This window comes from Cervus elaphus, chromosome 27 (assembly GCF_910594005.1).
Source record: "Cervus elaphus chromosome 27, mCerEla1.1, whole genome shotgun sequence".
NCBI lineage: Eukaryota > Metazoa > Chordata > Mammalia > Artiodactyla > Cervidae > Cervus > Cervus elaphus.
Genome location: NC_057841.1, coordinates 28745555 through 28889733, shown reverse-complemented (window position 1 = coordinate 28889733; position 144179 = coordinate 28745555). Strand labels below are relative to the sequence as shown.

The 144179-nt window shown below is 39.0% G+C and overlaps 2 protein-coding genes and 1 non-coding gene across 8 annotated transcripts in view; 2 read left to right on the top strand and 1 right to left on the bottom strand.

The window, feature by feature from the left end:
* RNF125 (ring finger protein 125) overlaps positions 1-36276 on the top strand; it is a 43120-nt gene extending 6844 nt beyond the window's left edge. Inside the window, exons 2-7 of one of the 2 annotated variants that reach the window (XR_006338170.1) lie at positions 11485-11638; positions 15052-15146; positions 17776-17866; positions 28795-28902; positions 31636-34234; positions 34551-36276. Coding sequence is in view for 1 of the 2 variants with exons in the window: in XM_043889291.1 (XP_043745226.1) it covers positions 11485-11638; positions 15052-15146; positions 17776-17866; positions 28795-28902; positions 31636-31722 (535 nt within the window). In the remaining variant the exon portion in view is untranslated. Of the gene's footprint in view, positions 1-11484; positions 11639-15051; positions 15147-17775; positions 17867-28794; positions 28903-31635 lie in introns of both variants that reach the window. The other variant, XM_043889291.1, reaches the window with a different exon arrangement.
* Positions 36277-58626: 22350 nt separating this feature from the next.
* Positions 58627-105041, top strand: RNF138 (ring finger protein 138). Of its 5 annotated transcripts, none has more exons than XM_043889276.1 (8): positions 58627-58818; positions 59324-59507; positions 85991-86156; positions 87924-88039; positions 94249-94305; positions 97009-97120; positions 101126-101233; positions 102792-105041. In XM_043889276.1, exons 2-8 carry the CDS (start codon positions 59398-59400, stop codon positions 102858-102860), a joined length of 738 nt encoding a protein of 245 aa, XP_043745211.1. In that variant the 5' UTR covers positions 58627-58818; positions 59324-59397; the 3' UTR covers positions 102861-105041. The 5 variants fall into 5 exon arrangements, with proteins under 5 accessions (XP_043745211.1, XP_043745210.1, XP_043745213.1 ...); XM_043889275.1 differs by lacking the exon at positions 58627-58818 and adding an exon at positions 58914-59021; XM_043889274.1 differs by lacking the exon at positions 58627-58818 and having other exon boundaries at positions 58938-59507.
* Positions 105042-115783: 10742 nt separating this feature from the next.
* Positions 115784-115890, bottom strand: LOC122685136. The gene has a single exon (XR_006338300.1). It is a non-coding gene; the product is annotated as a U6 spliceosomal RNA (small nuclear RNA).
* Between the last annotated feature and the right edge of the window lie 28289 nt (positions 115891-144179).

Sequence of the window (144179 nt, the reverse complement as noted above, 5' to 3'; positions counted from 1 at the left end):
TAGTGTTGTCATAGGCTTGTTAAATATTAGTGATCTATTCAATTACACATTTTCCAACAAACAGAACCTAAATAATGATGCAGATTGAGTTTTTATGCTGCACAAGATTCTCCATAGAACGTGACTACTGTTCTTAGGTTTTGATCCCTGCGTCAGGAAGATCCCCTGGAGAAGGGAATGGCACCCACTCCAGTATTCTTGCCTGGAGAAATCCATGGACAGAGAATCCTGGTGGGCTACAGTCCATGGGGTCACAAAGAGTTGGACACAACTGAGCCAATAACACTGGTCCCAGGACCAGCAGCACTACAGGGTCTCAGCCCCCAATGCAGGTCTGCTGAATCTCAATCTGCATTTTCACAAGAGGCCCATGGGGTTTTTATCCATTTTCAAGTTTGAGAAGTACAGCCTCAAATAACCCTATTTAACTCTCAGTAAGATGCAACAGAGACATTACTTTGCCAACAAAGGTCCGTCTGGTCAAGGCTATGGTTTTTCCAGTAGTCATGTATGGATGTGAGAGTTGGACTGTGAAGAAAGCTGAGCACCAAAAAATTGATGCTTTTGAACTGTGGTGTTGGAGAAGACTCTTGAGAGTCCTTTGGACTGCAAGGAGATCCAAGCAGTCCATCCTAAAGGAGATCAGTCCTGGGTGTTCATTGGAAGGACTGACGCTGAAGCTGAAGCTCCAGTACTTTGGCCACCTCATTCGAAGAGTTGATTCATTGGAAAAGACCCTGATGCTGGGAGGGATTGGGGGCAGGAGGAGAAGGGGACGACAGAGGATGAGATGGGTGGATGGCATCACCGACTCGATGGGCATGAGTTTGAGTAAACTCCAGGAGTTGGTGATGGACAGGGAGGCCTGGTGTGCTGCAATTCATGGGGTCGCAAAGAGTCGGACATGACTGAGCGACTGAACTGAACTGAACTGAAGATGCAACAAGTTGAGGACAGTGATTGAGGGTTATAGAAAGGCACCCCTTTAAGCTTGTAGATGAAAGGGAGTAAAATTTTCCTTAGGGAGTTAAATATAAAGATCAACACGTAATGAAGTGTAGATTCAATTTTCCGATGGCAGAGTCAATTTTTGGAGGCTAAATGATTTCCAGGATGGAGTAACCTCGTTGACTACATAAAAACATCAAAGGAAATTTCAAGGGACAGTGGCTGGGGGTCTGTGCCCTGAGAAGAACTGCACTTGGGCCTGTCCAGGCTGATCCAGCCATCAGCGGGAGAAGGGAGACTGGTTGTCTGTGTGTTTATTGCCTTGTATTGGAGTTGTTCAGTTGCTAAGTCATGTCCCACTCTTTTGTGACCCCCATGGACTGGAGCCTGCCGGGCTCCTCTGTCCTTGGGATTTCCCAGGCAAGAATACTGGAGTGGGTTGCCATTTCCTTCTCCAGGGGATCTTCCTGATCTAGGGATCAACCCACATCTGCATTGGCAGGCAGATTCTTTTCCACTGAGCCACCAGGGAAGCCTTCATCCTCCCTTTAAATAACAATAGGCACTCCCCGTATTCTATGTTCCCCAAGGGACCCAAGATTTTCGTTCAGCTTCGTATTGGCCTTCCCACAGTGAAGCACCCCAGTGCTGAGAACATAAAGAAAACATTAGACCAACCACATGTTGCCAAGAGCTTCTTCCAGAATTGCATTTGAGGATCACCTCTGGCTCCTTATTCTGCCTGCCTAGCCCTGGGCCCCATGGAGTCCCTAACGCATCCTTGATTCTACTAAGGGTTCAGTTTTCCCTCCTAAGATTATGAACATAACTTTACTTACCCAAGGTCTTCAGCAACCCTTTCCCCATTTTCCTCCAATACCTTGCTGACTTTTCCATTTTTTGAGTTTTATTGCTAATCACTTAATTAGAGAAACAGATTAGCAAAGGGGTTAATAAAATACACAATGGGGGTGAGATAATTAAGTTTCCAGCTGGTTTTAAAGTTCTTAGAATCATTGTCTAGTTCCTAATTGATGCCATCAGGAGCTGCAAGCTCAATAGAGGGGAGGCAAGTGGTATGAGTGAGAGAGGAGGGTGGATGCCTACAGGAACAGACACCAATCCATGTGGCCACGTGGGAACCAAGTCCAGAGCTGCAGGAGACTTAGCTTTTCAAGAGAAGCCAAAACTTTGATTTAATGTGTGAAATCTTATTTTAAAGCAATGACAACTTGGGACTTCCCTGGCGGTCCAGTGGTTAAAACTCCAAGCTTCCACTGCAGGGGAATATTTATATTTATATATTTAATATATTTATATTTATATAAATATATGTGTATTTAATATATATTTATAATATTAATATATACATATATAGGTATGACTGAATCACTTTGTTGTACACCTGAAGCTAACACAGCATTGTAAATCAACTATGTTTCAATTACAAAAAAAAAAAAAAGACTAAGTGAAAAGACCTAACAACATCAGAAAAAAAAGTCCCCTGGAATCCTTTGCAGTCAATCAACTCCCCAGGTAACACCACCTGCTTTCTGTCACTGAGTTCTGGACTCATACAGTAAATAGTCTTTTGTATTTGACTTCTTTTAGTTAGTAACGGGGCTTATATTTATTGTCATTTGGTCAATCCTAAGCCCTTTGCCTCTGCTTTCCAAATCAATCCTAAATCTGTCTGTCCACTTACAGTGTCTACTGCTGCTTTGCTAGTCTGAGCTACCACCTTCTCTCTTTTTAAAAATAATTGTGTTTCTATTTCTGGCTCTGCTGGAGTCTTCGTTGGTGTGTGGACTTTTCTCTAGTTGTGATGGACAGGTGCTACTCTAGTTATGGTGCTCGGGCTTCTCCTTGCAGTGGCTTCTCTTGTTGAGGAGCACAGGTTCTAGGGTGCACGGGCTTCAGTAGTCGTGGCACATGGGCTCACTGGTTGCAGCTCCCAGGCTCTAAAGCACAGTCTCAGTAGTTGTGGCAGTTTGGGCTTAGCTCCTCTGCGGTATATGGGATCTTCCTGGGTCAGGGACTGAACCCGTGTCTCCTGCACTGGCAGGCAGATTCTTTACCACTGAGCCACCAGAGAAGCCCTCACCACTCTCTCTTGAACCAACTCTTAAGGTGGACTTAACACTGGACTCTGAGCTAGGGCTCTCATACCTCTAACCCATTCTTCACAGAGGAACCCCAGTGATCTCTGTAATGTAAATCAGGTCGTATCACTCCCACTTAAAACCCTCCAATGCCTGCCCATCACTCTTAGCTCTGGCTTTATGATCTGTATCCTACACAGGTAGACCCTGGGCCCGCTGTGTTTCAGCCACACTGGCTTTCTGAATCTCAACAAAACGGTCCCTATTTTTTGTACCTTCTGTGTTCAGCTTGGAAAACCATTCCCGGGTCTGCTGAAGTCTGGTCTTCAAATGTCATCCCAGGGACCACCTGTCTCACTGCTCCCTCTGCCCCACCCGCTCTATTTTTATTGCCAACTGTTTTCTTCTCAGAGCATTCATCCTTTGCCCATCCTTTTGTTTACCTGCTTATTTCCTCTCTCTTCATCCTGGAACTCTGAGAGCAGGGACCTCAGGCATTGCCAGGGTTTCACCCATGGCATGTCAAACACTGGCAATCATAAGCTGTTATTAAAAATTTCGTTAGTGAGTCCGTGCTTATGTGGTTGAGTCTGGGGAGATTTGTACAGGTTTTGTAAAGTCTTCATTATAAACCATAGAATAACTGTTCTTGCTGAAAGCCATACAAATTCTTTTTTTTTTTTTTTTACAGATTGTATTTTCTCACTTCAGCCTTTTATTATCTTTCCAATTGTTCCCGCTCTCTTTAAATTTATTTGAATAATCATAAATGCAAGCTAATCTTTTCCTCACTCTGAATTTCAGTGCTCTTAAAAATATATTTTAAAAAATATTTTTCTCTTCAAATCACATTCTGTTAAAAAAAATTCAAAAAAAAATTCAGGCCTCTCATCCTCTGAACATTTCCCTTCTTTTTTTTTAATTTATATTTTTTCATTTATTTTTATTAGTTGGAGGCTAATTACTTTACAATATTGTAGTGGTTTTTGCCATACATTGATATGAATCAGCCATGGATTTACATGTGTTCCCCATCCCGATCTCCCCTCCCACCTCCCAGAACATTTCCCTTCTTAATTTTCCAACTAAACTTTTCTCAGGAGTAAAAATAATTTAAGTAATTTAAGTAAATTTAAGTAATTTAAGTAAATCATCATAGTAAGATGATTAATTTCCCCTAACATTTTATTATGAAAAATGTCAAGCATACAGCTAAGTTGAAAGAATTGTACGGTGAATATCCATAGATCCACTATCTGTATTCAGTTGTTTGTTTTGCCATATTTGCTCCATCTCTCTCTCACATACTTATCCATCAATCTATCTGATTTTTTTTAATGCATTTCAGAGTGGGTTACAAGCATTAGCACACTCTACCCCCTCTCATATGAGCATGGATTATATTAATATTAATCAGAGTTCAATATTTACTTATGGTATTTTTTTTTTAATTTTTAATTTTTTTAATTAATTTATTTTTTCAGCGGGTTTTGTCATACATTGACATGAATCAGCAATAGATTTACACGTATTCCCCATCCCGATCCCCCCTCCCACCTCCCTCTCCACCCGATTCCTCTGGGTCTTCCCAGTGCACCAGGCCCGAGCACTTGTCTCATGCATCCCACCTGGGCTGGTGATCTGTTTCACCATAGATAATATACATGCTGTTCTTTCGCAACATCCCACCCTCACCTTCTCCCACAGAGTTCAAAAGTCTGTTCTGTACTTCTGTGTCTCTTTTTCTGTTTTGCATATAGGGTTGTCGTTACCATCTTTCTAAATTCCATATATATGTGTTAGTATGCTGTAATGTTCTTTATCTTTCTGGCTTACTTCACTCTGTATAATGGGTTCCAGTTTCATCCATCTCATTAGAACTGGTTCAAACTGGAAATAGAACTGCCATATGAACCAGCAATCCCACTTCTGGGCATACATACTTATGGTATTTTTTAAAGTAAATTACACATAGTGAAATGCATCCATTCTAGGTATAACATTTGCCCTTAGACCTATGTTTAGCCCAAACCCCTATTAAAATATAGAATAGTCTCATTGCCCCCATATGGTTCTCTCATGCCCCTTCCCAGCCATTCCTGTCCTTGTACCCTCGTAGACGGTCGTTGTTGAAACATTTTTTTTTCTATCATAGATCAGTTTTGCCTGTTTAAGAACTTCATCTAAGGTGAAATATGGTCACTTGTGTCTGGTTTCCTCACTCAGTATGTCTTTGAATTTCATCCATATTATTGCTTGTATCAGAAATTTGTTCTGTTTGTATTGCTATGTAGTATTTCATTGTATGATTGTGCCACAGGTTGTTTATCCACTTTTTTGTTGATATATATCTGGGTTATTCCCAGTTTGGGGCTGTAATGAAAACATTCTTTCTGAATATTCTTGTACAAATGGACATTTTTTAAAATTTCTTTTGAGGGAATACATGGGCTTGGTATTACAGAGTCAAAGGGTACCTGCAAGTTTTGTGTTATCAGACATTACCAGGCCATTGATCCCAAGTGGTTGCAGGTGATTTACTTTTTAAAAGAATTGTTTGTTAATGTTGGTAATAAGTTGATGTGGCTTACACTTAAAATTTGACGATGAAAATACCCGTCTTCCACCACACACCCTTTCTTTCCAGTTGCCATCTTTGCAGTGGGTAAGTAAATGTTCTTATTTTCTTTACCCCAGATATTCCTATACATCTACAAGCCTGCAGGAAGCTCACACTGTGTGTATACAGTGCTACACTTTGCTTTCTGAGACATTTTAGTTTTGAGTTATCTTGTCTGTATTCCCTGGTGGCTCAGACGGTAAAGAGTCTGCCTGCAATGAGGAAGATCCAGGTTCGATCCCTGGGTCAGGAAGATCCCCTGGAGAAGGAAATGGCACCCCTCTCCAGTATTCTTGCCTAGAAAATCCCATGGATGGAGGAGCCTGGCAAGTCCATGGGTCACAAAGAGTAGGACACGACTGAGAGACTAATGCTTTCTGTCTGTATTCCCTGTTAGGTAGTATATATTACATAAAGCTGAATAGCCCTCTGTGGTTTCTGATTAGGCCCTTCAGAAAATGTTTGATCACTGTATACTTTTTACAAATATTTGTGTATTTGTCTGCGTTGGGTCTTTGTTGCAGTATGAGGGACCTCTGTTGTGTCATGTGGGATCTTTTGTTGCCCGCAGGGATACTAGTTGTGATTCGCAGGCTCTGTGGTATGGGCTTTGTTGCTCTGTGGCATATGGGATCTTAGTTCCCCAAGCAGGGGTTGAACCTGTGTCCTTTGCATTGGTCGGCAGATTCTTAACCACTGGACCAGCAGGGAAGTCCCAATCACTTGTGTACTTTTCATGCCAAGATACCAGGGTAGGGATGGTAGAAACTCCAGCACTCATGACTTGAATTTGATAGCTACACCTTTAAGAGAAGAATGTTCCCCCTCAGATCTTTTGAACTCAGCAGTTCTGCAGTCTTGCTTCTGCAGCCCAGAAAGTGAGACTTGAGCTGCAGCAGCATCCAGCACCTTTGCATCATGACAATGTTGTGGTTTTTATGTACTCATAATCAGTAAATTCAATCTGTTCCAAAACATCTTGATCTTGATGTGTTTTCTCCACTTGATAAACACGTCTGTTAAAAGGAGTACAGTTAATTGACTCATCTACCAGATTTGCTGCTAATATTCTCATATAATGCAACAGCGTCTGTATCCGGCTCATGTGAGAGTTTCGTGCCACAGGTAACACCACTGTACAGACTTGAGTGGGTTATAGGGAGAGACTTGGTTTTACACACGCCTCACATGTGCTCCTTTTCATGAATCTCTACTAGGAATTTCCATTATTGTGGTTATTGATCATAGTTACAAAAACATGTATGAAGTATTTACAAAATAACGGCAGAAATATACTTTAGGTAAAGCCCACCCTGCTTAAGCAGGTAGAGCAATCAGTGATCTCATAGCTTTGCTGCTGCTACTTGTCACGCGTGCTAAGTCGCTTCAGTCGTATTGGGCTGGACTGTAGCCCACTAAGCTCCTCTGTCCGTGGGATTCTCCAGGCCAGAATACCAGAGTGAGTTGCCATTTCCTTCTCCAGGGGATCTTCTCGACCCAGGGATCAAACCCACATCTCTTATGTCTCCTGCAGTGACAGGAGGGTTCTTTACCACCAGTGCCACTGGGGAAGCCCAAGGGTCTTTAAAAAGACTACAAACTTTGAGCCTCTCCCAAAACTGCTTGAGGATAAAAAACACTGCTGTCTTAGGAATTCCCTGGCGGTTTGGTGGTTAGGACTCTGCATTTTCACTGCTAGGGGCTCTGGTTCAATCCCCGGTCAGGGAACTAAGATGCCACAAGCTGTGAGCTACTGGCAACAAACACCCAAAAAACAACTCACTACTGTCTTCACGGCTGTGTGATCTCAGCAAGTTGTTCCAGCTCTCTGAACCTCAGCTTGCCATCAGTCAGGGCAGAGAGAAAGAGGAGCATTTAGCGTTACTGCGAGAGTGAAGTGAGGTGATGGGACCAGTGCTCACCATGGAGCTTGGTACCAATATTCATCTTCTGTTTGTCTTCTGTTTGTGCAAAACTCAAATAAGTGTGAGCAAAGAGGGGGTGACTTTTAGTTGACAAGAAACATCGTGTTACCTGTTTGCTCCTAAATCATGTAGACAAAGAATTCCTGCCAGAACCTTAAGTGTTCATTAGAAATGTTAATTATGAGTTGAGCGTTTGGACTGTTGTTTGTAATAAATACTCTTATACTTTGAGAACCAATCCTTAGGGACGCAAGGAAAAGTAACATTGTGCCATAGAACTTACAGTTAATCACCTGAGGCAGACAGAAGTAAAAGACAGCAGAGGACTTAGGTCTTTTGATTCTGAAAGTATTGCTCTTTCCAACAAGGGCAGCTGTGGTTGTGGAAAGACAGGTTACTGAACTTTTGAGTCAGAAAACCAAGGAAAATACCTACAAAAAATAAACCCAAAACAATCGAGAAAATGGTTAATAGGATCATACATATCAGTAATTACCTTAAATGTAAATGGATTAAATGCACCAACCTAAAGACATAGACTGGGCTGTGTGGATGAAAACATATGCATGTATGCACTTCCACTTACCACATCTTTCTACTTCACCCCCCAAATTGTATGTAATTGTATGTATAATTGTGTTTTATATTGTTAGGTTAACCATGTTTCCCTTATGGCTCCCAATTGTAATTATCTTTTATTTTTTTGTCTGACTGTTGGTTGTGAAAACTGCTGCTGCTGCTAAGTCGCATCAGTCGTGTCCAACTCTGTGCAACCCAATAGACGGCAGCCCACTAGGCTCCGCCATCCCTGGGATTCTCCAGGCAAGAACACTGGAATGGGTTGCCATTTCCTTCTCCAATGCATGAAAGTGAAAAGTGAAAGTGCAGTCGCTCAGTCATGTCCGACTCTTCGAGACCCCATGGACTACAGCCCATCAGGCTCCTCCGTCCATAGAATTTTCCAGGCAAGAATACTGGAGTGGGTTGCCATTGCCTTCTCCGTGTGAAAACTGATAAACACCTAAACATCTTTTACTGTTGTGATTGTGTAACTATTCATTCACTTAATGCCATTATACCATGATTGTTCAGCAGAAAATAGTAGAATTCTAGAGCACTGAACACTACCACTTAATAGAAAAAAGAAAAAGAAAACCCAGCTTAAGACTAACCAAGTTCAGGCACTTTCTGTAGCTGTGACTTTGCAGAAGTAACAACCAATATGTACCACGGTTTGCTCATCTGTAAATGAAATAGTGATCTTTTCTTAGGGGGTTTTTAAGGTTAAATGAGTTAAGGGATGTTATAAATTTTGTAAATAAAAAGCAGTGTATCAAATTTGAAATTATAGGGACTTCCCTGGTGGTCCAGTGGTTAATACTCCACGCTCCCAATGCAGGGGTCACCGGTTCAATCCCTGGTTGGGGAACTAACATCTTGCATGCCTCACGGCATTGCGTTAAAAAAAGTTTTGTTTGAAATTATATCAAAACATAAAGTTTCCAAACAACATTAGTAACAAAAAGCACCCAAGAAGAAAAGGGTAGGAACCCAGGCAGATCCAGGGTTGTATATAAAGAGCAGGGCAGTCCCATCAAGTTATTGCTAAATCAGTTGTATGTCACTGTGGAGCATTCATCTCCCAGGGAGAGGCTTTACTTACTTAGTCTGGTCAACATCAGGTGCTCTGCCTTCAGCAAGGGATTGTGGGCACCTGGATTGAGGTCCCACCAGTTTGTATCTCATATAAGAGGGGTGGGTCCTGCAGAGCAAAATCAGGATGCTGTGACAAGAGTAAGGGGAAATGGGTGCTGGGCAGGCATAAGCATCAAGCAAATGCCTCAGGAACAGTGCAGACATAAGCATCCTCTGTGTGTATGTAAGGGTTTTATCACAGAGGGGGAAAAGAATACTTTTAAGAATCAGCAATGGCTAATCACAGTGACTAATGTGGGACTTCCCGGGTGGCACAGAATCCACCTGCCCGTACAGGAGACATGGGTTCGCTCCCTGGATCAGGAACATCTCCTGGAGAAGGAAATGGCAGCCAACTCCAGCATCCTTGCCTGGGAAATCCCATGGACAGAGGAACTTTGTGGGCTACAGTCCATGGGGTCGCAGAGTCGGACACGACTAAGCACACACACACAATGGCTAATATATTTGCAAATGTTGTTTGTGAAATTTCCTTGAATTTTGTACCTGTGATAGATAAACTTTTCAGTATGTATAGTTTACTTAAACCTTGAAGAGCTTAACTTCTGCCACATATTCATATTCCCAAATAGATATTACATGCTGAGTTAAGAGCTATCAAATCATGCTAATGTGTATAACCTATTGAAATGCTCACTTTTACTCGTGTGCACTTAATCTTCTACAGTTCCCGTAAATAGGTCAAGATTTTGTGTGAATTCTGTTGATTATGTTAATATTTTGTCAAGATGACCTTTGAGAAAACCAGAGAATGTATTTCTTAACATGGAGGACATTCCTAATAGTGGTAATTTTGATCAGGTAATTTTTTATATCTGAGGATGAGTTGAAAATTATGAATACTTATGATGTGTCTGGTATTTTTACCTCCTCAACTTGTTATTTTCTTATCTAACACACAAAAACCCACAGAACAAAGACCTATTACCCCCCTCCCCTGACACACAAATTTTAAGGTAAAATAAGTTTAAAGAAAAGAAAGAGAATGTTAGATATCCTTTGAGTTATAGGGTTGGGTTTTTTTTTGCATTTTTTTTTTTTAAGTGTGGTTGATTTATAATGTGTTAGTTTCAGGGGCCTTCCCTTGTGGCTCCGCTGGTAAAAAAATCTGCCTGCAATGCAGGAGACCTGGGTTCGATCCCTGAGTTGGGAAGATCCCCTGGAGAAGGGAAAGGCTACCCACTCCAGTATTCTGGCCTGGAGAATTCCATGGACTATGGGGTCGCAAAGAGTTGGACATGACTGAGCGACTTTCACTTTTGAAGAAGGAAATGGCAGGTGCAAGCAAAGTGATCCCTTTGTACATAGATACATACAGATATATAGATTCTTTTCAGATTCTTTTCTATTATATCAATAGGTTATTATAAGATATTGAATATAATTCCCTGTGCTATACAATAGACCCTTGTTGCTTATCTATTTTGTGTAGTAGTTTTTATCTCCTAATTTGTCCCTCCCTCTCCCTTTTCCCTTTGGTAACCATAAATTTGTTTTCTATGTCTGTGAGTCTGCTTTGTAAATAAGTTATCTGTATCATTGTTTTAGATTCCATATATAAATGGTATTGTATGATATTTGCCTTACTCTGACTTAGTACGATCACCTCTAGATCCATTCATGTTGCTGCAAATGGCATTATTTCATTCTTTTTTTGTGGCTGAGTGATACTTGAGTTATAGTTTGAATTCTCTTTATAGGAAGGCTGTTTCACCACCTTGCCTGTCACCTTTTGTGTGTCTAGCACATGTGGTGAGAACCTGTGACCCACAGGGAAGATAAAGAGACTCTCCAGCAAGTGTAGGATGCAAATGGAGCTCTCTTTTTTTTTTTTTCAAATAACTAATTTTTATTAGAGTATAGTTGATTGACAGTGTTATGTTAGTTTCTGCTATATAGCAAAGTGAATCAGCTATCTGTATGCATGTATCCCCTCTTTTGGATTTCCTTCCCTTTTAGGTCACCACAGAGCGCTGAGTAGAGTTCCCAGTGCTGTTCAATAGGTTCTCATCCGTTATCTATTTTATAATAATGTAGATGGAGCTTTCACTTGGCAGAACTGCTCTTAGTATCCGAGGTGTCATTAAAATACAGTTTCCACCCATGAACCCCCAGTGGTGGCTCCTTAATTCCTGTCAAGGAGAGTGACGTGTTCTTGGTTTGTGTCCTGTAGATTCTGCCGTTCTTGCATCGCTACCAGTCTAAAGAACAATAAATGCACCTGTCCTTACTGCCGGGCCTATCTTCCTTCCGAAGGAGTTCCAGCAGCTGATGTCGCCAAGAGAATGAAATCCGAGTTCCGCAATTGCACCGAATGTGACACTCTGGTATGTCACCCTGCCTTTGCTCTGCTTAGACCTCCGAGAAAATTGTTAGACAGCCAGTCATTTCACCTCTGCCTTTGACCTCATCCTACTCGAATTTCAAAGTTAATTGTCTCAGTCTCTCCTCTTCCTTTCCTCCAGTTTCGTAAGTATGGACTGCAGGAGAGCCGTCACCTGATGCCCACCATCACCTAATTTCTCAAACAAATGCTTTCATCGACCACCTCCGTTTCCTCCCTTCCCGTTACTCCCCTCACCCCTTATAATGTGGCCTCTATTATGTTATTGTAGCCCACCCAGTGAATAGCTTTATTTTCAAGCCCAGTGGCGTAATTCCATCTCTACTGTTCTGGGCTTTGCTGTATTTATCTCTGTTGACCACTGCCTCCTGTTACCGTTTTCCTCCGTTGATACTATACTAGTCTGGTTAGATCATGTGAGGTCTTAGAAGCTGTGTCAAAGATTCTAGATTTTATCTTAAATGCCGTAGGGAGTCATAGAAAAAGTGTAAGCTTTTGATCGGGTTTGTATTTTTTTTTTTTTTAATTTTTTTTTTTTTGTTTTTTTTTTTTTTTGGGTTTGTATTTTTAAGCTCTCACTCAGGCATGTGCATGGAGAATGGTTTGGAGGGAGCAAAAGCAGAATTGGTGGAGCCAATTTAGTGGCCTTTAGGACAGGTGGTTAGGAAGCTGGGTTAGGGCAAGAGCATTAAGTATGGAATAAGGGGTTGTTTCAGGGTGTATTTAAGAGAGGGATTGAAGAAAATTGGTAAGTAACTGGATGTGGGGGTGCATAAGAGTGAGGTGTCAAAGATGACTCCCAAGTTTTTGAGATGAGTAGGTGAAAATGCTAATATGGGGAGCAAATTTGGAGAAGAATCTACAGAGTTAAGTTTTAAGTTTTACATACATTACATTTGAACTGCTAAGGGGAATGTATCTAGATATTACCAGTCTAGAGATCAAAAGGGAGATCGTGTACTGAAGATCTCAATTTCTTAGAGAACCTTTCTTGATTGTTCATCTAAATTATAATCTCTTAAACGCTTTCTCTTAGCACTCTGTGCTTTCTCTTTATAGCACTTATCACCATTTATAATTATGCTTTTGTGACTTTTTTAAGTTTAATGTCCATTATCCATTATCTCCACCAGATTTCATGAGGGTAAGGATTGTGTCTGTTTTATTGGGTTGTGTATCAAGAACTTTGAATAGTGGCTGGAACATAGTAAATGCTCAAATGCATTTTTTAAATATTTATGTAAGACCTAAATCTGTTCATGGCTGTGTGACTACGGAATCTATGCATGGTCTTTGGAGTCAGACATCTTAGGGTTGAGCACTGATTCTCTCACTTACTGTTTGTGATTTGGTTATTATTTGATTAATAATCAAATTATTAATCTGAGTTTTTGTTTGAGTCTTTGTAAATTGAGGGAAAAGATAATGTTCGTGTCACAGAGTGGTTGTAAAGATTAAAGACAAACCACAAGTGGCTTTTAGCACTGTATGCTCAGTCGTATTGGACTCTTGCAACCCCATCGACGGTAGCCCACCAGGCTCCTCTGTCCATGGGATTTTACAGGCAAGAATAGTGGAGTGGGGTTCCATTCCCTTCTCCAGGGAATCTTCCTGACCCAGGGATTGAATTGCATCTCTTTCATCTCCTGTATTGGCAGGCAGATTCTTTACCACTAGCGTCACTGGATGGGATTCATTTTAGTACTGTGGAAATGAATGCTCAAATCAATAGCTCAAAATCAATAGCTTTTCACATTCTTAGTAATCATTATTGCTAATTTTTATTTTGATAGTTTGCCATCGTTTAAAATTCAACATGCAAAAAATCAAACTCAGCATATTATTCTGTTATCCAGTTCTTTATCCCCCCTTTGGTACCTGTCAGAAACAAGAGCATTCTCTCTATTATCCTGGGTCAGAATCTGTTTCCTTTTTTCCACTCCCTATTTCTGATTATTCACAAGTATTTTTATCTATCCTTTGGGAGATTTCTTTGTATCCGTCTCTTCTTGCTGGAATGTTAGGTATTCTCAACTCTGCTTCCTGTGAGTCCTGGCCAGATCTCCATTCCATGAGTATTGTTGTCCCCAATATTGAACCATTTCCTATCTACTTGTCTTCACATCTTTTGTTCATTTGTTTTTCCTCTATTAGATTATAAGCACCTTTAGTGCAAGCGCATTGGCTTATTCTCCTTCCACCACTGACAACCGCTTTCAGTTTTGTGTCTGGGGTAGACACCCTGTGAATTTATCAATTCACTTGTCAGGATACAATCCCCAGATTGCTACATATATATGAGGAATGCTGATCAAGGACTATAAAGAGGAAAGAGGAAAGAGACTTTTAACAAAAGTCACAGGGAGAGGAGAAAGCAACTGATGTGTAAAGTTGGATGTTAAATGTTGTAAAGCAGTCTGTTTTAAGACAGCTGCCTAGATCAGTCCTAGCTTTTACATCTTTCAGAAGGATAAAGCAAGGATTTGTTGCTAACGTTTCCATTTGCTTTTATTTTTGTCTTTTGTGAAGCAGTTACGTCTACTTCCTTGAGATGGTAGATTTCATGTTTGAGGTTGAACTTCCGTAGCTTGGGCAAAATGAAGCAGAGTGGGTCGGCCACCTTACCACAACTCTAACAAAGCTTCCTTTAGCCCAAGATCTTATCAGAGTTTCTAATGACACATTTAGTAGAATATGTACTATGCAGCAACAGATCCCTCATGGTTAGGATCTCTGAATGTATATCTGGAAGGACAAGGGCTCTTTATTCTGCCTTCATAAAAATGGACTGCAAGAGCTGTCCTTTATATTTGCTCTTAATGGGGCCATTAAGTATACTGTGTATTGTGAATTCATGTAATGCTACTGGATGTATTATAAAGCCATGGTATTTATATCTTTCCCTGAAGCACAGGATTTCTTTTACTTACCCCGGACATCTCTAAAATCCATCTATTTATTCTTTTTATCTCTCTCTGTTTTTCTTTCTCTCTCTTGTAACTCCCCCCGCCCTTCCTTCCTTTTGCTCTTTTTCCTCTCCTCTTTTTCTTTCTTCCTTCTTTCCATCACTAATTTAGGCAATAGTATTCAAAAAAAGTAAATTTGACTTAATATACATCTTTTCACTTTGAAGAACATATGCTTTCTAAAAGAACCAAATTCAAGAACTCAGCTTCTGGATCTTCTAACGATAAAGAAATTTTAAATTAGTGTTATTCTTGATAATGCCTTAAATTGATTGAACTATTACCTTGACTGCTTCCTTTTAATCAACCGACCCCACACTATGACCTTATCTGAAATAAAGAAAGCAGTGAAGTTGGGTCACAAAAGACTTCATTGACTGAAGTGAGCCTCTTTTCAACAGTGAGCTTATTTTGATCTGCTTTCATATAGGTTTGCCTCAGTGAAATGAGGGCACACATAAGAACATGCCAGAAGTACATAGATAAATATGGACCATTGCAAGAGCTTGGAGAGACAACGACAAGGTTTGTTTCTATACACTTTGGTTTAATGCTAAATTTGACATGCTTATAAAGAATTTAATGGGCTGGAAAGCTTAATATTTTTATTATGAAAATATGTATATGGTTGTTTTGGCTCCTAATCATAATACCTCTTGTTAGTAATCATTTGTTTTCAATGATTAATAGCAGTAATTACAAAAGAATTTTGCTCTCTCTGCTTTAAAAACTTTGGGGAGAACCAGCTGGACACTGGAGAGATTGGGGAAGCTTCCTCAGACAAGTTTATATGGAGGAAGATCCAGAAATAGAAAGCAGAACTGTTCAGTTTCTGCTAGGCTCTGTGTTGTGACTAAGAGTCCTGAAGTAGATGATGGTTATGAGATTATTGTCGTTAGTTTTCCATCACCACTGCCCAGTCTCCCAGCTCGTTCCCTCTCATTTTCCTGCTTCCTCTTTAGAAGGGACAAAGTGACATCTCAGTATATATTCTAACATGAAAGAACACGCGTGGGGCAGGCATTCTGAATCCTACAACCTGTTTGCTGGGTAATCTTATATGGGGCTGGAGGAAGGATGGAGACAGCTAGTAGGTGTAATGGAGGATATTGATCATTAACTATTTTTTCTTAAAAAAAAAAAAAGAAGGAAACAAATCTAGGTCATTAAAACTCCAGGAGATAGTAGAGGATGGGGGAGCCTGGCATGCTGCAGTTCAGAGGGTCAGCAAAGAGCTGAACACAACTTAGCCACTGAATGACAACTGTTCTGAATGGCAGAGGAATTACAAAGTTTGGCATTTGCCTCTGCCGAAGAAATAGAGAAATGCTTTGTGTACTCCTGAATGGAGATAATGGCTTTGAAACCATTAAGTCTTCCTTTGAATTCAGCTATCTAGTAGAGGTATTCAGTATAATTTCTTTTCCTCTCCTGAAGATAAATGTTAGTTATGCTTATTTTAAGAAATTATATGTATAGCACAGGACAAAATACTTAATATTTTATAATAATCTATCAAAGAAAAGAATCTGAAAAAGAATGTATATACATGTATATATAACTGAATTACTGTGCTATTTGCCTGAAACTAACACAGCAGTGTAAATCAACTCTACTTCAATAAAAAAAAATTTTTTTTAAGATAAAAAAGGGGAATGCCCTAGCACTCCAGTGGTTAGGACTCTACACTTTCACTGTCAAGGGCCCAAGTTTGATCCCTGGCCGGGGAGCTAAAATCCTATAAGCTGAGCAATGCAGCCAAAAAAATATAAAAAAAAGAAATACTACTCAAATATAGCTTAAATTTCCTAATCCAGAAGTCTACATGTTTTTCTAGAGGTTACTTTGCAAATGCACCTTTTATTATAGGACTAGATTTATTCCACAGTGCTATAAATTGTGAGTATTTTAGCTCTAAGAAGAGTATGGATTCTGTTAGACTGGCCCCAGGGACCAGTAGGAAGGAAGGCTAACAAATGAGTTGAACAAGCATGTGGTTTGATCGGAAAGTTGATATGAAAATTTTAAAGTATATGAATACTAATTTATCCTGCTAGTTAGAATTAAATAACAAAGAATTAAAATAACCAAAATGAGAAGGGTTGTTGATTAATCAGTCTTACAAGATAAATATTTGCATTTAACATAGAAATCTTTGCTTTATAGAACTTACAACATAGTTCAAATTTTTTTAAGTTCTTATGCAAGGAAACTATCCAGAATACTTGTTTTGGGGAACAGGAAGTTATATCTATAATGGAAAATGAGCGAAAAATTCCAAGCCTGCATATTTCCCCTAAGAATTTAAGGCAGCACTATGCAATGGAAATACAATGCAGAACACATGTAATTTTAAATTCTCTAGTAGCAATATTCAAAAAGTAAAAACAAGTGAAATTAGTTTTTCATGTATTTTATTCAACTGGTTATAGCCAAAATATTCTCCTTGGAACATGTAATCAATATATAAATTATTGAGATGTTTTATTTTTTATGTATATATAAAGCCTGCAAACTTCAGAGCGTATTTTAAACTTCTAGCACATCTCAGTTTGGACTGACCATATTTCAAGTGCCTGGTAGACACATACCTAATAGCTACTCCATTGGACAACACAGATGCGAAGGACAGGTACTCCTAGATGTGCATAAAGATGTAATAAGGTAGTTGTGGGCTGTTTTTCATTCTTCACTGGATGCTAATACTGTGAGTTGACACCTGTGGTTATATTTGCCGGTGTTGTCAGATATTCTGGTTGGAGAACAAGTAACACCCAATTCAGATGTTACCTGAATTAGAAAAAGAAGTAAAAGAGACAGAAAAAGTAACGTAGATACAGCTGGGTGGTATGATCCTCTGTTTCTCAGTTAATGGAGTACTCAGATTGTACTTTTCTTCCAAAGAAAATAAAGTGCTTCAAGTGCACTATAACTGTGTCTCTGTCCTGCCCTTATGAGGTTACACATTTGCATTGCTCATGAGAAAAAATGTAGGCACCAAGATTATCATCAGGATAGGAAAATGAATATGAAATCAAAAGAATGAGCACTAGAAACTAGGTCCACCTACATTCTGTTTTTTACCTCTAGTTAAGTGACTACTGTCTAATTAATCAATAATTTCAGTAATATTTGTGTTCTATGCAATTTCCAGGTGTGTATGTCCTTTTTGTCAGAAGGAATTGGATGAAGACAGTTTGCTGGATCATTGCATTACTCATCACAGATCAGAAAGGAGACCTGTGGTGAGAAATTATGTTACTATATATTTCTGCATTATCTAAATTTGATACACATTAGAAAATCCATTTATGGGCTTCTATTTATGGGTATATCATAAAGGATAATTTATGTCAAGGTTACAGTGATTCTATGACTATGAACACCATGTGAAAGTGTCGAGTTGAAACCGACAAGAATTATCAGTGTGCAATTACTCTTTCATTTATGAAATTAGACAACATTGTCTCATACAGATAATCATGGGCATAATCAACTAAGCAGATCTAAAATGCATAATTAAGATTTAATGTTAGTATGCTAACTGTGCTCACATCCTAAGTGAGAAACATTTCTTAATAATGCAAATATGGTTATCATGGCAATAATACACTAGACATGAAAAGTAGAAAGTCATTCACCTTTACTAATCAATTCATTGTTTTATTTCAGAGTCTGAATATTCATCAATAGGCTCACACATTAAACATGCATATTGCTTATCATTTCCTTAATCTACTGTGAATGCTGCCTTTTTTCATTTCAACCTGGCACTTTAGTTCTGCTTTGCAGTGTGGCTCTTATAATTTTCATTTTTGTATAGTTGAGAGGTAAGGCAGGGTGATGATGGATCATCATCATTTACATGGCCATTTTACTAGTTTTTAACATTTGGATTGCTGCCAGTTTTTAGGATTTGAATTCACGTTCTCGTACGTTTAAACTTTTCTTTCTATATCATTTTTTTCTTAGGAGGAAATTCCATAGATTGATATTTTTGGGCCCAAGGGTGCAGGTTTTAATTAACACTCAAAGCGTATTCTAAAAAGTTTGAGTCAGTTTATATTTGTATCAGCAGTTGATGAGTAAACTGCTTTCACCTTAACCTGGTCAAAATTGGGTTACATTTATTTTTAAATTAACAGAAGTAAAATGATACCTTGAAGATTATTCTGGATTTTATTTTAGTTCTAAACAGAACTAAAATATGTATATATGTGTGTGTGTGTTTCATATATGTAAGTTTGGGTTTTGTTAATTTGAGTTTTTAAGGTTTTTTTTTTTTCCCCCATAAAATCCTTTTGGAAGGTGGATGAGGTTGAAATGCAAGTTTATTTGATGATTGGTAGATAGCACTTACAACAATACTATGAGACAGAGATGATTATTATTTCCATTTTACCAACAGTAAACTCAGACTCAGAGAGGTCAAGTCTTACAAGATAAGTCTTACAGCTGGTAAGTAAGCAGAGCTACAGTTTGAAGCCCAGTGTCTAGCTCTGGGGCACAAACACCTGTGCTCTACTAGCAGGTTCAAGAGAAAAGCCCCACAGCACAGTCAAAGGTCTTTTTTTATTCACCCTAATGGTCCAGAGATGTGATTCTTGGGATGGCTAGCTAGGAGCTTGATATGTATTGGGGGAGCAGGGGAGATTGTCATGGGCTTTTCCTGTTTAAGTTGCCCTTGGAGGAACTGAGCTAAGGAGGTGTTTTATGATTGGTCCCTGGGGAACCTTCCTAGAGGAAGCTTGAAGAAAGGATTGGGGACTTCCCTTGTGGTCCAGTGGCTAAGAATCCGAGCTCCTAATGTAGGGGGCCTGCGTTCAGTCCCTAGTCAGGGAACTAGGTCCCACATGCCTCAACTAAGACCTGGCACAGCCAAATAAATAAGTAAATATTTAAAGAGAAGAAAGAAAACATTAAGATGGCATCATAATGACTAGCACATACTCAGTTTTCTTGGTTTGTCTTTTGGTTTGTTTTGGTCATGTGCACAGCTTGCGGGATCTTAGTTCTCCAACCAGGGAACACACCCAGGCCCCTGCAGTGAAAGTGTTGAGTCATAACCACTGGACTGCAGGGGAATTCCCGATATACTGAATTCTGGGTGCCTCTTGAACTCAGTGAAATATAACTCAGATGACCATTATATCTACTACTGTGGGCAAGAATCCCTTAGAAGAAATGGAGTAGCCCTCATAGTCAACAAAAGAGTCCAAAATTCTGTACTTGGTTGCAAGCTCAAAAACAACAGAATGATCTCTTGTTTCCAAGGCAAACCATTCAATATCAATAGTTTAAGTCTATGCCCCAACTAGTAATGCTGAAGAAACTGAAATTGAATGATTCTATGGAGACCTACAAGACCTTCTAGAACTAACACCCCAAAAAGATGTCCTTTTCATTATAGGGGACTGGAATGCAAAAGTAGGAAGTCAAGAGATACCTGGAGTAACAGGCAAATTTGGCCTTGGACCACAAAATGAAGCAGGGCAAAGGCTAACAGAGTTTTGCTAAGAGAACGCACTGGTCATAGCAAACACACTCTCCAACAACACAAGAGAAGACTCTACACATGGACATCACCAGATGGTCAATACCAGAATCAGACTGATTGTATTCTTTGCAACCAAAGATGGAGAAGCTCTGTACAGTTAAAAAAAACAAGACCAGGAGCTGACTGTGGCTCAGATCATGAACTCTTTATTGTAAAATTCAGACTGAAATTGAAGAAAGTAGGGAAAACCATTACACCATTCAGGTATGACCTAAGTCAAATCCCTATGATTATACAGTGGAAGTGACAATAGGTTCACAGGATTAGATCTGATAGAGTGCCTGAAGAACTATGGATGGAAGTTCGTGACATTGTACAGGAGGCAGTGATCAAGACCATCCCCAAGAAAAAGAAATGCAAAAAGGCAAAATGGTTGTCTGAGGAGGCCTTACAAATAGCTGAGAAAAGAAGAGAAGTGAAATGCAAGGGAGAAAAGGAAAGATATACCCATATGAATGCAGAGTTCCAAAGAATAGCAAGGAGAGATAAGAAAGCCTTCCTCAGTGATCAGTGCAAAGAAATAGAGGAAAACAATAGAATGGGAAAGACTCTTCAAGAATATTAGAGATACCAAGGGAATATTTCATGCAAAGATGAGCACAATAAAGGACAGAAAATATATGAACCTACCAGAAGCAGAAAATGTTAAGAAGAGGTGACAAAAATACACAGAAGAACTATACAGAAAAGATCTTCATGAGCCAGATAACCACTGGCTCAATGGTATGATCACTCACCTAGATCCAGACATCCTGGAATGTGAAGTCAAGTGGGCCTTAGGAAGCATCACTATGAACAAAGCTAGTGGAGGTGATGGAATTCCAGTTGAGCTATTTCAAATCCTAAAAGATGATACTGTGAAAGTGCTGCACTCATTATGCCAGCAAATTTGGACAACTCAGCAGTGGCCACAGCACTGGAAAAGGTCAGTTTTCATTCCAATCCCAAAGAAAGGCAATGTCAAAGAATGCTCAAACTACCATACAATTGCACTCATCTCACACACTAGCAAAGTAATGCTCAAAATTCTCCAAGCCAGGCTTCCACAGTACATGAACCTGAACTTCCAGTTCAAGCTGGATTTAGAAAAGGCAGAGGAACCAAAAATCAAATTGCCAACACCTACTGGATCATCACAAAAGCAAGAGAGTTCCAGAAAAACATCTACTTCTCCTTTATTCGCTACACCAAAGCCTTTGACTGTGTGGATCACAACAAACTGTGGAAAATTCTTCAAGAGATGGGAATACCAGACAACCTTACCTGCCTCCTGAGAAATCTATATGCAGGTCAGGAAGCAACAGTTAGAACTGGACATGGAACCACAGATTGGTTCCAAATTGGGAAAGGAGTACGTCAAGGCTGTATTTTGTCACCCTGCTTATTTAACTTATATGCAGAATACATCATGAGAAATGTTGGGCTGGAAGAAGCACAAGCTGGAATTAAGATTGCCGGGAGAAATATCAATAACCACAGATATGCAGATGACACCACCCTTATGGCAGAAAGTGAAGAGGAACTAAAGAGCTTCTTGATGAAAGTGAAAGAAGAGAGTGAAAAAGTTGGCTTAAAACTCAACATTCAGAAAATGAAGAGCATGGCATCCAGACCCATCACTTCATGGCAAATAGATGGGGAAACAATGGAAACAGTGATAGACTTTATTTTAGGGGACTCCAGAATCACGGCAGATGTTGACTGCAGTCATGAAATTAAAAGACACTTGCTCCTTGGAAGAAAAGCTATGACCAACCTAGACAGCTTATTACTTTGCCAACAAAGGTCCATCTAGTCAAGGCTATGGTTTTTCCAGTAGTCATGTATGGATGTAAGAGTTCGACTATAAAGAAAGCTGAGCACAGAAGAATTGATGCTTTTGAACTGTGGTGTTGGAGAAGACTCTTGAGAGTCCCTTGGACTGCAAGGAGATCCAACCAGTCCATCCTGAAGGAGATCAGTCCTGGGTGTTCATTGGAAGGACTGATGCTGAAGCTGAAGCTCCAGTACTTTGGTTACCTGATGCGAAGAACTGTCTCATTGGATAAGACCCTGATGCTGGGAAAGATTGAAAGCAGGAGGAGAAGGGGACGACCGCAGATGAGATGGTTGCATGGCATCACCGACTCAATGGACATGAATACGCTCCAGGAGTTGGTGATGGACAGGGAAGCCTGGCATTTTGCAGTCCTTGGGGTCACAAAGAGTCAGACATGACTGAGCAACTGAACATAACTGACTGGGTGCCTCTTTGACTTCTCCCAGCAACCCTATGAAGGAGATATCATCAATGCAGCCTGAGCCATGACTAGTAGTGCCCAGGTGCTGTGCTGGCTGGAGGAACACTAGGCATTCTGGACCATGGGCAGCACTATAGCCTTCATCTAGGGCAGGCACCTTACTTGTCTATCCACTGGTACTATGTACCTACTCCAGCAGAAATCCCGTCCATGTGCTGCTCAGTTTGGCCATCAGATTAAAGGTTGCCCGTGGGAACTGGGTCTTCTATTATTTAGGGGTCATAGAAGTCACTGAAGAAAACTGCCATAAGGACAGAAATAAGACAACCTACCTGAGTGTACGAGCTTAAGACAAGCCCCACTCCTTGGTGGCTCAGACAGTAAAGAATCTGCTTCCAAAAAAAAAAAAAAAAGAATCTGCTTGCAGTTGAGAGATGAAGGTTCCATCCCTGGATCAGCAAAATCCCTTGGAGAAGGGAATGGCAACCGACTCCAGTATTCTTGCTTGGAGGAGCCTGGTGGGCTATGGTACATGGGGTCGCAAAGAGTCGGAAACAACCGAGTGACTTTCACTTTGCCACTAGAAGTCAGGTTAAACCCTATGGTTATGAAAAGGCTGGAGGCAGATCCTACGGCAGCACTTAAGTAGCACTAATGGGGACATATATGTGAAAACACCCCAATGAAGTCCTTGGACAAGGAGGGTTGAGTCCAAGACTTCCTCTGGGTTGGCATGTGATGTAGTAGGAATCACTGCTTTAAAGGACTGAATTGCTAGGTTTGCCTGCAGAATAGGTCAGTGACGTCCTCTGACTTAGCAGATATAAGTAGTCTCAAGATAGTTAGAGATTTGGGCAAAGGATTCTGCCTTCCAGATAGAATTAGATAATTCAAAAATCAAGCCAGAAGCAACTAATCCTTTGTTGCTGAGCTGCTCAAGCAAACTAGGGTAATAGGTTAAGAACATCAAGGAGTTTCAACAAGTGCTTTTCATGATACAGTAATTAACTATATTCTGCTGCATTTTTTTAAGTATATCTATGGATTATTATACTTAAAAGAGGCAAATGATACAGCATGCTTTGGATTGAATTATGAGACCACTCGAGTGAAATTTAGTATTTTTTTTTCCTTTTTTTTTTTTTTTGAAATTTAGTATTTTATCATATTAAGGGAAGATATTTCAGCAAGAGCCCCACTTTCTGGCTATCCTCTTTTTCCAGTGTTTTCTTTCAGTGGTTGGTTCTTATTTATCCTTTAGAATTCACCTTAAATCTCAGTTCCCTGACACCGAAATTATTTTCAGCTCTTGCTTTTTTTCTCATTTATCACAGTTGTATGTTGTGTGTATATTTTGTGTCTGTCTCTCCCTCCAAATTAATAGGTTCATGAAGCCATAGAACTTATTAATAATTTCTTTGTTCAACATTGCATGCCCAGCTCTTGGTGGAGAACCTAGCTATAGTAAGATACAGTGATATGAAAAATAGGATATTGTGAAAATCATAGTCCCATCCACCCAGGTTCAAAGGTAGTTTTATTTTCTGCCTTGATCCTGAGATTCATTCCTTGTGAGAAGGGACAGGACTTCATTTGGTTTGAAATTAAAAACTGTATTGACAAAAGCTGAGCCCTAATCCCCACAGCAGTTTATTTCCGTGGGTATTCAGAATATCTGCAGCTTGATGGAGCAGTGGGAACGTACGTGCATAAATGTTTTGGAAAGAAGAAAATCTTCATTAGATTTGCTTCCAAACTCCTATTAAATTAGGTGTTCAATCTGGTACCTTAATTTTGGTTGAAGATTTGCCCATAATTATTTTCAATGCATGACTCTTTTCTTTTGGTGTTGGATTCATTTATCTTTAATTTCTTCCCCAAATGGTATTTACCATTATATAGAAAGTGTTCTTCAAAAAAGAAAAAGAAAGTGTTCTTCAATTGACTGAGCTGCTGTGGGGATTAATCTAAACCACAGACAGAGCTGGGTATCCATTGTAACAAACATTCCAAAGGATTGAAGTTGGTGGTAGCTTCTAATATGGTGGCTGTTATTTACCCACTGTGTTCACCATCAGATCAAGTCCATACTGAGATGAGGCCAACATCTGTTTTTTTTTTTTTAACTGAAGTATAGTTGGTATAAAATATTATATAAGTTACAAGTATAGGTATACAATATAGTGATTCACAACTTGTAAAGGTTATACCCATTTATAGTTATTATAAAATATTAGCTATATTCCCTGTGTTATACAATATATCCTTGTAGCTTATTTTATACATAATAGTTTGTATCTCTTAATCCCCTACCTCTATGTTGCCCCTCTCCGCTTCCTTCTCCCCACTAGTAACCAGTAAGTTGTTCTCTATGAATCTCTTTTTTTTGAGGCCAGTATCTTTTGATGTATGCTGTAAAACTGTTGGTTATTAATATAGTAGTATGGTCTGGGAGCATATCTGAATAAAGAGAGATAATAAAGGATAAGCTGACATTAGGAAATTGGCAGTGGTTGTCTGAGGAGGCCTTACAAGTAGGCTTACAAGTAGCTCTTCTCTTGTAAGGAAGCCTTACAAGAGAAAAGAAGTGAAAAGCAAGGGAGAAAAGGAAAGATATACCCATATGAATGCAGAGTTCCAAAGAATAGCCAGGAGAGATAAGAAAGCCTTCCTCAGTGATCAGTGCAAAGAAATAGAGGAAAACAATAGATTGGAAAGACTAGAGATCTCTTCAAGAAAATTAGAGATACCAAGGGAATGTTTCATGCAAAGATGGGCACAGTAAAGGACAGAAATGGTATGGACCTACCAGAAGCAGAAAATATTAAGAAGAGGTGGCAAGACTACACAGAAGAACTATACAAGGAAGATCTTCATGACCCAGATAACCATGATGGTGTGATCACTCACCTAGATCCAGACATCCTGGAATGCGAAGTCAAGTGGGCCTTCAGAAGCATCACTACGAACAAAGCTAGTGGAGGTGATTGTATTCAGCAGAACTATTTCAAATCCCAAAAGATGATGCTGTGGAAGTGCTGCACTCATTATGCCAGCAAATTTGGAAAACTCAGCAGTGGCCACAGGACTGGAAAAGGTCAGTTTTCATTCCAATCCCAAAGAAAGGCAGTGTCAAAGAATGCTCAATCTACCACACAATGGTACTCATTTCTCATGCTAGCAAAGTAATGCTCAAAATTCTCCAAGTCAGGCTTCAACAGTACATTTACCAAGAACTTCCAGATATTCAGGCTGGATTTAGAAAAGACAGAGGAACCAGAGGTCAAACTGCCAACATCTGTTGGATCATAGAAAAAGCAAGAGAATTCCAGGAAAACATCTATTTCTGCTTCACTGGCTATGCCTTTGACTGTGTGGATCACAACAAACTGTGGAAAATTCTTCAAGAGATGGGAATACCAGACCACCTGACCTGCCTCCAGAGAAATCTGTATGCAGGTCAAGGAGCAACAGTTAGAACTGGACATGGAGCAACAGACTGGTTCCAAATTGGGAAGGGAGTACGTCAAGGCTGTATATTGTCACCCTGCTTATTTAACTTATATGCAGAGACATCATGAGAAATGCTGGGCTGGAGGAAGCACAAGCTGGAATCAAGATTGCCGGAAGAAATATCAATAACCTCAGATATGCAGATGACACCACCCTTATGGCAGAAAGTAAAGAGGAACTAAAGAGCCTCTTGGTGAAAATGAAAGAAGAGAGTGAAAAAGTTGGCTTAAAACTCAACATTCAAGAAAATGAAGATCATGGCATCTGGTCCTATCACTTCATGGCAAATAGACGGGGAAACAATGGAACAGTGATAGACTTTATTTTCTTGGGCTCCAAAATCACTGCAGTTGTTGACTGCAGCCATGAAATTAAGAAACATTTGCTCTTTGGAAGACAAGCTATGACAAATCTAGACAGCATTTTATTTTGTTATTTTATTTATTTATTTTAGACAGCATTTTAAAAAACAGAGAGATTAATTTGCCAACAAAGATCTGTACAGTCAAAGCTATGGTTTTTCCAGCCTTCTTGTGTGGATGTAAGAGTTGGTCCATAAAGAAGGCTGAGCACCAAATGATTGATGCTTTTGAACTGTGGTGTTGGAGAAGACTCTTGAGAGTCCCTTGGACTGCAAGGAGATCAAACCAGTCAATCCTAAAGAAAATCAGTTCCGAATATTCATTGAAAGGACTGATGCTGAAGGTGGAGCTCCAATACTTGGATTACCTTATGCGATGAGCTGAGTCATTAGAAAAGACCCTGATGCTGGGAAAGACTGAAGGCAGGAGGAGAAGGGGATGACAGAAGATGAGATGGTTGGATGGTATCACCGACCCAATGGACATGAGTTTGAGCAAGCTCCGGGTGATAGTGAAGGACAGGGATGCCTGGAGTGCTGCAGTCCATGGGGTCGCAAAGAGTCAGACACAATTGAGCGACTAAACAACAACAACCTTAGGGAGAGTGTAGGTGAACATTTAGGTACTTAGGTCATGATCAATCTCTCACTTTACCATTTCTTTCCCTTTCCTGTTCTTACCCTCTCCTTCCTTATGTCAAATTCCCCAATTCAAGAAACAGAAGAAATTTTCGAAGTCATATAGACTGTCACCCATTGTTTTGTAGTGTCTTTTTGGTGAAAGTCTCTTCAGTCACACAACTAATTGTCTATACACCTGAAGTCTGACACTTCCACTAGTTCTCTTTTAACATCAGACTGAAAACAAAAACCACTTTGCTTGAAATTCCAGGTTTTCTGTAGATTTCCTGTCCACTGGACTCAAAGCTCCTTAATCATGGGACCAAGGCTTAGTCATCTCTGTTCCTCTGACTCTTGATACGCAGCCAACAGAAATCACATGAGCTGCTCAGAGGAGTGTATATCGATTAGTACTGGTTCCAACTTACCGTTCCAAAGTCTCCTCCCCCGGCTGCCCCCAACATGCCCTGTCTCCAGCTTCACTGAGCATTTTCCCATTGCCTAAGCAGGCCGGGTCCTTTTAGGGTTTCCTACCTTTTTCCACTTTGCTTTCCCTGCCTGTGGTGCTTCTCCTCTGCTATGGCTGACTCGTTCTTCAAGACTCACACCAGCTGCATGCAACTTGGCTGAATCCTTTCCTGACTTCTCAGAAAGAAAGTAATGATTCCCTTATCAGTCTTCAACAGTTGTCTGTTCAGATCTTGATTACAGCACTTGCTATTCTGTATTGCAAGTATCTGCTTAGGTGATAAGAATAGTAGCCATTTGTGGGACTTCCCTAGGGGGTCCAGTGGTTAAGACTCAGCTTACTGCAAGGGGCTCGCTCTGGATCCTGGTAGAGAGCTAAGATCCTGCATGCCGGGCAGTGAGGCAAAGAGGAAAAAAAACAGCCAATCTAGAGAACAAATTCATGGTTGCCAGGGTTCAGGAGAGAAGAAGTTAAGGGATAGTACAAGGGAGTTTTTTGTAGTGAGAGAACAGTTCTGTTTCTTGATTGTATTGGTAGTTATGTGACTATATGTGTGATAAAATTTCATAGGATATATATACCCCAGAAAATGTTCATGCAAAAACTGGTGAAATCTAAGTCAAATGTTGTCTAGTTAATTGCCAATTTTGTGGTTTTGATAATATGCCATAGTTATGTAAGAAGTAACGTTCTGGGGAAGCTGGGTGATGGTGACATGGTACCTCTCTGCATTATTTTGCAGTTTCTTTTGAGCTTATAAATATTTCAAAATGAGAAGATTTTTTAGATGGTCATTCATGGCTATAAATTAGGAAAATATGTGTAAATACTAATATCTGATGCTGGTGTATTATAATCTATAGTGCTGGTGGTAATATAAAACCATAAGCATGTATTATATATAGTGTATATTATGAACCATGAATGTTCATGACTTTGACCTTCTAATCTCCATTTATATTCATTTATCCTAAGAAAATAATCCCCTCAAAAATGTAATTTGATATATAATTATAGATAATATAATTTGTAATAACAATAGCAATGTAGATAATGTAATTTGTAATAGCAAAATATCCACATACCTAAGAAAACTTTAGTATTGCAAGAGGTAGGTGACTAATTAAATTATGGCACACCTCCTGACTGTAATATTATTTAAATAACAAAGTGGTAAGTATGAAACAAATAGTTATACTCTTTATATACAAGAAATGTGTATGAAGAAATAAGTGCAATTTTATTTGTTGACATTGCTTTAATATTTATATAATTCTAAAACATAATACCAAGGTATGGCCAATAGATCCATAAAATTAAAATTAACTTTGTTGAATGGTTATTTAATTTTTTAATCTCTGACACTAATGATTATTTAAAATTCTTGAACTCTTGATCTCGTTTATTTCCAGTTCTGTCCGCTTTGCCGTTTAGTACCTAATGAGAATCGAAGCAGCTTCAATGGCAGCTTAATAAGACATCTGCAAGTCAGTCACACTTTGTTTTATGATGATTTCTTAGTAAGTGTATTTTCTTCCTTCTATATTATGTTTTTATGCTGTATTAAGCTTACCTTTCTTAACATAAGAAGTCTTACTATAAGATTATAGGGGAAAAATGCATATATAGCTGCAGTGTTAAGTATTAGTATTAAGGAGGAAACATAGAAACACAGTGTTTTATAAATTGTGTTTTATAAATATATATATTACAAACATATATTTTATATAACTCCTTTAAGAGTAGTTACCTAAAAAAAAAAAGAGAGTAGTTACCTGCTTTAGACAAAATCATTTTCTTTGTGTTGTAAGTAATTAGCCATGTATAAAGACCCAGATTTCACTTTCCAGTTATTTTAATTTCTACTTAAATGCCTCCCACTAAATAGTTATAATTTTTATGAAGTTAAAAACATATTAACTGAGAGAAGATCATATCAGTAATGAAATGCCTCAGAGAATTTGCACTCATTTTATAATACACTGAATGGCCAATAACAGATACAACATTATCAATGTAGTGAGACACATGGGCTCTATTTTTAATTTAAATTTTATAAAATATAAAACTCATGTTTATTTAACGTTTTTCAACTTAAATTATTATGAACAAATTTTAGACATATATAGAAGTAGACAGAATTATATAATGAACCTGTGTATACTGACCCATCAATAATGGCCAACTCATAGCCATTCTCATTATAGTCAGATTTTTTTTTAAGATGAAAGAAAAATCTGTTATAGTATCAATAGTTCTGATACTTATGACTCAATTTCCCATTATCAGAAATGGTAAAACAAGCTAAAGGTTAGCATAGCTTTTGTTCTGCTTTGGTCCATGTGAGAGTGATGCATTGTCCCATGAGTCCCTTTCAGCAAAGGGGATTGCTTATCATGGGGACATTCATAGCCATGTTCTGAAATGGTACATTTTATTATTATGTCTATCGAAATACATGAAATGTTAAGAGTTAAATTTGAATTTGCATATAATTTTCACATGATTTTGACTATTTTCTTTTTATGCAATTTCAAATGGAATTTAATAATTGTTGAAGATTATCATTTGAAAAATGTCCCCATGCATTCTGATGTGCCCAGGTTGATTATCCAGATTCAACACAAGGAAGCTGGGTTTCAGTAACACTCCTGTCACAACTTGTGACCTTGGGCAAAGTATTTAACTTTGGAGCCTCTGTTTGTTCATTTGTTAAAGTAAGGACTAAGCAAAGTACATACTGTTTCCAAATGCTCTTGTGGGGATTAAATGAGATGATGCATGTCAAGCGATTTACTCAGTTTGCACATGGATGTTAGGCAAACTGGAGATGGGGAGAGAGTAAATGGAAATATTAGGACCACTTGAAGAACTGAACAGACCACACCACAGAGGCTTCATAATCTCTCCTCGGTCTCTCAAATAATGTTTTTGTCTGGCCACTAAGGCACACAAGCCCTCAAGAGAGCCACGTGTCCTCATTTTTCATAACACGTAAGGGTTCCTCTTTATCATAGCTCCATGAGATGTTCTAAAAGCCAGATTGATTCCATACCTGTTCTGACTCTTCATTGTTCAGTCCATTCTTTTCAAGATCATTCACAGTATGACCTGGGGCTGGCTAGGAAGAGGTCACTTTGGTGAGAATACTCTCCATCCCCTCAAAATCACATTCTTGGATGTGGAAGTGAGGTCAAAACAGTGTTCTTTGTTTTGATTTTTTTGTTTCCTCAACTACCAAGTACTATGCTAGGCATTTTATGCAAGTTGTCTCATTTCATTCCTTGTAGCAACTTCTGTGAAGTGCATACTGTATGATTATCCTTACTTAGCTATGAAGTATCTGATGCTCAGAGCTTAATAAATTGCCTCAGAACAACCTGGCATTGAAAAAGACCCTGATGCTGGGAAAGATGGAAGGCAGGAGGAGAAAGGGCGACAGAGGATGAAATGGTTGGATGGCATCACCAACTCAGTGGACATGAGTTTGAGCTTACTCCAGGAGATAGTGAAGGACAGGGAAGCCGGGCGTGCTGTCGTCCATGGGGCTGCAAAGAGTCAGACATGACTTACCTACTGAGCAGCAACCTGGCATTAAGTCCAAATATTGTGCTCTGCTCTGTTTTGTGACTTTCTTGTGGATTTTATTTATTTGCTTTTATGTTTTAGAGTGAACGTCCAATAAAGATTTTATTTTCTTAGTTTATTGGTGAAGAGGAGATGGGTTGCAGAAGATGGGGCTCTTAGTTTTTATTTACAGAATGTGCTGACCTAAAGTTTTGAATTCAGTTTTGACCACAAGGGGGCAAGGAGAAAGAGCATTTTGTTCCCAACATTCTTTTTTCAGAACTAGATATTCAGTAGTACTGCTGGGAATGGTGAATCCTATGGGAGTGTCTTAACTTCACTCCATATTACATGTTTATATGGAGCATATCTGACCCGAATTTGTAATACTGACTAAAAACTATTATAGTTAGATCAGATAAAAAACTTTAAATTCCAGATCAAGACTATTTTATTAATAATGATAGCTAGTTAACTGATAGACAGTGAAAATGAAATAGAAAATGCACAAGCCCCAAAGCAAAAGTCCTAGGTTCTATGAATTTTGTGTGTGTGTGTGTGTAAACTTGGGGATTGAATTCAGGGCTTTACTTCGCAAAATGAGGCATTGTCTTAACATTCATCCTCCAGTTGCTGAAAACTGTCATGTCTGACTGTATGTTTCTAATTCTTTTTCTTTATTGTAGGATTTCAATATAATTGAGGAAGCTCTTATCCAAAGGGTCTTAGACCGGTCACTTCTGGAATATGTGAATCACTCGAACACCGCATAACTGTATTAAAAGAAAAGAGAAGGAGGCCGTACAATTGCACCATTTTTTTTTTTTTTAAGATGCTGCTTGAAAAATCGTAGGGAAGCTGTCAATGTCTGATGGGCAGAAAAGTGTACAACACATTCTAATGTTTGTCCGTGTTTATTGTTGTATTGCATTTTAAAACTGCTTTCACTTTGATGACTTAGGTCTGTTTTATGTTCTTGAGTTTCTTAGACACTTAAGAGCAAAAAAGTCTCCATCTGCCATTAATACATGAAAGAGAATATGAGGCTAAGTATGTGGATGAAGAATCTTTATTTGCAAATCGGATGACGTTGTGTGTAATGCTACATAATGATAACTACTCTTATGATTGGACAAGATAACTAATCTTTGTTCTATGGAGAGTGAAACAGTGTGGACACTCAAGGAAATGTGAGATCTGTTCCAGTGCTCATGTTCTAACAACTAATAGAATAACACCAATAACCTTGTATGGGAGTAGGAAAGGAAAATTTTGGAAGTCAACAACGATCATTTAACCAAATCTATAACATAATACTGTAACAATACTGTAATTTCATGTTAGGAATGTATACTTAGTGCTTTGACTTTTTATAACTATACACACATAAGAATTTAATATTATATTTTTCAAATATTTGTAGCTTATTATTTAGAAATATTTCTATAATATAGGCAACTTCTTAAGAACCATCAGCCGAGATTTACAGTAGAAGTATTCCCATCCATAAATTTTAGTGGAAAATCCTAAGGGCTTTGATTTTTTTTTTTAGTTTTATCTTTTAGAAAAATTATGAAATAAACAAATACTGAAAACCAAACAGAAGATGTATAGCTTATTACATTATTGTAAGGAAACAGTCTTTTAGAACTCTGCCAGTCACCTTGGATGTCCTCTGTGTGTCCTATCAAAGTTAACAACTCTCTTCCCCAGCCCCAGAGAAGTAACCACTACATTGATTTTAACAATCCTCACTTCCTTGTATTTCTTAGTTTATCCCCCAAGTCTGTATCTCTATACTAGCTTTTAATCTTACTCACTTAAAATTGCTTTGTTAACTATCTCTCTTAATGTCTCTTTTTAATCTGTGGGTTCCCCCTTCTTTCTTTCCCTTAAAATTTATCTGTTGAAGAACCTGGTCTTATACATACACAACTGTCTGTATTTTGTTAATAGTACACTCATGGCTCAATTCAGCATGTTCTTCTGTCATCTGGATATGATACATGGATCCAGAGGTTTGAGCAGACTCAGTTTCAACCTTTTGACCAGACTGTATAGATCATGGTGTATTCTTTCAACAGAGGGCAGAGAATGTCTGGTTCACTCTTTTTGTGATGTCAGCTGAAATGAATATGCCTAGATCCACTGATTTGTTGTGGTTTAGAGTTTCTGTCATTTCTTTTTCACTTATTAGTTGGAACATTTTTATATATAAAGAGATGTTGCTCCCCCTATCTACTGTTTGGTTAACCAGTGGTCAAGTTCATAGAGGAAAAGAAAAATAAATACTTGAATCTTCCCCTTAATTTATCAGTTTTCAGGCTAATAAACTTGTTTTCTATCATCCTCTGTACATCACTTTTTTAAGTGTAGTGAACTCATGGATTCAAACATACTTGATGGACTTCAATCCATTTTGAGTATAGCCCTATTAAAGCTCAAATTGTCCTGTTTTTGGTCATTGGGAGCCTTATCAAGTTGACTCTGAGTCCTTTTGACACTATTCTAGCAGTCTTTAATGGTTTCCTTGTAGTCTCCTGTGACAAGATATTTCAGGCTCAACGTGTATGTTTTCTGCACCAGATCTGGAATCAGCCATTTCTCTTAAGAAGCCTGGTTCCTTTCAGTGAGAAATAGTGCTTCAAAACCATATTTGGGACTGTCAGATTTGTTGTGGCTAGAATGGTTATTGTTTCTAGGAGAGAGCTAAGAAATACCTTTTTATTCTCTAAGATAGAACACTTCATGAGTTATTTTGATATTTCCAAATCAAATTAAGTATTGCAAGGCTTTTGCCTAATCCTTTCTATTAGAGTTGTGTCTTTTATTTTTCTGTACGAGAGTCCAGATTTTCAAGGATGTAGGAATATCCCACAATTATTGGTTTTCTTCAACTGCCTTACAAATGCAACAGTCTCAGAATAATAGTATTAATAAACCACCACCATTATGATAGCTGGAACAATTAAAAATGTTTTTCGTTTGTTCTCCCCAATCTCCTATTTTTTAAAGTTGCACTAAAAAATAAAGTTGTACAATATCAACATTTTCAGGCAATTCCCTGGTGGTCCAGTGCTTAGGATTCTGTGCTTCCACTGCCAGGGACCCTTGTTCAATTCCTGTTTGGGAAACTAAAAATCCCATAAGCCCATGGCACAGCCAAAAAAAAAAATTCAGAATATACTGGTGTAATTTACAATACTCTCTCCCTTCTATCCTCCATCTAGTCTTTAGTTCTTCAAGTAACTAAATGTTTAGTGCTTGCCACCACTCCTTTATTTTGTCTTTTGCATTGTTTTGAGTTTTAAAATAGTGAAATGCAACTCTTATTCATTGTTTCACTGTGCCTTTAACCTTTTATAAAAAAAGAATTTATAATTCATTGTTTTAAAAAATGAAAACCAGTATTTGAAGCTTTTGATTAATAACAAAAATCTTGTTCTTTTTTTTTTTTTTTAATAGCACCTCAAGATGCCAATGTTTCAAGGCCTTTTGAGGGAAAAACTGATTCATATAGGATTCTTAAAAGGCTAAAGTCTTCAAATTTTACAAAAAGCTATGGAGATTTTCCTTTAACGTGCTTTTTCTCCCAAAGGAGTTCCATTTTTCATATTTGGCTCTTTAACAACAAGTCTGGATGTGGAATATTTCCATCTTGAAAGCAAGCAAAGAAGTTATAAAGACTACTGATTTCAACTCCTGAGGATAAAACATTATTTGATTATAGTTAGTTTCTTAATTGTAATTGTTTATAAACTTCTTTATTCCTTATGCATAAATGTAGTCATAGTCACATTCCTCTAAATTTTCTGTAGTAAATTTTCCATTACTTCTTCAAAACCTTGTTTACTGTTCTGCCATCCACAACAAGGTGATGAGAAAAGCATAAACCTGGATGAAATCTAGAGGCCTTATTTCCTCCCTTTTACTCTTTTTCTTTTAACTTATTTGGCTGCACTGGGTCTTAGCTGCAGCACACAGACTCTCTAGTTGCAGCATTTGAACTCTTAGTTGCAGAATGTGGGATCTAGTTCCCTGACCAAGGATCAAACCTGGGTCCTCTGCATTGAGAGCACAGAGTCTTAGCCACCGCCAGCGAAGTCACTTCCTCCTGTTTTAGATACTGGCTTCAAGTTTGCTTTTCACAGCTGCTAACAACTGACGGCAGATTTGAAGTTTCATGACCTCTCTCCTGCAGTTTGGATGGGTCATCCAATAAAGCAGAACCTATTGGGCAACAAAGACAAAAGGAGAGGAACTTCCCAGAGATAATCATTAGATTGAAAAATCTCGTCCCCGAAAAATAAAAGAATATATTTCTGAGTATTAGTACTTACTAACCAGAAAATAAATTTTGGTGAATTCTGAGCAATACAAAGGTATCCTTAAATCTGTAAAACATGAAAAAACTTCCAAACTTAGAAACTGTATTGTGAGTAAAGCTTTAAGTCACCTGCCATTGTTAAACCTCAGTACATCAATTCTGCATCCTGTCTCTCGGTTCCTCTTATGATAAGTTTACCCCCTTGTTCAGCTGCTGGATCATGTCTGACTCTGCCACCCCATGGAGTGCAGCTCTCCGGGCTTCCCTTTCCTTCACTGTCTTCCGAGGTTTGCCCCCTACAGGACAAATGAGGTGCTGGCCGCCGGAATTATTTTGTCTTTTGCATTGTTTTGAGTTTTAAAATAGTGAAATGCAACTCTTATTCATTGTTTCACTGTGCCTTTAACCTTTTATAAAAAAAGAATTTATAATTCATTGTTTTAAAAAATGAAAACCAGTATTTGAAGCTTTTGATTAATAACAAAAATCTTGTTCTTTTTTTTTTTTTAATAGCACCTCAAGATGCCAATATTTCAAGGCCTTTTGAGGGAAAAACTGATTCATATAGGATTCTTAAAAGGCTAAAGTCTTCAAATTTTACAAAAAGCTATGGAGATTTTCCTTTAACGTGCTTTTTCTCCCAAGTTTCTAAAATGTATGTTGAGAAATTGGGTTGCAAGTCTATGATGAAGATACTTCTAAGTCAGATCTCTTAAAAGGTCTTAGCTCAAATGATATTGCTTTATTACTTTTACTGGGTGCTAAATGTGTTGTGTTTTCAAGTGAGCTTAGCAACAGTTATTAAACGTGTTTAACATATAATTAGTACCTTCGATTAGCACTGAAGTGACTTTTAAAGGTCACTAAGAGATTCATCCTTTTATTCAACTGCAAAAAATCTGTATAATGATCAGAATTTAAAATGTACAATTCTTTTTCTTCTGTAAATATGTATTATTGTGAGAAATAAAGAATGGCAGGCCCATTGCTTTCATTAAAATATCTACAGTGTATGTTTTCTTTTTTTGGCTATTCTAGGTTTTCATTGCTTCAAGGACTTTTCTCTAGTTAAGGGGAGCCAAGCTACTCTATGGGCTTCTCTGATAGCTCAGTTGGTAAAGAATCTCCCTGCAGTGCAAGAGACCTGGGTTGGCAAGATTCTCTGGAGAAGGAAATGGCAACCCACCCCAGTATTCTTACCTGGAAAATCTCATGGACAGAAGAGCCTGGCAGGCTACAGTCCATGGGTCTGGTTGCAGTGCACAGGCTTCTTCTCACTGTTGTGGCCTCTTTTAAAGCATAGGCTCTAGGGCCCAAGCTTAATAGATGCGCACGAGTTTTGTTGCTCCACTGGTTGTGGGATCTTCCCTGATCAGGGATTGAACCTATGTCTCCTGTATGGGCAAGCAGATTCTTTACCACTGAGCAACCAGGAAAGCCCTCTACTGTGTCTGTTCTTAAATATGGATCTTGTAATGTTTTACATTTAATACTCTTCATGCTTTTAAATCTGATATTTTTAAATTGTCATCATTCAGCAGTATCTATCACAGAAATACACCTTCATTTAGGCTGGTAGTTCCTGGTCAGAGGCAATTGTGCCTCTCGGAACATTTGACAACGTCTAAAGGCATTTGGTGTTGTCATAACGGGGATGTGCTATTGCCCAGGATGTGGGTCAAGGCCATGGATGCTACTCAACATTCCACGATACATGGGACGATCCCTCACAACAAGAATTTCCCTGCCCCAAATGTCAGTAGTAATGAGGTTGAGGAACCCTGGTTTAAGTCAAGATAATGCTAAGCACCATGGGAATTATTAATGGTTCTGCTTCCAAGGGGCCCCACTGAAATTTAAAAAGCCAGATGAAGATGAATGTTGTGTATCCTTCTCCCTGCTAAATACATATTAAGCTTTGGCCGTGGCTCCAGTTCAGAATATGCTAAAACATAGGAAAGTTTTTTGGATTCTTCACAAGAGGCACAGGCCAAAACACAGGTCTGGTTGACTGTTTTCTGAGTGACGTCCTAAAAGATATCGGGAACCCGGGTTTGGGAAGACTTAACCTGTATCACTTAGGTTATAGTTATTGAAGTTAATAAGGTAAAATAAAAGAGAGCTGTTACCACAAAAAATATTGGCTTTCTCTGTACACTGAAGCTGAATACAAAATATGGAGACAGTTTAGAGGAAATAGAATGGCTTCAATCTTCAGCCAGCTTGAGGGGAATAGAGCAGGCTAGTGCCTCAAGAACTGTGCCCTCCCCCACTCCCCCATCTCCAATCCCCTGCTAGGGGAACCTAGAGACTTTATATAACCTGGGTCTCACAGTCTGAGGGCTCAGAGTAATAAAGGTCTTGCATTCTTCTTGCTTTGTTTCAAAACAGTCATAGCTAGCGTCAGGTAGCCTGGTAATTGGGCCGGGCAGTCCGGTAGCCCAGTCATTGGGTCCATTTGTCCTGGTTTATTGTACCATGTCCTTTTTTCTGAAATGCAGAAAGAAAGAAAACTACAAAGGGTGGTCTGTGGTAAAGGTAAGCACCAGGTACAGGATGTAATTAGCATAGAGTTAATAATAGGCACAGAATGTAGCTCATGCTGAGTGAGGGAGTGATAGGTGCAGGATGTAATTTACATAGTAGGTTAATTTTGAGAAAAGCAAATTTAGTTACAGACCACAGATTAGGAACAGTTAAAGTAAAAACTAGGAGTGACCAAGTCTGCTCACTGTTCTCTTTATCTTTTTTGTTCTCGGGAAAGAAAAGAAAGTAAAACTCATTCCTCTTTTTTCCTTTTCACTGTGACAGAGGGACACACCTCTGCCTGAGATCCTAAACCTAAGAAAATACTTAAGTTTTTACCTTATGTTTAGAACGTCTGATACCTTAATCCTGCAGGCTTCAGAGAAGGCCATGCATGGGTCTTGATTAGGGCTAATTATTGTCAGAAAGCAGCCATTTAAAAGGTAAAATGGGGACTTCCCGGCGGTTCAGTGGTTGACTTTTGTTTCCACTGCAGAGGACAGAGATTTGATCCCTGGTTAGGGAACTAAGATCCTGCATGGTGCAGTCAAAAAGAAAGGCACAATGAAGTTGAAATAGAGATTGGTCAAGATAGATAAAGTCATGCTTCCATGTTTTGATTACAAAAAACCCCCAATCTCAATGTTCACCCAAAGTCTACGGACCTTGGCAAGAACTGAATCTTGGCAGTTCTCCAGCCTCAGAATTCCAGCGTGCTTTGATCTCACGGTACTTGTATGTTACCATGTGCCTCTCCAGCCACCCCTCACCACAAGGGACGGGAGAGTGTATTACACAGTCATTTCCACTCATCTCATTTGCTCCAGCAAGTCATGGCCACCCCCTTGGACAGCAAGGAGATCAAACCAGTCAATCCTAAAGGAAATCAACCCTGAAAATTCATCGGAAAGACTGACGCTGAAGCTCTAATACTTTGGTCACCTGATGAGTCAACTCATTGGAAAAGACCCTGATGCTGGACAAGATTGGAGGCAAAAGGAGAAGGGGGCAGCAGAAGATGAGATGGTTAGACAGCATCACCAACTCAGTAGACATGAATCTGAGCAAACTCAGGCAGACAGTGAAGGACATAAGAGGCTGGTGCACTGCAGTCCACGGGGTTGCAAAGAGTCAGACAGGACTTAGCAACTGAAAAACAACAATTTCAAGACAATGGAAAAGGGCGATTTCAAGTAGAGAAGAACTGGATTTTAGGATATAATATTAATGCCAACCATGGAGGTACTAGCCAAGAAAAGTTGATAGAGAAGCTGAGGTCACAGAGCAAAGATTTTAAAAATATCTGTGAAAAAGAGGGATGGAAAGTCAAAATGAAACTGGCCTTTTAGAAACATATGATATTCATTTTTGCCATAGCAGTTTTTTTCATTAACTTTCCTCAAAATTTGGAATCAGTTTACCAAATGAAAAGCCTGTCCATTTCTCAAACATCTGACAATAATTTTTTTTTAAATCATTTTTCTTGGTCATTTAAAAACACCAAGTATATTCTCAGTCTTTTACCACTGTATTTTCCTAGTATACTTCTCGTATACATTCATCAGAACCACCTGGGTTACTTGGTATAATAGCACTTTTCCCTATATGTACAGAATTAGAAAGTCTGAAATTCTGATGGATTCATCAGCAAGTCATCAAAGTGTATTCAAATCTATCAATTTCTCACCATCTATATGATTATTACAATTTTAGTCTAAACTATCATATCTTTCCTGGATCCCTGTAGTAAATATCTAGTTAGTCTCTCTCCACTTACATTGTTGGACCATTATCCAAAGAACAGACAGAGAGATCTTCAAAAACATAAATCTAATCACGCCCCTCTCTCTACCCACAGCTTAAAATGCCCCAAGGGCTTCTCACTGTTACTTGAATAAAATCTAAATGGCTTTCCATTCCCTTCCAAAATCCCTCATGATCTGGCCCCTGTCTATTTCTCCAATTTCATCTCTACTCACTTCCTTAATCCCTACATTTCAGCTACAGTGGTCTTCAAGTTGGTTAAGCAAACCAGGATTAGTGGTTCCTGCACCTCAGCACTTCCTATTCCTTCTGTTTGAAAAGCCCTTTCCGGGATTTGACATGGCTGCCTTCTAGTCATTAAACTCCCAGCTCAACTGTCATCTTCTCATAAAGGATTTTCCTCGTAATTCTAGCCAAAGTCATTTCCCTCTTTTGTTTATATCCTATTATAATGTTGTAGCCACGTGTTCCGGGAAACAAACTCACAATGCAGATAGTGGAGTGCAGTTTATTACACCAGCAGGCCCAAGGCAGAGTCTCCTCTTAGCCAAGGACCCCAACCAGTTTTTGTGAAAACCTTATATATCCTAAGTGTATAAGTTTCCCTGAAACTAGTCTGAACAAAGGAAAAAGAAAGATACAATTAAAGTTAACTCGTGATTCATATGCCTTAAGCCTAGGTAGTTAACAGTGGACAATTATCAATAGGCCTGTGGTCATACCCCAATAAGAATAATAGAATGTATGATTCTATTCGGTTACACAGATAATTAGGGTATTCTTTTAGGCAATGGAGAGACCTGGGGCTCTTCCTTCCAGGGGCCTGGTTTTCCAGTTGGCATGTTGTTTTCATGGATACTGGGCATATAGCTCAAAGTCCACAGTCTGGCCTAAGACGGAGTCCTGCTTTCAAGATAGAGCCTGTTCTGTTTCCTCCTTCAATAGTTTCTTCTTAACTGCTATTAGAATTTGAAATTGGTGTATATGTTTCTTTTCTCTTTTTTTTTTTTTTTGGAGTGTGTCCCTTCTCCAGAATATAAATTATTTGAGTGCAGGTACACACCACTAACTTACCAACATCTTAACAGGCATCTTAAAACAACATCCAAAACAGTGGCACATGGTAAGTGCTTGGTAGATATTTCTGCTGTCTATACTATCATAGTTACTGATAATATAAAGACATGTAAAAACAGGACGTTTTTATCACACAAAGTTCACAAGAGTGATAAAAACATTAAAACCCTGGAATCTGGCTAAGTCTTTATGAAACTAAGCAGAAGTGCAAGTTAGTTTGTTAGTAAGAATACCTCAGTAGATAAGTATCTTGATCAGCTTAGTTGACTATAAGAAAATACCATAGGCTGATAAAAAAAGAATGAAAGAATGAAAGAATGCCATTTGCAACAACGTGGATGGACCTAGAGATTTCCATACTAAATGAAGTGAATCAAACAGAAAAAGATAAACATTAATACCATATGATATCACTTACATGTGAAATCTAAAATATGATACAAAGGAACTTATTTAGAAAACAAACAGACTCACAGATGTAGAAAACAAACTTAAATTTGTCAGAGGGGAGACGGGGTGGGGGAAGGATAAATTTTGGAGTTTGGGATCAATGGATACAAACTATTATATATAAAATAGATGAACAACAAGGTCCTACTGTATAGCACAGGGAACTATATTCAGTATCCTATAATAGACCATAATGGAAAAGTGTATGTATATGTGTGTGTGTGCGCTAAGTCACTTCAGTTGTGTCTGACTCTTTGAGACCCCATGGACTGTATAGCCCATCAGGCTTCTCTGTCCATGTAATTCTCCAGGCAAGAATACCAGAGTGGGTTGCCAGTTCCTTCTCCAAGGGATCTTCCCAACCCAGGGATCGAACCCCGGGTCTCCTGCATTACAGGAGGATTCTTTACCATCTGAGCCACCGGGGAAGCCACAAACCATATAGGTTGGGTGGCTTAAATAACAGACATCTATTTCTTACAGTTCTGGAGGCTGGGAAGTCCACACACAGGTGTCAGCAGATTCGGTTCTGGGTGAGGGCTGTCTTTCTGGCTTGTTGATGGCCCCTTCTTGCTGTATCCTTACATGACAGAGACAATGAGCTCTGGTCTCTTCCTCTCCTCAGAAGAGTACTAATCTGCTCATGACCTCATCTAAACCTCATTACCTGCCTGCACAGCTCCACCTTCAAGCACCATCACATACAGGGTTAGGACTACAGCACAAATTTTGGGAGGGCAGACTAAAAAAATAGTCACAACCTAGCAGTTGAGTGTTGTTTCATTTGGAGGGAATTTTTAGGACTTCAAGCCCCAGAGATAGCATCTCAAGTGACCCTGAGAGAACTTGGGGGTGGGGGACTCAGATTACATAGAAGTTTGCAACAAGGAGCAGGTGGTCTGAATATCAAAAGGTTACAGTTAATTAAGGAAAACCAGATATTTCAAGTTAAGGAATTTTAGCGCTTTTCTGTGTATAGAAAGACGCAAGAGTCTGGTCTTACTGAAATCATTCCTTTCATGTGCATCTCAGCTATCTGGGGCCTGTGCTAACCGTGGGGAGTGGCTGATGGCTGCCAGATAGCAGACATTGTTTTTCCTGGACGCCCTCAGGCTCAGAAATTCACATTTGGAATCGCTGATGGCTGTGATGTCCTTGTTTATTGATATGGCAGGAAATACTCCATTTCACAGGGGCCACAAACATTCAGCCCAAAACAGTAAGTGCACAATAACAGAAATATGGACAGGGAGGCCTGGCATGCTGCAGTTCATGGTGTCGCGAAGAGTCAGACATGACTGAGTGACTGAACTGAACTGAACTAAGAATCGAGAGAAATAACTAATAAAGCCCACATATAAAGCATGTGCAAATATAGTAATTAAAAACATTCATTTGAACTCTATGATGTTTTATTTTTCTATCTTAACGCAATGTCTGATATAATGTAAGCTCTCACTAAATATTTTGTGAATCAGTCTATTTTGATTGAAATCAATCAAAATTTCTCAGCTGATGGTCCCCATACAGAGAAGATGTGGAGGAACCAGCACATTGTGGGTGTTAGTGGTATGATGTACACATTCCAGAGCAACCTGGGAGTGGCACTTTACCTCCACTTGTAATAAATTTCATAATTTCTCTGAGAAGACTTCTTCTTTGAGCCATCCAAGCAGAGTCATTCACACCACCCTTTATATCACTAGATCACACTATCTCTAGACCACACCTCCAATTGCTACAGCTACCATATTATATTCCTTTATTTATATTTCTGATACTCATGAGATTGGGAGTTCCTTAAGGGTGAGGGTTACATTCACAGGGCCTTACTGTAAGCTCAGTAGTCATTCAATTGCTAAGTCATGTCCGCCTCTTTGCAACCCCATGGACTGCAGCACACCAGGCTTCCTTGTCCTTCACCATCACCCAGAGCTTGCTCAAACTCGTGTCCATTGAGCTGGTGATGCCATCCAACCATCTTGCCCTCTGTCACCCCCTTCTCCTCCTGTCTTCAATCTTTCCCAGCATCAGGGTCTCTTCTAATGTGTTGGTTCTTCGAATCAGTGTCCAAAGTATTGGAGCCTCAGCATCAGTCCTTCAGCTGATTAACATGTGTGTTAATTTGCTAGGGCTGTCACATCATAACACCATACACTGTGTGGCTTAAGCAGAAATTTATTTTCTCACAATTCTGGAGACAGAAATTCCGTCATCGAGGATCTTTAGAGTTCAGTTTCTGGTGAGGGCTCTCTTCCTGGCTTACGAGGGAGCAAGTGATTGAGCATTCTGGTGTCTCTTTTTATAAGGGTATTAATCCCACCATGAGGGTACCTCATCTTACACTCATTACCTCCCAAAGACCCTGTCTCCAAGCCATTACATTGGAGCTTAGGGGTTTTGACATAGGCATTTGAGGGAGCACAAAATCAGACCATAACAGCTTGTTTGTTGAGTGGAAAAATGAGTGACCGACAAATGATCAGAATACTCTTGTTAGCTTCTCAGTATATATTTTTTTCTGTAATAAAGTCTTTGTGGCAGGGGGAGGGGGCAAAATTATAATAAAAAGAGCAACTTTATGTTGAATTTACTCATTACTATTTCCCCAGAACTTAGCACAGTGCCATGCATCTATAGGCACTCAATAAATATCTGATGAGCAGCTTCCCTGGTGACTCAGATTCTAAAGAACCTGCCTGCAATGCGGGAGACCCAGGTTCGATCCATGAGTTGGGAAGATCCCCTGGAGAAGGGAATGGCTATCCACTCCAGTATTCTTGCCTGAAGAATTCCATGGACAGAGGAGGCTGGTGGGCTGCAGTCGATGGCATCGCATAGAGTCAGACACGACAGAGCAACTAACACTTTTCAAATATCTAATGATAAATTAGTGAACAAATTATAGTTTGAGAAGCATAAGCAAGATGTTTTTAATGAATAAGGTCTTCAGACCAGATGCAGCTCTTCTCTTTAGAGATACATTGGTCAAGTGGGCCAAATTACTAGACTGCTTTTCTTTGAGAGAGAGTTCTAAAGTAGCCATTCAGTCCAGAAATATAGTTCCTAAATGACAAGCAGTATTATGTCACCTTCATTCATATCTTGCTAATTCTGAAGGACAACTGTACATTATATATTACAGTTGCTGAGTTTAACTTGCTCCAGATTATAGTGTATTAATTTGCTGTAGAGTTAACCTAGGCAGCTAAACAAAACCCAGGTAATCAGATAAAATAAAGGAAATATTTAGATCCAATATCTACTATATTTTTATATGCCTCTAAGTGTATTACACCCTGTCCCCTTGACACATTCTTAATAATACATGGAAGAAGATCAAAGTCTTCTTGTGAAACCATACTATCCTTTGACAGTATTTCAAGAGTGTGTTTTCCAGAAAATTCAGTCTTGAGGTGTTTTGGTTTTAAAATTACTTTAGTGGAGACTTCCCTAATGATCCAGTGGCTAAGGCTCCTCACTCCCAACACAGGGGCCAGGTTCAATCCCTGGTCAGGGAAGTAGTTCCCACATACCACAACTAAGAGTTTGCATGCCTCAGTGAAGATCAAAGATCCCACGTGCCTGAACTAAGACCCAACACAGCCGTATAAATATACAAATATTAAAAGCAAAAACTACTTTAGGGGAATTCTCTTGTGGTCCAGTAGTTAGGACTCCTCCCTTCCCCTGCAGGGGGCATGAGTTTGATCCCTGATTGGGGAACTAAGATCCTGCAAGCTGCACAATGCAGCCAAAAATTTGTAATAAAAATTTTTTTATTATTATTTATAGAGCTGTCAAACTCTTAGAAAATAGGATGGTGGTTGTCAGGGGGCAGAGGGAAAGGGAAAATAGGAGTTGTTGTTCAATGGATATAGAATTTCAATTTTGAAAGATGAAAAAGTTCTGGAGACCTGTTGCATAACAAGGTGCATAGAGTTAACATTACTGCACCACACAGTTAAAAATGGTTAAAATGGAAAATTTTATGTTACACTTTTTTTTACCACAATAAACAAACAAACAAAATTGGTATGTGGGCAAACCAAATACCAATTTATATACCAAATATATAGTTTTATGACACCCAGTTTGGGAAATTATAATCGTTGCTGAAATTTAGGAAAGAACTGTCATGTCACTGGTGAAGCCCTTGAGGATCCAAAATAAAAGGTTTAAATATAGAGACTGAACAGTGTCCTCCCTGTTACTATTTTTTCCACCCACAGATCTCTCTCCAGACTTAAGGTGAAATTTAGAGTACTCAGCTTTATTTGCTTGTTTTTTCCCCATTTGCATTGGCTATATGTTCTCTTAGATATTTACTGATTTGAGTCGCCAATCGAAGTTAACATCACTTATTTATAGGGTTTTTGATGGGATGCTTGGGAAGAGAAGGCAGTTCTTGTTTTCATTATGGGTACTGTTGAAACTGGTGTGAGCTTCCCAGCTGGCTCAGTGGTAAAGAATCTGCCTGCCAGTGCAGGAGAGGAAGGTTGGATTCCTGGAGTCCTGGGTCAAGAAGATCCCAAGCAACCCACTCCAGTATTCTGACCTGGAAAATCCCATGGGCAGAGGAGCCTGGTGGGATACAGTCCATGTGGTAGCAAAGAGTCGGACACGACTGAGCACACACATGAGCTGTTGAAACTGAGCTGGATCCCGTGGCCCTCCCAGGTACAGTAGTCTTTCTGTGTCCCCTCATTTCTTGTTTGTAAGAAAAAGGCTTCAGCTTCTTAGACCTTCTTTGAGTCTCAAAGGGCAGGCTCAAAGAGTTACCCATCAGGGAAATGAGGGGAATACAGGAACAAAGGAAAGGCGTAGTGATGGGGCAGGGTGTACAGAGCAATCTGATACACTTCTCAGAAACTAAGACCCACCCCACCTTGCCCCAACTCAGTGTGGAGGATGGTAACTTCAGGTTGGATACGAGCAGGTGGACCCCAGACTGATTGTTGTTGTTTACTCGCTGAATAGTGTCTGACTCTTTTGCAACCCCAGGGACTGTAGCCCGCCAGGCTCCTCTGTCCATGGAATTTTCCAAGCAAGAATACTTGAGTGGGTTGCCATTTCCTCCTCCAAGGGATCCTCCCCACCCACGGGTTGAACCTGCATCTCCTGCTTTGCAGATTCTTTACCACTGAGCCACCAGGGAAGCCCCCAGAATGATTGGAGCCAGCCAAATAAATAAATAAAAATTTTTAAAAAGAAGAAGAAAGGAAAGGAATCGTTTGCTGGACTGAAGTGAAGAAGTTCCCTGATTCACTTCCCTCTCTCTGTATAAGACTAAAATGTTGACTGAGAAAGTGTGAGATCTTGGCCACTGGGGAGGGATTGATGGCAGATTTGGGGTACCTGACTCCCGGGCTACACCACAGGGCCCCACACAGGATGGGGGGAGGGGCATGGCAAAATGCACTGGGCTGGAAATCAGTGTGGGGGCAGGGTGATGTTCTAGAGCAGCGGTCCCCAACCTTTTTGGCATCAGGGACCGGTTTCATAAAAGACAATTTTTTTCATGGTGGGGGGTGGAGATTGTTCAGGCAGTAATGGGAGCAATGGGGAGCTGTGGGGGATGGCAGATGAAGCTTCAAGTGTTTGCCCACTGCTCACCTCCTGCTCTGCATCCCAGATTCTAACAGGCTGAGGACCCCAGTCCTAGAAGATAGAGAAGAAGAGTCTTCTGTCATCCCAGTCTGTTTCTTCATTCACTCTGAGACAAAGTTTGTCAAACAGTGCCCTGTATATGTGTTATCCTCAGAGTTGCTGCTAATAAATAGGAAATCTATGAGCCCAGACTTGTCTCTAATTTAGCAGCCTGTGACCTGACACATTTTTTTGGTGTTTACTTTCAGGAAGTTCCCCGAAAATGAAACTGATAAACAGAAGAGTAAAGTTTTATCACAACTGTAGCACTGGCAGAAACCTAACCTGTATAACAGGCCTGTGATTCATTAAAATCAATGGGGCAGAATTTATGAAAATTCATCAAAGATGATCAAAGTAGATGCATTTTACTGTATTTAAATAATACCTCAATAAAGTTGATTTTTAAAAATAAATAAATAAAATCAACCAGTCAGAATATCCTAATTCCTAGGGTCTCAAGAAGGGTCTCATATTTTTTTCTTAACTTAAAATAATTATTTATTTGGCTGCACAAAGTCTTAGTTGCAGCATACAGGATCCATGCTCCCCAACCAGGGATTGAACCCAGGCCCCCTGCATTGGGAGCTTACAGTCCAGGCCATTGGACTACCAGGGAATTCCCTTAACTTTTTATTTTGTATTGGAGTATGTCAATTAACAATGCTGTGACAGTTTCAGGGGGACAGCAAAGGGACTCAGCCATACATAGACACGTATCCATTCTCCCCCAAACTCCCCTCCCATCTAGGCTGCCAGATAACATTGAGCAGAGTTTCCTGTGCGATTCAGTAGGTCCTTGTTGGTTATCCATTTTAAATACAGCAATGTGCACATGTCGATCCCAAACTCCCTAACTATCCCTTCCCCTCATCAAGAAGAGTCTCATTTTTACATGCAATACTTTTAACAAAATGTAATTGCAAATGAAATAGATCCCTCCCTTCTCCTTATACAGGATAGTCTCCTCTAAGGTCCTTTTAGGTGTCACCCTGACAACAGTGATGATCCCAGCCAGCAGTATCCGAGAGTCCGATTCTTTGACAATAGGATTCTCACCACTGTCAAGTCAACCAAACGATGCTCACGGGACTCAGTTATTCCCTGCTTTGCTTCATTAACTCTGTACAACAGCAGACACTACATAGTCTGTGGTTTCTTCTCCTCTCTCCACGTTCTAAGTGGAAGTTCTTATTGCAGTTATATTTGTTCTGCATTGTGGTACTTAAGAGGTGGTGGATAGGGATTCCATTTATGACTTAGTCTAAGACTGTAGGTTGAGGACTTCCTTGGTGGTCCAGTGGTTAAGTCTCCACTTTCCAGTGCAGGGGGTACAGGTTGGATCTCTGGTCAGGGACCTAAGATCCCACATGCTGCAGAGTGTGTCCAAAAATTTAAAAATAAATCAATAAAACTTGTTTTTAAAAAAAGACAGCAGGATGATGAAATATGAAAACTAACCTAGGGGAGTTCCCTGGAGGTCCAGTGGTTGGGGCTCTGTGCTCTCACTGCCAAGGACATGGGTTCAATCCTTGGTCAGGGAACTAAGATCCCACAAGCCACAGGATGTAGCCAGCCAAACACACAAAAAACTGGATTAGATTAAAACACAACTAAAGGAAAAAGTAAGAGATATTGCACTGGAAAAAATGTAGACTTATGACATTGCCTCTAGAAGCATAGCTGGAAGGGGCTTTAGATTGTATCCTTTAGGGTGTGTGCTCAGGTGCTCAGTCATGTCCTACTCTTTGCAACCCCAAGGACTGTATTGTAGCCCGCCAGGCTCCTCTGTCCAGGGGATTTTCCAGGCAAGAATACTGGAGTGGGTTGCCATTTCCTACTCCCAGGATCTCCTTTTGAGGAAGTACAAATGTATATGTACTGAAGGGGAAATGACTAGAATCGTTAACTTTATGAACAGAGAGTATTTATGTTCTGGAGGTTTCTTCTATACCTTAAAAATTAGCCTTTGTTTACTTTTAAAAACTGGTGTCAAGCTTTTGACTTCAATTTTATACTGGAACTAGTCTTTTTGTAATAGTTGCCTTTGTCCTGGCTGTGAGCCCAAGACAGAACTATATCCAGAAGATGTCAATAAATGTGTGAAGTAAATGAAAGAAAAAGAGAGAAGGAAGGGAGAAGGTGGTTTAGAAGGAAGGACAGGAACAGGTATCTTTTTCTTCAAATTTGTATCTTTTTCTCAAACATTAGTAAAACAACATCAAAGAAGATTTAGAATGTGAGTTGATTTGTTGACATTTATTGCCATTTCTGGTTTAATCTATGGCTCTGCCTCTGAGGACAGCATAGCTTATCCAGTGGGACAAACTGAGCGGCATTCAGAATGTCTGTTTTGCTGCCTGTTTGCTCTCTGTGGATTGGCTTCCTCTGCTTGGGGAAGGAAGGAGGTGGCTGGTTGTTAGTTCCTGTTAACATACCTTCCAAGTTAATGTAAGCAGATAAACAAGGGAGTCCCCAGAGAAAGAGAACCAGGAATGGCTTTCTTGACTTAAGAGAAGCCATTTTGGCCTAGACATTTTGTGATCTGAGTCTGGCCACAATGATTGCCCTTGGACAGGTCTCAGTAATAATGATCTTAAGGGAACAAAGGAACGCAGGAACAGAGAAAAGTGCAGTGATAAAGTGGAGTCCTAGTTCCTCCTCATGGGATATAAGGATGTATCTTTCAGTGTGACAATAATCAAGGCCCCCAACCAAAAGCAGGATGGAAAGGTGAGGCTGACCTTCCTGACTTCAATCAACTAAATCTTGGACTCTGCCAACCTTTGCCTGAATTCTAGGCTGAACTCTCCTCTGCTCAAGCCCTTTCATGAATATGCATGTACCCTTAGCTTAAAACTTCCCCAGTTTGGCTGTTTAGAGGGCCACTATGATGGGAAAGATCCCCTGTGTTCTCCCTACTTGCTGACACAAATAAACGTTTCCTCCTCCCCATCTTTGGCTTGATTGTGTCTTTTGGCTCAACACCCACCAAGAGATGAACTCAGTTTTCAGATAACATGAATGCACTTAATGGAGAGTGACTAGAATATAGGGATCTCAATTCCATATTCTTGAAAGTGTGACAGTCACAAGTTGGGACTATACATATCTCTATGTTAATCAATTGCAACATGGAGGCTTTATTTCACAATATATATAGGCCCAATGGGGTTACTAATAGGACTATTATTTAAAATGACAGCTCTATAGCCTTCACGTTACAATTGATTATGCATATAGAGTGCCGGGGTCCAGCCTCGGCAGGATCCAGGGGGTGCCCTCAGGATGAAAGGCATCAGCAAGAGAAGGAGAGAAGACATGTGAGACCAGCCTTGATAGGGCCAAGTCTGCAAGGGACAGAGAGAGAGAGAGAGAGAGAGAGAGAGAGAGAGAGTGGCCAGACAGGGGTGCAGCAGAGTTTGGCAATGTTTTATTTTTTACCATAGCTTTTATACCCTGAGTTAGTACATTTCTAAGGGGAAGATAGTTTAACATTACATCAGCTTGTTCTTCAAGAAACCAGGGTGTTTTCTGCATACTTCTTTGTTTATGAGGGTCTTGTACATTATCTTCTGGCCTTGGGGCCTATTAACATTTTATGCAAGTCAGGTGAATGTAAACCTATTTTCTGTTTCTATGGTGATCTTAACTGAAAGGTAGCAGTCTCATAGGGCAACAGTACAGAGTAGAAGTATAACCTTGTTAACATAAAAATTAATCCTTCTGCAGAAGTGGTCAGTTGCATTTATCTAAGAAGTTTACCCCAGACTGACTATGCGACTTTGGTGAGGCAGCCTCTGCCTAGCACTCCTGGCTGACAATTAACAACCATCTCATTGTTACCACACTAGGGCTAAGTTCTTATTTCTCTAGATCTTTAACTATATTAACAATGGTTTCTATAACACAACCTTAGCACGTTAAAAGCAAAAACACAGCAAGCAAAACACAGCAAGCAAACATCAACCCAATAACCACCTTTAGAATAATTTTTCTTATGTTTTCTAATAGGACTTATTCACCCCTCAAAAATGCTCTATGTCTATTAGGGCTTTTATATAATCAGGTTCTTTATGCTATTTTATGATTAGGATATTATAAGCAATCATGCATATTAGTACCAAGGGCATAAATGCATTTGGCTAACAAACTACTAGCAAAGCAGTTTAAATTAAAACACTCCTTTCACCCTGGATAATCTCATAAAATACCACCACCTGGGAAACTTATTGATTAAAGTTCTAAATTGATTCTTAGTTGGGAAGAGATCGGGGAAGGCCTTCTGCCTGTGTCACAGAAATTAGGGAGTAGTCTATTGAGGCAGGCATCAGAAAGACAGATATCATCTTTAAGGTGAGCGCCGGGGGCAGCTTTTCGAAATCCCTGAAAACCTGATCTGCCTTGCCTGTCAGGCTTTCTCCTCGTGACCTTGTCATGGGTGGGATCTCGTGTGCTGGCTCCTGGCAACAGAGGATCTTTCCCATAGTAGTGTCCTCTAAACAGCTAAACTGGGGATGCTTTAAGCTAACGGTACAGGCATATTCACGAAGGGGCTTGAGGGGTATGGGCTTCCCTGTGACTCAGATGGTAAAGAATCTGCCTGCAATGTGAGAGAACTGGGTTCAGTCCCTGGGTTGGGAAGATCCCTTGGAGAAGGGAATGGCTATCCACTCCAGTATTCTTGCCTGGACAATCCCTATGGACAGAGGGGCCTGGTGGGCTACAGTCCATGGGGTCGCAAAGAGTCAGACACAACTGGGTGACTAAGTACACACACATAATAGTGTATAGTAATGCTGCTGATATGAAGTTAAACTCAGGTAAATAGCATGGAAATGCATATTTATAATGGCATTTATGAAGGAGTTGAATTTTTTTTTTTTGAAGGAGTTGAAATTTAACTGTCCCAAACTGTGGTAGACTAAAAACATAAATTTGCAGGACTTATGCTAGGGGGCATCTTCCAGGACTGCTACTGCCAGTACCCCTGACTGATACCCCAGCCTGAGGCATCCTTCGGTGTGTGTGTGTGTGTGTATGTGTGTGCACACGTGCACACACATACACACACACATGCATGCACATGCATGCATAAATGTTGGGGTGTAGTGGGAAAAATGAGTAATAAGTATTAGTTCAGTTCAGTTCAGTTGCTCAGTTGTGTCCGACTCTTTGTGACCCCATGGACTGCAGCATGCCAGACTTCCTTGTCCATCACCAACTCCTGAAGCTTGCTCAGACTCGCCCGTTGAGAAGGTGATGCTGTCCAATCATCTCATCTTCTGATGGCCCCTTCTCCTCCTGCCTTCAATCTTTCCCAGCATCAGGGTCTTATCCAATGAGTCAGTTCTTCGCCTCAGGTGGCCAAAGTATTGGAATTTCAGCTTCAGCATCAGTCCTTCCAATGAATATTCAGGACTGATTTCCTTTAGATTTAACTGGTTGGATCTCCTTGCAGGCCAAGGGACTCTCAAGAGTCTTCTCCAACACCACAGTTCAAAAGCATCAATTCTTTGGCACTCAGCTTTCTTTATAGTCCAACTCTCACATCCATACATGACTACTGGAAAAAACATAGCTTTGAATAAACTGAACTTTGCTGGCAAAGCAATGTCTCTGCTTTTTAATATACTGTCTAGGTTGGTCATAGCTTTTCTTCCAAGGAGCAAGCATCTTTTAATTTCATGGCTGCAGTCACCATCTGCAGTGATTTTGGAGCCAAAAAATAAAATAAAATAAAATCTATCACCATTTCCATTGTTTCCCCATCTATTTCCCATGAAGTGATAGGACCGGATACCATGATCTTCATTTTCTGAATGTTGAGTTTTAAGCCAACTTTGTCACTCTCCTCTTTGACTTTCATCAAGAGGCCTTTTAGTTCTTCTTTGCTTTCTGCCATAAGGGTGGTGTCATCTGCATATCTGAGGTTATTGATATTTCTCCCGGCAATCTTGATTCCAGCTTGTGCTTCATCCAGCCTGGCATTTTGAGTGATATACTTTGCATATAAGCTAAATAAGCAGAGTGACAATATACAGCCTTTGATGTACTCCTTTCCCAATTTAGAACCAGCCTGTTGTTCCATGTCCAGTTCTAACTGTGGCTTCTTGACCTGCATACAGATTTCTCAGGAGACCAGTAAGGTGGTCTGGTATTCACATCTCTTGAAGAATTTTCCACAGTTTGTTGTGATTCACACATCAAAGGCTTTGGTATAGTCAATAAAGCAGAAGTAGATGTTTTTCTGGAACTCTTCTTGCTTTTGCGATGATCCAGTAGATGTTGGCAATTTGATCTCTGGTTCCTCTGTGTTTTCTAAATCCAGCTTGAACATCTGGAAGTTCATGGTTCACGTACTGTTGAAGCCTGGCTTGGAGAATTTTGAGCATTACTTTGCTAGCGTGTGAGATGAGTGCAATTGTGCAGTAGTTTGAACATTCTTTGGCATTGCCTTTGTTTGGGATTGGAATGAAAACTAACCTTTTCCAGTTGTGTGGCCACTGCTGATTAGTATTAATTCAACAGGAATGAAAAGAACTTAGCTCTTTTTTTTTTAAATGCTTAAACTATATGCCTTCAGTGAATAGGTTATTTATGTACATTGTCAGGAGTAATATTAAAAATATTTAACAACTGGAATCAAATGGCCATTCAAGACAGACTAGTGACCAATCAGAATGGGCCAGGCTGGAAAGGACTCTCAAAGCTGCACTGGTGCCAATCAGCTGAACATCATGACTCCACATGATACCAATTTAAATAGATACTGAAGGGCCGACAGTGAAAAGTGAGCCTCCCTCCTATTCTGTCTCCCAGCCTCCCCACTCACCTCTTCCAAGGCCATTACTTTTACCACAAAACGAGCTTTGAAGATTTTGTAATAAGACAAAGCTAGGCTTTATCAAAAGAGAAATTAATTTTCTAAATGTATTTGTTTCCCCCTCTAGTATGTTAATTACCTAGGCTAGTAGACTTGACTGAAGAGCTTTACATGCGGGAGCACCCCAGTCAGCCCATCAGCCATAAATGGCAAGGGGAAAGGTCCTTTCTTTCCAATCCATGAGATTGTGAAATATAACTCATATTTTTTGGCAAGACAAAAATTTAAACATAAAAAAGTTTTCTCTGCCCTTTGGCCTCCTCTCTCCTACCACTGTGCATTGTGTATTTGCATAATGCATCAACAAAAGCTCCCCCATTAGCAGGAAACACCTGTTCAACCATAAAAAGCAACATTCTCCTAGTATCATCAAGACAACTCCTTAAAAGATAACATTCCTCCTTGATCTTGTAAGGGCTCGCATGACCTACCAGGAGGATGCTTAGATTTGGGTTATGTAAACTGTCAATATCACATCATTTGCTGTACTGCCCTCTGTCTCGGAAAGCCTATATAACTGTGCCTTAATTTTCAACAGGTGGGACAGTTCTCAGAGCTTTATTTTATTTACTAATTTGTTTATTTTTATTGAGGTATAATTGCTTTACAATGTCACATTAGTTTCTGCTGAACAGCAAAGTGAATCAGCTATATGCATATGTATATCCCCTCCCTCTCCCACCTCCCTCCGGCCCCTCCATCCCACCCTGTAAGTGATCACAGAGCACAGAGCTGAGCTCCCCGTGTGATATGGCAAGTTCCCACTAGCTATCTATTCTACACCAGGTAGTGTACTCTCTGGGTTTTCCTGATGGCTCAGACAGTAAAGAATCCACCTGCATTGCAGGAGGCCTGGGTTTGATCCCTGGGTTGAGAAGATTCCCCTGAAGGAGGGCATGACAACCCACTCTATTATTCTTGCCTGGAGAATCCCCATGGACAGAGGAATCTGGTGGGCTGCAGTCCATGGGGTTGCAAAGAATCAGACATGACTGAGTGACTCACCACAGCACAGCACAGTGTATTTGTGTGCGTGCTCAGTTCCTCAGTCATGTCTGACTCTTTGTGATGCTATAGACTGTAGCCCAGCAGGCTCCTCTGTCCATGGAATTTTCCTGGCAAGAATACTGGAGTGGGTTTCCATTTCCTCTTCCAGGGTATCTTCTGGACCTAGGATCCAACCCATATCTACTGCATTGGCAGGTGGATTCTTTACCACTGAGCCACCTGGGAAGCCCATGGCAGTGCATTTAAGTCAAATCTAATCTCACAATTCATCTCACCCTCCTTCTACCTCCCCTACCATGTCCACACATTGATTCTCTGCGTCTGCATCTTGATTCCTGCCCTGAAACGATGTTCATCATTACCAGTTTTCTAGATTCCACATACATGAACTAATATATGAAATTTGTTTTTCTGACTTACTCACTCTGTGTGACAGACTCCAGGTCCATCCACATCTCTACAAATGACCCAATTTTTGTTCCTGGCTTATGGCTGAGTAATATTCAATTGTATATCTCAGAGCTTTCTGAGAAGCTGTTCCCAGGTTATAATTCTCAAATTTAGCTTGAATAAAAATTTCCATTTCTTTCTTGGATTGATTGATTTTCACTGACAGAATTATAGTTGAAAAAGAGAAGAAAGATGTGTTAGATAGGTTGAGAGGAGAGCTGAGGGCTGGGGAGCTGAAAGCACATTGCCTCATAGGCTGTGCAGAACCAACCTGCGGGTCAGCACTTCAGGCAAATCCAACGACATACAATGAGTCTTCCTCACAGAGACAGAGGGAAGGGACCCCAGAGATGCGTTGGAGTATAGTTGTCTTGAGAAGATGAGGGACCTGCTGCATTGAGGATCAAGAAACCAGAAGATGACAGTGGCAGAGATCTAGAAGGTTCTACAGTATGGGTGAAATGGAATCAACCAGGGCCCAGGGCAAGGCTGTGACCCAGCTAGGACAGGCCAGAGTAGCCCTCACCAGCAGGTTACCAGCAACAGAATGCCCAAGACTTGCATCTCAGAGAACAGTCAAAATCATCCTCTCTGTAGAAAAGTCCAGCAAGAATTTAAGGAGACTTTGTAGATCTTAGGACCAAGATCCCAGAATAGTGTCTCAAGTTCATGTCAGCTACCCTTTGTCTTTCTTTTTATCCTCCCATGTGTCATTTTGAGGATAGCTGACTGATAGAGATGGACTATTAAGAAATTGAGTGTTTTAACCTAAATTTAGAGGAAATATTTAAATTATTTCAACTGACTAAGTTTATAAATTGGTCTAACATTTAGAGTTTTTCCCCTACTGTTCCCCAAACCTGAGGACATTTTATTTACACAGCTGAATGGATCTTGAGTAAATCTGTGACATTGCCATAAAAATATCAAGTAGCTTTTCATATAAAAAGCTGCCAAGACAGAAGGTTATGTCTTTTGGCATTTATGGTTTGTTTTTCTAAGCTTAACTCTCAGAAGGTAACTATATTTTCCTTATAGCCAAAATTTTGATGGATTTCCACATATGGCCAACTGTACACATACATGTAAGCCAAATGATTTACCTGAGTCATAGACTATATGAAAACTAAAACAAACATGTTTGGATTAGTGCATTGAGGAAGGTTGCCATTACTGAGAAAGAATGAAATAAAATTAAAAGTCACAAAATTAATGTTCTAATTAACAATTCTCAATGAGTAAAGGGAAACATTCCACTAAGTAGAAAATGCATTTTACTGACTAAAGTGATCAAAATAAGTAAAATATGATTGTGAATATGGTATCAAAAATGTGAAATTTGAAACCCAAGAACCATTTTATGAGAGAATTTAAAAAGCACTTGGTGACTATTGCTATTAGGTATCCCTCCCATCAGGTGCTTTTCTTCCTCTGAAAAAATCTGAAGCTAAAATTAGCCTGTCTGCTCCCACCTCTACTGTTTTTGCTAAGGATGAAAGGAAGAAAATAATGCCAAACACTGTAGATTGGTGGTGGAGGGAATTCGATGTTTACTGGACAAATAATTTAGTATTATTCTAGGAATTGTTGTTTAAAGATGTACATTAAGACCCATTTCAAGTCCGTACAAATCCAATCATTCATCTTCTGCATCATAGTCACCGTTAATGAAAAATTTAATATTGATACTTTGGCAAATATCATTTTTTTGTTCTATCATTTTGATAGACAACCAAGAGTATACATGAATTGAGAGCAAAGTTCATGATAGCTATAACTTCCCTAGTGGTCCAGTGGCTAAGACTGAACCACCTGGACTCATTGCAAGGAGGTGAAGTTTGATCCCTGATCAGTTCGTTGCCATGCCTTCCTCTAGGGGATCTTCCCGACCCAGGGATCCAACGCATGTCTCTTATGTCTCCTGCACTTGGAGGTGGGTTCTTTACCACTAGCACCATCTGGGAAGCCCCAGGGAACTAGATCCCACATGCTGCAACTAAAGATCCCCCATGCCCAGATGATACCACTCTAATGGCAGAAAGTGAAGAAGAACTAAAGAACCTCTTGATAACCATGCCGACAAAAGTCCATATAGTCATGGCTATGGTCTTTCAGTAGTCATTTACGGTTGTGAGAGCTGGACCGTAAAGAAGGCAGAGTGCTGAGAATTGATGGTTTCAAACTGTGGTGCTAGAGAAGACTCTTGAGAGCTCCTTGGACAGCAAGGAGATCAAACCAGTCAACCCTGAATATTCATTGGAAGGACTCATGCTGAAACTGAAGCTCCAATACCTTGGTCATCTGATGCAAACACCTGATTCATTGGAAAAGACCCTGATGCTGGGAAAGACTGAGGGTGTCAGAGGATGAGATGGCTGGATGGTGTCATCGATGCAGTGACATGAACTTGGGCAAATTCCAGGAGATGGTGAGGCACAGGGATGCCTGACTTGCTGCATGCAGTCCATGGGACTGCCAAGAGTTGGACACAACTGGGCGACTGAACAACAACATGCCCAGATGAAGATCCAAGACCTCAAGCGCCACAACTGAGGCCCAGGACAAATAAATATTTTTAAAAAGTTCATGACACCTGCATGACATTTAACACAGTGCCAAAAACAAGGTAGATAATAAATGACAGAATTGAATTAACTAAGCCTTTCAATGGCTCCTAGTTTCGATTCATTTAGTCCCTAGTGGAAAGCTTTAACAAAGCATGGTAATGAAACTTTTTCTTTCCTCAAGTGAATTGAGAATGCTTTATGATGTTCTAGATTTCTTTAGCTCTGTTCATGTAATTGTGACTTTATCTTAAACACTTATTATTTGTGTGGATATATCTGGGAATTAAGGGCTCATTAAAAAAACATTTAGTTGATTACGGTAAAATGCCTAGATCCATCCTTCTGCCTCATTTTTCTTCGAAGCTATCAAACAACAAAACAATGGTGTAGGCGGAAAACCGTTTTTGTGATTGTAACTCACTGTGTTAAGGTCTAAAGATGAGGTCTAAAGTCTCTCAAGGAGGCTTATCTTTAATTTTTCTTCTCCAAAGGATTAAAATCCCATAACGAATTATTTTTTTCCATTTATTTTTATTAGTTGGAGGCTAATTACAATATTATAGTGGTTTTTGTCATACATTGACATGAATCAGCCATGGATTTACAAGTATTCCCCCCATAACGGATTATTATAGAACACATCTTGGCACGATCAAAACATTCTGACAAGGACCAAATCTAACACTATTAGGCAAGGCTATTTTTTTTTAATGGAAAAATTCTTGAAAACACCAGTATATCTGATAAGAGTTCTGAGAGATGGGATCCTTGCTGGAGGGAGGCTGGGGGGTACAGGTGAGCACCCAGTGAGCACCAGCACCTGGTGATGTCACAAGCTGCTGCGGGCTACAAGCCCCGGTTGCTATGGAGGCCGCGTTCCCGCCTCTCCTCCACCCCAGGCTCGCGGCCCGCTCGGGCAGAGTGATGACCCAGGAGAGCAGCTGGAGAGGGCGGCCGGATCCCGGTGCACCATGAGCCTCGGGCCCGGCCCCGTTTCGGGCCGATGTGCACCACATATTCCGCCCGCCTCTCTCCTCCCGGCCTCGGCTGCGAGGGCGGCAACGGCTGGACAAGAGGCCCGATTAAGGCGCCGGGCTTCTCTACGAACACTCGCCGCGGAAGCGGGTTCACCAGCCTCGGGGCTCTGGAGCACCTAAGTGAGAGTGTACGCAAGCTGAGAGCGGGGGGCGGGGCGTGAGGCGGGGACTGGGCGGGGTCGGGGCGGTGTTGGGAGGGGAGCCGCGGTACTGGGTAGGTTGCCGCCCGGAGACCGACGGCCGCGCGGGTGGGAGAAAGCAGCCGGGGGAAAGGGAGGCTAGAAGCCCAGCAGAGGGCTGAGGGCGGGGTCGCGGAGCCCTGCAGAGCCAGGTACGGGAGAGGCCCTGGGCGGGGGAAGGGCTTCCCAGGTGAGATGGGAGGCTCCCGGCTCGAGCGGAAGCGGCAGTGAAGCCAATCGCCGGGCTCTCGGCCGCCTCCTCCCGCTAGGCACCGCCTTCCCGTCCTGCCCCTGTGGGAGCAGCGCCCCAGGGCACGACCCTCGCCCTGCGCGTGCGGCCGTAGCGTCTCCGCGTTCGGCCCCGCCCCTCCAGGGCCCCGCCCCCGGGCCCCGCCTGCTTCCTGGCGCGAGCGGCTTCCTGACGCGATTCCCCGCCCCCTTCGGGTTCGCTCAGGGAGTCAGGCCCCTGGCCGCCACCGCCACCTCGGCCGCTGCCGCCGCCATCGCCTTCATCCTTCGTCCCCCATCATGGCCGAGGAGCTCTCCGCGGCCACGTCCTACACCGAAGATGATTTCTACTGCCCCGTCTGTCAGGAGGTGCTCAAAACGCCCGTGCGGACTGCGGCCTGTCAGCACGTGTGAGTAGACGCCCCCTCCCCCGCGCGGAGCCGGGTGGTGGTTTAGGCCCCGCACCCCGCCCCGGACCCTGGGACGTGGCCTGGTGGGAGCCGAGCCCGCCGCGGCCTCCCCTCTCCTCAGCTCGGCGCTGAGGGCCCATTCCCGGTCAATCGGAGGCCGGGCCGCCCTGCCTCCGAACTCGCGGGCCTCTCGCTGCACCCGGCCCCCCTCAGCCCGAGCCCCCCTTGCTCCGGAGCTCCCTCGTCGTCGCGCCCCCGGGGCAGTGCCCAGGCCAGCCCCTGTGGCGTCCTCGCTCCTCGAGGCCCCGACCCTCTGCTGAAGGCCCGGGAGGAACTGCAGAGAACGTGGAGCCTTTTTGTTTCCTAGCAACCCGAGTGAAGGCTGGGGTGTCGAGTGTCAAAACCGACCTGAGGTGCCCGCTCGCCGCGCTCCGCGACCCTACCCCCCACTCCCGGCTCTCAGGTCTCCCTTCCTTTCAGGACATTGGCCGCCCATCGTTTCCAGATCTAGAGCTCTTATCTAACTTAACCTTTCAGTCCCGCTTCACAGACCACCCTTGAGAGTGTTTTAATCGGTTCAAAATTTAGTGCAGGTTGGAATGCTCTAGAATGGATTGGCTTCCCTCATATGTTAGAACTGACAGGATTTCCGGGTATTGAAGTGATAGTTTCCCTTTGTTTTACCATTCTGCTTATTACTTGATTGCTACAACGATGGAAATGAGAAAGACCGCCCTTGTGAGGAATGAACTGAATTGAAGGCTGTAACCGTAGGGAGGGTGGTGGAGCACAGTGAGGGGTTGGTTGATTGAGGTGGCCTGGTGCTGTTCGATTTGGCATATTTAAAGGAAGCACTTCGATAATTAATAGAGGCTACTAGGATGTCAGTAAGATTTAGCAGGAGCCCTTCTTGTAAAGGTAGATAGCACTTCTGACAAACCTGAATGCTGATCGGGGTCTCTGGAGGAACTTTTTAAGTAAACACACCAATTCCCAGGCTCCATTCCAAACTTAGAAAGAATTTATGGCAGGTGAGGCTGGGAAATCTCGTTTTGAAAAAAATACACCCAGTCTTGAAAGTTCTGTGTGCTTGCAAATAGCTGAAAGGAATCGAACCATTTTCTAAACCGATTTCTCTTTCCGCTGGGTTCTGTAATTTTGTAAAGAATGGGTTGTTGAATTTGGGGTTAGTCTCAAATTTCCTTACAGCTGTTTCTTGATATCCACTTTTCTCACTTCGTTCCCAATCTGTTGTCTACCTTACTCCTCTTCTGTAATGTTGTATGAGCCCAAGAATATGTGAGTTTTCTTGATAGAAGTTACACCAGTTATAGTTTTGCCGCTTATAGGAGATGAATGACAGTCTTTATTCCTTTATTATTTGGTGCAACAAATGCAGGTAGTTAAAATATCTTGAGATATTTAGGGCACAGTGTATACCTTTATATTTAGGCTAGCAGTGGATAGAAGAAAGGGAGGGAAGGAGGGCAAAGTAAGGAAGTAGGTCTTTTTTGGACAGAATCATTTCTAGTACCTACTGGGTCATTGACCTCATGGAGCTCATGGTAATCTCTAGTTCCCCTCAAAATTCCATGCAGTTTGCTCTGGTTCACTTCCCTTGTGAGACATTTTGTTAAATCAGACTGTAGTTTGGCTTGACCTCAAGGCTGTGGAAATGAGTGTGGAGATGATTTGTTGAGGGTTTTTCTCAAATCATCTTCTTTGGGCTGGAATGCGGAAATAAAATAGGGACTAGATTTTGGTAAGAGGAATGGACACATTCTACTCACTCTTCTCCATCCCCTCCTTTACCCACACTGTCCTCCATCAAACACATACAGTTGCTCTAAGGTTCTGACTAAACAATAAATTAAGGTGGAAGGAGAAAACATTTTCTTTGGAAAGAGTGATAATGGTAGAACAGGGTATTATTAGAAGGAGTTCAGTGGGGAAATAAAATTGTACTGTAAATAACCTACTTTAGAATGTCATTTGCTCTTCCCCTTTCACAGAGAACAAACCTGGGCCTCAAACAAATTTATTTTAGCTACAAAAGGAATTTTTTGTTCATGGGTAGTGAGAGATGAGGTGATGAGAGCTTTGGGCCCCTATGCCATTTCAATGGCAGTGAAGGATTTGCCCATTCTGGTAAATTCATTTATCACTGGAATAACTTTACCAAAAAAATAGATTCCCATTTAATCCTTATTCATCCCCTGGTGGCTCAGATGGTAAAGAATCCACCTGGAATGCAGAAGACCAGGGTTCAAACCCAGGGTCAGAGAGATCCCCTGGAGAAGGGAATGGCTACCCATTCCAATATTCTTGGCTGGAGAATTTCATGAATAGTCAGGAGCCTGGCGAGCTACAGTCCAATGGGGTCTCAAAAGAGTCAAACACGACAGTGACTAATGCAAGAGTAACGTGCCTTCAAACAGCTATTGTTGGATACCTTCTGGGTGTCAGGTACAGAGAATATGAAGTGGTCTTTCTCTGGAGAATGTTAACAGTTTAATGGAGAAGATCTGTATCTGAATGTGATTGGTATGGAAGAAATTGAGGAGGAAAATTTATGTGAGCTTTGAAAGCGGGTATCTAAATTAACCTATGAGTAGAGGAGAGAGTTCCTGGATGAAGTAATAGCTTAGGTCAAAATCAGTATTCAGGGTTTGTTGGGGAATACCCTGACTAGGTGTACAGCACGGGGAGGGGTTACCAGGATGACTGTTTCCAGGTTACAAAGTTTGGCTGGAGCCAAAGATGAGAGTAGTGAGAGGGAGCTTAGGGATGTTGGCAGGAATTTACTGTATAAGCCAATTTGAACTTATTGCTGAAAGCCATAAAGATCTACTGAATAATTTTGTCAGGGGAGCAGCATGGTCACATTTAAATTTTAGAGTACTTATAGTTACTAGCCTGGTCTAGTTTGGTACTGGTGAGATTAGTGAAGAGATCATTCATTGCTCTGTCAGAGAGAGAAATGATTAGAACTTGAACCAAGATAACAGTAGAGGGACTGGAGAGAGAAGGTTCCTGACATTTTAAGGAGATTGTGTAAGATTTGATGATTGTCCAGTAGTTAAGTGTATGTACAAAGATCTGGAATACATGGAACTAAAGCTGTGAGTATGGATGTAGCCACTGGGGGAGGTATATAAATTGAAAGATAGCAGGGATTGAGATGGAACAAAGTTCTAGAGAACATATATTTAACTGTGGAGTGGAGGAAGGTGCAGCCTGAGAAGGATTAGACAGAATAGGGAGAAAACCAGGATAGAGTGTGACAAGCAACCAAGAAGAATTTTAAGGAAAAGGTAGTCAGGAGTGTCAGATGCCTTAGAGTGGTCAGATGTTTTGAAAAACATGTAAAGATGAATTAACAATATTAAAGTTAAGCAGGTATGTTTCAGAAGGTACAGACTGATGTACCTTCTGTAAAAGTATTTATGGTGAAGTATAAATGGTATAAATGGTGAAGTATTTGTCTCTCTTGCTTTTATCCTTTGTAATCTTCAAAGGCTCTTTGAAGCAAACCTCCCTTTTTTTTTTTCCATTCATTCAAAAAATCTTTATTGAATACTTACTATGTACCAGGCAGAAACAAAACAAAATTTTTCTCTTTTGCTGAACTTACTTTCTAGTTGGGGAGGTAGGCAATAGACAACATGACAAATAAGCAAGTCATACAATGTGTTAGAAAGTATTAAGTTCCATAAGCAGGGCCTTACAGAACATGGTAACAACTTTGGTTTTTACTCTGATTTTTTGTTTTTTTCAGTGTAGAAATTCAGGTGTTTTTTGTTTCTTATTGGGGTATAATGGCCTTACAATGTTGTGCTAATTTTTGCTGTACAACAAAGGGAAAGCAGCTGTATGTATACATATGTCCTCTCCCTCTTGGAACCTGCTCCCCACTGTCTCCACACACACCCATCCCACACATCTAGGTCACCACAGAGCACCAAGCTGGGCTCCCTGCGCTGTATAGTAGTGAACCAAACCTTTGTCTATTTTGAATGGTTAAGGAAATAACTCTGTCTGCTGTTAGATCTAAGCTCTATCACAGTGAAAAATGACATACAATGACAAGTTAATGCCTGCCAGACTCTTTTTTTTTTTGCCAGACTCTTAAAAATGGAAATCTAATCCATTTGCTTTGGGGCATATATGTAAGGAAGTATCTTTTATTTATTTTTGTGGCACCAGGCTGCATGCAGGACCTTAGTTCCCTGGCCAAGAATCCAACCTGTGCTCCCTTAAATTGGGAGCATAGAGTCTTAACCACTGGATGACCAGGGAAGTCCCAGGAAGCATCTTTTAAAATGAGCTGATATAGATCAGCTTCCACTTCTCATTAAGCACAGATTTGTATGATTTGTGTATGTGTGTTTATGATTCTTTGTTGACCTGCTTTGGATTATCCAGTCCCTGAATTTTCACTTACTGTTTCTTATAATTTGAGCAACTTTATAGGTATCCTGTTTGGGCATTTATGCTCTAAATACGTATTTTCAAAATTTCTTCTTTTCTACATACTAATTATAATTCTGAAAGCCAGGCTTGTGTCGTTTCTTGCTGATTTAATAAATGCTGCTCTAGGCCATCCTTTTCTTAAAGTTTTTAAGGCTTTATCTAAATGTTTTTGAAAAATATTTATAAAGTGGTATAATTTAAAAAACTATGCTATTTAATTATATAACATAAGATTGATTTGATTTATTCTTAAAGACTAACTTGAAATATCTGATTTTTGAAAAAGTTTTAAGTTATTTTGGGAAATGATTTTGATTATACACTAGGAAGATAAAAGATATACAATTTTAAATTAATAGTGAAGCAGGAGCTTGATGGATGGGAAAGTTGCTTTTCTCTCCCAGTGTCTGATCAACCTGTTGTTTGGAGAATGGATAAGGAAAATTCATCAGGCATTTGCTTAAAGTTAGGAGAGATTTAAAGATAACCTTTTAAATTGTTTCACTATCCTAAAGATGCGGGCTCCTTTGATATATCAAAATAGTTCTAGTAATCTTGACTTGCACCTTTTTTCCATGTCCCTTATAGTTTGTTTTGAAATAAACTTTGTCTAGCAAATTCAGATAGTCTAGTGAAAGGGAGATGAGGAATAAGCAGTTTTGTATCTGAAGAAATGTGCTTGATGGTACAGAGGCAGAAACAGAATGGAGATAAAAGACCTGAATAACTTTCTTTGTGTACCACGTATCACAGTTTATAATCATAATATTTTTGGAATCAGTTGATTTGATAGATGCCATTCTCTCCAGTTAGACTGTAAGCTCTTAAAAGGCAGCAACCCAGGTCTACTTTTACTTATCTGAGCCTGGTATATGCATTTGGTACTGAATAATTGTATGAATGGGTTTGTGTTAGGAACTCACAGCTTACTAGCTGTATCACTTGGGCAAGCCGTTTATCTCCTTTTAGCCTGTTTTCTTCTCCATAAAACGGGTAGAAGCAGCCTGTTTCTCAGTGTTATTGCAAGGACCAAATGAGGTAATGTTTGTGAATGATAGTAATAATCTTGTATGTGTATTTTATAGTTTTCAAAACCCATCAAAATATAAAAATATTTTTAATTTAGTACCTATAGCATCTAACATGAAAAGCTAGATTATTTTCGTAAACAAGGAGAAATCTTACTTCTAGTGTTTTGGTCCATATGTTTAAATACCAAAGGCATTATTGTGAATGGAGAATATTGTAATTCACGATTTTAAAGGTACAAAAGGAAATAATATGACTGTCTCCCACAGTCACTGTTACCTTATATATTCTTCCAGAGTGCATACTATATGCACTCTTTAGTACATTGCTATTTTCATGTTTTAGTGTATTGGAGGTTATTCTGTATCAGTACATAAAGGACCTTCTTTCTTTCTCTTTTTTTTCTGGTTGTAGAGTTTTCATTAATTCATTCAGCCAACACTGAGTGTCCATTATGTGCTGACAGTACTGTTGTATATTCTAGGGCTCTAGGGGTTCAACAAACTAGGCAGAAATTCATGACCCCATTGGAACATACTGAGTGTTCTAGTATTCCGTTGTTTGATGTATCATTGTTTATCTAATCTCTTACCTGATGAACACCTAGGTTGTTTCCAGTCTTTTTGCTGTTACAGATAGTGCCACAGTGATTAAACTTGTATGAATACCATTTCATGTGTGAGAGTTTTTCCTGTAAGATAATTTTCACAAGTGGAATTGCTGGGTCAGAGGGTAAATACAAGTGAATTTGTCAGCTGTGTCACACAAGAATGATTATAGCTATATTGAAGTGTTTTGTACATGAAAGGTGCTCATGGTTTTGATTTGAGGACTGTGGATTGTATTTTGGGTTAAGTAAATTTTTGGATTAGATTAAGGTAGGTTAGCATTCAGTGCCTACTAGATTGAAGGCAGAAGGAGAAGTGGGTGGCAGAGGATGAGATGGTTACATAGTATCACTGATTCAATGGACATGAATTTGAGCAAACTCTGGGAGATAGTGGAGGACAAAGGAGCCTGGCGTGCTGCAGTCCATGGGGTCTCAGAGTCAGACGTGACTTAGCGACTGAGCAACAGCTAAGTGCCCAGCTCTGTGTTACAGCGCTGGTCACACAGTGGTGGACAGTTAGATATGATCCCTGCCCTCAGAATTGTCATTGATGAGACGCATTTAGTTCAAATGAACACTCAGATAAATGTGTAGTTACAAACTCATAGGTTGAAAGAGCAAGTATAAGAAGGGGAGCAGATCTAGGTGAGTTGGTGAGTCGATGGCTCAGTAGTCAAAGACCTTTCTTGAGGAAGTGAAATTGTTGCTGAGGTTTAAGTGATATGTAGGTGTTTAATTTGTGGAGGACTGTGTTTGTATATAGAGTGTGTTGGGGTGAGGGAACATTCAGGACTTTGTTTTTCAATGAAGAAACACCTTGCCTTAGTCTCTTACAGGTTTATTTATAAAGATATTTATTTGTTTGGCCGTGCTGGGTCTTCATTGCGACATGGGGGATCTTTTTGTTGTGGCATGCAAACTCTTTGTTGTGGCAAGTGGGATCTAGTTCCCTGACCAGGCTTAAACCGGGTCTCTGCCTTGGGAGCTCAGTCTTAGTCATTGGACCAGCAGGGAAGCCTTGTTTACTTATTTTTTTTAAACTCTTGGTTTCCTTATCTGTAAAATAAAGCAACTTTTAAACATTTATTTATTTTAAGAGTTTAAGATAATGTATGTAAAGTTTCTCAAACCCTGCCTAGCACATATTAAACTCTCAAAAAATAGTTTCTGCTGTTTGTATAGATGTCATGTTGCTTTTTACAAAACTGGGCTTACACAATGCCATTAATACTATTAAAGTATATATGTATTTTGCGAGCTTTTTTGGTAAACCACTATTTTGTTAGTTTAATACAGTTCATAACGGTGTCTAGAAGTCACTTTAAAATTTGTTTCTTTAGTTGCTAGCAAGCTATATGCATTTTTCCATATTAAATATTTATATCCTAATTTATAATTTTATTGTTCAGAGTGTGCTTTATGTACATTTGTGGTCATTTCTATGACTGATTCAGTAATAATCCATTGTAATTTATTACTTATTTTACATTCTTTTCCTGCCTTTGTTTTGGTATATTTCTGTATCTTATTATACATTCAGATTTGAGATACTTGATTCCCTTTATCTAAGTTATAATGCTGTTCCATTTTTTCTCTTTGTTGAATCAGAAAATTGTCCATTTTCAGACTTACTTGGAATCTACTAAGATAATGGTTTTGAGTCTTTATTAATTTGCCTATCTTATTTAATTGACCTTAGTACTTTTTAGAGGGCATTCCTTTTCTATTGTTTCTAAAATCTCTTTAGTATATTTGAATTCTTATAATTTGATTCTTGGGGGTTTTTTCACTTTCATTAGTTACTTTTGCTAATTTTTAGCACAGTATCATATGACTTGTTGACTGTTTTTGGATGTAGTATATACACACAAACTTGGTGCAAGTACCTATGCTGTAAGTCCCATCAGGGTAGGGATTTTCATCGCTTTTGTTCTCTGATGTATTCCTAGTGTCTGTTATGTAGTAAGTACTTAATACATATTATTAGGTGAATATGCATTATACTATATGGATAAGTTATTTATTTTGAGATTATTGTAGATTCACATGTAGTTGTAAGAAATAATACACAAATTGTGTACCCTGACCCAGTTTCCCTTAATCGTAATGTCTTGTAAATAAAACCAGGGTATCTCACTGATAAAGAACATTTCCATCACCACAAAGGTTTTTCCTGTATTTCTTATATAGTCACACCTACTTTCCTCTTGATTCCACTCTGTCCCTCCTTCACCCTTGGCAAGCACTAATGTTCTCATGTTCTCTGTTTGCATAATTTTGTCATTTCAAGAATCTTAAATATTGTGCAACTCTGTAAAATACAATAAAAAAATAAAAACTCACTGAAATGTATGCTTTAACTGGGTGAATGGGGTATGGTATATGAGTTTTAGCTCAGTAGTTGTTGTTCAGTCGCCCAGTTGTGTCTGACTTTTTGTGACCCCATGGACTGCAGCACACCAGGCCTCCCTGTCCTTCACCATCTCCCAAAGTTTGCCCAAGTTCATGTCCATTGCATTGGTGATGCCATATCCAGCCATCTCATCCTCATATTTCAATAGAGCTGTTACCAAAGAGAGAATGTTATGTAATGTTATATAAATGGAATCAAACAATATATAATTTTGGGGGATTTCTTTTTTCCCTCAGCACAGTTCTCTAGAGATTCAGGTTGTTGTGTGTTATCATTGGTTCCTCTTATTGGTGAATATGCATGCATACATGGATGGATGTACCGCATTTTGAGTAAACATTGATCCACTGAAGGTAATCTGGAATAGTCAGTTTTTGACTATTTCAAATAGAGCTGCTATAAAAATCCATGTACAGATTTTTGTGAGAACATAAGCTTTCATTCCTCTAGGATAAATGCCCAGGAGCACAATTAGTAGATCATATGGTGGTTGCATGTTTTATCTTTTAAGAAAATGCCAGATTATTTCCTACGGTATCTATACCATTTTACATTTCCACCAGCAGTGTATGAGTGATCCAGTTTCTTTGTATCCTCACTAGCATTTCATGTTGTCAATTTTTAAAAATTTAAGCCATTTAATGTGTGCAGTGATATCTGATGACTTTAATTTGCATTTTACTAATGGCTGATGATGTTAACCATCTTTTCATGTGCTCATTTAGTGTCTGTATCTTCTTAGGTAAAATTAGCATCATGTCTCTTCAGTTTCTTTAGCCTATGTTTTTTCAATTGGATTATTTGCTTTTTCCTTTAGAGCTTTGAGACTTCTTTATGTATTCTAGATACTACTCCTTTGTTAGGTACATGATTTACAATTTTTTTTCCAGTCTTTGGATTGTCTTTTCGTCTTTTTAACAGTCTTTGCACAGCAAACATTTAAGATTTCTATAATGTCCACTTTATCAATTTTACCTTTTGTGAAATGTGTTTTTAACATTAAGTCTAAGAACTCTGTCTGGCTTTGTATTCTAAATATTTTCTACCTTTTTCTAAAAGGTTTATGTTTTACATTTTGCTCTGTGAATTGGTCTCCTAGGACTGCTATGACAAATTACCACAAACTTGGTGACTTAAAAACAACATAAATGAATTTTTTTGCAGTTCTGTAGGATAGAAGTTTGAAATCAATTTCAGTGGGCCAAAATCAGGGTGTTGGCAGGGCCTTGAGAACCTGGGGGCCACATCACTCCAGTCTTGGCCTCCATCTCAGTATGGCTTTCTTCTGTGTGTTTGTGTCAAATCTCCCTCTGCCTCTTTTACAAAGACTTGTAGCATTTGGGACCCACTTGGTTAATCCCAGCTAATTTCTTCATCCCCAATCCTTAACAGTAATCAGATCTCTTATAATATAAGGTGATATTATCTTGTCCTGGGAATTAGAAAGTGAATATATCTTTGGATGGCCATTACCCAGTTTACTACAGTCTGTGATCTGTTTTGAGTTAACTTTATATAAAGGGGCAATTTGAATGGAGTTTATTTTTTTGGTCTATGGGTTTCCAGTTGCTGTAGCATCATTTATTAAAAAATCTATATTTCCTCCATTAAACTGTTTTTGCACCTTTGTAAATCAGTTTTGCTTTCTAAGATATATTTTTACCAGTCTTTAAGAAGTAGTTTTAGTATCTATTTAAAGGATAGCTGTGCTTAGTTACTAAGATTTGACTTAGGGTTTTTTTTTGGCGGGGAGGCAAGCCACACGGTTTGCAGGATCTCAGTTCCTCGACCAGGAATTGAACCCAAGCCACAGAAATGAAGGCTTGAAATGCTAACCACTAGGTGAGCAGACAACTTCCCCAAATCTTATTCCTGTAGTCACTTGTTGCATCCACCTCTGCCCCACATTTCCCCAGTATAATCACTATTTCTTTGGTATCTTTTAAGAAGTTTTACATATACATAAGCAAATCTGAACATATATTCTTTCCCCTCCCTTTTTTTACACAAATGGTAGCATAGTGTACATAAAAATTGTATTCATACTTGCTTACAGCATTTCCCTTAGGGAATATAAAACATAAATAAAGCTAAAATACTCTTTCATGGTTATTGTAATGAGTAGTGTGTACTTTTTTCAGGCTAAATTAAGACTTTACATAGAGTGTTCTTTCAGATGTTCGCATTTGAGTTGTGCCCCAGTCCCATTTTTGGCATAGGCTCTTTGATTTTTACTGGATGACTTTGCATAGTGCAGTAATTTCTAGGAATACATGTATAATTTTACCAGAACTGAGTCTTTCAGAGAGTAAAAGTGCTAACTTTTCTGAGTCTATTTGTGTATCAGCCCAAAGAATGCTGGTATAGAAATATTAATATCAGACAGTATAATTGAGATAGTATGATAAGAAAGGTCATTTCAAAAAAAAAAAAAAAAGGTCATTTCAGTTGGATAAAAGAAATAATCATGAATTTTTTTGCAGCCACCAATGTAACTTTAGATGAGACCTGACAATTGTTGGGAGGAAATGACAGACCTCCAATTTTTCATCCTTTTAAATGGAACCAGTTTTCACTGGGCCTTAGGAAGTCAAGTGGGCCTTAGGAAGCATCACTCTGAACAAAGCTAGTGGAGGTGATGGAATTCCAGGTGAGCTATTTCACATCCTGAAAGATGATGCTGTGAAAGTGCTGCACTCAGAATGCCAGCAAATTTGGAAAACCCGGCAGTGGCCACAGGACTGGAAAAAGTCAGTTTTCATTCCAAACCCAAAGAAAGGCAATGCCAAAAAATGTTCAAACTAACACACAATTGTAAGCATCTCACATGCTAGCAAAGTAATGCTCAAAATTCTCCAAGCCAGGCTTCAACAGTACGTGAACCGTGAACTTCCAGATGTTCAAGCTGGATTTAGAAAAGGCAGAGGAACCAGAGGTCAAATTGCCAACATCTGTTGGATCATAAAATAAGCAAGTGAGTTCCAGAAAAACATCTCCTTTATTGACTGTGCCAAAGCTTTTGACTGTGTGGATCACAACAAACTGTGGAAAACTCTTCAGGAGGTGGGAATACCAGACCACCTTACCTGCCTCCTGAGAAATCTATATGGAGATCAAGAAGCAACAGTTAAAACCAGACATGGAACAACAGACTGGTTCCAAATTGGGAATGGGGTACGTCAAGGCTGTGTATTGTTACCCTGCTTATTTAACTTATATACAGAGTACATCATCCAAAATGCCGGGCAGGATGAAGCACAAGCTGGAGTCAAGACTGCTGGGAGAAATATCAATAACCTCAGGTACGCAGATGACACCACCCTTATGGCAGAAAGCAAAGGAAAACCAAAGAGCCTCTTGATGAAAATGAAAAGGAGAGTAAAAGATTTGGCTTAAAACTCAACATTCAAAAAAGTAATATCATGACATCCAGTCCCATCAGTTCATGGCAAATAGATGGGGAAACAATGGAAACAGTGAACGACTTTATTTTTTTGGTCTCCAAAATCACTGCAGATGGTGACTGCAGCCATGAAATTATAAGATGCTTGCTCCTTGGAAGAAAAACTATGACCAACCTACACAGCATATTAAAAAGCAGACATATTACTTAGCTGATAAAGGTCTGTATAGTCAAATCTATGGTTTTTCCAGTAGTCATGTGTGGATGTGACAGTTGGACTATAAAGAAAGCTGAGCACCAAAGAATTGATACTTTTGAACTGTGGTGTTGGAGAAGACTCTTGAGAGTTCCTTGGACTGCAGGGAGATCAAAGCAGTCCATCCTAAAGGATGTCAGTCCTGAGTATTCATTGGAAGGATTAATGTTGAAGCTGAAACTCTAATACTTTGGCCACCTAATGCGAAGAACTGACTCATTGGAAAAGATCTTGATACTGGGAAAAATTGAAGGCAGGAGAAGGGAACAGTGGAGAATGAGATGGTTGGATGGCATCACCAACTTGATGGCTATGAGTTTGAGCAAGCTCTGGGTGATGGTGATGGACAGGGAAGCCTGGCGTGCTGCAGTCCATGGGGTCGCAAAGAGTCAGACATGACTGAGGATAATTACCTTACAATATTGTGGTGATTTTTGCCATATATTGACATGAATCAGCCACCGGTGCACATGTGACCCCCTATCCTGAACCCCCCTCCCACCTCCCTCTCCACCCCATTCCTCTAGGTTGCCCCAGAGCACTGGCTTTGAGTACCCTGCTTCATGCACTAAACTTGCCCTGGTCATCTTTTTTACATATGGTAATACACATGTTTCAGTGGTATTTCTTCAAATCATTCCACCCTTGCCTTATCCCAAAGTCCAAAAGTCTGTTCTTTACATCTGTGTCTCTTTTGCTGCCTTGTGTGTAGGATTGTTGTTACCATCTTTCTAAATTCCATATATATGCGTTAATATACTATATTGGTGTTTCTCTTTCTGACTTACTTCACTCCGTACAATAGGCTCCAGTTTCATCCACCTCATTAGAACTGGTTCAAAAGCATTCCTTTTAATAGCTGAGTAATGTACAGTGGAAGTGAGAAATAGATTTTAAGGGACTAGATCTGATAGACAGAGAGCCTGATGAACTATGGACGGAGGTTTGTGACACTGTACAGGAGACAGGGATCAAGACCATTCCCATGGAAAAGAAACACAAAAAGGCAAAATGGCTGTCTGAGGAGGCCTTACAAATAGCTGTGAGAAGAAGAGAAGCAAAAGCAAGGGAGAAAAGGAAAGATATTTCCATTTGAATGCAGAATTCCAAAGAATAGCCAGGAGAGATAAAAAAGCCTTTCTCAGCAATCAATGCAAAGAAATAGAGGAAAACAACAGAATGGGAAAGACTAGAGATCTCTTCAAGAAAATTAGAGATACCAAGGGAACATTTCAGGCAAAGATGGGTTCGATAAAGGACAGAAATGGTATGGACCTAACAGAAGCAGAAGATATTAAGAAGAGGTGGCAAGAATACACAGAAGAACTGTACAAAAAAGATCTTCATGACCCAGATAATCACAATGGTGTTATCACTCACCTAGAACCAGACATCCTGGAATGTGAAGTCAAGTGGGCCTTAGAAAGCATCACTACGAACAAAGCTAGTGGATGTGATGGAATTCCAGTTGAGCTGTTTCACATCCTGAAAGATGATGCTGTGAAAGTGCTGCACTCAATATGCCAGCAAATTTGGAAAGCTCAGCAGTGGCCACAGGACTGGAAAAGGTCAGTTTTCATTCCAATCCCGAAGAAAGGCAACCCCACAGAATGCTCAAACTACCGCACAATTGCACTCATCTCACACGCTAGTAAAGTAATGCTCAAAATTCTCCAAGCCAGGCTTCAGCAATACGTGAACCATGAACTTCCAGATGTTCAAGCTGGTTTTAGAAAAGGCAGAGGAACCAGAGATCAAATTGCCAACATCCGCTGGATCATCCAAAAAGCAAGAGAGTTCCAGAAAAACATCTATTTCTGCTTTATTGACTACGCCAAAGCCTTCGACTGTGTGGATCACAATAAACTGTGGAAAATTCTGAAAGAGATGGGAATACCAGACCACCTGACCTGCCTCTTGAGAAACCTGTATGCAGGTCAGGAAGCAACAGTTAGAACTGGACATGGACCAACAGACTGGTTCCAAATAGGAAAAGGAGTACGTCAAGGCTGTATATTGTCACCATGCTTATTTAACTTCTGTGCAGAGTACATCATGAGAAACGCTGGGCTGGAAGAAGTGCAAGCTGGAATCAAGACTGCCGGGAGAAATATCAATAACCTCAGATATGCAGATGACACCGCTCTTATGGCAGAGAGTGAAGAGGAACTAAAAAGCCTCTTGATGAAAGTGAAAGAAGAGAGTGAAAAAGTTGGCTTAAACCTCAACATTCAGAAAACTAAGATCATGGCATCTGGTCCCATCACCTCGTGGAAAGTAGATGGGGAGGCAGTGGAAACAGTGTCAGACTTTATTTTTTGGGGCTCCAAAATCACCTCAGATGGTGATTGCAGTCATGAAACTAAAAGCTGCTTACTCCTTGGAAGGAAAGTTATGACCAACCTAGACAGCATATTAAAAAGCAGAGACATTACTTTGCCAAGAAAGGTCTGTCTGGTCAAGGCTGTGGTTTTTCCAGTGGTCATGTATGGATGTGAGAGTTGGACTGTGAAGAAAGCTGAGTGCTGAAAAATTGATGCTTTTAAACGATGGTGTTGGAGAAGACTTGAGAGTCCCTTGGACTGCAAGGAGATCCAACTAGTCCGTCCTAAAGGACATCAGTCCTGGGTGTTCATTGGAAGGTCTGATGCTGAAGCTGAAACTCCAGTACTTTGGCCACCTCATGTGAAGAGTTGACTCATTGGAAAAGACCCTGATGCTGGGAGGGACTGGGGGTAGAAGGAGAAGGGGATGACAGAGGATGAGATGGCTAGATGGCATCACCGACTCGATGGGCATGAGTTTGAGTGAACTCTGGGAGTTGGTGATGGACAGGGAGGCCTTGCATGCTGCGACTCATGGGGTTGCAAAGAGTCGGACACGACTGAGTGACTGAACTGAACTGAACATCACTAAGGTAGCACAGAAGAGATCACAATACATTAAAACATTAAAAATACTCATCATAACCAAAGTATGATATCCAAACTAGATGGAAGATTTTTTTTCAGTTGTCAAAACACTCATTTAAAAAATAATAATAATAATAATAACACGCAGACATAAAGGAGAGCAAAATTTATAAGTGCTCTGTATTTCTAAATTGCAACTTGCCAATAAATAACAAAATCCTTACTGAAGGTGTTCCAAAACTCTGAATGCCATTTTCAGCTTTAATAACTACAGTTACAAAAACCATCATCTTTAATTGTTTAAATATAAAACTGAAATTTTATTTACATTTTGTAAATTTTTAATACAACATATTTTAATTCTTTATTTCAATGTTTGCATTCTTTAATCAGAGGGACTGTTAAAAAGAAAAAAAGAGAGGAAGAGTCAGACAAAAAAAAAAAAAGCCCATAAGACTAACTGTAACAATAGTCTACATCATGTTAGGGTCTACATTAAAGGAGAGATAGGAAGGAGGAATCGGAGAAGGCAATGGCAACACACTCCAGTACTCTTGCCTGGAAAATCCCATGGACAAAGGAGCCTGGTAGGTTGCATTCCATGGGGTCACTAAGACATGACTGAGCGACTTCACTTTCACTTTTCACTTTCATACATTGGAGAAGGAATTGGCAACCCACTCCAGTACTCTTGCCTGGAGAATCCCCAGGGACGGGGGAGCCTGGTGGGCTGCCGTCTATGGGGTCGCAGAGTCGGTCATGACTGAAGCGACTTAGCAGCAGCAGCAGCAGGAAGGAGGAATAGAGGATCACTACTTTAGAGACATACTTAGCAATGTCTATGATCGCATATGAAGGGAATGTCCTAAGTTAAAAAATAAAATATAACTTTTTGAAAATTACTTGTGGGAGAATGAGAAAGAAAAGCATTTCTGATTTAGAAGGCTGAGTAAAAAGTAACTGTATTAGCCAAGTTAAGAAACACTGGAAGAGATGAGTAGTAAAATGTGACGGTATTAACCAAGTTGAGAGATACTGGAAAAGTTGGTTTGACAGAAAAGTACAAATGTAAAGCACCTAAAAAAACCTCAATGCATGATATCCAGTAAACAAGTAGAAAGATGGAAAAGAAAATTAGGGGGAATATATGAAGAGCAGACAAGGTGAAACAAACACTGAAGAAACAATCTAGAGAAATATAGACGTTTAAAGGAAGGTTCAAAGAAACAGAAAAACTAAGAGTAAATAATGTTATAGAAGCCCGGTCTAGAATACTAACAAAAAGAAATAGTAATTAAAGAGATAAAGGCAAAGCCATCAACCAAACTATTAAGCTTAACATTTCTCTTTAAATAAAAATTGAAACTGCCAGGTTTCCCTAGTGGCTCAGTGCTAAAGAATCCACCTGCCAATGTGGAAAACACAGTTTCCATCCCTGATCCAAGAAGATCCCACCTGCCACAGAGCAACTAAGCCCATGTGCCACAACTACTAAGCCTGTGTTCTGGAGCCCAGGAGCCACAACCACTGAGCCCGTGTGCCGCAACTACAGAGTCAACGTGCAGCAACTATCGAAGAACAGACATGGCTTCTCATGCTTCACAACAATAGAAGCCACAGCAATGAGAAAGCTGCACACCGCAACTAAAGTAGCTCCCACTTACCACAATTAGGGGGAAAAACGCCCATGCAGCAACAAAGCCCCAATACAGCCACCAATAGATATACATAAACAATTATTTTTTTGAAAAATTGAACTAAGTTAGTACCAACAAAATTCAATACAAAAAAGATAACCATGCATAAAATTGATGGAGCATGAGTGAACAAAACAAAGCAGGTTAGAATAACTATCAGCAGGTAAATTAGTCAATAATGCTAAACAATTAACTACAAATAAAATATAAACACAAATTAAAAGATTTTTTGAAACCTGATGTACAAACAAAAGTTGTATTGGGAGGACTGAATAAAATAAAGCACAATTTCAAAGTACACTTATTCAATACCTAAAATAATATCAATCTGATGACACTACATACCTGCCAGAATGACCAAAATGAAAAAAATGGAAAGTACCAAGTGTTGAGGATGATGTGAAACCAACCTAAATTGCACTCAATGCTATAAAGGTATAAACTGATATGAATATTTTCAAGATTAATGCAACCATTTGGTAGAACCTAATACAGACCAGTGGGCTTCCCCCATGGCTCAGCAGTAAAGAATCTGCCTGCCATGCAGAAGCCTCAAGGTATTAGGGTTTAATCCCTACATCAGGAAGATCCCCTGCAGAAGGGGATGGCAACCTACTCCAGTATTCCTGCCTGGAGAATCTCATGGACAGAGGAGCCCGGTGGGCAGTCCATGGGATCACAAACAGCCAGTCACAACTGAAGCAATTTAGCACACACAATTACAAACCAGTAATTTCACTCCAAAGTATATACCCAATTGACTTGCACATATGATCAGAAGAAATGTCCTGGGAAGTTCACTGCCACACTATATGTAACAGCCAACAACACAAATGTCCATCAACAGAATAACGCATAAGCAATGACGGCATATCCACAAAATGGAAACTCTAATGCAATGAGAATGAATTCAGATGAACAATATTGAGCTTTGGAAGTCAGATGCAAAAGACTACAAACCGCATGATTCTACTCTTATAAAGATCAAAAAGCAGGTAATACTATGCTGTTAAAAGTCAAACCCATGGTGTCCTGAAGAAATGGGATATACGGCTCAGAGAAGTGAGGAGTTTCTAAAGTGCCGGTGATGGAGTCCTGGAGTTCTGTTGTTTGACATGGGTGTTGAATACACAGATGTGCTCAGTATGAAAAAAATTCACTGAGCTGGACTTAAATTTTCTCAATTAGGAGTAAAAACAGGGGTAAAAATGTTTAAACTTATAAAAATAACTAAACTATCTTCTAACGGGACCTAAAATAAAACACACCAAAAGCCCATCAGGGCTCCCTACTGTATACTCGACTGAGAATATCTATCTTCCCAACCCAGGGATTGAACCCAGGTTTCCTGCATTGCAAGCAGAAGATTCACCACTGAGCCACCAGGGAACCAAATGGAAACAAAAATAAAAAGCCCCTCTATATGCTCTCTCCAAGAGACCCACCTCAAACCTAGGGACACATACAGACAAAGTAAGGGGCTGGAAAAAGATATTTCATGCAAATGGAGACCAAAAGAAAGTAGGAGTAGCAATACTCATATCAGATAAAGTAGACTTTAAAATAAAGACCATGACAAGAGACAAAGAAGGACACTACATAATGATCAAGGGATCAATCCAAGAATATAATTATGAACATATATGCACCCAACATAGGAGCACCTCAGTATGTAAGGCAAATGCTAACAAGCATGAAAGGGGAAATTTTAACAATAGCATAGTAATAGTGGGGGACTTTAATATCCCACTCACACCTATGGATAAAACCACCAAACAGAAAATTAGCAAGGAAACACAAATTCTAAATGATACAATGGACTCATTAGATCTAGTTGATATCTATAGGGCATTTCACCCAAAAACAATGGATTTCACCTTTCTCTCAAGTACACATGGAACATTCTCCAGGAGAGATCACCTCCTGGGCCACAAATCTAGCCATGGTAAATTTTAAAAATTGAAATGATTTCAAGCATCTTTCCTGATCACAATGTGGTAAGATTAGATATCAACTACAAAAAGGAAAAAAAAAAAAACTATAGAAAACACAAACATATGGAGGCTAAACAACATGCTCCTGAATAACCAACTGATCACAGAAGAAATAAAAAAGGAAATCAAAATATTCATAGAAACAAATGAAAATGAAAACAGAACAACACCTATGGGATTCAGTAAAAGCAGTGCTAAGAGGGAGGTTCACAGCAATACAAGCTTACCTCAGGAAACAAGAGAAACATCAAATAAACAACCTAACGTCACATCTAAAGCAACTAGAAAAAGAAGAAAAGAACCCCAAAGTTAATAGAAGGGAAGAGATCATAAAAATCAGAGCAGAAGTAAATGAGAAAGAAATGAAGGAGACTATAGCAAAGATCAACAAAACTAAAAGCTGGCTCTTTGAGAAGATAAATAAAACAGACAAACTGTTAGCCAGACTCATCAAGAAAAAAAGGGAGAAGAATCAAATCAATAAAGTTAGAAATGAAAATGGAGAAATCACAAAGCCAACACAGAACTACAAAAGATCATAGGAGACTACTATGAGCAACTATATGCCAAAAAATGGGCAACTTGGAAGAAAGGGACAAATTCTTAGAAAAGTATAACCTTCCAAAACTGAGGCAGGAAGAAACAGAAAATCTGAACAGACCAATCACAAGCACAGACATCAAAACTGTAATCAAAAATCTTCCAACAAAAACCCAGGACCAAATGGGATCACAGGTGAATTCTATCAAAAATTTAGAGAAGCGCTAACACCTATTCTAATCAAACTCTTTCAGAAAACTGCAGAGAAAGGCAAACTCCCAAACTCATTCTATGAGGCCACCATCACCCTGATTCCAAAACCAGACAAAGATGCCACAAAAAAAGAAAACTACGGGCCATTATCACTGATGAACAAAGATGCAAAAATCCTCAACAAAATTCTAGCAAACAGAATCCAGCAACATATTAAAAAGATCATACATCATGACCAAGTGGGCCTTGTTTCAGGGATGCAAGAATTCTTCAACATTTGCAAATCAATCAATGGGATACATCATATTAACAAACTGAAAAATAAAAACCATATGATTAACTCAATAGATGCAGAGAAGGCCTTTGACAAAATTCAATACCCATTTATGATAAAAACTTTCCAGAAGGCAGGCATAGAAGGAACATGGTGGTGGTGTAGTTACTAACTCATGTCCAACTCTTGTGACCCCATGGACTGTAGCTTGCCAGGCTCCTCTGTCCATGGGATTCTCCAGGCAAGAATACTTGAGTGGGTTGCCATTTTCTCCTCCACTTGATCTCCGCAACCCAGGAATCAAACCCAGGTCTCCTGCACTGGAGGCAGATTCTTTACCAACTGAGCGATGAAGGAAGCCCCCACCTCAACATAATGAAAGCCATACATGACAAACCCGGAGCAAACATTATCCTCAATGGTAAAAAATTGAAAGCATTTCCTCTAAAATTAGGAGCAAGACAAGGGTGCCCACTCTCACCACTACTATTCAACACAGTTTTGGAAGACCTAGCCACAGCAATCTGAGAAGAAAGAAAAATAAAAGGAATCAATTGGAAAAGAAGCAGCAAAACTCTCAGTGTTTGCAGAGGACATGATCCTCTACAAAGAAGACCTTAAAGATACCACCAGAAAATTACTAGAGCTAATCAATGAATATAGTAAAATTACAGGATATAAAGTTAATACACAAAAATCCCTTGCATTCCTATACACTAACAATGAAAAAAACAGAGAAATTAAGAAACCAATCCCATTCACCATTGCAATGAAAAGAATAAAATACTTAGGAATAAATCTACCTAAAGAAACAAAAGGCCTATATATAGAAAACTATAAAACACTGGTGAAAGAAATAAAATATGACACAAATAGATGGAGAAATATACTATGCTTGTGAATAGGAACAATCAATATAGTGAAAATGAGTATACTACCCAAAGGAATCTATAGATTCAATGTACTCCCTATCAAGTTTCCAGTGGTATTTTTCAGAGAACTAGAACAAATAATTTCACAATTTGTATGGAAATACAAAAAACCTCGAATAGCCAAAGCAATCGAGAGAAAGAAGAACGAAACAAGAAGAATCAACTTTCCTGACTTCAGACTATACTACAAAGCTACAGTCATCAAGACAGTATGGTACTAGCACAAAGACAGAAATATAGATCAATGGAACAAAATAGAAAGCCCAGAGACAAATTCACACACCTATGGACACCTTTGACTAAGGAGACAAAAATATGCAATGGAGAAAAGTCAATCTCTTTAACAAGGGGTGCTGGGAAAACTGGTCAACCACTTGTAAAAGAATGAAACTAGAATACTTTCTAACACCATACACAAAAATAAACTCAAAATGGATTAAAAACCTAAATGTAAGACCAGAAACTATAAAATTCTTAGAGGAAAACATAGGCAAAACATTCTCTGACATAAATCGCAGCAAGATCCTCTATGACCAACCTCCCAGAGTAACGGAAATAAAAACAAAAATAAACAAATGGGACCTAATTAAACTTAAGAGTTTTTGCACAGCAAACGAAACTACAAGCAAGGTGAAAATGCAGCCTTCAGAATGGGAGAAAATAATAGCAAATGAAACATCCAACAAAGAATTAATCTCCAAAGTATACAAGCAGCTCAACATCAGAAAAACGAACCCCATCAAAAAGTGGTCCAAAGAACTAAACAGACATTTCTCCAAAGAACACATACAGATGGCTAATAAACACATGAAAAGATGTTTGACATCAATCTTTATTAGAGAAATGCAAATGAAAACCACAATGAGGTATCATCTCACAACAGTCAGAACGGCTGCCATCAAAAAGTCTACAAACAATAAATGCTGGAGACGGTGTGGAGAAAAGGGAACCCTCTTACACTGTTAGTGGGAATGCAAATTGGTACAGCCACTATGGAGAACAGTGTGGAGATTCCTTAAAAAACTGAAAATAGAACTGTCATACAACCCAGCAATCCCACTGCTGGGCATACATACCGAGGAAACCAGAATTGAAAGACAAATGTACTCCAATGTTCACTGAACACAGTTCATTCACCTGTTTACAACAGCTAAGACATGGAAACAACCTAGATAGCCATTGGCGGATGAATGGCTAAGGAAGGTGGGGTACATATACACAATGGAATATACAGTTCAGTTCAGTCATTCAGTCATGTCTGATTCTTTGCAACCCCATGAACTGCAGCACGCAAGGCCTCCCTGTCCATCACCAACTCCCAGAGTTCACTCAAACTCATGCCCATCGAGTCGGTGATGCCATCTAGCCATCTCATCCTCTGTCATCCCCTTCTCCTTCTGCCCCCAGTCCCTCCCAGCATCAGGGTCTTTTCCAATGAGTCAACTCTTCACATGAGGTGGCCAAAGTACTGGAGTTTCAGCTTCAGCATCAGACCTTCCAATGAACACCCAGGACTGATGTCCTTTAGGACGGACTAGTTGGATCTCCTTGCAGTCCAAGGGACTCTCAAGAGTCTTCTCCAACACCATCGTTTAAAAGCATCAATTTTTCAGCACTCAGCTTTCTTCACAGTCCAACTCTCACATCCATACATGACCACTGGAAAAACCACAGCCTTGACCAGACAGACCTTTCTTGGCAAAGTAATGTCTCTGCTTTTTAATATGCTGTCTAGGTTGGTCATAACTTTCCTTCCAAGGAGTAAGCAGCTTTTAGTTTCATGACTGCAATCACCATCTGAGGTGATTTTGGAGCCCCAAAAAATAAAGTCTGACACTGTTTCCACTGCCTCCCCATCTACTTTCCACGAGGTGATGGGACCAGATGCCATGATCTTAGTTTTCTGAATGTTGAGGTTTAAGCCAACTTTTTCACTCTCTTCTTTCACTTTCATCAAGAGGCTTTTTAGTTCCTCTTCACTCTCTGCCATAAGAGCGGTGTCATCTGCATATCTGAGGTTATTGATATTTCTCCCGGCAGTCTTGATTCCAGCTTGCACTTCTTCCAGCCCAGCGTTTCTCATGATGTACTCTGCACAGAAGTTAAATAAGCATGGTGACAATATACAGCCTTGACGTACTCCTTTTCCTATTTGGAACCAGTCTGTTGGTCCATGTCCAGTTCTAACTGTTGCTTCCTGACCTGCATACAGGTTTCTCAAGAGGCAGGTCAGGTGGTCTGGTATTCCCATCTCTTTCAGAATTTTCCACAGTTTATTGTGATCCACACAGTCGAAGGCTTTGGCGTAGTCAATAAAGCAGAAATAGATGTTTTTCTGGAACTCTCTTGCTTTTTGGATGATCCAGCGGATGTTGGCAATTTGATCTCTGGTTCCTCTGCCTTTTCTAAAACCAGCTTGAACATCTGGAAGTTCATGGTTCACGTATTGCTGAAGCCTGGCTTGGAGAATTTTGAGCATTACTTTACTAGCGTGTGAGATGAGTGCAATTGTGCGGTAGTTTGAGCATTCTGTGGGGTTGCCTTTCTTCGGGATTGGAATGAAAACTGACCTTTTCCAGTCCTGTGGCCACTGCTGAGCTTTCCAAATTTGCTGGCATATTGAGTGCAGCACTTTCACAGCATCATCTTTCAGGATGTGAAACAGCTCAACTGGAATTCCATCACATCCACTAGCTTTGTTCGTAGTGATGCTTTCTAAGGCCCACTTGACTTCACATTCCAGGATGTCTGGTTCTAGGTGAGTGATAACACCATTGTGATTATCTGGGTCATGAAGATCTTTTTTGTACAGTTCTTCTGTGTATTCTTGCCACCTCTTCTTAATATCTTCTGCTTCTGTTAGGTCCATACCATTTCTGTCCTTTATCGAACCCATCTTTGCCTGAAATGTTCCCTTGGTATCTCTAATTTTCTTGAAGAGATCTCTAGTCTTTCCCATTCTGTTGTTTTCCTCTATTTCTTTGCATTGATTGCTGAGAAAGGCTTTTTTATCTCTCCTGGCTATTCTTTGGAATTCTGCATTCAAATGGAAATATCTTTCCTTTTCTCCCTTGCTTTTGCTTCTCTTCTTCTCACAGCTATTTGTAAGGCCTCCTCAGACAGCCATTTTGCCTTTTTGTGTTTCTTTTCCATGGGAATGGTCTTGATCCCTGTCTCCTGTACAGTGTCACAAACCTCCGTCCATAGTTCATCAGGCTCTCTGTCTATCAGATCTAGTCCCTTAAAATCTGTTTTTCACTTCCACTATAGTCATAAGGGATTTGATTTAGGTCATACCTGAATGGTCTAGTGGCTCTCCGTACTTTCTTCAATTTAAGTCCGAATTTGGCCATAAGGAATTCATGATCTGAGCCACAGTCAGCTCCTGGTCTTGTTTTTGCTGACTGTAGAGAGCTTCTCCATCTTTGGCTGCAAAGAATCTAATCAATCTGATTCCGGTGTCGACCATCTGATGATGTTCATATGTATTCCTCTCTTGTGTTGTTGGAAGAGGGTGTTTGCTATGACCAGTGCGTTCTCTTGGCAAAACTCTGTTAGCCTTTGACCTGCTTCATTCCGTACTCCAAGGCCAAATTTGCCTGTTACTCCAGGTGTTTCTTGACTTCCTACTTTTGCATTCCAGTCCCCTATAATGGGAAGGACATCTTTTTTGGGTGTTAGTTCTAAACGGTCTTGTAGGTCTTCATAGAACTGTTCAACTTCAGCTTCTTCAGCATTACTGGTTGGGGCATAGGCTTGGATTACCGTGATATTGAATGGTTTGCCTTGGAAACGAACAGAGATCATTTTGTCGTTTTTGAGATTGCATCCAAGTACTGCATTTTGGACTCTTTTGTTGACCATGAAGGCTACTCCATTTCTTCTAAGGAATTCCTGCCCACAGTAGTAGATATACTGGTCATCTGAATTAAATTCACCCATTCCAGTCCATTTTAGTTCGCTCATTCCTAGAATGTCGACGTTCACTCTTGCCATCTCCTGTTTGATCACTTCCAATTTGCCTTGATTCATGGACCTAACATTTCAGGTTCCTATGCAATATTGCTCTTTACAGCATCGAACCTTGCTTCTATCACCAGTCACATCCACAACTGGGTATTGTTTTTGCTTTGCTTCCATCCCTTCATTCTTTCTGGAGTTATTTCTCCACTGATCTCCATTAGCATGTTGGGCACCTACCGATCTGGGGGGTTCCTCTTTCAGTATCCTATCATTTTGCCTTTTCATACTGTTCATGGGGTTCTCAAGGCAAGAATACTGAAGTGGTTTGCCATTCCCTTCTCCAGTGGACCACATTCTGTCAGACCTCTCCACCATGACCCGTCCGTCTTGGGTGACCCCACACGGCATGGTTTAGTTTCACTGAGTTATACAAGGCTGTGGTCCTGTGATCAGATTGGCTAGTTTTCAGTGATTTTGGTTTCAGTGTGTCTGCCCTTTGATGCCCTCTTGCAACACCTGCCGTCTTACCTGGGTTTCTCTTACCTTGGACGTGGTGTATCTCTTCACGGCTGCTCCAGCAAAGCGCAGCTGCTGCTCCTTACCTTGGACGAGGGGTATCTTCTGAAGGCCACCCCTCCTGACCTTGAACATGGAGTAGCTCCTCTTGTCCCTCCTGAGCCCGCGCAGCAGCCTCTCCTTGGAGGTGGGTTAGTGATGTTACCTTCTATTTATTGAGCACTCTCCTGACTGTCAAAAATACTGTAGTAAGTATTTTACTACATGACCTGTCCCTTTTTTTTTTTAACATGCTATCTTCAGAGGATTAACTCTGAACAAGCCTGTCAAGTATACATAGTAACATTATTGTATGTGTGAGGAAACTGATTTTAAAGAAGTCACTTGTTCAATGCTATGTAGTTGAGAAACTCAGAGTGATACGTTATCATACTTTTACCTCTCAACTTTTGATAGTATATATGTGAAAGATTTGTATTTGTGTTTATAGGGGTTTGGATTAAATGATTCTGGATCCCAGATAGAGATGGCTGTGACTTTTATCTTTTTTCTAAAAGCAAGAGGTTCAACTTTGGTATTTGTTTAGGTTAGGGGAGAAGATTTTGGTGAACTTGGTTGCAATTAGAATGTTGGTTATAGATATTTAGAACTGGATGGATTCTCAAGTATTTCTCAAATCACATTCCATTGCATATTGTGGGAATTTTCATGTATCCTCATCACAGAAGTTTGGGCAACATTTGGTTTCTGTAGCAGAGAAACCTTAATAGCTTTGAATACTTCAGTTTCTGAAATAAGTTTCTGTAGGAGACATATTCATATCATGTAGAACAACATCTTGAAGTACCTCAGTTTGAGACAAAAGCTCATGTGTGGTCCATTCTCTTATTTTGTTTGGGGAGGAAATGGAGACCCATTGTGGTTAAGTGTGTCGCCTAAAAATCACACAGATGCTAAGTAACACGGGATAAGATCCAGTCATTCTTTTGTACCATGCTTTCTCTGATAATGTTATATAATATCTATTTTTCCTGTATTATGTTAAAAGTTAAAAGACTTGTGTGTAGTTTCTTTTATATTCCCATCTAGTCCAGACACTAGTCTTATACTGAGAAATTAATATATAGTTTTAAAAATTCAAGATTTATTCACATACAAATACCCTATCATTATTACATATTCATAACTGCTGTGTTTAATCATTAAAATGAAAAGAGTACTTTTTCCTGTAGTAAAGTGTTACATATGTTTGGTTTAGTTTCTGTAGAAAGTGTTTCCTGACTGCAATGAGAGAAAGTGGAATACATTGTCCCCTCTGTCGTGGAAGTGTGACTAGAAGAGAGAGAGCATGTCCTGAACGGGCCTTAGACCTTGAAAATATCATGAGGAAATTTTCTGGTAGCTGCAGATGCTGTGCAAAACAGGTAGAGTAAATGTGATACAGTTCTTTGAAAGTCAAGCTTCTGTTCTGAAATTTCTGTTTTAATTGTCTTGGTGTGTACTGTTTTGAAGAGAAATTATTTAGGTTGGGAATAGGGTAAAAAAGGCCAGAAAAGCTGTGACTGTACATCTTCCTAGATAATAAACTTACTGAGAAGAGACCAGAAGATACGTCCTTGAATTTGCCATAATGTTTAGCATGGCATTTTTTCAAAATAATCACTCTTGATTAACCTACTAAATGAACTGAATGAACAAACTGGCATTTAACTCCCTTAAACCCCGTTCTGGTACACTTTCAGTTCTTAAGTAGTTTTTCTGGTAGCATTATTATTGTAATTTTGCCTGTAGAAATGGGCCAAATGGATTATGTAGTCATGGGGAACTCTCTAACTGCCCACTGTACTTGGATATTTATGTGTTTATCTAAAAAAATCACAAAGTATTTGGCAGAAAACTCCTTACTTTTTAAGGAACAGATGGAAAAAATCAGGTATTGGCAATTAACCGACATTATTTCTCCAATCTGGATTTTATTTTGTCATTTGGAGAGAGAGTGAAATGGTGAGAGGTAGTTAGGCTTTGAGTATATTGGTTTATTTAAAGATTTATCACAGCCACTTTCTCAAACAGCTAATAAAGTCATTGAGCAAAACCAATTGCTGTTTTATGCATTCACACAAGACATACCTGATTTTCCATCTCTTTGAGGGAGGTGTTAACTGACAAGGCAATGAAGTGAAGTTGGAAAATATACTTGAAATTTCTGGCTCTGCTCCTTAGAGAGAAACTGAAAAATGTTCCAAGTGTTAATTTGGGAACTTAGTTTTTTAAAGCATTTTCTAACTCTGCCAGGTTACAGTAGTTAAAGAGAGAAAAATATGCCCAGTGCCATGAGGCAACTTCTTAATAATTTTTAATATTACTTTGTGTCTATTAATAGTATTTTCAAGTGTAAAATTATTTATTAATTTATAGGGTCAGTTTATGGACAGTTGGACTCATCTCCATTTTCTCTGCATCTAATGGACAGAAACTTACTTCTTATTTTTAGAATTAAATCATTTACTTTAAAAAAAAAAAAAAAACTTGTTTAAATGGAATATTTACTTACCTGTTTTTGTCTTGTTTTTTTCCTCTTGTTGGCAGTGTCTCAAATCTTAATGAGTTCCCTTTTAAACTAAAAGTCACAATACATTAAAGATTTTTTAAATTTATGTTTAATATGGTGAAAATACATAATGTAAAATAGCCTTTTCTTAGTTTTTTTTTTAATAAGTGAAAGATTATGGTAAACCTTATTTTTTTATATAATAAACATCTACATATATTTCCATTTGCTAAGGAAACATGATATGTATTTGATATATATGTGTTAAGTATATATGTACACACATATATACACAATTTAATGAGGCATCAAGTGAACAATTAAGAGTGCAGTATTATGAATGGTAAGGTAGAAAACATACCATTTTTAAGTGTACAATACAGTGGTATTAAGTACATTTACTGTATTGTGTAACAGTCACCGCTATCTGTTTCCAGAATTTTTTCATCATCCCAAACAGAAAATCTGTACCTGTTAACTTGTAACTTGCTGTTCCCCCCGTCCCGCCATCTTCCCAACCCCATCTAGTAACCTATGTTCTACATTATCTCTCTGAATTCTCTTGTGCCTTATAGAAGTGGAATCATATAATGTTTGTTCTTTTGAAAGTCACATTGCTTTTTTAATCAATAATTTACAGATTAAATTCTATCGCATGAGACATCATTACAAATCTTGTAAGAAGTATCAAGATGAATATGGTGTTTCTTCTATCATTCCAAACTTTCAGATCTCTCAAGATTCAGTAGGGAACAGGTAAGTAATATTTATTTTTATCATTAAAATGGAAATTTGGGGGAGGCTATGTAAGGTATTTTTTGTTTTATTTATGTGTGTTTATATTTTTTAATTGCCTGTCTTCATAAGTTTGACACATGTTAAATTGAATCTGGGAAATTGTGCTCAACTTAAGCTTATGTAAGAATTATTTTAAGAAAATTTACATGTTTGAGTAAAAAATAGATTTGTGAATTGAAGGTATTTTCTTTTGCAGGTGAAATTACTTGAAAACTAGAGGAAATCCCTTTTCAGTAATGTCTTTGCAAACTAGAATCTTTTTACTAGTTGTTTGAAATTTTTATTTTGATAAAAAATGTCATGTAAAAAGGAGACTTGGTACTATTATTAGTTCTATTTTAGTCTCAATTCTTTTAAAGCTAGGTTTTGGTTTGATATGTATCTTATTGTCTCAGGTTTATGTATATTAAACATTTTTATGAAATGTATTTTATGCATAAGAATGGCCAGAATGCACATGTGTGGTTTAAAAATTAGTCACAAAGCAAATCCCTGGTTATTCACTAACCCATATCAAAAATTAGATAGCATTTTCCAGCCCCTTAGAGTCTCCTTGAATGCCCATGCTCCATTTGAACCCCATATTCCCAGAGATAATCACTATCCTCTTTTTTGGGTTATTCATTCTTTTGTTTTCTTTATAGTATTACCACCCATGGATGTATCTCTAAACAATGAAATGTTTTATTTTTAAAAACTCAACAGCAAGCACACACAATTGTGTAAAGAAAGGCAGTATTGGCAGTATTATAGAAAGGCTCCCAGGAGACGATATGTTAAGCAAAGTCTTTAACATTTTATTTTAGTAGCATTTCATTTCACTTGTTGCTAATTTTCAGTAATTTAACCACTCTTAAGCACTCATAGTATAATAAAGCTTCTTCTCAACTCCTTAGTTAAAACTGTTCTGGTAAAGGTCTTTCATAATTTTTTGATCACTTGTTTTTTAGGTTACTAGCCTTCTCATTTTACTTGGCTCAGTGTCACTGGATGAAATTGGTCACTCCTATTTTGTGATTTTTTAAAATTTCTTTTTATCCCCTTAGGTTCATTCCTTCTGATTTTTTTTTTTAAGTTGTACTTCTGCTGTATTGGAATTACTCAACAATTTTTTATTAACTCAGTAGATTATTCTTAAGTGCCGGGATTATCTTTGTCTTGTTCAACAATCATGTCTCTGTCTCTTAGCGAAGTTCCTAGTATATGATGTGGGCAGTCACGGCTTGTTAAATAACTCAGTTTTCTTCTCATGAGACATGCCTTCTTCCCTCTTATTCCCCAGGTCCAGCTGGTCGTAGGTAATAGCAGTATTCCTTATCTGTATTCTTCTTCTACCCTATTGTCATTTCCCCATCAAGTCTCCATCATCTCTCACTTGAACTGTTGGAGTATTCTTTTGGTTGGTGATCCTCCTTTAGTCTGTCCTGCATGCTATTGTCAAAGTGTATTTCAGAAGTGTAGCTCTGACCTTTTTCTCTGTCTTTGTACCTTCCCTCTGTACCTTGTCAGTGACGTCCCATGGCCCCATAGCAGTGTTTCTCATCCTGAATTCCATTAGCCAGTAACAGCTCTGTGAACTACCTAAACTGCCATTTTGTGTGTAGGTACTATGTGTACATTTTTCTGGAGAGAGAATATAAAAATTCTCAAGGGATTCCATTATCTAATTCAGCAGCTAGCTTAATAAGACAAAATCCCGTATTCTAAAGCCCTTTCTTATTTGCCCTCACCTTTCTTTTTTAGCCTTTGTCTTTCTTGGTTATTCATTACTGCATCATATGCCTTAGCTGTGTTGAGTTATTCCCACCATATCCTTTCCATTCTTGAGAAACAGAATAACTTAGTTGTTAAACATGAAGGCTTGGAGCCAGACTGCCTGGGTACCAGGCTCTTTCCTTTACTAATTGTATGAGTTTGGCAAGAAAGTGTACCTCAGTTTTTTCATTTGTTTGAAAGAGAAAGGGGTAGTGATGATACTATTAAACACCTTATTAGATTGGGAGTCAATAAATAAATAAATAGATTGGTCAATATTGTATTAACCAATAAATAGATTAATACAAGTAAAACAATCAATTTTAAGCTTTTTTTTTTTTTTCCTTTTCTGTTTTGGTCACACCATGCAGCTTGTGGAATCTTAGTTCCTTGACCAGGGATTGAACCTGCGGTCTCAGCAGTGAAAGTCCCAGAGTCCTGACCACTAGTTGTAAAAGTTGCTCAGTCGTGTCTGACTCTTTGTGACCCATGGATTTAGTTCATGGAACTCTCCAGGCCAGAATACTGGAGTGGGTAGTCATTCCCTTCTCCAGGGGATCTTCCCAACCCAGGAATCGAACCCAGGTCTCCCACATTGCAGGCAGATTCTTTACCAACTGAACCACAAGGGAAGCCCCCTAACCACTAGACCTCTAGGGAATTCCCTAAATGCTAGTTTTTAATTATCATCATCGTCATAATCATCATCATTCCCTCACCTCCACACTTTCACCCCCGTTCTAACCCATACTCTTTGCCAGCTAGTGGACTTTTTCTTCTCTTAGAAAACTTAGATCAAGTGTTAGTTACTCTGAAGTCTTTCCTGTTTACTTGTCTGTCTTTTTTTTTTAAATCTAGTATTAATAGAATGGGCTTCCTAGTCTTATTCATGGTGTTTATATCCTGTGCATTTGTTTTGGATGTATAATGTGAGGTAGGAAAAGTTTTCCCCAGATGATAACCATTTGTCCTAGTACCATTCATTGAGGAGTCTATTCATTCCCACTGATTTATGATGCCATTTTGGTCCTATACATCTCTATTCTTTTCTGTTGCTTCATTTACTCCTCAAGAACCATGTTACAGTAATTATTGTGGCTTTAACAGTAGGTTTTATTATCACATCAGCTAGGGAAAGTTCTTCTTGTTGTACTTACTAAATTGTTTCTCTTATTTTTAGCTCTTTGTTATTCCACATGAATTTTAGGATCAGACTTTTGGGCTTCCCAAAAATTCCTGTAGAGGTTTTAATTGGCAGCATTGTTTGAATTTACTGAAATCATACATTAATTTGGAGAGAATTGGCATTATGTGACACTTATTTTTCCCACCATTTCCCATCTGTTTGTCTCTCCATTAAAAAAAAAATGCACTAAAAGAGGTCCATGTAGAGCACACATGAGTATGTTCTAGTATATCCTTTCCTGGCTTCCCAGGTGGTGCTAGTGGTAAAGAACCTGCCTGCCAATGCAGAAGACTCAAGAGACATGGGTTCAATCCCTGTGTTGGGACGATCCCCTGGAGAAGGAAATGTCAACCCACTCCAGTATTCTTCCCTGGAGAATCCCATGGATAGAGGAGCCTGTTGGGCTGCAGTCCTTGAGGGGTGGGAAAGAGTCAGACACGACTGAGCGCACGCACACACGCAAGCGCACACACACACACACATACACACACACACACGCATCTTTTCCTAGTAGTAGTGACAGTGAAAGTGTTAGTTGCTAGGAAAGCCTTTAGTTTTTGTTGCTGTACAAATCTTTTTTTTTTCTTGTTTTGTAATCTTAAGTGGTTATTACTAGTGAGTAGGAATATTAAGGATTTTTATGTAATTTAATTTTGTATTTAGAAACCTTGGTGACTAGTTCTAATAGTTCTAAATAATTTTCCTATGTATTCTTTTGGATTTATTAGGTAGAAACTTATTTGGTTTGTCAGTGCAATTTTGTTTCTTACTGCTTTATTTCATACTTGATTTATTGTATTAAATAGGATCTCTATCAGTATTAAATAACAGGTACCTTTTAAAAATTCTTGATTTAGTGGGAATGTGTCTAAAATTTTATTATTAAGTTTAGTTGTTTACTACAGTTTTTTAACATAGATATTCTTCATCTGTTCTGTGATTCTGTCATCCTAAATTTTAAGATTTCTCCATAGAATAGTTCTTACTCAAATTAGAATCTTTTATGTGGTTATAAAAGTATGTATGTCTGGCTCCATTCCCAGATAGTCTGCTATCTAAAGTTTAGGCATTTATATTTTTAAAAGCATTGTGGGTGATCAGAGGGTTTTTTGTTTTTGTTTCCATTTATGGAGGTTGAATTTTATTGAATGGTTTTTCTGTATCGGATAAAATGATCGTTTTTTAAAAATTGATAATATGGTTGCCAGTAATAGATATTCTATTGTTGAGCTCATTCATATGTTTCTAGAATATACGAGTATGCTACCAGTAGTAGTGTAGGCATGATACAGGATAGTCAGGAAGAGCTAGAATGATGATGATAACTAAGTAATAATGGAAAGTAGAGAACTCTAAGAGGAGGTGGAAGGGAAAAGCATTTTAAAAGGGCATTAACTTTGATATTAAAATGCTTTAAATTGGAAGTTTTGTGATTGTGTATCCTACCAGTGGAAAAAATTGAGACTATACTCCCAGTATGTGTGTGTTTATTTTAAGACTAAGCATGTATTTTATAGTACTGATTGATACTTTATTTTATAAAACATGCAATAGTTAAGATGAAAAAGTTACTTTAAAGAGAAGTTTGCACAGCAGAAACCAACACAAAATTTTTAAGCAATTTTCAACCAGTTAATAAGTTTGCTTTATTTAATGGTATAAAATATTTTCATTCCTAAAGTTTTAATAGTGTTTTTATTGAAAACAATATTGCTGACTATGATTTCTAAAATTTCTTAAAATCTTGATTTAATACAGTGACAATAATTTAAAGATTTGATTTAGATCCAAATCTTTAGATTATTGATACTTGGTCTTGATGACTATCATGGCTGAAAAAGATACCTACAACACACAAAATAATAGATCCAAATGGAAGAAATATGTCATAGTTTGAGATTCCTATATTTTTCAGTCCTGTTTGATAAATATCAGAAGGGCTTTTGTTGAAATTTTTATCTTCTTTGATGTTACAGTTATTCTTACAAACCATTTGAAAGTTTTTATAATGTTTTATAAGGGCATGTTCAAAACCCAATGATTATATTTATTTGGAAGATTTGAAAACAGTTTAAAAATCTGTTACCAAGTATAGATATGAGACTTAAAAAAAAACAGGTGACATCCTGTTTTTGGTAAAGTCATAACATCCTTTTAATGAATGTAATCTCCCTAGTGTAAATTTATTTTAAAAGCAGTTTTTAGTTTCCACCTTTACCTGCAGAAACAGATTAATAACTGCTAAAAAGATACAAAATAATGGTTAATAGCCTTCTATTTGAGTATGAAATCAGGGAAGCTTCCTTGCAGAGAATATGTGTGGAGACACAACAACAGTATTTTCCCAGAAGGGAAATGACTGTCATTGGAGAACATCTGTTAGGTAGATGATGTTGCTTGTCATTCTATTAAAAGAAAAATGAATAATCAGTTTTCTAAGCTTTACAACTCTTTAACTCTGATACTCAGATGTAAGCAAAGCTCTTGTGTGGTACAGTTTTTTTGGTCCACTGCCTATCTCATTTTTATTTTAATGTTTCTGCTATTGGAAGGTCTTGCTTTTATAAAATTGACTACATTGATAAAATTCTGTAATGCATAGCTGACAATCCCCATAGCATGCCCACCTTTCTTGGGATTTCTCAAATACTGCAAGTGACACATGACACTGGCATGGGGTCCGAGTGAGGACATCAAGTTGTTTTGTATGTTAAATGTCAGAAAGTCTAATTTTTGGAAAATATAAACATAGTGAACATTCAAATATTTTCTTAACCTCCATTTTGGATGCTGCAACTTTAAGCTATGTCCTAGTTACAAGCCAGAAAGTTCACAAATTCTTGATCCTGCCCCAGCATTCAAAAACTTACTAGTCCAGGTAGAGGTAGAGAGTCTCTTAATTTGAAAGTCTAAAGGACCTGGGGAAATATTCATGCTGTGGATTTAAGATAATTCTGCAGAATTCTGTATTCTTTATACTTTTGTAACTATGTCTAAGTTAATTTCTAGAGGATATGATAAGGACATTATAAGCAGTCTTCTTACCAGAATTTATTTAAAAATAATGCCATAATTATGTCATAGTTCAGAACTATTTGAAGTTCAGGCTTTTCAAACAAATTCAGACTAGTTGTCTTCATTAGCAGGTAATAAATCTGTATCGTGCTTTATTACTTGAGGTATTAACTTCTCTTCCCTCCCCCACCCCCTACCAATGATTCTTAAGTAACAGAAGTGAAACATCTGCATCTGATAACACAGAAACTTACCAAGAGAATACAAGGTAAGCTTTGGAAATTTCTATTACTTTAGTAAATAATACCCATCATTTTGTAATGATGGATTTTTATTTTTTATTTTTATTTTTAAAAAAATTTATTTTAATTAGAGGCTAATTACTTTACAATATTGTGGTGGTTTTTGCCATACATTCACATGAATCAGTCATGGGTGTACATTTGTCCCCCATCCTGAACCCCCCTTCCACCTCCCTCCCCATTCCATCCCTCAGGGTCATCCCAGTGTACCAGCCCTGAGCACCCTGTCTCATGCATCAAACCTGGACTGATGATCTATTTCACATATGATAAGATACACGTTTCAATGCTATTCTCTCAAATCATCCCACCCTCGCCTTCTCCCACAGAGTCCAAAAATCTGCTCTTTACATCTGTGTCTCTTTTGCTGTCTCGCATATAGGGTCATCATTACCATCTTTCTAAATTCTATATATATGTGTTAATGTACTGTATTGGTGTTTTTCTTTCTGACTTACTTTGCTCTGTATAATAGGCTCCAGTTTAATCCACCTCATTAGAACTGATTCAAATGCATTCTTTTTAATAGCTGAGCAATATTCCATTGTGTATATCTACCACAGCTTTCTTATCCATTTGTCTTGAAAGCATTTCCCCTAGAGTCAGGAACAAGACAAGGATGCCCATTCTCACCACTACTGTTCAACATAGTTTTGGAAGTTTTAGCCACAGCAATCAGAGAAGAAAAAGAGATAAAAGGAATCCAGATTGGAAAAGAAGAAGTAAAACTTTCACTGTTTGCAGATGACATGATCCTCTATGTAGAAAACCCTAAAGACTCCACCAGAAAATTAATAGAGCTAATAAATGAATATAGTAAACTTGTAGGATAAAAAATTAACACACAGGAATCCCTTGCATTCCTATACACTAACAGTGAGAAAACAGAGAAATTAAGGAAACAATTCCATTCACCATTGCAATGAAAAAAATAAAAATACTTAGGAATAAATCTACCTAAAGAAACAAAAGACCTATATATAGAAAACTATAAAACACTGATGAAAGAAATCAAAGATGACACAAATAGATGAAGAAATATACCATGTTCATGGATCGGAAGAATCAATATAGTGAAAATGAGTATACTACCCAAAGCAATCTATAGATCCAATGCAATCCCTATCAAGCTACCAACGGTATTTTTCAGAGAACTAGAACAAATAATTTCACAATTTGTATGGAAATACAAAAAAACCTTGAATAGCCAAAATAGTCAAGAGAAAGAAGAATGGAACTGGAGGAATCAACCTGCCTGACTTCAGGCTATACTACAAACCTACAGCCATCAAGACAGTATGGTACTGGCACAAAGACAGAAATATAGATCAATGCAACAAAATAGAAAGTCCAGAGATAAATCCACACACGTATGGACACCATATCTTAGACAAAGGAGGCAAGAATATACAATGGAGAGAAGACAGTCTCTTTAACAAGTGGTGCTGGGAAAACTGGTCAACCACTTGTAAAAGAATGAAAGTAGAATACTTTCTAACACCATTCACAAAAATAAACTCAAAATGGATTAAAGATCTAAACGTAAGACCAGAAACTATAAAACTCCTAAAGGAAAACATAGGCAAAACACTCTCTGACATAAACCATAGCAGGATCCTCTATGACCCACCTCCCAGAGTAATGGAAATAAAAGCAAAAATAAACAAATGGGACCTAATTAAACTTAAAAGCTTTTGCAAAATGAAGGAAACTATAAGCAAGGTGAAAAGACAGCCTGCAGAATGGGAGGAAATAATAGCAAATGAAGCAGCTGACAAAGAATTAATCTCAAAAATGTAGAAGCAACTCCTGCAGCTAAATTCCAGAAAAATAAATGACCCAATCAAAAAATGGGCCAAAGAACTAAACAGACATTTCTCCAATGATGGATTTTTAAATTAAAATTTTTAAATTCAGTTAAGTCATCAGACATAATGCTGGAAGTTAGCAGTTTAGAAAGAAATCAGTTGGTTTACGGATCACATTAAATTAGAAGTAGTTAGCTTTTCTGTGTCACTGTGGTCAGGTTTCTTCCATGCATAATTTATGCAAAGTTGTCAGTATTGAACTGTCCCTTGCTGAAATTGAGGGATTAAAAGCCAGTGATGTATGATCCTCAAAATATTTTGAAATGTTGATCATTTTGATAATTGATATTTTCATTTTTCTGTGAATTTTGTGTGTATACTCTTACAAACTAGGATAAATTACAGTTATATACCATATTTATGGAAGTCTTTTAAAAATTTTAATTTCCTAGATATGGTGTTTCCATACGGATACAATGGAATATTTAAAATTTTCAAGAGATATACAGTGATGTCTATTGGTTACATTAATGACTGAATTAAGTTGTTCAAATCTACTTAATAAATGGGACAACTGGGTTTGTTTTTCTTTTTGTTAAGGCCTATTTTAGAGGCACCATGAGAAAGTTTTTCCTAGACAATAAGAGAACTGTAAACTAAGATTGTCTGGGAATATCTCTTGTAGATTAAATAATGAAATAAGTAAATACTGAAAACGTAGTTTTCAAAAAATGAGAGAATCTTTAGTTTGGTAATTGTAACTTTTAAAGAAAGAAATAGTAATTGATCAAAAAATAGGAGTGCATCATTCTTACATTACAATTTCAAATTCAGTATGCTTCATTTAAAATTGTTTTATAGTTCTTCTGGGCATCCTACCTTTAAGTGTCCCTTGTGTCAAGAATCAAATTTTACCAGACAGCGTTTACTGGATCATTGTAACAGTAATCACCTATTTCAGATAGTTCCTGTGGTAAGTATGTATGTTTACGACAGTCTTCTGTTTAAGGTATGCTGTTCTATTTATTTCCCTTCATCTGTACATGGGACAGTGGTTAATTTAGATTTGGATGGGGCATTATCAGTAAGGTATATTTTGTCATCAAAAGATTGATAACTATGAAGCAAAATGAGATACTTAAAATTCTAGTAACTAGGAACTTCCCTGGCAGTCCAGTTCAAGGGGGTAGGGGTTCGATACCTGGTCTGGGATCTCTGAGATCCCACCTACCTTGTGGCCAAGAAATCAAAACATAAAACAGAAGCATACTGTAATAAATCAGTAAAGACTTTAAAAATTGTCCACATCAAAACAAAAAAAAATCTTATTAAAAAAAAAAAAAATCCCAGTAAGTATAAGAAGAGAGAGGCTTATTGTGAGGGTAAAGTAAGATCAGAACTTGGAAAAGTGCAGAGTGAGGAAAGGTGCACTGAGGACTCGTTACTGAGGGGAGCTTTGTAAACGGTGTCTTTGCAGAATGCTGGCGCTAGTGGTGAAGAACCCACCTGCCAGTGCAGACAGGTAGAGACATGGGCTTGATCCCTGGGTCAGGAAGATCCCCTGGAGAAGGAAATGGCAACCCACTCCAGTAATCTTGCCTCAAGAATCCCACGGGCAGAGGAGCCTGGCGGGGTACAGTCTGTAGGATTGCAGTCAGACATTACTGAAGTGACTTAGCACATAAGCACACACAGAATGTGGTACATTCTACATGAGAACATAAAGCAAAGAAGGAAAAGAATCATACTTTCTTTTTGATGGATTCATATCTTTTTGATGCCCTTTTGAGGATGTATGGGAAGTGGTGGGACCTTTCTGATGATGGAAGGAGGTAGAGGGGAGTGCAGGATTCCACCATTGTGTTCATGGGCCTCCAGCTCCGACATGAGTTTCAGTTTCAGCTGTGGGTGAAACACAAACTGAGCTGGAAGAACTACTTCCCATTTTGATACGTAAATGTTTTCCTTAGAAGTTAGAAGGAAAATATAGATAAAATAAGGATCGTGTATACATCTAAGCAATTTTAGTGGCTATACTAGAGAAAAGTTGTGGAAGAGTATGGCTCAGTATGCCCTCGAAGACCCATGTGTTGTCATGGAGATACCCCATCTACTTTCCTCATTAGGAGAGAGTCTGTCACTGTTTAGCAGTGCCAAAAGACATCTCTAGGGAAAATCACATATTTAAGAGATTTCATTTGTTTTATATTGCATTAGTGATTTTTTTGTTGCTGCATTATATTCAATATAGCACAATCTTTGTCTATAGTCCGGTTACTGAAGTTCTGTTTTGTTTCATTTCTGTCTAATTCATTCACTTTTTAAGATGTAGTTTAAACCTTTAGGGGCTTCCCTTGTCGCTCAGTTGGTAAAAGAATCCACCTGCATCGTGGGAGACCTGGGTTTGATCCCTGGGTTGGGAAGATCTCCTGAAGAAGGGAAAGGCTACCCACACCCGTACTCTGGCCTGGAGAGTTCCATGGACTGTATAGACCATGGGGTTGCAAAGAGTCAGACGTGACTAAGCAACGTTCACTTTCACTTTCAAACCTTAAGGATACAATTTAAAGCTTCCTTTCCTTTCATCTTATAAATGATGTTGAACTAGTAATAATTATTATATGACAGTTTTTTTATGACTCTAATGAGAATATATTCTGTTGTTCAGTCACTAAGTTATGTCTGACTCTGCAACCCCTTGTACTGCAGCATGCCAGCCTTCCCTGTCCTTCATTATCTCCTGGAGTTTGCTCGAACTTACATCCTTTTGAGTCGGTGATGCTATCTAACCATCTCATGCTTTGCAGCTCCTTTCTCCTTTTCCCTTCACGCTTTCCCAGCATCAGGGTCTTTTCCAGTGAGTTGACTCTTCGCATCAGGTGGCCAAGTATTGGAGCTTCAGCTTCAGCATCAGTCCTTCCTATGAATATTCAGGATTGATTTCCTTTAGGATTGACTGGTTTGATTTCCTTGCAGTGCAAGGAACTCTCAAGAGTCTTCTCCCATACCATAGTTCGAAAACATCAATTCTTCGGTGCTCAGTCTTCTTTATGACTCAACAAATGTGAGAACATCTGTACATGACTATTGGAAAAATTGTAACTTTGACTATATAGGCCTTTGTTGGCAAAGTGATGTCTCTGCTTTTTAATATGGTTTGTCATAGCTTTTCTTCCAAGGAGCACGAGTCTTTTAATTTTATGATTACAGTCACCATCTGCAGTGATTTTGGAGCCCAAGAAAATAAAACCTCCCACTGTTTCCATTTTTTCCATTTGTTTGCCATCAAGTATTGGGACCAGATACCATGATCTTAGTTTTTTGAATGTTGAATTTTAAGCCAGCTTTTTTTTACTCCTCTTTCACCTTCATCAAGAGGCTCTTTAGTTCTTCTTCAGTCTCTGCCATTAGAGTGGTATCATCTGCTTATCTGAGGTTGCAGATACTTCTCCTGGCAGTCTTGATTCTAGCTTGTGATTCATCCAGCCTGGCATTTTGCATGATGTACTCTGTGTAGAAATTAAATAAGCAGGGTGACAATATACAGCCTTGACATACTCCTTTCCCAGTTTTGAACCAGTTCATTGTTCCATGTCTGGTTCTAACTTTTGCTTCTTGACCTGCATATAGGTTTCTCAGGAGGCAGGTAAGGTGGTCTGGCAATTTCTTAAGAATTTTCCAGTTGTGATCCACAAAGTCAAAGGCTTAGCGTAATCAATGAAGCAGAAGTAGATACTTTTCTGGAATTCTCTTGCTTTTTCTGTGATCCAGTGGATGTTGGCAGTTTGATCTCTGGTTCATCAGCATGAGCATTACCTTGCTAACGTGAAATGAGCACAGTAGTATGGTAGTTTGAACATTCTTTGGCATTGCCCTTCTTTGGGACTGGAATGAGAACTGACCTTTTCCAGTCCTGTGGCTTTTGCTGAGTTTTCCAAATTTGTTGGCATATTAAGTGCAGCACTTTTTAACAGCATCATCTTTTAGGATTTGAAATATCTCAGCTGGAATTCCATCACCTCCACTAGCTCTGTTCATGGTAATTCTTCCTAAGGCCCACTTGACTTCATACTCCAAGATATCTGACTTTAGGTGAGTGGCCATTCCATAATGGTTATCTAGATTATTAAGATCTTTTTTGTCCAGTTCTGAGTATTCTTGCCACCTCTTCTTAATCTCTTTTGCTTCTCTTAGGTTCTTGCCTTTTCTGTCCTTGATTGTGCCCATCTTTGTATGACATGTTGCCTTGGTATCTCTGATTTTCTTGAAAAGATCTCTAGTCTTTCCCATTCTATTGTTTTCCTCTGTTTCTTTGCATTGTTCACCTAAGAAAGCTTTCTTATGTCTCTTTGCTATTCTTTGGAACTCTGCGTTCAGTTGGGTATGTCTTTCCCTTTCTCTGTTGCCTTTCACGTCTCTTTTCTTTTCTCAGCTGTTTGTAAGGCCTCCTTAGATAACCATTTTGCCTTTTTGCATTTGTTAAACCAAAATCACAGAAAGCTAACCAAAATGATCACATGGATCACAGCCTTGTGTAACTCAGTGAAATTATGAGCCATGTGGTGCAGGGCCAACCCAAGACAAATGGGTCATGGTGGTGAGTTCTGACAAAATGTGGTCCATGGCGGGAGTGGCAAACTACTTCAGTGTTCTTGCTTTGAGAGTCCCTTGAACAGAGAATACATACTGGTTAATGGTAATTGTCATTACAGTTGGTTAAGGCTGGATGTGGTGTTTTTGTTAAAAAGTAGAATAATCAGATTTAAGTAACAGAATATATAATACCTCTCTTTTTATTGTGTTGCATCAGATTAGTATACTTTATCTAAGGTAATTTGGTCTAGAAATAATCTAGTCATGAAATTTGGCCCTTAGAAGTGCTTTATGTAAAATTTTTTGGTAACATGTTTTAATACTTTCAATAATAATGTTAAGTTATTTTCATTATTTTTTATTTGAAATATTCTGTTTCTTATAGACGTGTCCTATTTGTGTGTCTCTTCCTTGGGGAGATCCTAGCCAGGTTACTAGAAATTTTGTTAGTCATCTAAATCAAAGACATCAGTTTGATTATGGAGAATTTGTGGTAAGTGAATTTTTCAATATTAAGAAAATACTTTTTAAATATTGAAGTCACATTAACCTTTCAGTCTAGATGAATTTTGAGGTGAAATACTGTATCATGTTGGATGAATATAGAGCAAGTTCTGTTGATTTTATAATAACATAGGTGAACTTTGGTTTGTATAAATGGTGAATTTATTGTCCACCTCCTATACTAGAGAGATTATTAATAGAGGACTAGCAAACCCCCGGATTAACAAGATGCTCATTTATATGAATATTATCTAGATTTAAGAAAAATTATACCTGCTAGAAAAGTAAAGTTGGTATGACAGCTAGAGGATGTATTTCTTGTGTAGTATAAATAGCTTGTTAAACTCATAATATCTACATGTGAGAGACATTCTTTTTAAAAATGCAGAGCTTATTTATTAAGTAATGAAAGTGAGAGTGTTAGTCACTCGGTTGTGTCTGACTCTTTGCAGCCCCATGGACTGTAGCCCACCAGACTCCTCTGTCCATGGAATTGTCCAGGCAAGAATACTGAAGTGGGTCCCTACTCTAGGGGATCTTCCTGACCCAGGGTAAAGCCAGGTTAAATAGTAGATTCTGGCCTTAGTTCACTGCTTTAACAGAGTACATGAGGGAAGTTATATAAAAATGGATCTCCAGAGCAAAGCATGAATTTAATTTTCACTTCCCAAATGTGTCTTGATAGTTTAAAAAAATTAGATGACTTTTATTAATTATGAATTTGCATTTTATTCATCTTCAGTGAATTAAAAGTCTTATTAAGATTCAGCCTGACAAAAAATGGTTCATATTTGTTTTCCTGTTTAGGTGAGCACAGGCATGGGCAATTGAGATTGGCTGGAACAGAATTTACACATCCCTGCCCCTCAGTGTTGAAATTACATCATTCTTGATATATATTTTTATTTTGTATAATTTCTACTTTTTAGTGATACTGTATAAAAATGGTCAAATATATGTAGAATTCAGGTGTAGTCTGATAATTTTAGCATTTTTATGGTATAATTATGGATTATTCTGAATTCTCAATGTAAGAAAGGTTACTGCATCTGGAGAATTATGTTTGGAAAAACAAAAATATATTTTGTGAACCACTTTTGATCTGATTGTCAGATTGTTTTACCTTGCCACAGAAGAACATTTAATTTTAATTATTCGAGTTGTAAAAGAGGAGGCCTATTTTAAAGCAAATCCATGGACCATAATTGAAAGGAAACAGAATTTTTTAAGTTAAGGAGTAATAGTATAATCAGATTGAGTGGACTTTAGTTATCTTTATATTATGATTAAGATGCTGTTAATTCAGGTTAGCATCAGACATTCTAACTCTCAAATTTCATTCTCTGCTGATCCTCTCTTTTGTTTATCAGTTTTTATAAATAGTTATAAATGAATTTTAAAATTTTAGATCTTATATTTTAAGTTTATGTTGTAACATAAACGATTTCAAGTATATGTAATGTGTATCAAGATGTGTAATGTATTGGGCAAAGTATTGAATAATTGAGTATGTTTTTCCTAATGACATGTTAATGTTACATTTTTAGAATCTTCAGCTAGATGAGGAAACCCAGTATCGAACTGCTGTTGAAGAATCTTTTCAAGTAAACATCTGAAGGCTGTAGAAACCTCTGCATCTTTGTACCTGCAAGTGCCATCTTTAAGGAGAAAACTACATGAAGTCACCATTTCAATAACTTGATGTGTATATTAATAAAAGTAATTCAGTCTATTGTTTTAGTTTAATTGAAAAAGGTGGGCCATGTAAAAACTTAATTCTTTTGATAAGTTAAAAGATAAAACTTAGGACATTGTCTTTATAAACATTAAAAGGATTATATTTCATTAATAGTGAAAAGAGAATCCCTATTGTACTTATCTTTTTTGCATTAAATATTCTTGAATTTTTCCTTGCTTTTGAAATTTGGTGCAGTTCCTCCCATTGACATTATTGTACACAGGTAACACAGTACCAAATTCTGAATGATGTGATTAATATAAACCTAACAAAACTGAGCCAGTTATTTGAGTTGCAAATGGAGACTTGAAGTGCTAAATGAAACAATCCAAAGGAAACTTTTTTAAATACAGATTCTAGCTAAAGAATTCAACTATAAGAAAATTGTATTTATATAATGTTTAGTATTTTTGAAGACTAGTGAGATTTCTTTAATAATTTTAACTCTTTAAAAAGCAAAAGCTCATTGTATAGATATTTCCTTTTTGCTGCTAGAAGGAAATATCAAGAGAAAAATTGATTTCTTTGGTGAACAGTTGGTAATGTCAAATCTTGTTTGTTTGGCTGACTAATTTGTAAGCCTCAAGTACAGTAAGCTGAATTACAGCTCTTTGGCCTCAGAATTTTCAATAACAGAATTGCTGGTTAGCTATGATGAACCTTTTATTAGAAACTTGCAGTTGGTGATATTACATTCTCTCTATATATTTAAATGAGAGGTTTGACTTCGTCTCAATTTAGAAATTTGTTCAAAGCTCAAGATGTGTATGTATATATACATGCACTTTTGTATGTGTATATACACATGTAAGCATGCAATTTGTCTGGTTATATGCAGAATTTCTATTAAGATTTTTAAAAGGGACAAGTAATATGGGGTTGATGTGTTTATCTGAGTTGATTAAAATTTTGTATGTTACCAAAATTTTTAAAGTAACAGTCAAATGCTAAGTTGTCTACTTGGCTACTCTGACACCTTAAAAATTGAGTTTACACACCTACACAATTATATGTTTATATGGTGCTCATTTGTTATCTTAAAGATAATGCGGGACTATAGTAGTGAGATGGATCCTACCAGCCACTCTGTTTCACTACATTTTAGTCAAAATTGAGTTCATTCTTAGTATTCATTGATGAAAGTCATAAAATAACTTGTACTAGACGGCCCAAATCACAGAAAAAAGCTGAAGAGTGGATTAGCTGACATTCCATACTAATATAATTGTTTATGCTTTCTTTAAATTAAATAACTAAAAGAACATAAAATCTCAGAAGTAGTTTGCTGCTAATATATACATATGTTGTATAAAAAGGTATATTTTGGTTTTGTTAAAACCCTTGTTGACTTTTCTACAGTGAATGTTTTTTTAACTTGATTTAATAAAAATGTTAATTTTGAAACGGAGTTTTGTAAAAACCTTTTTCAGTCAAATAGTAATGACTTTATTTATGGGTAGTAATAGCAATCACCAAAAAAGCCATACATCTTAACATATGCCTTGTTTCTGTCATCCTAAAGAGTGATGTTTACTATGTGCTTGAACGTTTCTCTGTGGTTACATGAGTGTAATTATAAGAATAGCTGTTTAATGAACTCTTTTTTAAAAGACTTTTGACTATAGATTTTTCCAGTTTAAAGCAATAACTTCAGTACTTTCTTTCAGAATTTAGTACTTCCAGTATGTCAAGTAAAACCATTCTAAGATTTGAGAACTTCTTTAAAGGAAAATTATAGAGATCATCTTGATGAAATTGTGTTTTGAAGTTTGTGGATTAGTTAAATACCATTTTATTGTCTTGTGTGTCTTTCATAAACATTTTTTCATAAGGAAAATACCAACTTTTACTCGCTGTTACCTGGGAACTCCTCAGTATGGAAATATTTGTTGAAAACCTCCCATCCTTTGAGCAGGTTTAGGAATAGGGAGGAAACTGTTGATACTTTACACCTAAGTTTCACAGTACCACTTAACAGGCCTCAAAAGTTTATGTTGTTAAGCAGAGTCTTATTTGAGATGTATTGCTTTATTTTTCAATTAAACATGGTTTTCTCCTACTTGTGTGTCTAATTAAAATTTTGTCTAGAGGCAAACATGATAACATTTAACTCTTGTAACTCATCCTGGAAGACATGTAGGAGATAACCCATTATTTTGCATTTAAAAACGTGGATAGGAGAAAGCTACCACATGCTGATACTGTATGTTGGGAGTAACTTTACAAACCTATTTTATCTTTATTTCAAATGTTAATCAACTTATAAAGCTATTTTATCAAGTGTTCACACAGCAGGATTTTCAAGCCCTGCAATTTAATAGCAACCAGGCAGAAAGCTAGTTAACTGGTTAACAGACATTTTTTAATGGAAAAGTTACCCTTAAATAAGGTATCAGGGTTATAAGAATGTATTGCCAAACACAGTGTCATACACCTGTTGCATGCTTAGTAAGTATTACAGTCTTCAGTGAATCATAACTTGATAGGAACCCCTTAGGGCTGCTACTCAAAGAATAAACCCTCTGGAGGTGGTGACATTTGTAGAAAAGGTGTGGCCCAGAATACATGTGAATACATACAGTATAAAACTTCTAATAGAAATATGAATTAAAAACTCATTCTGTGATACCACTTAGTATGCAATGTAATTTTCTAATTAGGTAGTGCAGTTCTGAAAAAGATGGGGAATAGAAATGAGTTTTATCAAGGGATTAAAAGAGGATACAGAGAATCCCATAAATCCTCTTATTGAGTGACAACTTGCCACTAATATCACAAATTGTTTTGCCTGTTTTTATACTCTTATGGGGGAAGCACTCAGTAAAGATTGTATCCAGATACTTTTGTTCAATATTGTTTTGAAATGTCTAGATCAGTTTTTAGTCTACAGATGCCTACAAAAACTTGTCTTTTGTCCAGAACAGAAAAGCTAAAAAGTTGCTTCTAAAGCTACTTTTAAATATTTCTGTGTGAAAATTAAGTGAATTACAAGTGGTTCTTTTTTCATGTATGTTGACTCCTAGTGGTTCCACATCTAGGTAAAACCTGAAAACTGACTGGTCTTCCTTTTGTAATAACTGGAAAAACAGGTGAAGAGTGTAACCAAATGGTTTTCCACTGAAACCAGGTAAGAACCTGACCTTTCTCATACTGTTTTCAAGGGCATTTTGTTAGGAACAAGATTTTAATAAATATGTCAGGACTGTATTTTCTGGCAGTAGTGTGTAACACTACCAATAGAAGCTTAAAAAGGGCTGCTGCAGTTGATACAGAAGAAGGGAGTAGGTGTATCTTCATGGGATACTAAAAGCTCTTAAAACAAGCAAGCCTAGTTTCTTGGACTAGGTAGCCTGGTTTTGATGGTTCTGCAAGTTGATAACACTTCCTGTGGTTTGGAACAAATTGTGTAGCCTCTCACCTCTGGACTGTGGAGATTAGGAGTTAATATGCAGAGTTCCTGAAATAGAGCCTGTTGTCTTTACTATTACTGTGTATTCAGTACAAATTTAACAGTTATGTTTACATCTGGCAGGTCTCTTCAATTTCTGTAAAATTTTGTTTGTAAAATCTGGATTTTTGTTTTGTTTTTTACAATTTTTTAAGGATTTATTTATTTTTTTATTGAAGGATAATAGCTTTACAGAGTTTTGTTGTTTTCTGTCAAACCTCAACATGAATCAGCCATAGGTATACATATATCCCCTCCCTTTTGAACTTCCCTCCCATCTCCCTCCCCATCCTACTCCTCTAGGTCGATACAAAGCCCCCGTTTGAGTTTCCTTAGCTATACAGAAAATTCCTGTTGGCTATCTATTTTACATATGGTAATGTAAGTTTCCATGTTACTCTTTCTATACATCTCACCCTCTTCTCCCCTCTCCCCATGTTCACAAGTCTATTCTCTATGTCTGTTTCTCCATTGCTGCCCTGTAAGTAAATTCTTCAGTACCGTTCTGTATACATGCGTTAGAATACGATATTTATCTTTCTGTCTCTGACTGACTTCACTCTGTATAATAGGTTCTAGGTTCATCCACCTCATTAGAATTGACTCAGAGGCATTCCTTTTTATGGCTGAGTAATATTCCATTTTGCATATGTACCACAACTTCTTTATCCATTGATCTGTCAATGGACATCTAGGTTGCTTCCATGTTCTACCTATTATAAATAGTGCTGCAGTGGGATACATGTGTCTTTTCCAATTTTGGTTTCCTCAGGGTATATGCCTAGGAGTGGGATTGCTGGGTCATATGGTGGTTTTATTCCTAGTTTTTTAAGGAATCTCCATACCATTTTCCATAGTGGCTGTATCAATTTACATTCTCACCAACAGTGCAAGAGTGTTCCCTTTTCTCCACACTCTGTCCAGCACTTATTCTTTGTAGACTTTTTGATGATGACTGTTCTGACCAGTGTGAGGTGGTGTCTCATTGTAGTTTTGATGTGCATTTCTCTAATAATGAGCAATGTTGAGTGTCTTTTCATGTGTTCATTAGCCATCTGTATGTCACCTTTGGAGAAATGTCTGTTTAGGTCTTTTTCGCACTTTTTGATTGAGTTTTTTGTTTTTCTGGTATTGAGTTGTATGAGCTACTTACATATTTTGGAAATTAATCCTTTGTCAGTTGTTTCATTTGCTATTATTTTCTCCCATTCTGAGGGTTGCCTTTGTCTCCAAGAAGTACAAATAATCCAGAAAAAGAAATTTTAAATAAAAAAATCTTTAAAAATAATCTTTATAAAGAATAATCAGCTGATTGTCATCCTGTTGAGAAGAAAAAAGTACAATATTTGTAATATTAGCAGATGACTTGAATAGCTTTTATATGATTGCCTAGGTTATTTGGTTGTCTCTATAAGACCCCCCCCTTTTTTTTGTAAATTTTTTTGATGTGGACCATTTTTAAAGTTTTATTGAATTTGTTGCAATATTGCTCCTGTTTTATGTTTTGGCTTTTTGGCTGCAAGGCATCTTGGGCTCCCTGATCAGGGATTGAATCCATAACCCCTGTATTGAAAGGTGATGTCTTAGCCACTGAACTGCCAAGGAAATCACTAACCTTTAAGGTTTTAAATTGTTTTTCTGACCTTTTTGAAAAGTTCATGAATGTTTGTTTAGTGTTACTTTATACCAACCATTTTCTGTTTTCAGATAGACTATCAAGCTCATTACATTAACGTTAATGTTTTTAGTGGAAAATAACTTAAAAAATGTTTCATTGAGAGTAGTGGCATTGTTTGGCATCTTAACAGATCTCTTTTAATATCTCACTTAATGAAAGACTGCACTTGGGTGTTAATCGCTTAGTCATGTCCAACTCTTTGTGACCCCGTGGACTGTAGCCAATTAGGCACCTCTGTCCTTGGGGATCTCCAGGCAAGAATATTGGAGTGGGTAGCCATTCCCTTCTCCAGGGGATCTTCCATACCTAGGGATCAAACCTGGGTCTGTGGCATTGCAGGCAGATTCTTTACCATCTGAGCCACCAGGGAAGTCCCTGCCCTTGAATGCATGATGTAAAAATTAGTATGTTCGGTGCCACTGCCTTGATTCATATAAGGCATTAACACCACCAGTAACACACTAAGGCAATTAAAAATCAGTATTTTTATGAAAATATTTTTGATCTTATAGACCCTTGGAAGTGTTCATGTTCAGAAACTATTTCGCCTTCCCAAGGGTTCATGCACCACCCTTTTGATAGAGAACATGTTTTGTAAGTTAAAATTGTTTTAGCACATTCTTTTCATTTTCTTAATGGTGTGAAGTACAAATTTTTGGATTTTGGTGAGTTCAATTTGATCATTTTTTTCTTCCTTTCATGGTTCTGTGTCTTTTTTTTTTTTTTTTTGGTTCTGTGTCTTATATAAGAAATCTTTGCCTAACCCAGGGTGTCGGAGTTTTTAATGTTTTCTTTTTAAGTTTTATTGTTTTTGCTCTTCCATTTAAGTCTGTAATCTCTTTAAGGTTGATTTGTGTATGGCATGAAGTATAGTTCTTGTATGGAGATAGCCAGTACATGACTTTCCTTTTCACCAAAGAATTCCCTTGGCACCTTTGATAGCAATCTGTTGACCATAGTAACAGGATTTATTTTAGGACTCTGTGTTCTTTTCTATTCATCTATATTTGTCATTATGCCAGTACGACACTGTCTTGATAATTGTAACTTTATGGTGAGTATTGGAATCCATAAGAAAGTCCTCCAACTTTGTTCTTTGTCAAAACTGTTTTGTTTGTTACAGGTCTTTTGCATTTCCATGTAGATTTTAGGATCTACTTGGCATCTGCAAGAAGTATGGTACATTCTTTTTTATTTATTGAGGTAAGATTGGTATATGACACCATATAAGTTCCAGATATACAAAGTTTTGTAAATTGATAATTGTATATGCTATAAAAGTAATCACCACCATAAGTCTAATTATCATTCATCACCATGCACTTGATCCCATTCACCCATTTCACCCTCCCTGCCATTTCCCTTGCTTTCTGCTGTGCACCAGTCTGTTCTCTGCCAATGAGTTTGTATATGTTTTGTTTCACGTGATTTTTTTTTAGATTCCACATACAAGTGAAATCACAGGGTGTTTGTGTTTCACTTCACAAAATATCCTCAAAGTCCACCTGTGTCTTAGATGCCATGTCTTTTATGGCTAGTATTCCATTGCTAGATTTGCTTCAGTGTTCCATTGCTACAGTATTGCCTTGTAAAGATTTACTTCAAATCTTTATGTACATTGCTTATATGTAATGCATCTTCTTTATCTGTTTACTTCTTGATGGACACTTGGATATCTTGGCTTAAATAAATAAAACTGCCATGGATATAGGAGTGCATATATCTTTTCTAGTTTGTTTTCATATTCTTCAGATAAATACCCAGAAGTGGAATAACTGGATTATATGGCAGTGTTATTTTTTGAGGAACCTCCATACTGTCTTGCATGGTGGCTGCACCAATTTAATATTACCAGCAGTAGTCTACAGGGGTATCCCTTTTCTCCACATTCTCTCCAACACTTGTTATTTCTTGTCTTTTTGATTATAGCCAGTCTAACAGTTTTGTGATGATACCTCATTATGATTTTTATTTTCATTTTCCTGATAGTGATGTTGAGCATCTTTTAATGTACCTCTTGGCCATCCATATATCCTTTTTTGGAAATATCTATTCAGATTCTCTACCTATTTTTTAAATACTTGCTTTGTTGTTGTTGAGTTGTAGTATAAGTTATTTGTATATTTTTGACATTAACCTCTTATCAGATATATGAGTTGTGAATAACTCCTCTCATTCCATAGATAACCGTATCATTTTGTTGATAGTTTCCTTTTCTGTGAAGAAGCCTTTAGATTGATGTTGTCTTATTTATTTCGCCTTTGGAGTCAGATCTAAAAACAAAAATTGCTAAAACAGATGCCAGGGAGGTTACTGCCTCTGTTTCTTTTAGGAATTTTATGATTTCAGGTCTTAACTTCAAATCTTTAACTCCATTTTGTGTTAAGTTTTGTGTATGGTGTAAGATAGTGGTCTAGTTTCATTCTTTTGCATATGGCTGCCCAGTTTTTCAACACCGTTTATTAAACAGACTGACCTTTCTCCCGTTGTATGTTCTTGGCTTCTTTGTCATAAATCAGTTGTCCATATATGTATGGGTTTATTTCTGTACTCTATTCCATTGATTAGTGTGTCTTTTTATACTCATCCCATATTGTCTTGATTACTGTAGTTTTGTAGTATATCTTGAAATCAAGGATCATGATCCTTCCAGCTCCGTTCTACTTTCTCAGGATTGCTTTGGCTATTCAGGGGTCCTTGTGGTTCCATACAAATTTTAGAATTTGTTCTATTAAAAATTCACTGAAATTTTTATAAGATTTGCATTGAATCTGTAAACTGCCTTAGGTAGTCTGGACACTTTAACAAAATTCTTCCAATCCATGACCTTAGAATATCTTTCCATTTCTGTCTTCTTTAATTTCTTTCATCATGTCTTACACTTTTTTGGGGAGGGGTGGCATACTGCACAAGCAGGACATGACATGAGGGATCTTAGTTCCCCAACTAGGGATTGAACCCACACCCCCTGCAGTGGAAGCACAGAGTCTTAATCATTGTACTACCAGGGAAGTCTTGTCATACAGTGTTCAATGTGCAAGTCTTCTACCTTCTTGGTTAACTTTATTCCTAAGTATTTTGTTCTTTTCTATACAATTGTAAATGGGATTTTTCTTAATTTCTCTTTCTGATACTTTGTCACTAATGCATAGAAATATCACGTTTCTATATATTAATTTTATATCCTGCAAGTTTATTGATTTTGTGTATTTCTAACAGTTTTTTGGTAGTTTTTAGGGTTTTCTGTAAGTAATATCATGTCATCTGCCAGTTGTGGCAGTTTTACTTCTTTCTTTACAATTTGAATACCTTTTCTCTTTCTTGCTTAATTGCTGTGCTAGAACTTCTAACACTATATTGTTTCTTTTTGGCTGCACTGTGCAGCTTGCCCCTGGCCAGGGATTGAACCTGTGTCCTTAGCAGTGAAAGTAGAGTCCTAACCACTGAACTGCCAGAGAATTCCCTCCAATTCTGCATTGAATACAAGTGGGAAGAGTGGTCATCCTTGTCTTGTTCCTAATTGTAGAGGAAAATCTTTCAGCTTTTCACTGTTGAGTATGTTAGCTGAGAGTTTGTGATAAATGTCTTTAATTTTGTTAAGGTATGCCCCCTCGATACCCACGTTGTTGAGAGTTTTTATCATTAATAGATATTGAATTTTGTCAAATGCTTCTCTGCATCTAATTGAGATGATAATACTACTTTTACTCTTCAGAAATGTGGTGCATTCTTAAATGTAGAAATTCCCTTAAAAATCAATCTTACATATTTAATGAACCCATAATGAATGTAGTATGGTGTAAAAAAGATTTTTGTTATAGTATGTAATCTTGAATATAAGAAAACACTAGTTTTCTGAATATTTACATAGTCGGATTTTATTAACAAAAATATTCCTAGAAAGTACTGTTGGAGAACTGACACATTTTCTACTTATGATTGCTTATTGCTTACCTAGAGTATAAGTAAGATACTGTACTGTTTCCTAACACATTTGTTCCTTAAAAAAAACTACCATCCTACAAAGATAACATCCTTAAGCAACATCCTACCCATTTCTTTTAAAAACTTGTGTATTTAAAGTAGAAGGCTTTCTGTTGGTTGTTCATCCGTAAGTGTATCAGTCCTCTGTCTAACCTACTTGTTTGTTGTTGGAAATTACATTTTTGTGTGCTAGCTGGTGGTTTTTAAAAATTTACTTGAAAAAGTTGTTTTCAGGATTCTGCAAAACAATTATTTTATACAACATTAGTCAGATTTAAGTTTGCAGTAAGTCCATTTTTTGCTTGTATGTGTTGGCATAATGTTTTGCCTTGAAAATGTAATACTGTTTACAACATTTGAACATTGTTATGTTAATCAATATTCAGATACTTTTTAAAAATAAATAGCTTGCTTTTAGCTCGTTCCTTCTTGGTAAAATAAAGACTTCCTGAAGATTTCCAAGTTACTTCACTTGGTGGAATGAACATCTGAGTGAACCAGCACCCCCCCCCTCCAATCTTGTGGTGTGCATTTGCACGAGTACAGGTTTGAATTTTGCATTTTTTAATTGATTCTATTTTCTTACCTGACTCCTCATATTTTTTCTTATTTTTAATATTACTAAGTAATTATGCCCCATTTGTGCCTATTTTTAAAAAATAAATATATGTACATATTGCATTCTAGTTTTATTTCCTCTTTAATGAATGATCTTGTCTTGATTTAAACCCAGTTAACTTCCCAGGGATCTGCCGTCTTCCTCTAAAAGTTTTACCTTTAGAGCCTGAAGTGTGCTTCAGAAAATCTTTCTCATGATTCCTTTAAACAGAAAAAGCCAGTCTTAATAGTGAATGAATGACCTAGAAGCCTATACTCTTGAGAAAACTTTGGGTTTGAAACTACGTCCCATCATATATTAACTGTCATCTTGGGTAAGTCATTTAATCTGTATAATACAATCTCAGTTTCCTATCTGTGAAATAGCAGTGCCCTGCCTCAGAGAGTCATGGTGAAGATTAAGACAATGCTTGATATGTAGTAAGCATTCCATTTCAGCCCTTTTTAATCTACTTTTATTTCTTTTCTCCTGAGAAGTTGAAAAACTTAGGCTCAATATTTCAGCTTTTATAAATACCTTTACCTATTATTCATTTTTGTAGTATAGTTAGGAAAATATCTAAAAACAAAATAAAATACAACTTAAAATGTACCCTGTGTACATGATATTAACCACTTGTTTCTAAATGGTTAAGAATGCATGGATCCACCATGGGGAAAATTGTCTTTATAAAGAACAGTAACTGGGACAACCAGTGAAATTTGTATGTTGACCATGTATTAGGTAATATTTTAACATTTCCTGAGTTTGGTGGTGTATTGTGGATATGTATACATAGTTTTATGAGAAACTGCCAAGTTTGTTCAGCTATACCTTTTTACCAACCATGTATGAGGGATTCAGTTTCTACACATCATCACCAGCATTTGGTATTTTGAATATTTTTTTTTTAATTTTAGCCATTCAGATAGGTATATGATGATATCTCATTGTGGTTTTAATTCATGTTTTCCTAATGGCTAGTAATGTTGCATCTTTTAATGTGTTTATTTGCCATCTGTATGTCCTTTTTAGTAAAACATCTGTTCATATCTTTTGCCCATTTTCCAACTGGATTATTTTTTTCTCTGCTATTGAGTTTAGAAAATTCTTTATATATTCTAGGTCCAAGCCTTTTGTCATATATATGGTTTGCAGATATTTTATCCCAGTCTTGGTTTCTCTTTTTTCTTCTTAAAAAGGTTTAAAGTTCTACATTTTGTTGTTGTTGTTTAGTTGCTAAGTCGTGTTTGACTCTTTGCCACCCCCATGGACCTGGCTCCTCTTTCCATGGAATTTCCCAGAGAAATGGAGTGGGTTGCCATTTCCTTCTCCAGGGGATCTTCCTGACCCAGGGATCAAACCCGTGTCTTCTGGTTGCTGGATGGATTCTTTACCACTGAGCCACCAGGAAAGACCCTTTAAATTCTGATGAAGTACAATTTATTGATTTTTCTTTTATGAATTATACTACACACATAAGAACTCTTGACTAGCCCTGTGTCTTAGAAGTTTCTTCCTATGTTTTCTTCTGAAAGTTTTATAATTTTCTGTTTTACCTTTAAACCTATAATCCATTAATTGTTGTGTAAAGTTTGAGATTTAAGCTGAGGTTCCTTTTTATTTGTTATTTGCTTATGGATGTCCAGTTGCTTCAGCACCATTTGTTGAGAAGACTGCCATCCTGCATGGAGTTTGCTTTTTCATCATTTTTTGGAAAAACAAAAGTCACTTGAGTGTACTTGTATGGCTCTTTTTGGGGGTTCTCTCTTCTGTTCCGTTGGTCTCTGTGTTTAGCCCTTCACCAATATGTAAAGTAGATATGTAAGAGACTGTCTCTGTTCTTAAAAGATAAATCAGAACTATTAGGTCATGATAGTTGCAATTTGCACTTGAATGGTTAGGCTAAAAGGAAAGACATAGATAAATGTGACACAATATTAACACCAACAGAGGAGCCTGGCAGGCTATAGTCCATGGGGATCACAAGAGTCAGACATGACTTACTGACTAAACCACCACATTAACACCTAAAGACAATAGAAGAAAGATATGAGAACTTATGTAATAGTCTTGTAAATTTTCTGCAAGTTTGAACTTTTTAAAAAATAAACCAAAATGTATTCTAAAAAAAACAACGTATTTATTTTAACTTTTTATTTTATGTTGTGGTATAGCCAATTAACAGTGTTATGACATTTTTAGGTGAATAGTGAAGGAACTCTGCCATACATATGCATGTAGCCATTCTCCCCCAAACTTCCCTGCCATCCAGGCTGCCACATAACATTTAGCAGAGTTCCATGTGCTATACAGTAGGTCCTTGTTGGTTATTCATTTTAAATATAGCAGTTAAAGTTTTTAATGGGAAGAAAAACATAATTTGTGACTTGCCTTTTGAAATTTAAACCTGTGTCTTCAAGTTGACAGGCTGCAGAACTCAGGCAGCTTATGGAGGAGATTGAGCTGAGCAGAGACGATGGCTTAGCAAGAAGTGATAAAGTCTGTGATTCTAGTATCATGGAGCTGAGAGGTGTACTTTCCAAGGTACTGAGCTTTTCCAGAATATTTTCAGACTATAAGGCATGATGGTATCCAATTGAATACCATAAGATAGCTTCATCATTCTGTACTTTAGTCTGATCAAAAATAAAAGTTATGACCTGTTTTTGAATACATAAAATAAGACATTCTTGCAATATCAGGAATTTTTTAAATTTCAGTTTAAACTTCCTCATTTTTTTTTTTTTTTGATCATTCCTCATGACCTGGTTTTAGGATCTTCATTGTCTTATCCCAGTTTAATTTTGTTAATGCTTTCAGTTGTTGGTTCCCTGATCACAATACGGTGCTTTAAAATTTCTTCTGATCCTTGCAGGATAAATTTGGTACTACTATGTATGTTGTTTTAGAAACCAAATTTTTATCAAAATTGCTGAAGTGTGCATGAGCATTGATGGAAGTCTGTCAATTATAACCTATAAAATATTTTTTATAATTTAGGACCTTACCTTTATGACTATTGGATTTTACCTTTTTAGTTTTGCCCCTGTTGCCACTTACATGTTTTTTTTTTTTTTTTCTTTTTTTTTTTAAAATATGGAACGCTTCACGAATTTGCGTGTCATCCTTGCGCAGGGGCCATGCTAATCTTCTCTGTATCGTTCCAACCCTAGTATATGTGCTGCCGAAGCGAGCACCACTTACATGTTTTGAATTTTGATTTTGGCATTCATATTAATCACTCCAAGATTCATTTACAAATTTGGTTAGCAGACTTTGGCCTTACTATTTAGGACCAAGGCTAACTCAGGAGCAAATCACTAAAGACTGCTTCAGACAGGCTCCATCTACTAAACAATAATCTTTGAGTATGGTTATTAAACTACTTACAAATATGCCTAAATATCCTAGTCTCCAGCTCTTGCATTTTGTTCTCGAGGCTAACAACTCTTTTATTTATTTATTTTTTAATTGCTTTACAGAATTTTGTTGTTTTCTGTCAAACCTTAACATGAATCAGCCATAGATATACATATATCCCCTCTCTCTTGAACCTCCCTCCCATCACCGTCCCCATCCTGTTTGAGTTTCCTGAGACATACAGCAAATTCCCGTTGGCTATCTGTTTTACATATGGTAATGTAAGTTTCCATGGTCTATTAAATGCATTAAAATATGAAATATTTTTAGTTCAGTGTGACTTATTGAATATACAGTGCATTCTCTAATTACTATTTTCTAATTACTTACAAGCCAGTAGTTCTAGAATTTTGTCAAGTAACATGATTCTCATTGGTAATTTCCAGAGTACACTTGCTGTGTCCTTGGAACATAAGTTCTTTTAGGGGTGCTTAAAGGGGGACTATATGTGAGATGTATTGTCTTCACTGGTGAAAGGTGTGATTATTTCGGTTAAGTTAGAAGTTTTTGTTTCCTCCATTGTTTGTTTAGGCCATGATATTGGAGAGGATATTCTGGTTCTAAACAAGTGTTTCTTGTACCAAAAATCAGGAGTTGATCCAGATAGAGGCCTATGATATCGTGAGTATGAGGTTCTTCAGTACAAACCTGCCTATTAGTAAATTGAAGTGGAGATTCTGTTTTCGGGCTCTGCTGCTTAGTATGTAATGTCGGAAAATAGAGTAATAAAGAGGCAAGTAGATCTGAAGTTTGTGAAAATTGTAATACTGGAAAGGGCGTGTTAATTGTATAACAAATTTTGAGTTGGTTTGAGCCATTACATCATTTAATCCAAAGATGGAAATGTACACATGAGGCCACTGTAAACTATGTCCTTTTTATTCTAAACCTGGGACTTCCTGGTTTACTTGACTCTTGTCTTGCCTTTTTAAAATTAATCTTTATTTTTTAAAATTAATTTTTATTGGAGTATAGTTGATTCTCAGTGTTGGTTTCTGCTGTACAGCAAAGTGAATCAGTTGTACATATACATATATCTACTCTTCTTTAACCCTTATCATTACTTGAAGATTATTTATAACATCAAAAAATGTAAAAGGATTATTGCTATAATTATCAGAGATTGATACTCAGCCCACCTTGAGAACATGACAAGGCTGGGTCCTCCTGGGCTGTATGTCTTGAGTTATCTATGAGTCTGGGCCCCAAAATCAGAATCTTGAGGTAAAACTATAGGTCAGTTAATGTGTGACCAGTTCAGAATCACTAGGCCAAGAAGGAAGAGAGAAACTGCAGTGATCAATAGGAAGCAGAAGAGGTCAGATAAGAGTATTCTAGGGTGTGTGTTGGGTTCAGGCAATCCCCAGCAGAAGTAGATCCATGGAAGATAGGCATCCTTTATATTCTTTTCGTGTTAACCTGCAGATTGAATATGAAGTTTAATGTGGAAGGTGCTCAGCAAACAACTGTCATTATTACCATTGTCGTGGAGTTGTCTCACTCTTTATCATTCTGGGATGCTGTTAATCTAGACCTAAAGGTGTGAATTCATCTGAAGCAGCTGTTGACTCTTATTCATGTATATTGAGCTTTAATCTCTACTTATTTTGTTTCTGCCACTCTTCCTAATATTTTCCTCAGTAGAAAAGATGGAAGTCAGGGTTTGTATCTCTAGAACCTTAGTGCTAAGAAGTCCCTTATTTCCTTGATGGAAGTCTCATGGCTAGTTAGTACTTGTTTTATTTTATTGTGTTGAGATACTTATTTTTCTAGGCATATATATATATGGCACTCTACTTTCCTGGTTCTCCTTAGATTACACTCCTTGTGGGTTGATCATCTTTGACCAGGCATTCAAGTAGAATTTTTCAGGGCTCAACCTAACCCTTCCTCTTTCTCACAGTGTTCTTTGTCCCTAATCGAGGATTTTCATCCTTCATTGTACATTGGTGATCACATTCATACAGGTTTCAAGTACCATCTTCATGTAAACCAGTCTAAAGTTTTCATCTGCACTTCTCCTCTGAGTACCAGAACTGTGTATCCAGCTGTTTCCTCAGCATCTCTGATGGTCTCCCAGGCATCTCAAATTTGTGATAGATCGCATTTACCTTCTCATTCCTAGTTCTGTGTGTTCCAAAACGCAGAATCATAGTAGCTTCCAGTACTTCTTTAGGCTAAAAAAGCCTAGGGGTTGTTCTTGGCACTTCTCTTTCCTTACCTCACATAGCCAAGTCTTATTAAATCCTGTTTTATTTCCTAAAAAGCAGAGATATCACTTTGCCAACAAAGATCTGTATAGTCAAAGCTTTGATTTTTCCAGTAGTCACATACAGATGTGAAAGTTGGACCATAAAGAAGCTGAGCACCAAAGTATTGATGCTTTTGAACTGTGGTGCTGATGAATTCTCTTGAGAGTCCCTTGGATAGCAAGGAGATCAAACCAGTCAATCCTAAAGGAAATCAACCCTGAATATCATTGGAAGGACTGATACTGAAGCTCCAGTACTTTGGCCACCTGATGCAAAGAACAGACTCATTGGAAAACACCCTGATCAAAAGATTAAGGGGAAAAAGAGAATGGAGTGACAAAGAATGAGACAGTTGGATGGCATCACCAAATCAATGAACATGAGTTTGAGTAAACTCTGGGAGATAGTGAAGGACAGGAAAGCCTGGTGTGCTGTTGTCCATGGGGTCGCAAAGAGGCAAACATGACTTAGTGACTGAACAACAACAGCAAAATATCTCTAAAATGTCTTTACATTTCTTCCTATTCACTGTCATCCACTACCCAAAGATTTCACCCCTACTTGACGGGTGCTACCAGACTTCCTGCATCTGCTTTTGTTCCCCTTAGTGTATATCCTCGAACTTCTCATCATTTTCTGGTTCAGTTCAGTTCAGTTAATTTCAGTCCCTCAGTCGTGTCCGACTCTGCGACCCCATGAACCACAGCATGTCAGGCTGGCCTCCCTGTCTATCAGCAATTCCCGGAGTTTACCCAAACTCATGTCCACTGAGTCGTTGATGCCATCCAACCATCTCATCCTCTGTCGTCCCCTTCTCTTGCCCTCAATCTTTCCCAGCATCAGGGTCTTTTCCAATGAGTCAGTTCTTCGCATCAGGTGGCCAAAGTATTGGAGTTTCAGCTTCAACATCAGTCCTTCCAATGAACATCCAGGACTGATCTCCTTTAGGATGGACTGGTTGGATCTCCTTGCAGTCCAAGGGACTCTCAAGAGTTTCTCCAACACCACAGTTCAAAAGCATCAATTCTTCTGCGTTCAGCTTTCTTTATAGTCCAACTCTCACATCCATACATGACTACTGGAAAAACCATAGCTTTGACTAGACGGATCTTTGTTGACAAAGTAACGTCTCTGTTTTTTAATATGCTGTCTCAGTTGGTCATAACTTTCCTTCTAAGGAGTAAGCATCTTTTCATTTCATGGCTGCAATCACCATCTGCAGTGATTTTGGAGCCCCAAAAAGTAAAGTCAGCCACTGTTTCCACTGTTTCCCCATCTATTTGCCATGAAGTGATGGGACCAGATGCCATGATCTTAATTTTCTGAATGTTGAGTTTTAAGCCAACTTTTTCACTCTCCTCTTTCACTTTCATCAAGAGGCTCTTTAGTTCTTCTTCACTTTCTGCCACTAGGGTGGTGTCATCGGCCTATCTGAGGTTATTGATATTTCTCCCGGCAATCTTGATTCCAGGTTGTGCTTCCTCCAGCCCAGGATTTCTCATGATGTACTCTGCACAGAAGTTAAATAAGCAGGGTGACAATATACAGCCTTGATGTACTCCTTTTCCTGTTTGGAACCAGTCTGTTGTTCCATGTCCAGTTCTAACTGTTGCTTCTTGACCTGCATACAGGTTTCACAAGAGGCAGGTCAGGTGGTGTGGTATTCCCATCTCTTTCTGGTTAAAATCATCCAATAACTTCCATTGTTCTCACACAAGATGCAAACAGTGTACATTTTTAAGTTGGCCTACAAACCTACATGGTTTCCTTCTTGCTTGACCTTCCCAGCTGCACCTACACCATTCTCCTTACTAGAGACCAGGGTGTTGTAGCCATAGATTCCGTTCCTTCAAAGTTGCCAAACATATTCCCACTGAAACCATGTGACTGAGATTGGGACTCGAACCCATGGTGTTCTGAGATCACACATCCAGTTTCAGGACTTAATGAAGCTCAGTTTCTGGATGTCTCATTGCAGAAAGAATTCAGTGAGAGGCAAAATGATAGATAAGTGGATTTGTTTGGAGGCAAACACTCCACAGTCAGAGTGTAGGCCATCTCAGAAGGTGAGAGCAACCTTGAAATACTGCGTGGTTAGTTTTTATGGGCTAATTTCATAGGCTAATAAGTGGGAGAATTATTCCAACTATTTTGGGGATTTCCAGGAGTTAGGCCACCTCCCACTTTTTGGCCTTTGATGGTTGGTTTCAGAACTGTCATGGCACTGGTGGATGTGTCGTTTAGCTTGCTGATACATCACGATGAGCATCTACTGAGGCTCTAGGTCTAGTGGAAGATGATTGTTCTGCCATCTTGGACTTACTTGATTCTAATCAGTTTATATCATGTCCTCGGGCTATGTCATTCTTTTAAAGTTTGATCCCTGCCTCCTTCCCTCCAGTTTTATCACCAGAGAGTCTTCATACTTAACTGTCTTCTCAACAGAGGGCACCCATACCCTCATCTAGATATGTGCCCTTCCCCATCTAGATATGTGTGATCTATTCCTCTGAGCGTTCACTTCTCACCTTATTTGTTCAAGGCAGTCCTGGGGGTCCCATACTGGCCAGATTTTGCTAAACACTCCCAGAACACTCATTGCCTGTTTTCCCTACAGAAGTACCTCCAATTACACAACTTACACTGAATCCTTTTCTCAGGATCTACTTGTGGAAGCCAAAGCAAGACATGCATTAAACCAGAGTGTGTCTCAAGAATGAGGTGCCTGACTGGAGGCATAGGCATTACTTGGGAATCTGTTAGAAAAAAAATCATATGCTGTATCCCAGACCTTTGGTCCAGAACTGTGTGCATGGGGTCAGCAATTTGTCAGCCTCAGATAATGAACCCCATTCTCCTGCATTACAGGCAGATTCTTTACCATCTAAGCCACCAGGGAAGCCCAATTCTCATGTACCCAAAGTTTAAGAACCACTGGATTAAATTGTACCTTCTCCCTCAAATAAAACCTATCTCTGTTTTTTCCCTCTTTTTAAAAATATATCTCTCAAAAAATTTTTTTTTAATTTTCAGAATATTTCAAGAGTTCTAGATATCCTGTGCACTAACCTTGAAATGATCCTTGACAGGTTTAGGCCATCACTGCTATTTATTCTGTATATAAAGGCATTTGAAGGAAAGCAGTTACTAACCTGGACTTCCCAGGTGCCTCAGTGGTAAAGAACCACCTGCCAATGCAGGAGACACAGGAGATGCAGGTTCAATCCCTGGGTTGGGAAGAGCCCCTGGAGGAGAAAATGGCAGCACATGCCAGTATTCTTGCCTGGAGAATCCAATGGACAGAGGAGCCTGGTAGGCTACAGTCTGTGGAATCTCCAAGAGTTGGACATGACTTAGAGTTGAACATGCACACATGTACACATCCCATTTACAAGACTGATTCCATTCAAAAATTTTGGTGTCTTTCTAACATGCAGTTTGAAGTATTCTACCTTCCCTTCCTCATTGGGATCAGTTTTTTTCCCCCCATTTATTTTTATTAGTTGGAGGCTAATTACTTTACAATATTGTAGTGGTTTTTGCCATACACTGACATGAATCGGCCATGGATTTACATGTGTTCCCCATCCTGATCTCCCCTCCCGCCTCCCTCTCCATTCCATCCCTCTGGGTCTTCCTAGTGCACCAGCCCTGAGCACTTGTCTCATGCATCTAACCTGGGCTGGTTCACCCTTGATAGTATACTTGTTTCCATGCTGTTCTCTCAGTTTATGTTTACATTATTATTAATCGAATACCCTTTCCAGGAACCACCATTTTCTTTTTAAAATCTCTGGCCTGGGGATCACACTACCTTCCTTTAAACTTATTGAAGTTAGAATTTTTTCTCCACTAATTCGTGAGTCTTCCTCCAAAGACAAATTTTCCTTTGAAGAATTTCTTTCCAATCTGTTAAAGACATTCAATTCAGAATTCTTACTACTACTACTACTAATTATTAGTAATAATTTGATGATCTGCTTTAAGAGATACTTATTCCCAACAATGTTATATATTCTTACCATCTTCTAATATTAAATCTCCAACCAAATCTTTCTTTGTATCTTGTGCTTCTGTAGTAAAATACAGGCAACGTACCAGTCTTGCTTAAAGGTCCAACTCTTTTTTTTTTTAGGAAAGCTAGGTTTTTGTTCTCTTTTGCTTGGCCAATATCCAGCAATAAAGGTCCAACTCTTAACCGAGTTTTGAACACAAGGTGATTAACCTTATCATTTTTCTTCCACTATAAAAATGAATGCAGGTATCTTTTTTTATAGGAGTGCTGGTACATAAATAGAAATGTTTGATAACCTTAGAAACTGAGGGTTATTTTTGAAAATTACAAATTTAGTAGGTTTTGCTCTTATTTACCGATTTATGTGCACAACAGATAGAACAACTTCCTTAGCCTAGAGATCAATAGTTTTCCATTGGTGTCCATTTTGTAATCTACAACCTAGTTTTAGTCGACTGAAATTCTTTCCACGTACTCTACACTTATTCACATGTCTCTTAGTATTTCTGCTTTGAATACCTTTCCCACACCCTATCTTGCTGAAATTCTATTTATTCATTTTAAAAGTTATAGTTCAGCAACATGAGCTGGTTTGCTATGTTACATATTTTCTAGTGCTTGAGATCTTTGTTGTTGTTGATCATTCAGTTGTGTCCGACTCTTTGTGATACATGGACTGCAGCCCGCCAGGCTCCTCTGTCCATGGAATTCTCCAAGCAGGAATACTGGAGGGGGTTGCCGTTCCCTTCTCCAGGGGGTCTTCCTGATCCAGGGATCAAACCCAGATCTCCTGCATTGCAGACAGATTCTTTACCATCTGAGTCACCAAGGAAGCAGATATATCAATAAACAAACAAACAAAAAAATCTCTGCCTTCATGAAGCTTATATTCTGCTTATTCCCCGAGCAGCATTTATTACATCAATAGAGATTTGTTATCAGAGCATTATGTTAATTTGTATAAGAGTCTTTCCCAGCTAGACCAGTGGTATTCAACACTGTCTGACCAACAGAATCACTGGGAAACTGGAAAAACAACTATGCCCTTATCCCATCATCCTGAGATTTTGATTTGTTTGGTTTAGGATGAGGACCACCTGCTTGGCTGTCCATAGGGTCACACAGAGTTGGACGTGACAGTGCACACACACACACACACACACACACACACACACACATGACTGCCTTTCCTTTATTTATGCATTTCCTCACTCCACTAATTAGTAACTGAATCTGCCCTTTGGAACTCAGGAACAGGCGGTCTCAGAGGCTGCAGCGTTTTCCCTACAAAATCAAACAGGACACACACAGACTTTTGTATCTGGGAGGGCCCCAGAGGGTCCAGCTTGGTGTCGGTTCTCCTAAGAATGTTTAAACAGGTCTCTTTAAAAGCCAGATCCTGTAAATCCATAGCTGATTCATGTCAATGTATGGCAAAAACCACTACAATATTGTAAAGTAATTAGCCTCCAACTAATAAAAATAAATGGAAAAAAAATAATAATAAAAGCTAGATCCTAGAGTGCTGCCTGGGCTAGTGAAATGGAATCGAGTCCCAGGACGGGGTTGTGTGTGCTTTCCCACCTGAAGGTTCTGCTCTCCCCTCCCTGGAATGTTCGACCTCCCCTTCATCCCCCTGACTTTGGCCCCTTGACCTCTGACTTAAGCCTCAGCCTAAACTCTCCTGTGAAGACATCACTGACTCCTTCAGGGGGAACTTGAGTGCTCTTCCCAGGCCCCCAGAGGACAAAAATCCTCAGGGTAAGATTGCAGTACAGCAGTAGTCATGTCTCCCTCCTTACAGGGCTGGGGCCTCCTTCACATAGTGGCAGATAGGTGTGCAATAAATGCGTGAAAGGAATTTGTTGTTGCTTGTGGGATACTGGGGTTTAAAATAAAGATTACATGTAATTGGGAGACAACCATAATGATGTCTAGACTGTAATGTGCAACCCTGCCAATATTTTATTATAATTTATTATAATTTTAGTAAGTTCCTGGGACACTTGTTATCCCGAAAGATGTAAAAGATTGTAATCTATTTTCATAAGAAAGCACATATTTGTACTCTTCATCTGTCATGTAAGGAACACACCGTTCCTCGACACCAGGTGGAGTCAGTGGTGATGAAAACGCAGCTGTTAGGAATGGCATCAAATTACAAGAGGCGCAGCAAGAGGCTGGTTAAAACACATATGTGTAACAGCCGCGAGGTGGCAGCCTAGAGCCACTACATTATGGTTAGAACACTGAAAGACCAGTTGCTTGGAATACAGTCGAAGTGGAGAATTGTCTCGTATTGGGGCAATCGGAACCTGAAAAAGAGAAAGACGGAGATTTATAGTCTTACTGCACACATCTTTATAATTTTCCTTTTCCTCGAGAAAAGGAAAGGCAGACACGTACACACTCATACACAGCAAATTCTCATCTCGTACGCAACGTATCACACTCAAGCTGCCTCACAGTGAGTTTGTGGTGTTTCAAGCATGAGTTGGCTGTTCCCTCAGGGGGGCCTCATTCCTCTGTACCCCTTAATGTAGGGTTTATAAACTGTTAAAGCACTTCCCACAGGTGATTTTCTGTGGTTTTTACCTGACCTATTTGCTTTTGAACCTAATCCTCTTAGTAAATTTTACTCTGCTTTGATTATAAAAGCACACATATGTAATATAAATTTATATATGTTCTATATAATATATAAATTATATAAAGCATATATATTATATTACATTATATAAAGCATAAAGCGTATACCGGTAAGGCAGGGAGCCAGTGCTTTCCATCATGCCTTGAATACAGTAGGTGCTCAATATATGTTTGGTGAACTGAACTGAAGGCAAACAGAGATAAAATGTCCAGGAAAAGGAAGGGGTGGACTTAGCAGTCAGCACAGTGTAGATGGTCATAGTGTAGAGGCCCGTGCACTGTTCCACATGGTGTGGAGGGTCCCAGAGGCACACAGTGTACATAGGCAGAAGGCAACAAGAGGGGAAGAGAATGTCTATTTCAGTTTTCTCAGCACAAACCTTTCTCCAGGGCCATGGGCTTCCCTGGTGGTGCAACTGACAAAGAATCTGCCTGCGAATGCAGGAGACGTAAAAGACGTGGGTTTGATCCCTGGGTTGGGAAGATATCCTGGAGAAGGGAAAGGCAAACCAGTATTTCTTGCCTGGAAAATTCCATGGACTGAGGAGCCTGGAGGGCTACAGTCCATGGGATTGCCAAGAATTGGACACGACTGAGCACACATATGCTACGCTATGCTGCAGAGCAAATCTGCCACATCCAGGGGTCCGTGAAACTTGGAGTTCACACCTCAGTTTCCATTCAGACTGTCAACATGTCTGCTTGTCCTAAAGATTTGAACACCAGTTCCTCTAGTATGATTGTGATTATTTAGGAAAAATAAGATTATCATGAAGGTGATTGCTAGAAGGGAGATTTTCTAAGGGTAAGCATGCTGTTTGAACTCTCATATTTCCAGTTCCTTACACAAACTAGTTGTTCAATCACTAAGTCACATCCAACTCTTTGTGACCCCATGGACTGCAATACGCCAGGCTTCCCTATCCTTTATTATCTCCTGGAATTTGCTCAAACTCATATCTGTTGAGCTGGTGATACTATACTATACTATCTCATCCTCTCTGCCCCCTTCTCTCTTTGTCTTCAGTCTTTCCCAGCTTCAGGGTCTTTTCCAACGAGTCACCTCTTCACTTGAGGTGGGCAAAGTATTGGAGCTTCAGCGTCAGTATACCTCTTAAAACATAATTTTTATGTATCTAACAAATGGAAATTAGCTTTTAGCAAAATCATCTTTCCTCAGATTCACACTAGGCTCAAAACTATGGATATAGGGCAAAGGGTACTATATCACCCTGCCTTCAAGGAATTTATATAATAACTTTGTAGGAGAAGACAACATGTCCATAAAAAACATCTCCAATGAACAAATTCTGTAGGATCTCAGAGGAGAGAGAGATCACTTTGTTGATGTCAAGGAAGAGGAGACTGACTTTGACTTGGACTTTAGAAGGTGAGTCATACCTAGATAAGAATAGGTGGGGCAGAGTGCCAGGAATAGACTCTGGAAGATGTGTTTAGGAGAAGAGGAGGGAAGCAGTTCCTGGAGGGTGTGGTGGGAGATAAGACAGACTGATGGGCAGAGCATGAGGACTCCTGGGAGCCAAGCTCAAAAGCTCTGTTCTCTTTTTGTTGTTGTTAAATTGGAGTATAGTTGTTTTACAGTGCTGTGTTTCAGGTGTAAAGCAAAGTAAATCAGTTATAGCCACTGGTTTGTTTTTTTTTTTTTTTATGTTCTTTTTCTCTATAAGCCTTTACAGAGTATGAAGTAAAGTTCTCTGTACTATACAGCAGGTTCTTATTAGTTACTTTATGTATGTATGTATATGTCAATCCCAATCCCCCAATTTATCCCCCACCTGGTAACCATAAATTTGTTTTCTACATCTATGACTCTGCTTCTGTTTTTGTAAATATGTTCATTTGTATCCCCTTTTTTAATATTCCACATATAAACTTTATCATATGATATTTGTCTTTCTATGTTTGACTTACTTTACTCAGTAAGACAATCTATAGGTCCATCCATGTTGCTACAAATGGCCTTATTTTGTTCTTTTTTATGGCTGAGTAAATATTCCATTGTATATATGTACCACATCTTCTATATCCATTCCTCTGTTGATGGACATTTAGGTTGCTTCCATGTCCTGGCTACTGTAAACAGTGCTGCAGTGAACATTGGGGTACATGTATCTTTTTGAATCCTGGTTTTCTCAGGGTATATGCCCAGCAAATGGTCTGTTCTTTACCCCAGGGGCATGCAAGGTCTTTGAGGAGGGTAATAACTGGTGGAGGCTGAACTTTTGAAAGATTATGCAGAGTATATTGGTTTAACTCTAGTGAGAGATTTCAATGGTGTTTTATTCTGTGTTGTTTTTTAAAAATCATCCAAATACCATAAAATACAACCCATAGCTTCTATGCATATATAAGTGCTCAGACATTACAGCCAATAGATTTATCACACAGTTGCTATTGGATGACAAATGCACTTTTGTATTTGTATTGGGGCCAAGTTGATAGACTCCAAGTTTTAGTTGATTGAAGTCAGGAGGGTCAGAAAAGGACAGCACCATCATGCCTTAATTTCCAGTTTATCTGGTGGTTGAGAGCCCAAGGTGGGTTTCAGTTCTGCAAAACAGCTCAAGAAAGTTCTTCAGGCTAATCTTTACTGTTGAAACAGAATTGGGAATCTTTACAACTGATTCATTTTCTTTGCTATTGTTATTTCTCTTACCTGATAACTCAGTTCATTCTTTTGCTCCTTTAAGATCATCATTACTGAGACCTCTTCAAGGACAAGCATTGAGGCCAGGCTTAGATCACAAAATGGCTTAGGCCAAAATGGCTTCTCTTATGTCAAGAAAGCCATGCCTACTTCTCTTTCTCCAGGGAATCCCCTTCTCCTGCCCCATCTGCTTACCAAATGGCTCAGGCATGAGTCAGAGGGAAAGGAAGAGATTCAGAAAACAGGTATCCTGGTTAATGTTCCCCTGGAGAAGGAGGAGCCATTCACTGTGATGAGCTTGGAGGAGATGGAATTGCCCTGAGAGGAACAAAGTGAGTTGAGTTCTAGACCTGTTGATTTTGAGAACTGTCCCGCAGGAGAGGGATCTTAAATCTGAAGTTAAGGATAGGAGGTTGTGGTTTTAATACCACAAGAATAGATGAGATCACTGAGACTAATATGTAGTACTATTTTAATATTTCACATTTATTATACTCTCTTATGGGCTTCCCTGGTGGCTCAGACGGTAAGGATCTGCCTGCAATGCTGGAGACCTGGGTTCGATCCCTGGGTCAGGAAGATCCCCTGCAGAAGGGAGTGGCAACCCACTCCAGTATTCTTGCCTGGAGAATTCCATGGACAGAAGAGCCTGGTGGACTACAGTCCATGAGGTTGCAAAGCGTCAGAAATGACTGAGCGACTAAGCATACACACACACACACACACACACACCCCTCTCCTCTTGTGTTAGCTTCTTTTAATACTCCAAACAAATCTATTCAGTTGATGCTTTTGCTCCATTTATATAGAAAAAGAGATTAGGAATAATTATAAGAGAACTCCCACAACCTCCTCCTCACCCCCATGTGCCCACCTGCCTCAGGTCCTAGTCTCCTCACCTCACATGCTTGGTCTGCTGCAGAGACCAGGTTCACTTACTCAGAGCAGTCCCACCACTTGTGTACTAGGTGTCATTCTTACTCATCTACTGAAGGACGTTGCTCTAGCAATTATTCCTCACTCTGTCCATCATAAACATTTCCCTCTCTATTGACTCACTGTGAAGTGGCTATCAATGCACTGTTATTTCTCCTGGTTCAAACAAAACGAAAACCCAAACTCTCTTGAGCCCATTCTGCCTCTCGCTCATGTTCCAGTTTTGTTCTTCCTCTCGTACCTCTAAAGAGTTGTCTATACTCATCATCACTAACTTCTGTATTTCATTCTTGCTTGACTTACTCCAGAGTAGTTGTTATTGCTTTAGGTCTCCCCAAACTATATAACAAGGTGGCCAAAGATGCCATTTTGCTAAGTCATTGATCTACCGTCAGTTCTAATCCTTTTTGACACATCTGCAAATTAATTAATCACCCCTTCTGTCTTTTTGTCTCTTGCTCGGTGGCTACCGTGTTCTCTCAGTTCTTCTGTGACCCTCTCTGGTTACTCCCTCTTAGTTTGTTTTGCTTGTTCCTCCTTGTGTCTTTGAGCTTTTAGTGGGCAGGACCTCAGGGTCTAGTCCTTGCAGTATATTTTGCGCCTTGGTGGTCTCATCCAATATCATGGTGTTAAATACTCTTTGCTGTTAATCCCAACTTTATAACTTTAACCTCTGTGGTGCTGTGCTCAGACACTCAGATGTGTCTGACTCTTTGCAACTCCATGGACTGTAGCCCACCAGGCTCCTCTGTCCATGGAATTTTCCAGGCAAGAATACTGGAATGGGTTGCCATGCCCTCCTCCAGGGTATCTTCCCGACCCAGGGATCGAACCCATGTCTCTTATATCTCCTGCATTGGCAGGTGGATTCTTTACCACTAGTGCCTTCAACCTGTACTTGTCCTCTAAACTTCCAGTTCATAGATCTGTCATCTTCAATTTGATTTAAAGAAAATCTCAAGGTTAATTTGTTCAAATTGAACCCTGATCACCCATTCCCATCCAAGCTTGGTTGTCCTTCAGTTTTTCCACTTTTCGTTGATAGCAACTCTATTGTTCTAGTTGCTCAGCCCCCAAACCTGGACTCATCTTTGATTACTCTGTTTCCCCCATGTCCCATATTCAGTCCCATTTCTATTGATTCTACCTTCAAAAGATGTTCAGGAATCCAGCCTCTTAGCATCATCCATCTTGCTGCTTCCCTGATCTAGGCTGTCAGCAGCTTTCCTGTGGATTTTTCCTGCAGCAACCTTACCATCTGCATTTGCTGACCTTTCAGTCTGTTTCTGAGATAGCAGCCAGAATGAAACCGATGAGACTTGTTTGGTGGTGTTATTCCCCTGCTCAGAATCATCCAGTGGGTGCTTATCCTGCACAGAGTAGAAGCCAAGTTTTTGGCAAAATCCTATATGCGCCGCGCCCCCCCCAGGAGACACACACCCACACATACACACACACAAATATACACACCTGGCCATTACCCTTTTGACTTCACTGTACTCACTGTCTCATGTTCTCACTGCGGTCACACGTCACCCCTGTAGTTCTTTTAACATGTGAAGTATGCCTCCAGCTTGGGGTCTTTTCGTTTATTGTCCCCTCTGCCTGGAGCTTCCTTCTCATAAAAATCCCCAAAGTTTTACTCCCTCACTTCCTTCAATTTATTATTCAAATGTCACTTTATTAGTAAGTCCTTGTGAAACGGGACATCAGGTGGGACTCAGACCCACAATCTTCCAACTGAAACCACACAACTCATCTCAGGACTTAAGGAAACTTAGGTTTTCCTCTTAAGGAAACTTAGGTTCAGTGCAGAAGGAATTCAAGCAAGAGGCAAAGTGAAAGGTAAGAAGTAGGTTTATTAATGCTTGGGAAGGATACAAGTGGGCAGACAGAGGGCTCTACCCTGAGAACTACGTGGGCTACATTTTCATAATCAAAGGAAGAGTGCGGAGGGAGAGAAGACCACCTTCTTCCTCCTCCTTTGTAAAGATGTTGCAGGAAAATGGAGTGTGAGAGGATGGTCAAGTCCAAGATCTCAGGCAAGTTCCTGGGACAGGGCCTCAAAGAGAGAGTCCTTGGCTTTGCACAGAAAAGAATTCAAGAGTGAGCCGCAGTAAAGTGAAAGTAGGTTTACTGACAGAGATACATATTCCACAGATAGAATGTGATCCATCTCAGAAGGTGAGAATGGTCCTAAATTATGGGGTGGTTAGTTTTTATGGTCTGGGTAACTTCTTAGGCTAATAAGAGGGAGGATTATGTCAACTATTTTGGGAAAGGGGCAGGGATTTCCAGGAATTGGGTCACTGCCCATTTTTTGGCTTTTCATGGTTAACCTTGGAACTGTCATGGCACCTGTGAGGGTGTCATTTAGCATATGCTAATATATTACAGTGAGCATATAATGAGGATCAAATTCTATTGAAAGTTGAAGAATCATCTTCCATCTTAGGCCTAATCAGTTCTAACCAATTTATGTTGTATCCTCAGCAGCTATGTCATTCTTTGAAAGGTTGTGCCCTGCCCCCTTCCTGTCTCACGTCTATGAAAATCCTATTATTGAAAATTGCTACCAATACTCCTTATTCCCTTTCCTAATCATGGTGGATTTATATTGTCAACTTAGCTGAGCTGGAACTTCGTTTCTCAGGTTCTCTTTCCTACAGAGTTCCCAGGTCATATGGGTCAAAGAAACATTTTGCACGACATTTGGAAGATAGAAGTGAAGGCACAGCCATACTGTTTTTACACTCAGAGGACTGACATAGTTACAAGGTCTACTGGTGTAGTCACATCTGGTGTCATTTACCTGCTGCCTCATTTGGCTGGCTCACCTCTGGCTCAGCTGGTTGGCTCACCTGGTTGGCAAGGGGAAGTGACTGAACCCACTCTAGCTCTAACTGGATCCTCCTTTAGTTTCTGAGACTCTGAGATCAGAGATGTGTTTAGCTCCATGAAGAAGGGCACCAGCTTCTCCGGTAAAACCTTCCTAACCTACTCTCCCCATCACTGAAGTTTGAGGCTTAGAGATGATGGGAGAGCGATGAGCGTTCTAGTCCATCCTCTTGGTTTCTAGCTCAGCTGTGCAGGTTCCATCTTGTTTGGATTACCTCATATCCATCTCCCCTTCCTGGCTACCTACCCTGCTGACTTCAGGCCCCAGCCCCAGACCCAGAAGAAATAGCCCCGATAGACTGTTCAACCAGCCCTCACATTATGTAAAGTTAAATCTCCATAATAAATCTCTGTGTGTGTGTGTGTGTGTCAGTGTGTTATTCTGGGAAATGTTGAACAACTAGCTTTCCAGAAAAAGAGAAGTACTGATTCATAGCACTTGACAATTTCCCTGATAGAAAAGTCCTACCTTGGCAATTTTATTATGTATTTATTTATTTATTTTGGCTGTGCTGGGTCTTCATTGCCTTGCGTTGACTTTCATTGCAGCAAGCAGGGGGGCTACTCTCTAGTTGCGGTGCAAGGACTTTTCATTCCGGTGGCTTCCCTTGTTGTGGAGCCCAGGCTCTAGGCACTTGGGCTTTAGTTGTTGCAACTCTTGGGCTCAGCAGTTGCAGCACACAGGCTCAGTAGTTGTGGCTCGCCAGCCCTAGAGCATGCGGGCTTCAGTAGTTGTGGCACATGGGCTTTAGTAATTTTACTAAATTTTACTCCAAGGCAATTTTAAACTACTCATGTGACATCACTGGGATTTCCAGGTGGCACCAGTGGTAAAGAACTCTTCTGCCAAAGCAGGAGACCTAAGAGATGTAGGTTCATTCCCTGGGTTGAGAAGATCCCCTGGAAGAGGGCATGGCAACCTACTCCAATATTCTTGCTTGGAGAATCCCATGGACAGAGAAAACTGGCAGGCTACAGTCCATGGGGTGGCAAAGAGTTGGACACGACTGAAGAGACATTGTGCACGCACGTGTGAAATCACAAATGGAAAAGTGGTGGGAGAGAGATGTTAACAATTTGATCTCTCAGGCCAGTACTTACCAACTCCTGCACATCGCTGGGGGAGAAGGCAATGGCACCCTACTCCAGTACTCTCGCCTGGAGAATTCCATGGACGGAGGAGCCTGATGGGCTGCAGTCAATGGGGTCGCTAAGAGTCAGACACAACTGAGTGACTTCACTTTCACTTTTCACTTTCATGCATTGGAGAAGGAAATGGCAACCCACTCCAGTGTTCTTGCCTGGAGAATCCCAGGGATGGGGGAGCCTGGTGGACTGCCGTCTATGGGGTTACAAAGAGTCGGACACGACAAGTGACTTAGCAGCAGCAGCAGCACATCACTGGGAGTATCCTTTAAGGTCTTGCTTCTCTGACTGTACCCTATCTAACAGACCAGTTTAATTTTTCCATAGTTCTAAGTATCTTGTATGATGCTGTAGATTTTAGTCATGTCTCCTGTCTTGGGATGTTAACCCTAACCAGGGCAGGGCGTTTTGCTTGTTTTATTCCCTGCTATATCACTGGCTGTCAGAATAGGTCCTGGCACTTAGAGCATCACATATGTGTTTATTGAATGAAGGAACGAAGGAATATAGTGTAGGAGAAGGCTGGGGCAAGACAGGAATATAACTCTGGGTGTGGCAGAGGAAGAACCTGAATGAGAGTTTACTAAGGTGTCACCTGGTTTGGTTCAATTTGACAAATATTTGTGGAGTACCTCTTGTCTGCCAGGTAGTTTGCTAGCTGCTGGGGCACATAAAAAGAATAAGATATGGTAAGGCAATAAGGAAAGTGTTAGTCACTCAGTCATGTCTGACTCTGTGACCCCATGGACTGTAGCCCACCAGGCTCCTCTGTCCATGGGATACTCTAGGCAAGAATATTGTAGTGGGTAGCCGTTCACTTCTTCAGGGGAATCTTCCTGACCCAGGGATCAGACCCAGGTCTCCTGCATTGCAAGCGGATTCTTTACTGTCTGAGCCACCAGAGAAGCCCATAAGGAAAGGTACAGGGCTTTCTGTGAGAAGCTCTTGGTTTCTTTTCTCTGGGTGTTATATTCTCAAAGCACCTTGGCCACGTTCTTTTGTAGCCATGCAATGTAACTAGTTATTAGTAGTTTCCAGTCTGTCATCCCTTTCAGCAGTGGAATCTCAGAGGACAGGGCTGTGGCTCAAAATCTTGACCTGTGGTGCTCAGGCCAGTGTTTAGCACTTGTGGGTGTAGAGCACATGTTTGATGAATAATTAAATTACAAGGAGATTTTGAAATATTTAGACATCTCAGCTATTTGTCTCAGGCTTTTTTAAGTGTCATTTTCTCTTAGCATTTTCCATGCTAACTTAACAGAAATTGGATTATTATAATACTAATTTTATCCTTCAGTTCTGCAAAATTTAATCCTATTTGGTGGATCAAAAATAAGTATTAAATAGCATTTTGGGTCCCATTTGGGATTAATAGAGAGTTGATTTGCAGCCCAAGTTTTTATTGGGAAATGCCACTGTTTGTATAACTAGTAACTGGTGAGGCTACTGGGTTTTTTTTTGACTGTGCAGTGAAGCTTACAGGATCTTAGTTCCCCCACCAGGGATCGAACTGGCACCCTCCTCAGTGAAAATGCAGAGTCCTAACTGCTGGATGCCAGGAAAGTCCCCAGGTTACTTTAGTTTATTCATTTTCTTAAAAGGTGTTATTTTGCATGACCCATAAGCCTGAAACTTCATACCTACCACTCACTAAATTCTGTCCTTCTGGTCTCAGAAAATGTCATCTGATGAGAGATCTGCCCGCCCTCACCACCGACTGCCGATGGCCTCCCATAAATAGTGCCCTTGGTTACTCTGGACCTCCTTAGCTTGGACTGCATTCCTTCAGGGAATCACTTCCACAAGTGCTGCTTTAAGTAACAGATTTGAGAGTTGTCTTCTATTCCATGAGAACATAAGCTCCATGAGGGCAGGATTTCATCTGTTTGGTTCACTACCTTATTCCAGACACTGAGAATAACATCAGCATAAAACAGGATGGGAATCTGTTGACTGGATGGTTAGAAGCCTTTTTCTTTTAAAAACAAAGTGATGCATAGGGAATTCCCTGGTGGGCCTGTGGTTAAGACTTGGGGCCTTCATTGCTGTGGAACCAGGTACAATTCCTGGTTGGGGAACCAAGATCCCACAAGCCACCCTGCATGGCCAAAAAGAAAAATGATACATATCTGGATGGCCAAAAAGAAAAATTGATATTGGCATGTGATGTTTTGTAAGATTCAGGTGTACAATGTGTTGACCCGATATAATGTGATTTTATATATTGCAATGTGATTAGCTAACACCTCTATCAAGTTCCATACTGTTTCTTTTTTTTTTTTTCCTGTGGTGGTGGGAATAATTAAGATCCAGTCTCTTGGCAAGTTTGAGGTTTCTAGTATGGTTTTTGTTGTCTACAATCTCTATATCATGCATTAGCTCTCCAGGACTTATTTATCTACTAGTTGCAAGAAGCCTGTTCTCTTTTCAGAAAGTTTTCAGAAACTGATAAAGGTGGAATCATGGGGGCTGATAGTAAAACTTCATGGTCCACAGCATCTGCCTCCTTCCTTTCTATAGAAATGGGGAGATGTCTCCTCCACGGTCCTCTGCCAGGACTTCCCCTGTGGCCTTCCTCCCCCGCTCCCATCTTGCCTGACTCTGGCTTTGCTGCCTACATGCCAAGTCTCTTCCTGTCTCTATTAGAACCTGTTAGAACCTCCCTTAAGTTACTATCATCCTACCTTTCTTCTCTCTCTCACCGTCCAGATGTGATTCTCAAGCCAAGGACAGTGTTGACAATACCTATGTCTTGCTCATCTCATCTGTTCCTTTATTATAATCTGGCTCATATTCCTAAGTGTTTCTGGAACCTTCTTTTTACGCACCTATATCCTAAATGGTCTCTCCTAATCTTCTTGAATCTATCCTTTAATCAGCAAAGTAATCTACCTAAAATAAAAATCTGATCATGACAACTTCCTGCTTGAAAACTTCCTTGTCTTCCCATTGCTTTTAGGATCAAGTTCAAGTCTGCTTAGCATAGCATCCCAGGGCTGATGTGGTTCCTAACGCTCTTCCTCAGTCAGCTCTTAATATTTTCTGACAGGTATTTGGCTTTCCATCTAGAACCTCTGTTTTATCCTTGCTTGCACTATATTCCTATCTTTACTGTGATGGCTTTGGTCTGGCTGCCTTCTGTCTAAAATGTCCTGGCTACTTCCCCACCCCCATCCAGCTAATTCCACCTGATACTTTTAGTCTTCAAATTTTTAAAAAAACAACTATGTATTTAGTTTTCTCAACATCATTAATTATAACCCATCATTTGTCTACTGTTTTTAAATATCAGCTCTAGCATATAGTAGATCTTTACATTGGCTCTGGTTTGGGGCTTTATATCATTTTATTAGTCAATCTATTCCTGGTTGTTACTGTTTTTATTATTATAAATTCCAAATGACTTCTAATACCTAGTTATAGGCAAGACAAATCCCTGCACTTTTCTTCCTACATAAACACTTATGCGCACTCCTCAATTTTCTCAAAATTTTATTGATTATTTTAAATGTTTATTTTTTTAGGTGAGCTTTGGAATCTTCCCCCCCCAGGTTTATCCATCTGAAGAAAGAATTTGGATTGAAATTGTATAGTTTATAAAGAATTTTAGAAACTATTATAATACTTTGTTACTATAAGGTCAGAAATGAGGAAGTAGAGGAGCCAGCAATTGTTCAACTGTGTTTCCATAGTCCCTATTCACCATTAATTTATTGTATGCTTTTGTTTTTGATGCAGTGCATTTGTTGATCTACTCTGGTAGCTCAGATGGTAAAGAATCTGCCTGTAATGCAGGAGACTGGGGTTTGATCCCTGGGTTGGGAAGATCCCCTGGAGTGGGAATAGCAACCCACTCCAGGGTTCTTGTCTGGAGAATTGCGTGGACAGAGGAGCATGGCGGGCTAAAGTCCATGGGGTCACAAAGAGTTGGACATGACTGAGCGACTAACACTTTCACTGTCACAATTGTTGATAAAATGCTTTATTGTCAGGAAAATTGTCTAAAACTAGAAATTGGCTAACGAGATTATTGGGTTGTCTTTCAGTGGAGTGCTATGCATTGCCAAGAGGACAATGTCTGTTTTTTTTTTTTTTGGACACACCACGTGGTATGTGGGATCTTAGTTCCCCTATCAGGGCTCAAATCCATAGCCCCTGCATTGGAAGGGCAGAGCCTTAACCACTGGGTTGCCAGGAAAGTCCCAACACTGATTTCAATTGTTCCCTATTGACTAGGGCAAAATTGAAGTTGCGGAACACTGGTAGTCATGCAAATGACCTTTATCAACAGTCATGCAAATGCTGTTGTCCAGTAGAGGTATTGTACAATGACTGTTGCCCCGTAGAAAGAACCTCATTATGACATTTCATTTTCCTATATAATATTAGTCAGTTTTGCAACTATTAGCACATTTATTCCTGATTGCCTAAATATGAGTGTCCTTTAAATTTTTCTTGAAACTGGTTCTTACGTCTTATTTTGTTGTTGTCAACTAATTAAATGAATGCTTTGGTATGTGTCAATTTAAAGTTTTCATGAGAGTCATAATTCTACTTTTTTGAAAATATTACTTTACCAGTATGGTGCCTTAACAGACTAAGTGGGAAATGTTATTAAAGCAAAATTCCTTTGCCTACAACCTATACAAGTAATATATGTTTGTAAAGTAATTCAGTTGCACAGAAGCCAGCAGAATTAGAGATCTTTAACCCTGGAAAGATCATGGTGCCCAACACCTTTGCTTTCAAATAGAAACAATAGTAGTGTTAAAGAAAACTTTCAGACAATTGGGTCATGAGCAGATATCAAAGTTTTATGACATTCTCACAACGAAGAGAAAGGCCTTATAGAAGCTAATTTAAAGATTTATTCTCAGTAGGGACTTTTAAAAATATGTAAAAATATTGACAAATATCTTTTTTATTGAAGTATACTTTACCTATAAGACTATGCTAGTTCCAGGTATACAACATAGTAATTCAATCTTTCTGTATATGACAAAATGATCACCGTAAGCTAGAGTTACCATCTGTCACTATACAAAGTTATTACAGTATTATTGACTATATTCCCCCACTCTGTACATTTCATCCCCATGACTCATTTATTATGGAGCTGGAATTTTACACCTCTGTTTCCCTCCCATATTTCGCATATTTCCCCGCACTCCTCCCCTCTGGCAAACACATGTTCTTTCTCAGTGTCTTTGAGTCTGTGGTGGTTTTATGTTTGCTCATTTGTTTTGTGTTTTAGATTCCACATATAAGCGAAATCATATAGTATTTGTCTTTCTCTGTATGTTCACTTTGTATATGAGTATGTTCACTTGGGATAATACTCTCCAGGTCCATCCCTGTTGTCGCAAATGGCAAAATCTCATTCTTCTTTACAGCTGAGTAATACTTCATTGTAAGTATGTATACCACATCTTCTTTATCTGTTCCTCTACTGATGGGCACAGGTTGTTTCCATATCTTGACTGTTGTATATTATGTTGCAGTGAACACAGGGGTATATATATCTTTCTGAATTAGTGTTTTTGTTTTCTTCAAAAAAATACCCAAGAATGGAGTTGCTGGATCATGTGGTAGTTCTATTTTTAATTTTTGAGGAATCTCCATACTGTTTTCCATAGTGGCTGCACCAATGTACATTTCCACCAACAGTGTACTAGGGTTCTTTTTTCTCCACATGCTTGTGAACACTTGTTATTTCTTGTCCTTTTGACAGTTGCCGTTCTGACAGGTATGAGGTGATATCTCATTGTGGTTTTGATTTGTATTTCCCTGATGATTAGTGATGTTGAGCATCTTTTCCTGTGCCTGTTGGCCATCTGTCAGTCTTCTGCCCAGTTTTTAATCGAGTTGTCTGTTTTGATGTTGAGTTGTATAAGTTCTTTGTATATTTTGAATGTCAACCTCTTATCAGATATATCATTTGCAAATATCACCTCCCATTCAGTAGGCTACCTTTTTGCTTCATTGATAGTTCCCTTTGCTGTGCAAAGGTTTTTAGTTTATGTAGTCCCATTTGTTTATTTTTGCTTTTGTTTCCCTTGTCTGAGGAAAGATATCCAAAAAATATATCGCTAAGGCCAGTATCAAAGAGCACAGTGTCTATGTTTATTCTAGAATTTTTATGGTTTAGGTCTTACATTTAAGTCTTGAATCTGTTTTGAGTTTATTTTTATATATGGTGTGAGAAAGTAGTCCAGTTTGATTCTTTTCCATGTAGTTGTCTCATTTTCCCAACACCATTTATTGAAGAGGCTGTATTTTTCCCCATTGTATATTCTTGCCTACTTTGCCATAGATTAATTGACAATATATATGTGTGGGTTCATTTCTGGGCTCTCTATTCTGACCCATTGATCTATATATCTGTTTATGTGACAATACCATACTGTTTTGATTATTGTAGTATAGTTTGAAATCAGGGATGATACTACCTCCAGCTTTGTTCTTTCTTGGGATTGCTTTTGGTATTTGGGGGCCTTTTGTGTTTTCATACAAATTTCAGAATTATTTGTTCTAGTTTTGTGAAAAATGCCATAGGTATTTTTTTAAATTTTGTTTTTTAGTTTATTTTTGGCTCTGCTAGGCCTTTGTTGCTGCATGTGGGCTTTCTCTAGTTGTGGTGAGCAGGGGACACTCTTCAGTTGTAGTGAGTGTGGGCTTCTAATGGTGGTGGTTTCTCTTGTTTTTGAGCATGGGCTCTAGGGTGTGTGACCTTCAGCAGTTGTGACACGTGGGCTCTAGAACACAGACTCAGTAGTTGAGGTGCAGTGACTTACTGGTTCCACAGCATGTGCGGTCTTCCCAAACCAGGGATCAAACCTGTGTCTCCTGCATTGGCAGATGGACTTTTTACCACTGAGCTGCCAGGGAAGCCCAGCAGGTGGATTCTTCACCACTGGACCACGAGGGAAGTCCACCATAGGTATTTTGACAGGGATTGCTTTGAATCTGTAGATTGCCTTGGGTAGTATGGCCATTTTTACAATATTAATTCTTCCAATTCAGAGTTTAGTGTATCTTTCCACTTGTTTGTGTCATCTTCAGTTTCTTCTATAGTTTTCCAAGAACAGATTTTTCACCTCCTTGGGCAGAATTATTCCTAGGTATTTTATTCTTTTGATGCAATTATAAATGGGATTGTTTTCTTAATTTCTTTTTCTGATAGTTCATTATTAGTGCATAGAAACACAACAGATTTCAGAATATTAATTGTATTTCCTGAAACTTTACTGGATTCATTTATTGGTTCTAATAATTTTTTGGTGGCATTTTTAGTATTTTCTGTATATAGTTTGATGTTATCTGCAAACCAGTGTCAGATTTACTTCCTCTTCCCAATTTGGATTTCTTTATTTTTCTTGTCTGATTTTCACAGTTATGAGTTCCTAAACTATGTTGAATAAAAGTGGTAGGAGTGGGCATCCTTCTCTTGTTCTTGATCTGAAAAGGAACACTTTTAGCTTTTGACACTTAACTATTATGATAGCTGTAGGTTTGCCATATAAAGCCTTTATTATGTTGAAAAATGTTCCCTTACACTCACTTTGTTAAGAAATTTTTACAATCACAAATGGATATTGGTTTTTGTCAAAAATGTTTTTCTGTGTCTATTGAGATGATCATATGATTTTTATTCTTCAATTTGTTAATGTGGTGTATCACATTGATTTGCAGATTTGAACATGGTGAATGATCATTTTAATGCATTGTTGAATTTGGTTTTATTAATATTTTAGTGTAGGACAGAGGAACCTGGCATGCTGCAATCCATGGAGTCTCAAAGAGGCAAGCATGACTTAGTGACTAAACAACAATATTTTGTTGAGGATTTTTGTATCATGTTCATCAGTGATACTGGCCTTTAGTTTTCCTTTTTTGTGTGTGATGTCTTTGGTTTTGATATCATTTCTGGCCTTGTAGAATAAGTTTAGAAACATTCATCTTTCTTCAATTTTTGGAATAATTTGAGGAGGATAGATGTTAACTCATCTTTAAATACTTGGTAGAATTCACCCTTGAAGCCATATGGTCCTAAACTTTTGTTTGTTGGAAGGCTCCCCCCACCCCCCACCCCGCCCCGGCTGCACTGTGGCAGCCTGTAGGATCTTAGTCCCCCTACCAGGGATCTAACCCATGTCCCTGTATTGGAAGTGTGGAGTCTTCACTACTGGGCCATTGAGAAAGGCCTGGGAATCTTATTTTTTTTTTACTAATTTGGTTAAAAAAAATATGAACAGATGGTTTATTTATGTTTTCTGTTTCTTCCTGTTTCAATCTTAGGAGATTGTCATTTCTAGGAATTTATCCATTTCTTCTAGGTTGTCTGTTTTATTAGTATATGATTGTTGGTAGTAATCTTTTATGATCTTTTGGATTTCTGTGGTGTCAGTAGTAATTTCTCTTTCATTTCTAATTTCATTTATCTGGCTCTTTCTGTCCTTTTTTTCCTTTTTCTTTTTTTGGTTGAGGAGTCTAGCTAGAGACTAGACTTTATTTCATTAACAGTTTTGTTTATCATTTCAAAGAACCAGCTCTTAACTTCATTGATTTGTTTTCTTTTTTTTTTTGGTTTTTGTTTCATTTATTTCCACTCTGATCTTTATTATTTCTTTCCTTCCTTCTAATAACTTTGGGTTTTGTCTGTTCTTCTCTTCCTAGTTCCTTTGGGTGTAAGGTTAAGTGGTCTATTTGAGATTTTTCTTGTTTCCTAAGATAGGATTGTATTGATATAAACCTCCTTATAACTGCTTTTGCTGTTTCCCATAGATTTTGGTTCATTGTGTTTTAATTTTCATTTGTCTCCAGGTACTTTTTTATTTCACCTTTGATTTGATCTTCCCTGGTGGCTCAGAGGTTAAAGCGTCTACCTGCAATGCAGGAGACCCGGGTTCAATCCCTGGGTCAGGAAGATCCCCTGGAGAAGGAAATGGCAACCCACTCCAGTATTCTTGCCTGGGGAATCCCATGGATGGAGGAGCCTGGTGGGCTACAGTCCATGGGGTTGCAAAGAGTCGCACACAACTGAGTGACTTCACTTTCACTTTCGCTTGATTTACTCAGTGACTCATTGGTTGTTTAGTATCATTTTGTTTATCCCTATGGTGGTGGTTGAGGAAGGCTTTCTTATCTATCTCTCCTTGCTATTCTTTGGAACTCTGCATTCAAATGGGAATATCTTTCCTTTTCTCCTTTGCTTTTCGCTTCTCTTCATTTCACAGCTATTTGTAAGGCCTCCTCAGACAGCCATTTTGCTTTTTTGCATTTCTTTTCCATGGAGATGGTCTTGATCCCTGTCTCCTGTACAATGTCATAAACCTCCGTCTATAGTTCATCAGGCCCTCTGTCTATCAGATCTAGTCCCTTAAATCTATTTCTCACTTCCACTGTATAGTTATAAGGGATTTGATTTAGGTCATACCTGAATGGTCTAGTGGTTATCCCTACTTTCTTCAGTTTAAGTCTGAATTTGGCGATAAGGAGTTCATGATCTGAGCCACAGTCAGTTCCTGGTCTTGTTTTTGCTGACTGTATAGAGCTTCTCCATCTTTGGCTGCAAACAGTATAATCAATCTGATTTCGGTGTTGACCATCTGGTGATGTCCATGTGTAGAGTCTTCTCTTGTGTTGTTGGAAGAGGGTGTTTGCTATGACCAGTGCATTCTCTTGGCAGAACTCTATTAGCCTTTGCCCTGCTTCATTCCGTACTCCAAGGCCAAATTTGCCTGTTACTCCAGGTGTTTCTTGACTTCCTACTTTTGCATTCCAGTCCCCTATAATGGGAAGGACATCTTTTTTGGGTGTTAGTTCTAAAAGATCTTGTAGGTCTTCATAGAACTGTTCAACTTCAGCTTCTTCAGCATTACTGGTTGGGGCATAGGCTTGGATTACCATGATATTGAATGGTTTGCCCTGGAAACCAACAGAGATCATTCTGTCGTTTTTGAGATTGCATCCAAGTACTGCATTTCGGACTGTTTCGTTGGCTATGATGGCTACTCCATTTCTTCTAAGGGATTCCTGCCCACAGTAGTAGATATAATGGTCATTTGAGTTAAATTCACCCATTCCAGTCCATTTTAGTTTGCTGATTCCTAGAATGTCGACATTCACTCTTGACATCTTCTGTTTGACCACTTCCAATTTGCCTTGATTCATGGACCTAACATTCCAGGTTCCTATGCAATATTGCTCTTTACAGCATCAGACCTTGCTTCTATCACCAGTCCCATCCACAACTGGGTATTGTTTTTGCTTTGGCTCCATCCCTTCATTCTTTCTGGAGTTATTTCTCCACTGATCTCCATTAGCATGTTGGGCACCTACCAACCTGGTGAGTTCCTCTTTCAGTATCCTGTCATTTTGCCTTCTCATACTGTTCATGGGGTTCTCAAGGCAAGAATACTGAAGTGGTTTGCCATTCCCTTCTCCAGTGGACCACATTCTGTCAGACCTCTCCACCATGACCCGATTGTCTTGGGTGGCCCCACACGGCATGGCTTAGTTTCATTGAGTTAGACAAGACTGTGGTCCTGTGATCAGATTGGCTAGTTTTCTGTGGTTATGATTTTAGTGTGTCTGCCCTTTGATGCCCTCTTGCAACACCTACCGTCTTATTTGGGTTTCTTTTACCTTGGACGTGGGGTATCTCTTCACAGCTGCTCCAGCAAAGTGCAGCTGCTGCTCCTTACCTTGGAGGAGGGGTATCTTCTCACAGCTGCCCCTCCTGACCTTGAACGTGGAGTAGCTCCTCTCGGCCCTCCTGCACCAGCGCAGCAGCTGCTCCTTGGAGGTGGGGTAGCTCCTCTCAGGCAGGGCCCCTGACCTACAGGGTGGGGTAGTTCCTCTCGGCCCACCGCCCCTGACCTCGGGCCTGTGGTAGCTCTTCTCGGCCGCCGCCCCTGACCTCGGATGTGGGGAAGCTCCTTTCAGCCACCGCTCCTGCGCTCAGCCTGGCATTCTCGGTGGCTACCCCCGACCTTGGGCGAGGGGTAGCTCCTCACGGCCACGCTTCTGCATGGTCCGTCTCAGCAATCAATGCAAAGAAATAGAGGAAAACAATAGAATGGGAAAGACTAGAGATCTCTTCAAGAAATTAGAGATACAAAGGGAACATTTCATGCAAAAATGGGCTCAATAAAGGACAGAAATGGTATGGACCTAACAGAAGCAGAAGATATTAAGAAGAGGTGGCAAGAATACACAGAAGAACTGTACAAAAAAGATCTTCATGACCCAGGTAATCACAATGGTGTGATCACTCACCTAGAACCAGACATCCTGGAATGTGAAGTCAAGTGGGCCTTAGAAAGCATCACAACGAACAAAGCTAGTGGATGTGATGGAATTCCAGTTGAGCTATTTCACATCCTGAAAGATGATGCTGTGAAAGTGCTGCACTCAATATGCCAGCAAATTTGGAAAGCTCAGCAGTGGCCACAGGACTGGAAAAGTTCAGTTTTCATTCCAGTCCCAAAGAAAGGCAAC

Excerpts from the sequence above, each read along its gene's own strand:
- RNF138 (XM_043889276.1), top strand. The coding sequence starts at position 59,398 with ATGGCCGAGGAGCTCTCCGCGGCCACGTCCTACACCGAAGATGATTTC. Across the intron at positions 86,157-87,923 it reads GCAGATGCTGTGCAAAACAG|ATTAAATTCTATCGCATGAG; the intron begins GTAGAGTAAATG and ends AATAATTTACAG. Across the intron at positions 88,040-94,248 it reads CAAGATTCAGTAGGGAACAG|TAACAGAAGTGAAACATCTG; the intron begins GTAAGTAATATT and ends ATGATTCTTAAG.